This window comes from Antechinus flavipes, chromosome 3 (assembly GCF_016432865.1).
Source record: "Antechinus flavipes isolate AdamAnt ecotype Samford, QLD, Australia chromosome 3, AdamAnt_v2, whole genome shotgun sequence".
In the NCBI taxonomy this organism is placed as follows: domain Eukaryota; kingdom Metazoa; phylum Chordata; class Mammalia; order Dasyuromorphia; family Dasyuridae; genus Antechinus; species Antechinus flavipes.
Window position 1 is genome coordinate 246,478,238 of NC_067400.1, and position 144,179 is coordinate 246,622,416.

At 34.0% G+C, this 144,179-nt stretch overlaps 1 protein-coding gene and 2 pseudogenes across 2 annotated transcripts; 2 read left to right on the forward strand and 1 right to left on the reverse strand.

Moving 5' to 3' along the window:
* Positions 1-11,607: 11,607 nt before the first annotated feature.
* On the forward strand, positions 11,608-109,954 carry JAM2 (junctional adhesion molecule 2). 2 transcript variants are annotated; one of them, XM_051984828.1, is made up of 10 exons: positions 11,608-12,121; positions 33,139-33,204; positions 74,667-74,771; positions 79,474-79,626; positions 81,193-81,395; positions 86,361-86,460; positions 99,472-99,579; positions 101,080-101,095; positions 102,029-102,071; positions 109,835-109,954. In XM_051984828.1, exons 1-10 carry the CDS (start codon positions 12,058-12,060, stop codon positions 109,865-109,867), a joined length of 891 nt encoding a protein of 296 aa, XP_051840788.1. In that variant the 5' UTR covers positions 11,608-12,057; the 3' UTR covers positions 109,868-109,954. The 2 variants fall into 2 exon arrangements, with proteins under 2 accessions (XP_051840788.1, XP_051840787.1); XM_051984827.1 differs by having other exon boundaries at positions 11,633-12,121; positions 74,664-74,771.
* LOC127553810 (3-beta-hydroxysteroid-Delta(8),Delta(7)-isomerase-like) lies at positions 74,965-76,999 on the forward strand (annotated as a pseudogene).
* Positions 109,955-136,733: 26,779 nt separating the features above from the next.
* Positions 136,734-137,850, reverse strand: LOC127557150 (DEP domain-containing protein 1A-like; annotated as a pseudogene).
* Positions 137,851-144,179: the final 6,329 nt, after the last annotated feature.

Genomic DNA, 144,179 nt, shown 5'->3' on the forward strand with positions numbered 1-144,179 from the left:
AAATCAAACATCACAAACCAAAAACCATAAAAAAAATTATTTTAAAACAATTCTTTAATATACATACAATTTTACCATTTATAAGGTGAAAGTAGATTTGCAGACTGATGAGACAGATGTGCTTGTTTATTTTTACATAAAGAATTGATTCTTGGCACCATACCAGTTTGATAGCTTTTGTTGTTGTCAAGTTTTCCCCATCTCCTACATTCAGTTATATAGGTTAAAACCCCCACTTTAGAGGCTTTGTTCTATCCAAGTGGGAGATGCTGAGTTTCCAAAAGTTATGTATGTGCTGGAGTCAGTTCAAAAATTATTAATTTTTCAATATGAACATTAGAAATGCAACAAAGAAGAATTGATTTATTGTTTTGATTGTCTAGATTTCAGAAAGTAATGGAGAAAATGTAAGGGGATATATTAAAGTTGAAAGTGCATTCTGTGCACATTTTGAGTTAAATAATCATTAGCGCTCAACATTGAAGGAATGTCTTCCCAAGCTCTTTTGGGAAAAATTATTTCCTGGGAATCTCCCTGAGTAGCCCTGATGATGTACTTATGAAAAGATGTCTGGAAGCCTCATTGATGGATATTCATCCCATTCACTCTTCACTTTAATTAAAGACCTTTTTTTTCGGTTAAATACTTTGGAATAAGCTCTGTATTTGAAATGAGATGACCTGAATTCTATCTGTTATGATTACTAAATCATTTGATAACTCTAGACCTGTTTCTTCACTTATAAAATGAAGGGATCGAATGATTATAGTTGACTTATAAGAACTAGTATAGTAATTTTTTTTCTTTTATTAATATTTATTGTTAGGAGCTTTGAGTCATTTGTCCTCAACTTTGAGTTAACTAAAAGTGTATATTAAGTTAATATGCACACCACCTAACCAAAACCTGACTCATGAGATAATAATGTTAAAACCGTGTATTTAAAATCAGCCGGAGTCAGAAATTCAGGTTAAGGGAAAATCTTCAATCTTTATTGAAGTGAAGAGGTGAAGAAGGTTTGCGATAGCAATATGGGCCAACAGGAAGCCAACTAGCAGAGGGGGATTGGAGATGAAGGGCGGTTGCAATATCAATGTGAGCATCTGTGACAAGACGCCAGCCAGCAGTCTCTCCTTCCGCTTCCTTTTTTACTCCCCTGCCTCCACCCACCAAAATCATCATTTCCTATACAACACATCAGGACTTGCACAAAGAGTGGGCGGGGGCCATTCTTTCTCCAATGGTCCAATTACTATTTAGCCTCATGTGCTTGGGACCTCAGTGCATCAACTCAAGCCTCAGCCCATTACATCTCCCGCTTTCTTTTGTTTTAGAACACAGGTGGTCATGCCATCCCTGACTCCTCAGGGAGGTCAGAGCCCCCAAGGGGAGGTGATCACACCCTCCCTGATTTCTCAGGAAAGGAGGTGAAAGCACCGAAAAGGAGATGATCACGCCCTCCCTGACATCTCAGGAAGGGAGATGAAAAGCACCAAAGGGAAGTGGGGGGTGCTAGTGGGTTTCTGGGCTGAAGGGTCTTATTATGCACAAACCCATCAGCATGGGAGGTATTACACAAGCACACAGCAATAACGCAGAGGCTATGAGTGATGACTCTCCCCACAGTCAGTGCAGGCTTGATGTGGTGTAACAAACATGAATTGTACACACAAGAAACAATATAACAAACAATATAAATCAATATGGTGTTGTAAAAGATTGCCAGAAGCCCTAGAAGGAGAGTATGCAGTCACACATATGCCTTCTTCAGCAGCCAAGAGATAGTCCAAAACCAATGTATTGTCCATTGCTTCACATATCAGGGAATCCAATGATCCCCCCCAAGTTTTTGAAGTCCTGCAAAAGTTTTTTATGTGTTAGGGAATCCAATGATTCCAGCAGATTTTGAAGTCCTATAAGAGTCTTATCATTTCTCAGAAAATTCAATGATTCCTGAGGGTTTTCAAGTCCTACAACAATCTTATCATGTCTCAGAGAATCCAGTGATTCCTGAGGGTTTTCAAGTCCTACAAGAATCTTTTGTCTCAGAGAATCCAGTGATTCCTGAGAGTTTTCAAGTCCTACAAGAATCTTTTGTCTCAGAGAATCCAATGATTCCTGAGGGTTTTCAAGTCCTACAACAATCTTATGTCTCAGAGAATCCAGTGATTCCTGTGGGTTTTCAAGTCCTACAACAATCTTATGTCTCAGAGAATCCAGTGATTCCTGTGAGTTTTCAAGCCCTACAATAATCTTATGTCTCAAAGAATCCAGTGATTCCTGAGGGTTTTTAAGTCCTACAACAATCTTATCATGTCTCAGAGAATCCAATGATTCCTGAGGTTTTCAAGTCCTACAAGAATCTTTTGTCTCAGAGAATCCAGTGATTCCTGAGAGTTTTCAAGTCCTACAACAATCTTATGTCTCAGAGAATCCAATGATTCCTGAGGGTTTTCAAGTCCTACAACAATCTTATGTCTCAGAGAATCCAGTGATTCCTGTGGGTTTTCAAGTCCTACAACAATCTTATGTCTCAGAGAATCCAGTGATTCCTGTGAGTTTTCAAGCCCTACAATAATCTTATGTCTCAAAGAATCCAGTGATTCCTGAGGGTTTTTAAGTCCTACAACAATCTTATCATGTCTCAGAGAATCCAGTGATTCCTGAGGGTTTTCAAGTCCTACAACAATCTTATCATGTCTCAGAGAATCCAATGATTCCTGAGAGTTTTCAAGTCTACAACAATCTTTAGTCTCAGAGAATCAAATGATTCCTGAGAGTTTTCAAGTCTACAACAATCTTATGTCTCAGAGAATCCAATGATTCCTGTGGGTTTTCAAGCCCTACAGCAATCTTATGTCTCAGAGAATCCAATGATTCCTGTGGGTTTTCAAGTCCTACAACAATCTTATGTCTCAGAGAATCCAGTGATTCCTGTGAGTTTTCAAGCCCTACAATAATCTTATGTCTCAGAGAATCCAGTGATTCCTGAGGGTTTTTAAGTCCTATAACAATCTTATCATGTCTCAGAGAATCCAGTGATTCCTGAGGGTTTTCAAGTCCTACAGCAATCTTATCGTGTCTCAAAGAATCCAATGATTCCTGAGGGTTTTCAAGTCCTACAACAATCTTATGTCTCAGAGAATCCAATGATTCCTGAGGGTTTTCAAGTCCAACAATTTTTTATGTCCATGAGTCATAAGCCACAACTGCCACACTCTTTCGATGGTAAGCACAATCAGCAACAGAACCACCCGGTATTTCTTGAGTCTTCTCCTTTGTTTCAAGGGTCTGCTCCGTCTCTCTGTGATGAACAAGGCAAATATGGCTCGTTGGCACCCATTATGTGATGACCAACTGTGAAAAACTTAGCTCTTTTCAACAAGAAAGTGTGAAAGGGTTAAAGAAATTCTAGGATAGGATTATCCAAACTTAGGCCCAATAAATCTATATCCAAACGTAGGTCCATACATCTATAAAGTACAACCTGATTTATAAGTAAATCTCTAAACTATAACTGACCCTCAGTATATTTGGAGAGCAGATGGTCTTGTGAATGTGAAGGAAACATCCCTGTGAGGTGCTGGCCAGACTCTCAAAGACGACCATGATTAATTGCCTATGAACTCCCAGAACTAGTCATTCTGGGAACATGCTGTTTTTGAGGTCATGGAGGGGTTGGACACCCTCCCCCCCATTCCCCAGAGCCTTATGTAAGGACTACTCCTTTGCCAATACCTTCTGGCAGATGCTTTCTTTGTTCTTAGGCTATTTAATAGAGAAAGTCGAATTACCTAGTTGGAGTCTCACCCATGGAGAGGACACTTTGCGGGGAAACCTTCTCAATCTGGACTCGGCTGGCTGCCCCCAGGATTTCTCAGATGCTGATTCTAGAGTTGATGCTCGCTCAATTTGATAATGATTTCTATAACTATATTTATCTCTCTCTTTGCTTTCCTTTATTGATTGTTGTTTTAAGCTGCTTAGGAATTTGCCTCTGTAAAAGTGATATGTTTTTGCCTATTCTTTAAGCATTTTTATTTTGCCTATTCTTTAAGCATTTTTATTAAATTTATTTGTAGAATTGTGTGTGTGTGTGTGTGTGTGTGTGTGTGTCTGTGATTTTGTAGGAGCTAATCGAAACCACAGAGGACCTTCACTTTACAAGATGATTCAAGACAATTCCAATAGACTTGTGATGAAAAGACATATCCACATCCACAGAGAGAACTATGGAGACTGAATGTGAATCAAAGCATAGTATTTTCACCTTTTGTTGTTGTTGTTGTTGTTGTTGTTTGTTTGCTTGATGCTCCTCGTCTTTCTTAGGTTTCCCCCTCTCTTCCCTTTAGTCTGATTTTTCTTCCACCTTATGATGAATATGGAAATGTGCTTAAAAGAACTGCATGTGTTTAGCCTATTGATTGTTTGCTATCTAGGGAGGGGTGAGGAGGAGAGGGAACAGAATTTGGAACATAAAATTTTGCATATATTTGGAAAAATAAAATATTATTTTAAAATAATGTTTAAATTGTTTTTACACATAATTGGGAAAAAATAAAATATTAATTAAGATTTTTTAAAAATTTCAAAGTAAATTCCTTTATTGGACAAGTCCAACTGCATTATATTTGTTGACCATAGAAATAGTATAAATTGTTCTCCTGGTTCTATGGAGTTCATTCTTGATCAATTAACACAAATCTTCCCAAGTTTCTCTGAAACAATATCTTTCTTCTTCTATTACTACTTCTTCTTCTTCTTCTTCTTCTTCTTCTTCTTCTTCTTCTTCTTCTTCTTCTTCTTCTTCTTCTTCTTCTTCTTCTTCTCCTTCTTCTTCAAACTATAGTATTAGTAATACTGTAATATGTCTTTACATTTACATAACAAAATTCATTCTGTTACTTCTCAAATGATGTGTATCCTTTAATTTCCTTGTTATAAATATATTTGTCCATAACCTTTTCACTGATGTCTTCAAAATATAGACCTGGTAATCCTATTTCTGGGTCCAAAAGCATGCATAGCTTAGTAATTTTTAATCATACTTCCAAGCTGTAATGTTCTCTTTTGGTTCGGTTTCCTTGGGGAGCAGCCTTCGTTTCAGTTCAGTAATCACAAGTGCAGCCAGGTGTTAAAGTCCAAATCCTTTATTGTCTCCTTCAAAGTCCTATCTCCTTCACTTGGGATTCTGCTAGTTTTCTGGAGTTCTTCCAAAGTCTTGGTTTCAGTAGAGAAGTGAAGGAGGAGAGTCTGCCACCAAGATGGTGTGAGATGGGATGAATGAATAATCCAAGAGTTTATTCTTCAGCCTGCAGCCACCACAAAGGTGGATGATGGAATAAATCTGTCTCAGCCTCACAGGGGCCCTCAAACTTTTTAAATAGGGGGCCAGTTCACTGTCCCTCAGACTGTTGAAGGGCCGGACTATAGTAAAAAACAAAAACTTTGTTTTGTGGGCCTTTAAATAAAGAAACTTCATAGCCCTGGGTGAGGGGGAATAATCGTCCTCAGCTGCTGCATCTGGTCAGCGGGCGGTAGTCTGAGGACCCCTGCAAGAGCTTCTAGTGCGCTTGTCTTTTTTGGCCCTGAGAGCTCCTAGCTTATATGCTCTACTTTGAGTATACACCAATCATTATATAATAGGAAACCACTATTTGTTGGAGGATTAAATCAATGCTAAACTAGATTAACCATTGTCTCCTCAATTCCACTTAGTACCTTGTTTCAACTTCTGGCCCATAACACAAGTTGCTTTTAAAAATGTGTGTCACAATTCACAGTTCAATCTACAGTGTATCACTATGCCTGTTTTTCTAGTCGCTCCAACATTTGTAATTTTTTTGGTCAACTTTGCCAGCTTGATGAGTGAGAGATAGAACCTTAGAGTTACTTGATTTACATTTTTCTAATTAGTCTTTTGTAGAATTTTTTCCATGGGATATAGATAATCTCTTCTCTACAAACTCTCTATTGATATTAATTAGTCCTTAAGCAATTGGGAAATGGTTCTTATTTTTATAATTTTGAATCAGTTCTGTATATATTGGCAATGAGCTCCATATCAGAAGAACTTGATACAGTTATTCCCATTTTTCTGCTTTCCTTCTAATTTTAGATGCATTGGTTTTGTTTGTGGGGAAAAAATAGGCTTTGATTTTATTTCATCAAAATTGTCCATTTTATTTTCTGTATCCCCTCTTTGATCATGAACTGTTCATCTATCCATAAATCTGAAAGGTAACTTTTTCCTCATTCCTCTAATTTGTTTATGTTACCTTTCATGCTAAAATCATATACATATTTGGAGCTTATCTTGGTATACAGATTAAAGAATTGTTCTACACTAATTTCCTGAAAGACTGTTTTACAATTTTTATCTAATCTTATCTAATAGTGAGTTCTTGCTCCAATAGCTAGATCTTTAGGTTTATCAACCTTTAAGCTACTGTGTGTGTTTCCTTCCATATATTGTGTCCCTAATCTGTTCCACTGGTAAATTTCTCTATTTCTTAACCAGTACTAAATGATTTTGATGATTATCATTTTGTAGCATAGTTTTAAGATCTGATAGGACTAGGATCCCTTCCTTCCCACTTTTTTTCATTCATTCTCATAATATTGTTGCCCTTTTGTTCCTCCAAATGAATTTTGTTTTTGTTTTTTTCAACTCTATAAAGTAATTTTTGGTAGTTGGATTGGTATGACACTGATTAAGTAAATTAAATTAGGTAGTATTATCATTTTTATCATGTTCAATCACTCTGCCAATAAACAATGAACATTTCCTCAATTATTTTTCTGTCTTTATTTGTGTAAACAGTATTTTACTGTGGGTCCTCTGTGCAGATTGGTAGGTAGGCTATTCAGCATTTAATCCTTTCTCTAATTAATGTAAATGTAAATCCTCTTTCTATCTCTTCCTGATATATTTTCTAAGTAATATACAGAAATGCTCATAATTTGTAATGATGATGATTTATGAATTTATTTTATGCTCTACAAAATTTGTTATTTTAACAAGTTATTGTTATTAATTTTTCAGTTTTTAGAATCTTCCACGTAAAACATCTTATCATTTGGAAAAAGCAATTTTTTTTGCTTTTTTTGTTTATTCTTATTTGATCAATTTCTTTACCTTTCTTTATTGTGATAGCATTTCAAAAAGAAGTGGTGATAATAGATATCCCTGCTTCATTCCTGATCGGAACAGAAAAGGAATCTAATTTGTCCTCATTACAAATAATGGAAGCTGTCGATTTTACATATATACATTGGCATATATGCATAATGTCCTATTAAGTTGAGATACTTTATTCCTGTGTTTTGCATTTTTTTAACAAAATGAGTATTATATTTGTAAAAAAAAAAAAAAAACAAAAAAAATTATCTGCAATGATTTGCATAATCATAATCTTTTTGTTGTTCTTGTAATTAATATGGTCTATTTTCATAGTCTCACCAATATTAAATCAATTCTGACTTAGTAAAAGCCCACATTGGTTCTTGTGTATAAGCTTTATGATATATTACTATAACCTGTTCGTTAATGTTTTATTTAAAATTTTTGCACCAATGTTCATTTGGGATATTGGTCAATATATTCTTTCTGTTTTGACTCTCCATAATATTAGCATAAAGTTGATATTTGTATCAAAGAAGAAATTTGGTAACATCTCTTCTTTCCCTGTTTTTATGAATAGTTTATGGAGAAGTAGAACTCTTTTTAAAATATTTGACAGAATTCATTGTAAATCTACCTAATCCTGGAGTTTCTTTCCTTGGGAGTTCATTTATAACTTCTTCAATTTTTCACAATTTAGAGTAGAATTTAAATTTCTCATTTCTTATTCTATTATCTGAGCATATTCTATTTTTATGCCATCTAAGTTGTCAGTTTTATTGACAAAGACAACTTTAAAAAGTCAATAAAACTTTGAGAAAAAGTTAAATGAGCTACAGAAGAAATAAACAGTAAAATCATACTAGTGAAGGACCTCATTTTATTCCTCCCAGATCTAGATGAATCTAACCACAAAATAAACAAGAAAGAAGATAAGGAGATAATAGAATTTTTTAAAATTGAGATACATCTTTGGAGAATATTGAATGGAAAAAGAAAAAAGTAGACCTCTTCTTAGCTGTACTTCCCTTTATCCTCCCCCCCCCCACAAAAAAGATAATGTATTAGTGACAAGAGTGAACCCTGAAACTAGATTCAGATACTCAGACTCCAAAAAGTCTGGGGAAAAGCTAGTATTTGTACAGCAGTATTTGTACTTCCTTTACCAAGCTATTGACTCTTTTTTTTTTTTTAATGTTTCTCTTTCATCACTCTCATCCCCCCCACATACACACAATTTTTCTTCTACCTTGCTAATTTGATTTTAAAATCCTTTATGAGCTCTTCTAGGAGTTCTTTTTGGGCATAAGATCTATTCACATTTTTCCTTGAAGCTTCACATGTGGCCATTTTGACATTGTTATCCTCTTCTGAGTTTGTATTTTAATCTTCCCTGTCATAATTTTAATTCTTTGTGGTCAGATTCATTTTTTGTCTGTTGCTCATTTTTCCAGCCTACTTTGTGACTTTTAACTTTATACTAAAGTCAGGTTCTGTTCCTAGAGTAAAGACAGAACTGTCTCAAGCTTCTTGCCTAAGGGTATAGTGGACAGCCTGGAGGTGGGGATGGGCACAAGACTTTGTTCATGACTTGCCCAGAGCTACTTGTACTGGACTGTGCTCCTCTTTTTACCCCATTAAGACAGACATTTTCTTTCTACCTTCTAAATTATCTTGGGCCTAAAAGTTCTTTCATCCCATTCTTTTGTTGGTTCTGGTACTCTAAAATTTATTTTGAAGCTTATTTTATAGTTATTTGGAGATGAATTTGGGAGAATTCATTCAAGTTCTTACCTTATTCAGCCATTTTGGCTAAACCCCAACAAAATAGTTCGATTCAATTCTCCACCACAAATTCAAAGGACTATCCAACTTCAGAGAGAATTGATAACCTAAGTGCAGATTGAAGCATAATTTTTCCTTTTATTTTTCTTTGACTAATGTGGAAATTTTTTTTAAAAATCAGTATTAATACTATATAATCCGTAGAAATTTTAAGTTTTGAAAACAGCTTAGGATAATTCATTCAAGAAATGATTCATCAAATATATGTGATATTAATATGTATTCTCAAGTAGATAGGAGGCCAAAAAACATGAACAAGCACTTCTCAAAAGAATTATAAACTATTAACAACCAACAAAATGAAAAATACTCCAGATCAATAATAATAAGAAAAATGAAAATCAAAACAATTCCAAGGTTTCATTTTATACTGCAAATTGTCAAAAATTTAAAAAAAGATGAGAATAGTCAATATAAGAATATTTGTACAAATATAGAATACTAGTGCTATTTTAGTAGAATTGTCAATTAGTACAATCCCTTTAGAAAGCAGTTATAACTAGGGAAATAAAATAAACAATATATCAATAACTTTTAATGCAGAGATTTTCCTATTAGGTCCGAAGACCTCCATTCAAGTTCTACATCTTAAGCCAGCTTTCTATGTATTGTGTCAAGTAACCACTCATCTGTTTAATTTGTCTTCCATGATTATATATATATTATATATACATATGTATGTAGATGTGTGTGTGTGTATATATATGTATATATATATAAACAATATTTGCTCTTTAACTAGTAATTAAATCAAAGTATGAAATAAGATTTAATATTTTTAGAACGGACACAGGGGAAAGTGCATGACAAATGAATTGTGGCAGCATTATTAAAAGGAGAATTTAAAGGAAGCAGAGTTGTGGCAGAAAGAGCCTCGATTCAGTATTCATATTCTGGATTGCTACTTAATACCTAAGTGATTTTTTGACAAGATTTGGGGTCTCAATTTCCTCATCTAGTAAATTCATTTATTAAAATGTGTTGAATTAACATAACCAGCTTTGAATCCTATGAAAAAGTATACACATTAACCTTTCAGAAAATCTTAACTTTGAAGATCTTTGTGCTTCACCAAACTGCACTTCACCAGAAAAAAAGATTTTATAACAATTTTTGTATTTCATTTTTCTGTTCTCCTACATTTTCCATTTGCTTTCTCTATTCCTCATGTTTCTCTTCCATTGCTTCTTTCATCAATTACTTCTTCTCATTAATATGCACTGAGCCTCTCACACACATTTAACAAAACATCAGGAAGTCTTGTATTTCATGGCTAAGGGCCTGTTGCCCAGTGAACCAGCTGAATTTTGCTATGTCAGCTACTTAATCTATTCTACTTTTACCAAAGTAAAAGTCTTCAACCATGCCTTTGCTCTTCAACCCCATCCCCCATTTAAACAATTGCAACTTTATTTCCAAGAACCTTGAAAATAATATATCTTATGAAAGAATGGCTGAACAAATTGTGCCAAATGAATGTAATGTACTATAACTGTACCAATAAAATACAAATATGAAGCATACAAAGAAATACATCAAAACATGAAATGTATTATGAAGAAAAAATTTAAAGTTGTATTCACTATTGTTCTCTAAATAGTAATGATAGCAGCAAAATTTGGAGGAAAAATTGCAAAAAGGGACATGGAAATAAGGAGGTTTTATTAAGTTAATACACAATTAAAAATAAATGAAATGGGAATGCATGTTTTAATATGAAATCATTTGTTTTACTTTTGTTTGTGTATTTGAATATCTGGTCATTGAGTTTATAATCAACCCCTCAAATTGAAAACAAATTAAAAAGAAATAAAATTCTTCCCTTTCAGGCTTTATCATCCTAAAAACTTATCCTTTCCTGTTGATTGGGGGGAGGGGGGCAAGATCAATAATATGAAGTATGAATTTGTACGTACGTATGTATGTATACAATGCCAAGGTATATCTTTGACAAAAGGCAATAATATTAATTTTTATATGTTAAATGACATAAAACTTCAGATACTTAACAGGAATATGATAAATACTTGACACTACGTACAACGAATAGCTTCGCATATTCATAGTGTCAAACATTTAAAAAGTTGGATTAACCAAAGAATCGAAGCTCAAATTGCTCCTTAAGAGGAAATCAATCCCATTGAATCTGGAAAGTGGAGCTGTTACTGCCTGATATATAATCATACCAATAGGGGGAAAATCTGCATTCCCCATTTTATTTCCTTATGGAATGAGCAAAGCATCATTCTGGACTGGACATGAGATTTCTCTGATATAAGGATTTCCCTCACTCATTGGAGTTTGGAAATTTATAATATTGGAAAATTGCTAGAGTACTGGGCGATGAAGCAGATATAGAGTCAGGGACACCCAGCATATAGGTATAAGTGTCAGAAAGTGGCCCTTGACTATAGGTTTTCCTGCCACGGAGACCTTCTCTATCCGCTACATCAAAGCTTCTTCACATCGCTTCTGACACTAGAACAAAAAGGAAAGAGGGAGGAAAAAACCCAATCCCAGCAGCTGCAAGCATATTTCCCCAAAATTTCTCCGAGCTGGATTCTAAAATGGAAAAATTTATCCACTGTCAAAAAGAAAGGTACGAGCTGAGGAAATTCCCTTCCTCTGCCAATAGCCTCCTTGTCCTCTCTCTGTGACTTCTCCGCCCCCGGAGACAGCTGACTACTCTTACAATGCCGGACACCAAGCCAGACAGCCAAGTGCTCCAGGTCTTTTCCTTGCAGTTACTCGAATCCGTCTGGTTCTCTTTTACTTAGTGACTGACAGCGAGCGTCTTCTCCCACCCCAATCAGCACCTCCCTTACCCTACTAGAGTCTGAGCGTGGTTCGGAAAAGAAAGCAAAGCGGTCCTACAGACCCAGGGATATAGAAAAGAAGCCGCCTGTAGTAATTTACTTTAAAAGAAGAAGAAAAAAAAAGCCCAGAGGGCTAAAGTCTTCCCCCACACCCTTCTCCTCCCTTTTCCCTTTCCTTCCCCTCCTCCTCCTCCATCTTCCTTGAGCTGCTGAGATTCTCCTACGTCCAGCCGCTACGCTGATCCGAAGGGGGAAAGAGCTGTTCTCTGAAAGATGGCGAGGAGTCGTCACCGCTTTCTCCTTCTGCTGCTGAGCTACCTGGGGGTAGTTCTGGGCTGTAAGTTCTATAGGTTACCACTCCTTTTCTCCTATAGGATCTACACCACTCCAAATATCTGTCTGCGGAGAGACTTGGCTCGGCACCCGCAGCTCTCCCGCACTGTTGGTCTATGATACCCTCAGGGCAGGATGAGGAAGCTTTGCTGGTTTGAGTCCTTTGGAGTGGAGCATCTGGCATTCTACTGGGCAACCCAGACATTGATTGTTTGCAGGATGGAGGGAAGGTGAAATGTGAAGAATTTGTTTTTGGTTTTATTTTTAAATTTACTGAAGAAACCTTCCTATTTTTCGATTTGTAATCAGAGAAAGCTAGTGGATCTTTTATCTTCTTTCTGGTTAAGTTTTACTTGTTTAGGTTGGGGAGGAAGGAAATTGGCTGGAGTTTTAAAACAAGTCACTTGATAAATCTTAATAATACCAGGAGATGTTGGAAGTAAGGGCTTCTGGAAAAGTAATGGGCATTTTTTTCCACACATATGAGAAGATGTATTTGCTGTATTGCATATATACATATATGTGTATGTATATAGATTATATATGTATGTGTATATATGACAAGCCTTCATTTTATAGAATGAAGAAATTGAAGCCCAAGTGACTTCAAGTCAAAAGTGACAAATGTGATGTTTGAAACCATGTTCATCACTCCAAATCTCAAGTTTTTACTAGCTTTACAACTTTACATACTTAACAACTAGCTTCTTTTCCTACTTTTCCTTGGTACCACAGGGGGGGAAAAAAACTAACACACTGGCCGTGTCATTTCTTACCTATGCCCCATAACTTTTTGTGCTGAGAGAAGAACTGGATATGCTTCATATCCAGTGCTCTGAAGACAATATGGGACCCATATCGATCAGTTCTGATGTCTTTCCATGTTGTTTTCCTTTGGATTATTGTGTTCTTTGGGTAAAAAGAGGTTGTATTTATTTTTCCCCAGTAACTGGGACCACAGGACTTTGAAGTGAAAGAAATCTTTGAGATTCCAAGACTGTACAAATAGAAAATAGAATTTGAACCTAGGTTCTCTTAACTCTTTCCTCTATATCACCTGCCCCAATTGTCATGAAAATCTACAGTACACTTGTTAATTAGTCATTAAATAAGTACCTATTAGAAAACACTTTGAGAGACTGCCAGACATTATGCTAAACACTGAGGGTACAAAGAATAATAAAATAATAACAAAGAATAATAAAAAAAAAAGAGTCATTGCACTGATTTGCTTAGTTTGGGGGCATACAAATAAAAACAAATTAATTTCAAAAGCTAAGGCAATGCAGAAATTGAAGGTGAAAAGAGGAAGGAGAAAGCATCTTGTCTAATTGGGGTTACTGTGGCTTGTTGAGGGCATGACCTTTTAAGGTCTCTAGCCCTCCCTCTTTTTCTAGTGGAGGGCACAAAACAAAACAAAGTTTGGAGCACAAAGCCTTCTTGGAAATATTGAGAATAGTTCTTGAGGGTTTTAGTCCAGGGTCAAGGTCTCAGTTCCATGTGACTTCCTTTCTCTGTATAGCTTAAAAAAATAAAATATACAAATTGCAAATATATTTTATAAGATGCTATGAGGCCACCAGGCTCTCTGTTAATTGCCTAAACAGTATTATGATCTCCCAGCCAGTTGAATCTAGTTCAGTCAAATATCCAGACAGATTTTCCTTCTCTCTGTCTCAAACTTTCTATAGCAAAATCCAAACTCCAAATGGCATTGAAATTATTTTAATTGAGCCATTTTTAGAAAAGTAAATGTAAAACTTTAAACTACAAAAGAAACCTTTAGCGATTAACCTCTTCACCCTATTAATAACAAAACAAAATGTCGTAACTGTTAACATTTTTCTGGCTTTTCCCAGAAACCAGAATTGAGTTCTGTCCTCTGAATTCTCTTAATAAAGGTAGCTATTGCTGTTAGCCAGGGAAAGGAAAAGCCTTCAAACAATCAGAGGCTTCTACATCTCCTGGGAAGAGTCCTCCTTCTATCTGCTACAGCAACCCATTCCTACTGCCCTTATTCTCTCCTCAACTTTCTTCTCATCCATCTCCAGAGAGATTTTTAAATGCTTGTTATATTTGAAACACCAGCCTCAAGTCCTGATCTGGAGATACAATTTTCAATATTTTCCTTGAAAGAAATACATATCCCATGAGCTCTAGTGATTTGTATCTCATCAGAGACAGTTAATAATCATATTGAATATGCAGATCTATGCTTTAGAAAATCTTTAGCTGCAGCAATACGAATGATAGTTTGGAGTGGAAAGAAGCTTGAAGTGTGTTTCCATTGCAATAATCCAGGTGGCAATATGCATGGAGAAATGGAGAAATGAAGAATATCCACTTTAAAGTATCTAATAAGCAGTTGGTGATATGAGACTATGAGACTAGCTAAATAGTTTCTAGAATTATTTGATAAATGATAATTGTGTCCATTGCAGTTGATCAAATTGTCAAGTAAAAAAAAGAGAGAAAATTGAATTGGGTTTAGGATAAAATCTTGTAGACACCCACAGTGAATGTAAATGAGATGGAAGAAGTTCATGCAAATGAGACTCAAATGGAGCATTCAGACAGGTAGGAGAAGAAAACCCAAAAAAGAGATGTTACTCTGGAGTTACAGAGGTCTTCATGTCAAATGCTGCAGAAAGGTCAAGAAGGATGACTATTGGGGAGAAACTATTAAATTTAACAAGTAAGAGATCTTTGGGAGAGAATTCTTTGGGAGAGAATAATTTCATTTGAATGATGAGGCTGGAAAAGTTTGTAGTTGCTGGACCAGAATTTCTGCACTTATAAATAAATGTAAGCAGTCAGCCCAGGCATTGTCTTGGATCATTCTATAGAGTCCTTTGTTCTGATATTGATGATATTTTCTTGACATTTATAACTTGTCAAGGAAATACCCTTGTATATCCAGGATTTTCCAAATATTAACTCATTTCGACTTTACAACAAGCTTAGAGGGTGAGTTGTATTATTATCCCCATTTTACAGGTGAAGAAATGGAGGCATACAGAATTAAGGTGACTTGCTTAAAATCATACCTCTAGTAACTGTCTGAATCCACATTTGAACTGGGCTCTTCTTGAGATCAGGTTCAATACTCTATTCATTGTACCTCCTGGCTTCATATTACTAAGAATTCTGCTAAGTGCTAGGCATATAAATAAAATCCAAAAAGAAAGACATTTTCTGCCCTCAAGGAGTTTATTTTTTAATGGCAGAGACAACACTTAAAAGGGAGTTGAATGGAACTGACATCCATTAATTTGAAAGATGTTGAAATGACTGAACATCAGCTAATACCTAGTTTAGAGATACATGTGTATATATGTTTGTGTGTAATATATACAAATATATGTGTATATATTTGTGTATATAAAAAATTTATAATTCTTTAATTCAAAAATTTTCTATGCTACATGTAATGCATCTTTAAAGTCAAGCAGTTGGACTAAGTGATTTTCAAGGTCCCTTCTATTTCCCTTCATGTGAATCTATGAAAGAATATTAATTTTACTTGTCACTTTAATTTTATCAGTATCTATTTATTTTCTTTCAGTGGTTCTAATTCCTGGGGTTTGCATTCCTTTAGCATCATGAAAACAATTTCTTATGTCTTATCATTTCTTTATGTTGCCATTCCTTAGGGGGAGTGTAAATTTATGGTATCTTCTATTATTCATTATTGCTACTTTCTTTTTGTATGTGTTTGGTTCTGTCTTAATTGCTTTCTGATATGAATATAAAACTCCATTCTGTGGAACTACAGGTCAGTGAATGAGTAATAAATACTCTCTCATTGTTAAGAAATTATCATGTTTTACATAATCAGTCTCATCCTATCTACATACATTATTTTCAAAGGCTTCATGTTAAATATTGTTTTGACATAGTTTACATACTCTGACAGATTTGTAGGATTATAGATTAAGAAATGGAAAGAATCCTTAAAGTACACATTTACAGAGGAAGATGTTGAGATTTGTCTGAAGTTATACAACTAAGTATTGGAGATGTACTTAATTAAATTTAGGTCTACTTAACTCCAAATCCAGTGCCTATCCCATGCATCCTAACAAAGATTAACCAAGTCCCTTACCCCCAACAAATACAGAGTATTATCTTTAATATGTATTTTTTACAGAGAACACAGGATCTAAAGCTGGAAGCAACATTGAAAATCCTCTAGTTCAACCTCCTCATTTTTAAAATAATAATAGTTATTATGTAGTAAGTTGGTAAGGATATACTCTCATGTAAACAATTATAAAATTTAAGGTCTCACTATACTCACTTGTAAGTTACCTATCATTAGTTTGCCACTTGATTAATTGTCAGATAGTTCTGACCTTTGTTATTGAAATATCAGATATATGAGAAGCCCTAAATAGCTTTAGAAATGCTCACAAAAACACTGGTAGAGAAACTAAATGATGTACAATGTTAATGCCAAAGAACTTAAGCTTTTATTCTTCTTCAGAATTATAAAGCCATTGTAAAAGTAAAAAAAATTTCTTGAATTCAACTCAAATAATTAGACAATTATTAAAGAAAGGGATGTAAATTCCATAAAAAACAACTATGCTGTTCCTCTAGATACTTTCACTGAAGGACAGAAATAAGATGATAGAGATATTATTTTCAGTATCTATATTTTAAAATATCAAGAGACTAATAATAAAATAGCCTCAGGATCTGGAATGACTGAAAAACAGAAAACTCAGCAATCAGAAATCAAGTATTGCTGATACTCATCTAGTAATGCTTATAAATATGATCCAGAATCTTCATAAGAATAGCATAAATGTAGAATTTTCAGGAAAATAATTGTTTTCAGTGATGAAATTTCTATTTGAAAAGGACTAAAATTTTAAAGCTTGTACTTTTTAATCCCATGATACCTCAACAGTTAAAGGGAGATACAGCTTTAAACAAATTATTACAGCAGATTTATGCGGATAGTTTTGATGTGAACCATACCATAAGTAAGTAATTTGTGAAGTCAGGATATACTGTTTTAGCAACCAAATAGTCTTATGTAGGTAAAAGAAAAGTAAATTTTAATCCTGAAGCAATAGAATGAAAAAAGTTCTAAATAAATAAGTTTTTTATTAATAAAATAAAAATAAAATTTTAAAATGTTAAAAAGAAAGAGGAGCCAATCTACTTGTTAGGCAGAAGCAAAGCAGGAAGAGAAAAAAAAATCAGCAACATCTTTGGTAAGTTATTCTCATGGTTCTTTCCAAGAAGATTCTTCCTTAAGTGGATCAATGAACACAGAAGTTTACATTTAAAGTCAGTTTCCAAAAACAATATTCTAGGTTCCCTGCTCCTCGAGTCCTCTAGCATCAAAGACAGACCCTTCAAAACTTTCTTAGCTTTGGGTACTTCCACCTCTAGTATAGATCTTATCATGTTTTAGTCTCTTTTCATTCTGAGAAAAAATTGATAACTACTAAAAGCTTATGCAACTATTGATCCAATATCTGGTGACAGTCTTGACTGAAGTTCAACTTTTTTCAGTCTCTTAAAAAATTGTAGTAGTATATTTGGCGTGTGCAATTATACAGAATAGCATCAAAACACACATCAGCATTTACCAGGGCAAAAATGATCAAACCAGTGTTACTGGTAAGTACCTTGAGGTTCCATTCACAGCAAATACACATACACACACACACAGAGAGAGAGAGAGAGAGAGAGAGAGAGAGAGAGAGAGAGAGAGAGAAATAGAGATAGAGAGGCACAGAGAGAAAGTATTAAAACAATAGACAATGCAATTCAAAACACTATTTAGCAGGTTATTTTATTCCTACAATCTAAATTACATTGTACAATTATTATACATACACATGGCAGAAAAATACCTGCACATTTGAATAACACAAATATACATACAAGCAAGTAAAATTAAAGTAACAGTAACAGCCCACAAAATAAAATAGAATAGAAAAACTATGTCTATAATTAACAGCAAAACTAAGCATAGTTACTAGATTAATATACTCACATTATATAGATGCTTCTAATAATACAAAGCAAATAAACATATGAGAAAATAATAAATGGTGCATATTTAACATATAGGAATCAACTCACACATCAACAAATATTTAATTGCATGAAAAGCACAAATTGCATGAGAATACATTGCCATTATCTTCTGGCTACATGTGTAACTATTTTGCCTGTTTCATTGCCTGGGACATTGTCATGTTGGTCTGGTCACTATGTTCTCTTAAGATGAGCTAATATAATTGTTCCTGTACCTATCCTACTTGATAGATGAGCTTTTATCAAAATCCTCACAGAAGTGTAACTTGCCTTCTTTTTGGACTGTCTGCATTTTGTGCCACCTGCATTCCAGATTCTATCTCTGATAGGAACTAGAGATTCTATCCTTGTGATCTGATTGATGAGTAGTCAGCTTACCCTATCTGGTCTTATGCCACTTTCCAGTTATTTCCATATGTTGCTAACTATTTTCCAGTCTCTACCTCTAATAGGACCTCAAGATCCTCAAAGTCCTATGCTATGACCCTTGTTTAAGACAGATGACCTTCTCCAATCCCCATCCTAGACCTCCACAATACTCACTACTTCTTAATTTTTTTTTTATGTTGCTATATGTATTCCCACAATACCCCCTTTCCAGTTCTGTTTTTTTGAACTGCAATCTGGAAAGATCATTACAATAATTTCCCCTATATTTTCAATATTATTATCTTTGAATTCTCTGTCTAAAACAGTCATCAATGGCCACTGCTTCCATATATGTTTTATCTTCCTTTATTTGATTGTAAGATCCTTATGTATGAAAAGATGGACAAGTAAATAAATGAAAATCATTTAGTCACCTACTACTTGGGATACAAATACAAGCAAGCAAGACAATATTTGCCCACAGTGAGCTTACATTTTAAAATTTAAAAAAAGAAAGAAAGAAAAAGAAAAAGTTTACATTTTAAAAGAAAAATATAATAGTGGAAGGACAAGAAAAGTGTTTTGGATAGACAAGTCAAAGGAAACAATGACTGGAATCATAGAGCAAATTATTGACAGGCCCCTTTTAAGGAAAATAGTGTAGATTTGATTACTATTCCCAGAGTTAGAGTTGAATAACATGCTACAGACATATAAGCATGGCGTAAAAATTATAGAAAGTGGAAGAGTAGGCCCAAGACTAGGATGAAATTAAATACCAATCAAGAATGTAGGAGCTTGAGCTCTAGAAGAAATCACAGAATCATATGATTTGAGAGCTAAAAAGGCTTTCAATGATTACCTCATCCAACAATTAAATAAAAGAAATCCTAATGTACCATATCTGACAAGTGGTCATCCATCTTTTGGTTGAAGACCTGCAATAAGGGGAGTTCATCATCTCTTGAAGAAGCTTATTCAAATCTGGGACAGCTCTAATCACTGGCCTCTTTACAACTACTACCCATTGCTCTTGGTTCTCCCTCTAGAGCCAAATAGAATAAGCCTGACCCCTTTTCCACATTATATTTGATTCTGAAGGTAATAGGGAGGCACTGGGATTTGTTGAACAGGAGAGTGATTATGATCAGACCTGAGCTTTAGAAAGATCAATTTGATTACTGAGTGGAAAATGGCCTGAAATGGGGAGAAACTCGAGAAAGGGAAACCAACTAGAGAGAGTGAAGAATTTAGGATGATATCCAGGTATAAACCAGGAGAAATGGGAAGATGGTGGTGATCTGGATTAAGTAATAAGAAAGTTAGAAAGAGGTAAAGTTTTGGGAAGAAAGATAAGGAGGTAAGTCTTGAACTTACTGAGTTTGAGTTGTATACAAGTCATCCAGTTTGAGATGTCCAATAAGCACTAGGAGACTAAATGGAAGTTAGAGAAGGGGTTAGGGCTGGTGTCATCCACAAATCTTATAAGCATACCATATTTGCATTAATCCTTCTCATTGATAAAAATATTACATAGCTGAAGCCCAAGCAAAAATCCTTGGGGTATTCTTGTGTGTTTCAGTCATGTCTGACACTTCTTAACCCTATTTTGTGGTTTTCTTGGTAGAGATACTGGAATGTTTTGCTATTATCTTCTCCAGCTCATTTTACAGATGAGAAAACTGAGGCAAATTGGGTTAAGGAATTTGCCCAGGGTCACACAGTTAGTCCATGCCCAAGGCCAGATTTGAACTCAGTGAGTCCTTTAAAAAGGTTCAAGACACATAATGTATTAGTAATTTAATCATTTTATTAATGATGCCAGCACATTTATAAATAAAAAGATGGCTTTTTAGTTATCCCTCTTAGACCAAAGACAATCATGGATATAGGCTTATGGCTAATCTGAACTTTTGGAAGAGAAGTGTTCCTGAGGTTGGCATTCAACTCTAGTAAATTAGTGAGAGGAGGGTTTTACAAAAAGAAATGAGCTCATTCTATCACAATGCAAACAAAGAATCTATATCCCTTACTCAAGGGAGTACTTATTGAGCTAATTGGGTGGAATTGTTGTTTGTCTTTCATTCTTGAAGAGGCACCACACATCAGCGATGCTATGACATGCAAGTGAGTTAGATTTAAGTGAAGATGAACTGTCATCAATCTTACTTTCCCCTAAAGAGTCATCTGGATTCAATGGCAAGATATAGCTATAGATATAGATATTTATAGATAGATGGCTAGATGGATGGATAGATAGATAGATAGATAGATAGATAGATAGATAGATAGATAGATAGATAGATAGATAGATAGATGATAGATAGATAGATAGATAGATAAATAGATAGATACATAGATTAAAATGACTGGAGATGGCCTTGGATGCCATGGGAGACCTTGGCCTTTTTAAAGTAAAGTCTTTTATAGGTCTCAGTTTGACTGTTTATTCAGTGGTTAAGGCTAAATAAAAGTTGTGTCAAAGAATGGATTCTTTTACCTAGTCTAAAACCAAAACAAAATCCAGTTTTGGAGGGAAAGACCCTCAGACTTTCTGAACAAAATATAAACATTTGAGATGGCTTTGGTTGCAGTGGGAGAGGTTAGCCTTTTTAAATTGGGTAGAGTAGCAATACCCAGAATGAGATTGTTAATCTGATTTTTCATCAATTCTGTCCTTGAGAGACTGCAGGGGAAAAGACAGGAGAAAAAAACTTGGGTCTCTGCAGTTTTAATAACTTACTCTTAATAGAATAGAGAAATAATCATTTCTCTCATCAAGGAGATATTCCTGACTGTAGGCCAGGCACTCTATCCATTGAGCCATCTAGCTGATCTAATGATATATTGAAAATGAACTATTTACATTTCTTTGAATCCAGAAGTCCTCTTCTAAATCCATCTGATTGCATCATTGTCTGGTCCATATCTCTCCATTTTCTTCACAAACATAGTATGTGATACTTTACTTTAAAACTTTGCTAAAATCTAGGTAAACTATATTCTTGGCATTTCTCTTCATGTATTGGCTTAGTAATCTTCCCCCCCCCCAAAAAAAAAGATGAGATTAGTTTAGCATGACCTAATCTTGATGAAGTCATTCTAGTTCTTTGTAATCACCCCTTCTTTTTCTAAATGTTAGTCAAGCATTTTTTAAAATGATCTGTTTTAGAATTTTCCCAGGAATCAAGGTGAAACTTGCTAGTCTCCAGTTTCTAGACCTATTATCTTTCATTTAAAAAAAATCCAAACAGAAACAAAATATGAATTTGGTATAGCAATGTTTTTTCTCTGTTGATAGTTCTCATTGTTCCACAGTTGGCAGGCAACTTTTTTATCTTTCTTTGATCCTCCTTTTCCTCCTTAAACGGCTAAAAATCCTTTTATTGTTCTTGGTTCTCTCACCAACCTAAATACGTTGTGAATTTTGCATTCCTGGCACTATTTTTAATGGGGACAGTACCATGCTTCTATATTTATTTTCTCTTACCTAATTTTGTTTTCATATTCTAAACATATTTTCAAATATTCTAAGTTTTAATTCCCTTTACATCCACATTGGTTTCTTGAGGTAAATCCATGTTTTTCTTTCCCATTGGAATCCTTTTACTTGTATCTTTAATATTTCATTCTTGAGTTTTCCTTATCACTCTTAGGATAATTTTCCCTGCATAATTTTATTCCAGAGTCCATATGGCTGGGATTTTTAATGTCCCTACATGATCAAAATTAGAGAAACGTTGGGGCAGCTTTCTTCAGTCAGCTGGCTAGAAGTGTTATTAATTTTCAATCTTTTTCACTTGAAATACCTGTTTCTGAACCACTGTCTGGAATAAACAGGTTTTAATATATTTTCTCAAAATCTAGACTATATGGCTGAAGCTGAAGGTGGAAAGGCATGGAAATACTTGGGAGGTGGTGATCACTGGATGATAGAGACTGACTTGCCTGTATTTGTATCCCCACTGCTTTATACAGTTCCTTATATATAGTAAATGCTTAGTGGGGACTTTTTTCAGTAATTCTTTTGATGAGGTTCGGCACAGGTCAGGGAGTTGTGGAAACCCCCTTCTAATTGGCATAGGTCCTTCATAAATGAATTTACAAACCTGAAAAGTTAAAGTGGTAAAAGAAGCTTATTATTAAAGATCTAGGAGAGAAATCCTCTAGTAGAGAAGGTATCTAGCAGAGAAATCCCAACAGAGGTGAATAAGGTCTTGTTAAGGAAATAAGTGAGAGAGATAAAGAGGGAGTAATGCTGAAAGAGAATGTCATTTCAGTGGGCAGAGGGTTGTAGCAATGCCAAGGGGAGAGAGAGCTTCCTTGGCATGGCATGTTAGGTCCCCTGCAAGGGATTGAGCTGAAGGAAGCTTATTTTATGGACAGCTCTTGGTGGGGGTTGGGAGCAGTTTGAGCTGGAATCAGAATAGAAAATCTTCTGATTGAATGAGTGTCTTTGGGCTAATTTCCAACTCAATAGAGTTGGAAAGAAATCTCATCACCAGCTCCAGCTAAGTAGTAGTGGTCCTGGATTCAACTAGTCCCTACCTAGACAACAGAATGAAACTACTTTATCTTGATTTCCTGGGGCAGGTCTCTCAGGGGAGAGCTTCTCTGAGGGAGTTTCCCAAGTGTTCCCCCCAAAGTCCAAGAAAGAGAATGAGAGAGAGTTTCAGGGTTCTCCTCATCATGTTCATATCTAAATCTGAATCTGTTGAGAGATTAAGCTCAGTTTTAATGGCAGTTTAACAATCACTAGTTCAGCTGTTCGGTTCTGCAAACATATATTGTATCTAGGATATACTGCAACATATCCAACATATAAAGGACTGCTTGCCATCTAGGGGAGGGGGTGGAGGGAGGGAGGGAAAAAAAATTGGAACAGAAACGAGTGTCAATATAAAGTAATTATTAAATAAAAATTAAAAAAAAAAAACAATCACTAGTTCAGGTTCCATGATGGCATAAAATGAAGCACTTTTAAGTCATTTAAAATTTAACAAAGGAGTTTTGTTTTTCTTTAACACAGTAAAAATGTGCAAGGAGGATACAATGTTGATACTTTGCTTCTGTGAATTTGGCCTCCCTTCATTTCAGTCTAGAAATACATGGTGACTTGAATGGTCTTAGAGACCCATCAAATTCTCTATGGCACATAGTCCATATGGTTGGAATTTTTATGTCCCTAGATGATCAAGATGCTACTTCCAGGAAACCTTGGGGCAGCTTTCTTCAATCAATTGGCTAGAGGTGTTATTAATTTTCAGTCTTTTTCACTTGAAATACCTGTTTTTGAACCACTGTCTGCAATAAGCAGGCTTTAAATATATGGCAGGTGGTCTCTTTACCTCATAATACACTGAGACATGTCTATTGTCTCAATCTGCCCATCAGGGAGTCTAACTTCTGCATTAATTGGCAATAAATGATTATTATAAGTTAGTTTTATGGGACTCTCTTCAATCTCTGGGATTATTTTGTAACTAGACAAATTGTCCAATATCTCTACAACTAATATACAGTAATTTTCCATTAGTTTACCAACATGCTTTTTATGAACACAGATTTCTCAGTGAGTTATTGTTAATCCACACTTAAAACTTTGTTCCATAGTCCTAATCTTAGAATTTATCAGATTTAGCATAGTTTAAAGATAAAAAAAAAATTACCGTCTTTGAAAGGGATAACAAATCTGATGTTGCTTTTATGTATCTGACTGCAAATGCATCTGGTTTCATGTGAGCATCACTCTCTTGGTACACACCTGTTCTTGAGGCCATAAAATTGGTATGAATCGGTAAATGAGGTTTGTTTGGGTCAGTTTAGGCCAAAACTGGAGCACAAATGTAATAGTTGATCAAACTTTTGAAAGCTTGTTCATAGATAGTAGCTATTTTTCTCTCCAGAAGGGTAGGTTGGTTGTAAGGCAACTATATTTCTTGTCCTTTTGCCTTTATGCTTTTTTTTTGTTTGCATAAAGTCATTCAATATCTTAGCAATAGCAGTATTGTTTTTAATAACTGCCAAAATCTAGGAAAGTCCTTAGATCTCAAAGGTTTTTTGGATGCCAAATCAGGATTGTCTCTGTCTTCTCTGGGTCAATAGACACAAATTGTTATGATAAACATGAACCATATACTTTACAGAGACTCAACAAAACTGCCATTTTTGAATGGAAAATTTTAGACTATTTTTGTCTCGTCTACCCATTCCTTTTATCAATTTTTCCTCATGTCTTTCCGGGTTCTTCTCAAATTAAACAATGTTATCAGTGTGCACCAAAACTTGTAGTAAGTTCATGCCTCCTGCTAATTTTTCCATTAATCCTTGGAAGGTAATTAATAAAGAACATTTTAAATTAAAACCAGTGCTTATTTATCAGTCTCAAAATCTTTGAGTTCTGAGAGACTATAACCATCTAATTCTTCTAGTTTTTTGGCAATTAAATAAGAATGCATAAGTGATTATAACTGCTTTTGAAATTTAGTTTCAAGTTATTTTGCTTCAGCTATTGAGAAATATTGTAAGGGAGCAGCAAGATGGTATAGTGTATAGAGCACTGGCCCTGGAATCAGGAGGACCACAGTTCAAATCTTGTTTCAGGTATTTAACATTTACTAGCTGAGTGACCTTGGGAAAATCACTTTACCCCAGTTACCTCGCAAACATGTATATGTACATATGTATGTATCTGTCATTGGGGCAATGATATTATGTTAAAGAATTACTGATTTTAAATAATGTGTTATGTTATCCAATTACATTTGGTTCATTGTGTAAGAATGTGATCATGAAAATTTGCCAAAATGGAGATAAAAGCTATTTGCACTTACCAGCTGATACAGCATAAAATTTAAAGAAAGAAAAAATAATTCAGTCTATGATGTTAAAATATTTTAAATATCAATAATGCCATTTTCATCGCATCATCAGTATAGGTTTGTCTTTAAGCACAATATTCAATAATTTTTGAAGTTTTCCTATAACTACTATCTTATTAACTTGAATCCAAAATACTCCTTTCTTATCATTTGTGATTAAATTACATTAAATAACAGATTTTTTTTTAAACTTCATTTAATTTTTTTTTATTTGGTTGGAACTCATTACCTTATTTTTTGTGTACCTACTACTTTAAAAAGTGCTAATTTATGTAATATGCAAAATGAACAGTAAGAGTACATCCAACAATCTTCACAATGCTGGTCTAAATCCAATTTTAAACTCAAACATCAAAGAAAAAGTTAACATAAAGTAGAAAAATTCAGAAAAAATTAAAATTACAAGCATACAGAGAATGATTTTTGTCAAACAAAACAAGAATAAATATTAGAAACAGTAGGTATTTAAAATTCCCAAGGAAAATTCTTGGGTAGAAGAGAAGGTGGTTCCAGAATGAAATTCCCATTTCTAACCAGTAGATAATACTGAAGAGAGAAAAGTTTGGCTAATAAAAAAAGACATTTTATTAATACTGGATATTTTAAAAATTAGAATAGCTGGAACGGCTAGTTGGTATAGTGGATAAAGCACCAGCCCTGAAGTTAAGAGGATCTGAGTTCAAATGTGGCCTTAGACACTTATCACTTCATAACTATATGACCCTGGGCAAATCACTTAACCCCAGTTGGCTCATAAAAAACAACAACAAAAAAAAAAACCCAAAAAACTAGAATAGCTATATCTCCCAGTTAGAGAGGAAATTTCCTAACAACTTTTGCCAAGAATAAAGAAGAGTTGCAAAATTTCTATGTGTATTTACACTTCCAAAGGCTTCTCTTTCTGTCCCTCAGTCTTCACTGCCTCAATAGATAAGACATTCAAACCAAAATTCTGGCTAATAAAATTAGAAAAACAGGAAAATGCTTAAGAGTTAATAATGGCGGTGGGGGGAGGGAGGGAAGGATTGGTGGGTTTTGTTGTTGTTGTTGTTTTGTTTTGTTTTGTTTTGTTTTGTTTTGCCAGGCAGTGATAAAATACAGAGAAAATAAGAATGAAAAAATTCACCAGGTCCCTGAAGTTTCTTGGGGATAAATACAATCTCTCAAGGTTTTTACCAAGTAGATTCTTCCAAAAGCAGATCATCAAATAAGGAAAGGCTAATAGAAAAGTTGTTCAAGCTTATGATTAGTTCCCAGATTTAGCATCTTCTATTTACTGCTTTGACTCCTCTACTTCTGTGACTGAATCTCTGCTCTCATTTCCCAGGTTACTTCAAAATTTTCCAAGCTCTGGGAATTTCTTCCATCAGACTGCCTCTTATAATGTTTCTGCCATTTTTGAAGGATGAAATCATCACTAAGGGAAGTTAGGCAATTAGGTGACGAAATATGTAGTGTTGAACTTGAACTTAGAAGAATTGAATTCAAATTTTATCTCAGAAACTCACTACCTATGAGATCCTGGGCAAGCCTATACATACAGTGCATCAGTTAAGTATGCTGCTTAGGTGTTCTGCAAGGCACTTTACATATATTATCTCAACAATCCTATAAGATGCTATTACTATCCCTATTTTATAGATCAAGAAACCAAAGTTGAGAGAAGCTAATTTGTTCAGGTCATATAGCCAGGGTGAAAACAAGATTCCAATTCAGATTTTTCTGACATGAAATTCAGTATTGTAGGCACTATTCAATTTGCAATGCTACTATACCACACCCCATATTTATTGTGAATAAGATGTGTCCTTTGTTGTCCTTGTTGTTATGTCCTACAAAGCTATATTCAGGTTCTGAATCTCATTCCATCAAGTCTCAGTGATAATTTAAAGGTCAATTTTTTTATCTTATATTAGGATCTCTAGTGCGTAGAAGGCACATATTAAATGTTTATTGAGTAACTTATTTTATACACTACGTGTATTTTGCTCATTCTTGTACAGAACAAGAAATAATAGATCATAAGCCTGGATTCTTTCTCAAATTTTATCTTGTTTAAATTATTTAATGTATAACTGTCATTTTTCTTCCTACCTCCTAAATATTTTCTGGTACACAGCTTTGCTCATATATAGGCAATTTTCTTTCTCCTCCTCTTTTTTCTAATTTAAATCTTCTTAACTATATTGTAAGATTTCATGCAAATCTATTTCCATCAGCCCTTTTTATGTGTACTCCATTTTTAGTCAAAATGTCATCATTCTTTTTTTTTATATGACTTTTTATTTATAAGATATATGCATGAGTAATTTTTCAGCATTGACAATTGCAAAACCTTTTGTTCCAATTTTTCCCCTCCTTCCCCCCTCCTCCTCCCCCAGATGACCAATACCTGTTAAATATGTTAAAGTATAAGTTAAATACAATATATGTATACATGTCCATACAGTTATTTTTCTGTACAAAAAGAATCGGACTTTGAAATAGTGTACAATTAACCTGTGAAGGAAGTCAAAAATGCAGGCGGACAAGAATAGAGGGATTGGGAATTCTATGAAGTGGTTCACACTCACAAAATGTCATCATTTTTAAACTTTAAAAATTAGCTTAGAAACCCAAATCTCATTTCTAGGCACCATCTCCTTAAACACATGTACAACTGCTTTTCTTCTAAAGACTTTACCTTAAAATTGGGCAGTAGTTATGAAAACAATACCTGTGTCCTTGAATTTTTCAATTCTTACCAAGATTTTATAATCTTTGGCAATATTTTATGTGCTCCTTCTACATTCAGCAAGTTACCATTTATTAAGTACTTACTAAGCAGACACCATGCTAAGTTTTGAAGATACTTTCGAAGAAAGGCAAAAATAATGCTTGCTTTAAAGGAGCTCATCATCTAATGGAGGAGGCAACCTACAAACAACTATGTACAAATGAAACATAAAGGATTAATGGAAGCAATATCATTTGTGCCTATGTGAATTCCCATTAATAAGTAAAAATAATAAATTGTCTTTTTAGCAAATCTTGGGACATCTTCTGTAATGTTTTAGGAAGACAGCAGACTTCTCTATTTTTGTTATCATAGCTGTCACTATATCCCTGAGCAGAGTGTCACCAACTACTAGTATTTTTGTCTTCTTTCTCGGTCATTAGTAACTGATATCTTACCTGAAAACACTCTCTCAAATTCACTCTCTGCCCTTATTTACAATTTCAGTTTTCTCTCTTCCTTTAGAGAAATACATTATTCTAAGATGTTGTGTGGGACTTAGTAAAATGTACCAGATTCAGGAAAAAGATAGGGTTTCTTGCAAGATTGTGGTTCAACAAATGATTCTGAGTAAATTTACACTATTTCCTAGATTTAAAGAATCAGTATTTCTAGTAAGGCAGAGTTAAAAGAGGTGAGAGATGCTGCAAAACTATTGAGACTGGACTTCTGTCCAGGAAGAGATCATCAGGGTCAACATGGAATAAGACTCAAGTTCCTATTAACTCTTGTTGAATAAAATCAAATTAATGGCTATCAGCATCCCTTTGTAATTAAAAAAAAGGGGGGGGGGAAGAAAAGTTAAGAATTCTTGTGAAATAATTTATGAGATAAACTATCCTTGTTGTTATTGATTTTTCAAGATTTATCATTTATTGATAATAGATAAAAATATTTACAGAATTAATAATTAAACTTAAAATGGATTTTTAAAAACCCAACCTATTTTTGGTACCAACACTTGTTAGTAATAGTCATTTTAAGAAATTATTTGCAATTGAGAACCACTAATCTGTATGAACTAGGTGACATAATAATAAGATGAGAGTTTATATTTGGAGTACATAGGTCAACAGCTTTAGAATTCGAAGGGTCACCTGAAAATTACCCCTCCTTTTTTTTTTTTTAACTAATTCAAAAACCGCAGGTTCAGTGATTTGCTCAAAGTTATGTGGGTAGTAAGCGTCAGAGGTAAAATCTTACTTCAGAGTCAACACTTGTTCAATGCCTTATTCCACACTCACTGTTCCCATTTTGTTTGTTGTTCCCATTTTTTGAGATCATTATTTGCATATAAAGCCTGAATATAGAATAGATTATTTTAATTATTGATATTTCATGTTTCCTTTTCTGCATGATTAAAGATCTCTCAGGGGTAAAAATCATAAAGCTTAACTGTATATGTGACTATATGTTCAATGACCCTGTGGTCTTTTCAAAATGAATATTCTGTTCAGTGATGGAAATCACAGCCTATTCAACTTTTTATCCTATGTGATTATTGTGCATATCTTCCCATAAATCCTCAAGACAGGCTCCACTCACAGAGGAAAAGGAGAATCCCTTGTAGGGATATTTCATTAATCAGTGTAACATATGAGCACCTGTAATGTTCTCTTGGTTCGGTTTTCCTGGGGGTCTCTGAGAGGCAGCTTTAGTTTCAGTTCAGTAATCATCACAAGTACAGCCAGATGTTAAAGTCTCCTTTATTATCTCCTTCCTGGAGCTGGGGAGCTTTCTGGAGAATCTTTCAGACTAGTCTTGGTCTCAGTGGAGAAATGCAGGAGGAAAGCCTGTGACCAGTGGCCTGACTGAAGATCGAATGAATGTCTGTCCTTGCTTCCAAGAGCTTGAGCTCGTGCCTATCTTCTCTGCCCTCTGAAAGCTTCTCTTTGTGGCTCTCATTCCCTACGTATATGCTCCACACTGAGTATAAACCAATCATTATATAAACAATTTGTTGTAAGATTAAATCAATCTTACCAAACCATGCTAAACTAGATAACTATTGTCTCCTCAATTCCACTTAGTACCTTGTTTCAAATTCTGGCTCATAACAAGCACCTTATCATTGCCTCTTCCTTGCTCTCACTTCATGTCAGTCATATCTCCTCTTCCAATTATCTGTCTCTTTGATAACATCTTTTGTACAGTTTATTAGGAATATTTCTTAATTGGTAATAGATCATGACCTATCTATACCCACTATGAATCTCTCCCTTGCCCTTTGGGAATCTCTTAATTTTGATTATTTAGAGACTGAAATTTGTTGACACACATTCTTCTGAAACACCAGAATATTGGTACTAAAGAGATAAGTTTAATTTCAGAGAGAAATTAGGATTTGTTAAAAATATCACCCAATTTCCCAAAAGTAATCCAGGCCACTCTCCCCAATGTAGACAATAGTGGATTTAGAAATATATACTAATGGGCAAACTCAATGGTCTGTTCATGAAGATTCAAAGGATACAGTTTTAGTTGAAAGATGAAGTTGGCAGTAAGACTAGAAATTTCAGAACAGAGTGAGAGGAAGGGAAGTGGAAGCACTGATTGTAAATGTTCTCCTCAAATTTAGTTGCCAAAAGGAGAACAGTTATAGCATTAAACTAAGGAGAATGGATATATCAAGTAAAAAGTTTTTAAGGATGAGAGACTTGGGTATGTTTGCAGGCAGTAAGGAAATAGCCAGTAGACAAGGAGAGATAAAAAACAAGAGAGTAAAGATGATAGAGGAACATAGTCTGTTGGAAAAGACAGGATGGGGATCACTTGTACATGTAGCGGGGTTAGCTGTAGCAAAAAGAAGGAGCACCTCTTCATGAGAAATAGGAGAAAAGGAGGAGATAGTGGCAGGAGGCTCAGTGTGATATGAGGATGAGAGGAGAAAAAAAGAGCTCTCAATTTTTTAAATTAAAATATGAGGAAAATTTCTCATCTGAGAGGATGAGGAAGGGTAAGGCACAGGAGGTTGCTTTGGTGAGAGCTTACTCAAAATTGTGTAACATCAATTTTTAGAGGATCCATTCAGCACGCTTTTGTGATTTTTCTCCATCTTTCTTTAGCAATAACTGACCAAGAGCAAAATCAGAAGAAGTAATTTAAAGTGGAGCATAAAGATAATCATTGAGTCCATGGAAACTGATGAGATCTCCAAGTAATTTAGTATATAAAGAGAAGTAAAGGGAGATCCAAAGCAGATGGAGGGAATAGTCCAAGCCTGATGCTTTGCAAGGCAAGATCAGGTATAGGATAAAGAGGCAAGAAACTTCAGAGAAACAGTATAAAGTTGACGTAGTTCCCAGGAGGTCAAGATAGGGGGAAAAAAAGAGATCCCTGTGGGATAGTTACTTGGGAAAGAACTTCATGAAGTGATTGCAAATCATGAGAATGAAGTCAATCAATAAAAAGTTATTATAAAATTTAAAAAAAGAAGAATGAAGTCTAGGCAGAAGCAGAGGTGGAATAATAACAGTTTTGTTTTTGTTAAGAAGGGAAAGACTATGAGCTAAGCACTAAATTTATTGAAAAAAGAAAAGTGTCCTTAAAGTTGGTAAATAATAGTGATCAGAATCTTAATTTAGAAATAAATATAGATTTAATTAATTAATAAAGGCCAAAGGAAGGTGGAAAGGGAAAGTGTTTATTTAGCACCTACTGTATTCTGTGCTAAGTATTTACAATTATCTCATTTCATCCTCAAAACAACTGTGAAATCTGTTCTATTATCTCAATTCTACAGAAACTGATGTATACATAGGTGAATGACTTGCACATTGTCTCACAGCTAATTATTTCTGAGTCTGGATTTGAACTCGGTTTGTATTAATTCTAGGATCAGTAATCTATTCACTAGATACCTCGAGAGGGAAAGATTATTTAGTGATGAGAGTAAGAGAGCCTAGAAGTTCCAGTGGGAAGCAAGAAGTATGTCAACTTTTCCACTTGGACCAGCAAATATAGGTTTTGTCTAATCTTTGCTTACATCTTGAGGGATTTTTTTTCTTATTCTTATATTGCCAGCATTTCTAAAACTATGTAAAATAGTAGTAGAAAATGCATATACTTTTCCTCTACTCATCTGCTAGGCATATACCCCCCGGAAGATCAGTGATAAAAGAAAAGCCCCATATACATAAAATATTTATTTTTGTGTTACCAAAGAATCAGAAATAAAGAAGAAACACATCAGTTAGGGAATGGTTAAACAAGTTGTGGTACATGAATGTAATGAAGTCTTGAAAATGATAAATCAAAGAAGTGGGAGGGTGGGGAGGTGGAGGGAGAGAGAAGCGTACATATTGATTGCAACAGTGAAAATTGACAAAATAATAATGACAAATCAAAACTAAATGCTATACAAATTAAGTGACCAAGCTTGGCCCCTAAGAAGAGATCTGAGGAGACACCTAACCCCAGTTCTTTGTAAAAGAGGAGGAGAGATTGTTGACATGGAATACAATAGATCTATCAATATGTTGCTTAGTTTGCTAGACTCATGGGGGGCGGGGGGAGAGGGAGGAAGGGGAGGGGTGTTGCATCTTTTTTTCTCCATTATAAGGGATAACTTTTAGGGGGGAGGAATGCACCAGAAAATGTAGCGGATATAAAAACAATATTAATATAGTTTATTTAAAATACAAAAAAAATTTTCACAAAGATCTAGATCTGGTTAAATTTATTGACTCTTACTAATAAAAACAGTACAGTCCTTGGGTGGGAATTTCAAGCTCTGCTAGGACCTAATCTCTGCCAGAAGTCTTGTGGGAGGGTGCAACATCACCAATAATAAGTTGAAAATTGGCCAAAGTAAAAGAATTTGGTCTTCAACGCTAGTTATAGAAAGGTATCATTTAGGCTAAGAAGCCTATTTCCAGGAAAAGAAATGAAATTTTTATATACTTTGAATGAATCCTATTTGGTTTGTCCTTTCAGATCACAATGCTTATGGATTCTCTACCCCAAGAAACCATCAAGTTGTTACAGCAATAGAGTTTCAAGGTAAAGTATATTTTGATTAACATCAACAAAGATTGTTAACTTTTATTATCAAATGAGGATAATGTTAATATGTCATTCTTTTCTTTCCTAAATTAAACTAGTTTTTGATGGTTTTTAAAAGTCTTTACTGCCTGTGCAAAATTGAATGGTTAGTGACTTCAAGGAAGTTTATGAAGTTTTTCCTTTGATTCAATTGTAGCCAAGTTAGAGGACCTAAAAATCCTGATTTTGTGTATAACTGATAACTACTGTTAGTGAGCTCTAGTTTATTGACACGATAGTGTTTTCTTTGCTATGAAATTCCACCTTTCTAAAAATTATAAACTAATTTGGTTCAATTAAGATTTTTAGCAATAGATATCTTGCTTAAACCATTCAAAAGACTTGATGAAAACGGTAACCATACAGTGCTGAGGGAAACCTTTGATCTATCCATGCCTTCTGTCTGATAACACTGTATATTCTGTGAATTCAACAAACTTTCATATAAATATTAAAAGTCACAAGAGAGAAAAATGTCATGGGGTTTGGTGATAAGAATACTATCTAAACTTTTTTGAGGTTAAGTGATTTCAGTAGATATGAGACACTTCAAGTCATAAAATCTTGCATCTGGGAAATATCTTAGGGATCATTTAGTTGAACTCCTTTTATAAAATGATGAAACTGAGATCTAGATAAGCTAACTTTAGTTTTCGATTCTATCATCATGAATATGGATTCTGATTGCTGAGGGATAAATTTATAAGACTTGGGGAATTCAAAAGAAGGACAAATCTAGATTTGTTGCCAAAGATGGAAGACTTAATACAGAGACCATTATGAAAACACTGACAATCTCAAAAATGATGGTTAGTAGTGGGAAAGAGAACCCAGACTATGCCTGTTTTGTAATTTTGCTGAGGGGCTTGATGCAAACATTTTATGGTGAGTGAGTATCCATTGTTATAGGTTGCTGATCTGTTTTAGGCCATTTGTTATGGTTGATTTTCCTTCCATATACTCTTCTTATATTTTTGGATCCAAGAACTGAATTTTTAATTAAAGGGTTTTTTTCACCTTATCATCTTTTAACAAATTATTGTACTTCTATCTATGTATAAAAGATTAAATAAATGTTGTATTCTATAAGTGAAAGATTCTGACTTCAATTATTTTTTGCTTTTATAGTCACTTTACATTACAAATTATTGCAAATAATCAAGATGCTTAGCAAAATTGTACAATATTTTCTTAATCTCTAGCTCTTCTTCCTTTGGCCATATTCTTTGTTGTTCCTTCTTGCCATTTATTTATCTTTTATCTCACAGAGTTCAAATATCGGTCAATTGTGGTTTTTTGTTTAGTGCTCTGTTTTCTTGTCTCTTTCTTTACCAGTGTTAGTAAGAGAATGCATTTCAAACAACTGATAAGTGCATCAAGTCTTTAAAACCTCATTAGAAAGGGTAATTATCAAAAATGTTTAGCTTCTGAATATATTTAAATATATCATTCAATTCAATAGAATTCATTTTATTAACTGAGACTATATTCTAATGAGTCTTCTGAATTTGTTACTTTGAACATATTAATTTTTCTGCAACTTATTTTTATATCATATAAGCATGTAAAAAATTTCAATGTATTGGCAATATAAAAATAAAAGGTTAGGTAGCAACAGAAAACCCCAAAAGAATGGCTATTTATAATATTTTCATATAATTGGATACTGAATGAGATTACACTATTCAGGCAGCTAGGTGGCGCAGTGGATAGAGCACCAGCCCTGAAGTCAGGAGGACCTGAGTTCAAATTTGTGCTCAGACACAACACTTCCTAGCTGTGTGATCCTGGGCAAATCACTTAACAATCCTTTTTCTTTAAAATTTTGAGTTTCAGATTCTCTCCTTCCTTCCCATCCTATCCCCAATTCATTGAGAAGGCAATCAATATGATATCAATAATACACAGATTACTCAAAATGTTTCCATCTTATCTATATTTGGGGGAGGAAAACAAAACAATTAAAAGAGTGAGAAAATTAAACTTCAATTTGCATTCAAGATTCATCAATTCTTTTTTAAAGATAGATAGCATTATTTCATGAGTCCTTTGGAATTGTCTTGGATTATTGTATTGATCAGAGTAGCCAGATCTTTCATAATTGATCATCATTATAGCATTGCTGTTGCTATGTACAATGCTCTCCTATTTCTGCTAACTACACCTTGAACCAGCTTATATACATCTTTCTAGGTCTTTTTTTAAAAAACCACCCCCCTTTGTCATTTCACACAGCACCATATTCCATCATATTCATCTACCACAATTTGTTTCAGCACTTACCCAATTAATGGACATTCCTGCAGTTTCCAGTTCTTTGTCACTGCAAAAAGACCTGCTATAAATATTTTGTGGGTATTAGTACTTTTGATTTTTTTGTCGGGGAGGAGTGTGTAATGGGAGGCATTTAGGGTTAAGTGAATTGCTGAAGGTCACACACTTAATAAGTGTCCAAGACCAAGTTTGAACTCAGGTCCTCCAGATTTTAGAGCTGGTGCTCTATCCATTGCACTACTTAACTGCCCATTCTTTCCCTTTTTCTTTGATCTTTTTGGAGTACCATCTTACTAGTGATATTGCTAGATCAAAGTGATATGTACAATTTTATAGCCCTTTGGAAATATTTCCAAATTGTTCTTCATAGTTGGACCAGTTCACAACTTTACTAGTAGTTCATTACTATACCAATTCTTCTCCCACTACCTCCAGCATTTGTTATTTTTGATAAGTATGAAATGATACCTCAGAGATGTCTTAATTTACACTTATCTAATCAGTAATGATTCAGAGTAGTTTTTCATATGACAATAGATAGCTTTGATTTCATCTGAAAACTGCCACTGATATATCTTTTGACCATTAGAAAATGACTTATTTCTGTTAATTTAACTCAGTTCTATATTTGGTAGGTACTTGAGAAATGAGGTCTTTCTCAGAGAAACTTTAAAAAATTTTTGAAATTACTTCATTTTCTATGGTATCTTTTAGGAAAATGCAGCTTCTCAGATGATCTCTTTAATTTAGGTCTATTTTTGCTTTTAGGAGCAGGTAGTTGGTGTAGTGGATAGAATTCTGGGTGTGGCATCAAGAAAACTCAGCCTTGTGAATTTGAATCTGGCCTAAGACACTTACCAGCTATGTAATCCCCAGCAAATACCTTAACACTTTTTACTTAAGTTCCTCATCTGTAAAATGACTAGAGAAGGAATGCAAACCACTCCAATATCTTTGCAAAGAAAAGCCTGAAAGGGATCATGAAGAGTCAAATATAACTGAAAAATGACCAAACAACATTTTTGCTTTTGCTTTACCAGAAATCATAACTTGCTTCCCTTGCCCTTTTTACTTTAGCTGAAGCATATAAAATTCTGCTCCAGTCCTTTATTTTAATTCTGTGTGTGTCTTTTTGTTTCAGGTGTGTCTCTTGTAAACACCACATTGTTGGATTCTGGTTTCTAATTCATTCTGCTGTCTTCTTCCATTTTGTGGGTGAGCTCATCCCATTCACATTCATTGTTATGATTACTAACTATATTTCCCTCCATTCCACTATCTTCTATTTCTCTCTCTCTCTCTTTATGCAGGCTCTACTCAGGAATCTATTTTGTTCTAATCACCCTCCCTAGATTTTCCTTCCTCTTTGTCACTCTAGCCCCCCATAATTCATGTTTCTATATATAGCTAAGTGTATGTGTGTGTGTGTGTTTTCCATTTTTGAACCAATTCCAATGAGAGTGAAGTTCAACATTGCCTGTCACCATTACCTCCTATTTCTCCCCCTTCTTCATAAAAGTTCTTTCTTGCATGCCTCTTTTTTTGTGAGAAAAGTTTCCTCATTCTAACTCTCCTTTCTCCCTTCTCCCATTGCTTCTCTCTTCCCCTTCATATTTTTTGGAGATCTTTTCAGCATAGTCAACTCATGTCCCCTGTGAAAGCTCCTTTTTACTGCTTTAATAATAAAAAAAAGTTCTTAGTAGCTATATGTATCATTTTTTTCACATAAGAATGTAAACAGTTAAATTCCAATAGGTCACTCATTACTCTTTCATGTTTACCTTTTTATGTTTCTTTTGAGTCTTCTGTTTGAAAGTTAAATTCTGCTCTAGTCTTTTCATTAAGAATTCTTGAGAGTCATCTATTTTATGAAATATCTATTTTACCCCCCATCTCAAGGGATTATACTCATTTTTTATTGAATAGGTGATTCTAAGTTACAATCGTAGCGCCTTTGCCTTCCAGAATATAATACACTATACCCTCTTCTCCTTCAACATGTAAGCTCCTAAATCTTGTGTGATTCTGACTGTGATTCCATGATATTTGAATTGTTTCTTTCTGGCAGCTTAAAGTATGTTCTCTTTGAGCTGGGAGTTCTGGAATTTGACTGTGACATTCCTGGAAGTTTTCAACCTGGAATCTCTTTGAGATAGATGAATCTCTTAATTACTGTTTTACCCTCTGGATCTAAGATATTGGGGCAGTTTTCCTTTTTAATTTAAAAAATATGATGTCATACTTTAACATATTTAACATGTATGGGACTACCTGCCATTTAGGGAAAGAGGTAGAGGAAAGGAGGGGAAAAGTTGGAACAGAAGTTTTTGCAAGGGTCAATGTTGAAAAATTACCCATGCAAAATTACCCATACCCATGCTTTGGCAATAAAAAGCTATCATTTAAAAATTAATTAGTTAATTAATTTTTAAAAAGGTATGATGTCTATGTTCTTTCTTTAATCAAATTAATTAAAGAAATCAGGTAGTCAAATAATTCTTAAATTCTCTCTCCTTGATCTATTTTCTAGACCAGTTTTTTCTCCTGTGACACATTTCACATTTTCTTCTATTTTTTTTTATTCTTTTGACTTTGTTTCATTGATTCTTGATATCTCATGAAGTCATTAGCTTCTACTTGTCCAATTCTACTTATTAAAATTTTTATTTTCTTAAGTAAACGTTTGTCCCTCTTTTCCTATTTAGCCAATTTTGTTTTTTAAGGAGTTCTTTTCTTCAATGAATTTGAATGAATTCAATGAATCAGACCAATTCTCTTTTTTTTTTCCAATTCTCTTTTTTAAGGAGTTTTTTTTTCAGTATTTTTTGTGTGTCTTTTATCAAACTCAATTCTTTTTTCATAACTTTCTTGCATCATACTCATTTCTTTTCCCCAATTTTTTCTACCATTCTTTTTTTTTTTCTTTAACTTTTCCAGGAATTCTTGCTGATCTTGAACTCTATTAGCTTTTTTTTTTTTTTTAAGTTTTGGGTGCAACTATTTTCACATTGTTGCCTTCTTCTAAGTTTATGTCTTGGTCTTCCCAGCCTCATGAGTAGTTTTTTGGTCAAATTCTTTTTGTTGTTGTTGTTGCTAACTCATTTTCCTAGCCTATTTCTTGCTTTTGAACTTATATCAAAGTTGGACTCTGTTCACCTTGGAGTGAAGTGGTCCTGTCCAATCTTCAGAATCTTTTATGCTGTTTTCAGAGCTAATTCTGGAGTCTGCAAGTTTTTGATGCTTCCAAGGTATTATGATCCTAGGAAAGGTGTAGTTTGTGTTCTCCCCATCTGTGCTCTGATTCTTACCAAAGAAGAGTCCCTAGTACCTTGCAGGTACATACTAGTGTTAGTTTCTGCTTTGGTACTATGGCCAGGGCCCCTGCTCCCTTGTGACTGCAAAAAGTGTACCGAAAAATAATCAGGACAAGAATACTAGGGAAACATACAGTTCTGTCATTCTGAATTAGCAAAACATTCCAGCTGGCTCGTAAGGGTTAAGTCCAGCAATAATCTACTCAAACTCCATAGGAGGCCAGCCAACTATCTGTTGTATACTCCCAAATCCAATTCAGGAATTGTAGAGCCAAAATAAGTAAGGCCAACAAACAGAGTTATCCTGTATCAATCTGCTTTAATGGTAGTAAAAGCTTATAGATCCCTATTCTGAATTCTTCTTGAGATTATGGAATGATACAGTACTCAATACACCAACATCAGGACAAGTCCAAACCTTCTCTCTGGGAGTGTGCAGAGGTAAGACCCAGAACAATATCAAGTTTGAAGCAAGTAAAAAGAAAAAAAAAAAAATAAGTATCAAAAAAGAAGGAATCCCGCTCAAAACAGCAATGTAGTAGTAAGAAAATTCAAAATATCAATCTAGAAGAAGATAATGATTCCAAAATATCTATAAAGCAAAGTCTTGGAAAAACAAAACTTAGATATGTTAGTCTTGAGAACAACCCCAAAATCTGAAAAACTTTTAGAGAAAAGCTTATTAGGAGGAGAGAACCAGAAAGAAAATGGGGATCCCTTCACAAGTCTTTGTGAGGACACATCATGTAGAGTTCAAACAAAGGAATAAAAACATTCATATGATTAGCCTCATGTAAACTGTAGGTAGTCCTCAAGAGAACAGCAATTTGAGATATATATCAGTATATAAATCTATTTAAGTTGGGGAACTCAAAATGGAAATTTGGGGTGAAATTCAAAATATGATCTTTGGGTGGACCCAAAACAAGCATTGAGTGAGATCTAAGCATTCCTTACTACCATCTGACTTTTCTAGAGCATCCCTAAGGTCAGCCAGGTTTTTGAGTTTTCTAGTCACATAAAGCTAGGCTTAACAGTATGAATAATAAACATTTTCTTCACAGGTACAAATTCAAATAGAATTTATGGAAGAAATGAAGTGAGTTTTTTAAAGAGATTTTTAAAATAGTCTCTCCTTACATCATATTCCAAGTCCCTGCTCTTTTATAGTTGTGGCTGATAAATTGTGTGTCATCCTAACAATGAGATCTTTGTATTTCAATTCTTTCTTTCTGGATGCCTGCAGTATTTTTCCCCTTCTCTTTCCCCTTCCCCACTCCCACCTGGAAGCTTTGGATTTGGGTTATGATTTTCCTGGAATTTTTTGGTTTGGGGGTTTCTCTTTTAGGAGATGAATGCTTTCTATTTCTGCTTTGTACTCCACTTCTAAGAAATCTTTGAAGTTTTGTTGGGTTTTCTTTTTTTTTTTTTTTTTTTTTTTGGTTTGGTTTTGGTTTTGGCTGAGGCAATTGGGGTTAAATGACTTGCCCAGGGACACACAGGTAGGCCCCTTTGAAGTTCTTTTTTGAGAATTATTGAAACACAAAGTATAAGCTTTTATTTTATTCATGGCATTCAAATGACTCTGATTCATGATATTTTTTCTCCTCAATCTGTTTTCTTTTTCTTTTTTTTTTTTAATTTTTCTCAATCTATTTTCTAGGCCAATTTTTTAAAAAGTTATCATATAAGTAGATTTTTGTGAAATATTTGACAATATGTAAAAGAAATACCCACATCTGGGTAATGGTTATATCTTCTATTTACAAAATTTCATCACATAATAGTAACTAATTAAAAAAAAAAAAAAAGACATTGGCCCTATGAAAACTATTAGAATGAATCCCATTCCAAAGTCTGTAAAAGTTACTTTTTTATTGCTCAACCTAGGCAGGTTACTATCTGACTTATCCCCAAAGCTTAAATTTGTAAAATCTCTACATAGTGGCTTTGAAGCACAATGCTGTAATTACAGAATAAGAAGTAGTCAAACCTCCAACTATAAAAGGACCATTGTTTACCAACTGGTTTTAAACCTTTTGAATTGTGTCCCACTGTTCTCAGACCTGCCAGCAACATCACTGCCAGCCATATTCCCAATCCACACAAGGCTTGCTCCAAACTTGGAACTTCTGGTCATCAGTTGTTACAGTGTGCTTGACAATTAGGGAAAATTCCATGTATTTGGGGGTTTTTTAAAAGCTTTTCTCCTTTGCTTTTTTGTTCTCTATATCTTTTTTCTGGTTTTGAAAGCTTTGCAGATTTTGTCCTTTTATTTATCATCACATCAGTTTCAATACCGTCTTGGTCCTTCTCATCAAACTGGGATTCATCTTCATTTAACTCATCACTAATTTGAACTCAGAGATATTTAGAAACCTTTGTATCTGAAATGAGTATGGTGTAAGATGTACCTCTTTATTGTAGCTTTGAGTAAAAGCTGCCTTAACCTTGGGATCCAATTTAGAAGAAGAACTCAGTTTGCCTTCCCAAAGGCTTATTTCCATGATATTTTCAAAGTCTTCTCTCATGAGATAATATATATCCATGAGTTCAACAATACTTTACACTTTAAGTCCTAAATGTCAAAGGAAGAACAAGTACATCCTACATGTGTGAAAAATAATCCAAATTGACAATCCTTTTGCAATGGTTAATTTCAAGACTTATGTGAAATGCTAATTCTTGAACAACGTGATTACCCTTAGATGAGAATTTACCCAATTATAAATTATCAAACAAAATATAGTATTATTTGAGAGGCAGGGTGGGGGGAGAGGAGAAAAGACAGATAGACCATAATGAATGAAATATGGAACTTCTAAGCATTTCTGATTAAAACAAATATCAGTGCTGAAGAAATGCTGAAGTTTAAACATAGTAGTTACATTGCTTAAATTTTGACCCATGTCCTCTCTGAATCTTATCATCATCAAGCATTAAAGTAGGCCTGGGAAGTTCTTGTTATTTCTTGATAATCTTGAGAAAAAAGGAAAGATGCAAGGGGGGAAAGAATGTGTTGGTTGGAAAAGAGGAAGAGAAAGGAGGGTTATAGAAAAATAGGGAAGGTTATATTACTTCATATAATCAGGGTACACAAATTTATACAGACAAGGAAGAAAGGGTTGGGGGACTGGGTGGTGATGCTTAAACTTTACTCTCATCTGAACTGGTCAGAGAAGGAGCAAAGAATACACACCTATTATATACAAAAATACATTTCTTTCGATGAAGTAATAGGAGGGACAGGTGAAAAAGGAAAAGGTAAGAATTAAAAGGAGAATATATTAAGAGTTTGATTAGTCCTAAACAAAATAAACTATAACTAAGGATGTAAAAAATATTTTTGGTTGTTTTTACGCCACAACATTAGAAACTGAGAAGGGGGCTGAAGGTTGGGGAATGGCTAAAAAGATTATGATAATAATGTGATAGAATTATTATTCTATAAGAAATAATAAAAAGGAAGAAATCAAAGAAACTTGTTAAAACTTGTTTGAATTGATGTGGAGTGAAATAAGCATAACCAGAGGTATAATGTATACAAAGCCAAAAATATTGTAAAGTTGAAAAACTTAGGAACTTTGATCAGTGTAATGACTAACCATGATGCCAGAGTATTAATGATGAAACATACTACTCAGCTCCTGTCAGAGAGGTGAGAGACTCAGAATACAGAAAATTTTTTTTGATGTGACTAATGTGGAATTATGATTTGATAGGCTATCTATGCTCTTAAATAATATTCTATTTTTTTTCTTCAGTTGTAAAAAAGGGCATAGGAGTGAGAGAAGGTGGATTTTTGTTGATTGAAAAAAAAAGATTCAGGTTGAAAGAGACATGATTACACAGATGTTTGTTTAAAAACTTTCTTTGGATTTTAGTAGACTGTAAGCTAAATTGAATCAAATAAAATCTAGGTTTATAATATTCTTAGGTTATATTAATATCTGTATAGATAAACAAGAATAAAAAAGTGATAGTCCCTCTGTATTCTATGCTTTTTAGTCCACAACTATTGTATTAAGTTTTAGGTGCCACTGTTCAAGTACCCAGAGTAGAGGGCAACCAGGATGGTGAAGGACCCATGTAATATAAGGAGGAATTGAAAAAATTTAGGATATACGACCTGGGAAAAGAAGATTCATGAAAGATCTAATATCTATCTTCAAATTTTTGAAGGGCTGTCCTGGAGAAGAAAGATTGGACTTATTCTGCTAGGCCCCAACAGAAAGACCAGGAACAAGACAGCAAAGTTATAGAGTCTAATTTGGGGTGGTTAATCTAAGGGGAAATTTTCTAACAATGTGAGCTATCCAAAAGGGAAATGGGCTGCTTCAAAGATAGAGAGTTTGCCTTTACTGGAGGTCTTCAAACAAAAGTCTTGTTGGAAGTTCTTTGGGGGTATGGTTTGGACAGGATGGCTGTTAAACTCTCATCTCAAAAATTCTGTTATTCTGTGTTTTCCATAATGATACAAGCAAGAGTTGCCATTCCTGGATGCAAATGAATAATGTTTCTTGGAAAGGAATTCAGTCCTCTGAGAAAAACAGCTTGGAACATATTTGTATATTAATTGCCTTTTATATGAACAAATATAACTCTCCTATTCCACTGCTGTAATTTGTTACAACGATCATTACATTCTATTTATTCAGGAAGGCATTTGAAATATTTGGGAGAGTTACATAAAATATATCTGTAATATATGTGTCTGAGAGAAACTCATCACATAGAGGGAGCAGTTTTGTTGAGTGTGTTTGGTTTTTTTAGAACAAAGCAACCATAACAGGAAACAGAAATTCTTTATTTGGCAGAGGTGACAGGATGAGTTTAGAAGAAATTAGAATAGAAATGAGGTTGTCAGCTAAAGTTGAGTGTGAAATCAGTATATATTATGGTAAGAAGAATCTTTGATCTTGTACATTCCAAATTTTTGAGCAGGTCTTATGACTCTAGTGTTTTTACTTTTCTTCAGCAAAACCTTATCTTTATAAATAAGTTTTTAATTGATATTTTCTGTTTCTTATATCATCATAATATCTCATATATCCCTCTTTCTGCTTCCCTCAGATATCCATCCTATGTTTTAAAAAAATAGTATTTTTAGAGAAGGGGGGAAAAAAAGTTAGCACAACTGATTGATATATTGAAAAAATATGAAAAAAGTATACTATGTAACATTTGTGGATCTCCTATCTCCACAAAAAAGAAAGATTATGTATCTATTCATGTTTCTTCATTGAGTCCTACTCAATCTTTATAAGTGTGTCTCATTTTTGTTATTATTATTGTCTTTTTTTCTATTTTTGTAGTTACTGTGTAATCCATGTAACAGAGTTTATTTAGCCATTCCCCAATCGATTGGCATCTAATTTGTTTTCAATTTTTATCTGGCACAACAGGTACTACTATAAATAGAATCTGGAAATTTTTATTATTATTATTACCTCAATTCTTCTTCTTTTTTTTTTCTGAGGCATTTGGGGTGAAGTGACTTGCCCAGGGTCACACAGCCCGGAATGTTACTCTGAGGTCACATTTGAACTCAGGTCCTCCTGGCTTCAAGGTTGGTGTTCTATCCACTACGCCACCTAGCTGCCACCTAGCTGACCCCTATATATAAAATTCTTAAAAAATAAACCTAGTCAGAAAAATCAGGAAGAAAAATCTGGGGACAGAAAAAAAAAAGAAGAAGAAGAAGAATTCTCTATATAACAAGCACCAAATAAAATGAGCATTTCCACATATGAAGTAGGATAGAACTTAAGGATTGTTTGTAAAACTACAGTTGTCTGTTACATAGATTTTGCTTTTCTTTTTAAGTACATAATCAATTTAATATATAATGTTCAAAGCTGTCCTGCTTGTCTATAATTCTTTCTGAACATTTTTCAATTCTCTTCTTTTGATTTTTAAAAAGGACTTCGCTAACACTTTCACTTATCTATCCAAATTGAATATTGAGCCAATAAGCAGTTATTAAGTACCTACTGTGTCCCAGGCATTGTGCTTAGGACTAGAAACATAAAAAAGAAAGGCAAAAAAGTCCCTGCTCTCACAGAGTTCACAATCTAAAGAAACAGCATATAAACAATTATATACAAACAAGATAGATGCAGGACAAACTCTATATAATCAAAATAGGGAAGACATTGGCATTAAAAGGGATCAAATATTTCTTATAGAAAATGGAATTATAACAACCCTGAAAGAAGCCCCTCCCAAAAAAAAAAAAAAAAAAAAAAACAGAAGGTAGAGATGAAACAACAATGGGGAACTCAGTGTAAAGGAGTAGAGAATGGAAGGGAGTAGAAATATATTTTTAAAATTGGAAAGAATATAATGACTTTTAAAGTCAAACAAAAGATTTTATATTTGATCTTGGAGGAAACAGGATTTTTTTTTGATATAGTACAACATGATCAAATGTACAAAAACAAAGTCCTTGTAACAAAGAAACATGTTAAAAAACCAAATTTTCTTATAGGCCATGTCTAAAAATCTGTTTTATTTTGCTTCTTGAGTTTACTTCTCTTTCAAGAGTTGGGTAGCATATCTTCTCACCACACTCTGGAATCATAATTATTCACTGCATTGTTCAGAATACTGAAGTCTTTCAAAATGTTGTATAAATTGTACAAAATCTTGGTTCTGTTCATTTCATTCTGCAATCAATTCAAACAAGTTTTTCCAGGTTTCTCTGAAACAATTACTTTTGTCATTTCTTAGAAGCATTACAATAACATTCCATTAGATGCATCATACCATTGTTTGTATAGGCAGTTCCCAATTAATAAGTATTCTGTTACTTTCTAGTTCTTTGTCATTACAAAAAGAACTGCTTTAAATATTTTTGCATACATGGGAACTTTTCCTTTTTCTTGAATTGCACTGAGGATTAGGCCTAGTATTGCTATTTTTGGTCAATAGGTATGCACCACAATTCCAAATTATTTTCCAGAATGGCTATACCAATCCACAGCTCCTCTGACAATGCATCATTATATTTGTTTTCCTTAGCCCCTTCAGCATATACCATTTTTTTTTGTCATCTTTGTCGTGAGATAGAAACTCAGAGTTGCTTGAATTCTAATTCATCTAATTATTAGTGATTGGGAGCAAGGTGATATTTGGATATATTTACAAGCAAGTAGGAAGCAGTAAATGGATAATAAGAGATTGAAAATTAGAGAAAAAAGTAGGATCATATTACAGGTAAGTTCCTATGGGATATGGAAGAAAACAGGATCAATGATGCAAGGAAATGATGCAAGATAACTTTAATAAGAAGAGTTACTTTTTCCCTATAGTCAAAGGAGGAGATGGGGGGTGATGTTAAGAATATAGGAGGCGTCATCAGAGAAGATGATGCATTGTTCACGTAGCAGGTGTCAGAAAAAAACAATCCATTGTCTGATCCTCTATGATGAATTTATGGAAGATTATAAACAAGACTTGCACTGGATAGTAAGGTACAGGTATATTGTAATCTGTTTTATTGGAAAGAGTAACACATCAACAAGGCCCCAAATCCATTGCAATATTAGAGCATTTGTCTTCTTTTCAGATAATAATGATGCAACTAAGACATAATCAGTGTTTGAATTTTTCTAATAACAATAATGTATTGTGACTTGTATTTGTGGAATAGATAGTAGGAGTTAACAATGGGAGTGTCCCATCTAGAAGTTATTGGTTGAACTGGATGTCATTTGGCATGATACTGCAATTAGGAAGATAATTAGTCAAAACTTAATATTTACATAATTAACCTGAAATCTATTTGGGTTCAAAGAAACTTAAAGCTAACATATTATGCATTGTTGGCAGCTGAAGATACATGGAATAATCTTGCTGTAGAAAGCATTCTTTAGCCACCACTGCCTTAATGCCAGTTACAATACATTTCACCCCTTATCCAATGTTCTCAAGTACCCTTAGGATGTTGCAAGGGGATCTCTTGTGACTTAATCCCACACTATTTCTATTCCCACTCTGAATTTTAGAGTTACTTCCAATTCCATTCAATCACTTAAAGTCAGATTAGCTTTCACAAAGGAATATTCGTAAAAATTCTTATAAAGAAATAAGTAGAACAAACATATAAATATTTTCTATCTCATACTTTAGGGCTATAATCCCCCTTAAGCGCCTCCTTTCTTGATAAGGGAAAGGGATTAGTGTCACAGTTTAGTTCAATTACTACATGGAATTAGCCTTTCCAAATCCAAAGGCCCCCCCTATTTCCTGCACTGACCTGGGATCTTGGCTTCTCAGAGCTTCTCTGTTGAGCTGGTTGTGACATCTGGCCTGGAGTTCTGAACCTCAAGATCCCCACAGTTCAAGCGTCAGGGTTGAACACTCCACTTTGTAGTCCTAGTACTAAAAGTAATAAGTAACCCCAAGTCTATTTCTAAGGCACATGGCTAAGGTAGGGGAAAATTAGCCTGCAGTCAGTCTCTCAGTGGCTTACAAGCCCTTATTATTCAGTGAGGGAACAAGTCCTCTACCCCTGGATGCTGCTGAGAGATAAAAGCTATCTCAGCTCATCAAATAAGCTAAACATTTATTAAGTATCTGCTCTGTGGCAAGCACTATACTTAGAGATAAGAAAAGACAGACTTGCCCAAAGTATTTAAACAGTGTAGCAAGCTATATACAGGATACATAAGAAATAAGTAATAGAGGAAAAGCATTAGAATTAAGGACTATGAAAAGCTTTCTGATAAAGATGGGATTTTAATTGTAACTTAAAGGAAGTCATTGAGGTCAGTAATTGAAGAGGAGGTATTGGGGGATAGGGAGCAGCTAAAGACTTAGATAAAGTCAAGAGATAAGAGTGTTCACTAAATAGCAAAAAACCCAGTGTCACTGAATTAAGAGTAAATAGTGGGGAATAAAGTGTAAGAACACTAAGAAGATAGAAGGGGCTAGGTTATAAAGGGCTGTGAATGCCAAATAGAATATTTTGCATTTGTTCTTAGAGGCAGAAGGAAGTCATTGGAGTTTATTAACTAAGGGGATGACATGATCAGATCAATTTGGAACTATACCCAAAATAGCCATGTTACAAGTTGACCCCAGAAATACTGCTAGTAAGCCTATATCCCAAAGAGATCAAATTAAAAAGAAAAGGACATGTATGTACAAAAATATTTATGACAGCTCTTTTTGTGGTGGCAAGGTATTGGAAATTGAGGGGATGCCCATCAGTTGAGGACTGGCAAAATAAGTTGTGGGAGATGATTGTGATGGAACAATATTGTGTTATAAGAAATAACAAGAAGGAGGATAGGTTAAAAAAAAAAAACAACCTACAAAGACATATAAACTGATGCAAAATAAAGTGAGTTGAACTAAAAGACCATTGTATACAATAACAGCAATATTTTAACAAATATTAACTGTAAAAAACTTAGTTCTCTGATCAGTACAATGATTCAAACAATTCCTAAGGATTTATGATGAAAAATGCTATCTCTCTCTGGAGAGAGAACTGTGCAACTTTGAGTGAAAATTAAAGGATTATTTTTTTCACTTTCTATGTTTTTCTTGTTCCTTTTCCCCTATAACATGACTAATGTTGGAAAGCATGTATGCATATGTGTTTTTTCCCTGAAGACCCAGTTATTAACAATTTCCCAGCACACTTCTGTATTTCTCTATAAACATTGCTTGAGCTCAATAAGAATATAGTAGAGGGTTCAGGAAATGAAGTACTCATAAGCTTGGATTCTTGGTAAATTTAGTTGAATAATAATAGAAATAATACATAACAGTAATTAACATTTACGTAGTACTTTTAAAAGTTTATGAAATGCTTTTCATCCATTGTCCCATTTTAATCTCACAATATCCTTGAGCACAGCTCATAACTTTGAGCCTGCCCCTTCAGGGAAAGAGATGTTTAGGTGGAAGTCAAAAAAGGAAAAGAAAGATTAGTGATTGAAACTGTCAAAGCAGAATAACCTGAACTGGTGTTGAGTGCCCAGGCTCAGAATGTCGAATTCCTGAAGAACTTTCAGAAAGGTTAAGTGCCCCAGGAAGACTTGACTGTGGTATTGTGGTGTCTGGTATTATACCTATTTTGCCCCATTGGAGGAGAGTAAACAGAATAAGGTACATTACATATCCATATTCCAGTCTATTTCCCCAAGGAGCTATTCTACAAGCTGCTAATTCACTACACACACTCTAGGAGACCTCTTTGGGACCCATATTCTCAAGATCACTCAGAAGTCCCTTGAGCTTCTTAAGTTAGGGATAGCTTTCTTCAGCTACACAGCCATTGACAATGCCGTCATATTCAAGCAGCTTTACCCTTCATGCAGTAGACATCAAAAAAGGTAGAAAAGAAGGTCCAGACTTCTTTCCACTTAAACATTAAGTAATTTGTAGAGTTATAAGAATTGGCATTCAAGAATTTACAAAACTGAAGTCCTGCCCTATAATAAGAGGCTCAAAAAAAAGAGGAAGTCAAGAGAGAACAATTTCTAAATTCCCTGAAGTATGATTCTTAGAACCAAATTAGAACCTACTCTTCATTCACTCCTTCATATAGATATGGAACAACCTTCCAAGTCAACAGATTGTTTCCAACTAAGGGCTCTGTTCCCCAAGAATCAGCACAAAAAATGTCAACTGCTTGGATTCTTGCTGGTCATAGTGGATCAGGTATAGATGGTCTCATCCCTAGAACTAAAAAGCATTTCTAAGTATATTTTTATAATACAAATATTCCAATAAACATTACTTTTGTTTAATTAATTAATTGCTTTCGTTTAATGAAAAAATATATATAGATATACTCAAGCTTTATAAGTTGACTTGGAAAACGAAGTGTTTGGGGTGAGCAATCTGGAAATAAACTGTTAAAGTTATAAAAATTGTATTTTTTAATTTAACAGTCCCAATAATTTACCCAAAAAGGGGAAGGGATGATGCTGCATATTGACAGATACTTAGAACCTTCTAAGATCTGATTCAAATTTAGCTTCAGATACTTAGTAGCTACCTGACTTTCATAAAAAGTCACCTCTATTTGCCTCAGTTTCTTCCTTTATAAATTGGAGATAATAAGTGCCTACTTCCCAGGGTTTTTGTGAGGCTCATATGAGTTAATATTTCAAAGAGCTGATCACAGTTTCTAGAACATAGTTACTAACTGTTGTTATTACTATTGTTGTCATTATTGTAATTATCATTCATATTAAATCGTAAAAATTTGAAACAAATGAGACTCTCCACCTATTGGAATATACAATGTATTGTATATTAGTATGAAAGAACTCTCATTCTATTAAGATTGATAATTATGAGTAAAAGCGTCATGACCAACCTATATGAAAGGGTGTTATGAAAAGAAAGCGGAATTAGACAAAGAATATATTGACTACATATAAAAGAAAAATATACAAATAAACGAATAGAAAATGCTATGAAAATATGCATGTTGAAATATATGTATTTAAATATAGTTCTAAGATATATTTAATTGATTTTGTTCACATTTTCATTAAAAATTAATTTTAAAAAAACTGAAAAAGGATAGATCACATAATACTATTATTTTAGCATTAAATTTAAGATCACATAATAAAAGATGAAGAGTTAGAAGTCACAAATTACTTGAGGTGTGAGTATGTGTTTAATCGTTGGAAGGAAATTTAGCTGAAATCCAGTGTTCAGGAAGACAACACCCACTCTTCTTATTGAATAGTACGGAACTCCCAAATTTCCTTAGATAAATCCCCTAGCTCACATTAATCTTTGGAATGTAGTTGTAAAATCATTGTAACAGGATGTATTTTTGTAGTGTTCATATTTGTAAAGAATAACATCTCTTAATTAGATTTTTTTCTAATTTCTTTTCCTTTCTTTATCTTTGCCTCTCCCTTCCCTATCCTTCCAATTGTCTTCTATATGAAGTATGTCCTTTTTTAAAATTTTATTTTCAATTTTAACTTCTCTCTTTCTCTCTACACCTTCCCCCACTTACTGAGAGGAAAAGAAATATGATACCCATGATACCCATTATACATTTGAAGTCATACAAAACATACTTTCACAATTGCCATATTGGGGGGGAGGAGGGGAGAGAAAGCAAGAAAAATAAAAAGGAAAAAATGTTTCTAATTGCATCTGGAGGTGAATGGCATTGATATGTAGTATATTATAATAAAATTAAAATGCAATTCAACAAAAATATATTGAATCTTTTAAAAAAGACTTATTGACCGGTAGTATGGGACAGTAAAAAGAATTAGAAACAAAATCAGCTGACTTCTACAGATGTTTTTGTTGTTCAGTTGTTTTCAATATTGTCCTATTCTTCATGATTCTATTTGAAGTGGGCAAAGATGTTGGAGTGGTTTACCATTTCCTTCTAAAGGTAATGTTACAAATGAAGAGACTGAGGCAAATAGTGACTTGCCCAGGTTCACACAGCTCAGGAAGATGAATCTTTCTGACTACAGATTTGCCACTCTATATAGTGCACCATCTAGTAACCCATTCCATAGGCACTATTATAAAGTTAATCCTGCCCTAACAACTAATCATAAAACTGAGAAATTGTGTCTAATGTAGCAATTTGTGTATTTGTGTTCCAGAAGGACTCAGTATAATTTCCATTATTCATTTGTTTTTATTTGTATATAATTCTTTTTTTATTTCAAATTAATTTTACCTTAAACTTTTAAAAATATAATCATAACTTGGCTCTTTTCAACAATGAAGTGATTCAAGGCAATTCCAATAGACTTGTGATAAAATGTGCCATTCACATGCAAAGAGAGAACTATGAAGACTGTGGATCAAAGCATAGTATTTTCACCTGTGATGTTGTTTACTTGCTTGTTTTTTTTCTTTTTTCATTTCTCATTTTTTTTTCCTTTTTTGATGTGATCTTTCTTAAGTAGCAAGATGAAAATCTTTAATATATTTTTAATTTAATTTAAATTTAAATATTTAAATATATTTAAAAGAATTGCACATGTTTAACATATATCAGATTGCTTGCTGTCTTGGGAGGAAGCAGAGAGGGAAAAAAATTTGGACCACAAAGTTTTGTAAAGATGAATGTTAAAAATTATCTTTGTATGTTTTTGGAAAAATTAAATATTATTAAAAAGAAAAAAAGAAATATATCCATAATATGAAGCAGTGGTGGAACACTTGTAAACATGGTTATAATCCAGCTGATGCTACTCAGGAGTTTCAATAAGTAGAGTTTTACCACAATCAATAAAAGACTAACACTTAAAGACAATCTCCAACTTCCATAGTGGATCTCCTAAATAAGGCCAGCTTAGGATAAAAGTGCTCTGCAGGTTTCCACAGATATGTTTACTTTTGCTAGTCAGCCAGAGGATACAATTAGTTCAAAGCAAAGACAAACCAAAAAAATACCCCAAATTCTTTAGACAGGCATAAATCACTAGAGTGAATCCTAATCGGAAATGTAAGAAAAAGTCACAATAAGTCACTTTTGCAATTCAGATCAGCATAGGGAGACAATGATGAAAAGAGAGAGTAGGTCTGTCATGGAGAATATTCTGCCAGGAGCATACAAGGAAAAGTATTGGGACACAGGGAATGACTACAGGGGAAGAGGAGGTCCCTAACTCAGAGTACCTTGTGCAGGGAGTAGGAACAGGTACCAACTGATAGCATTGACATCTAATACCCACCCCGAGGTCATAGATCCAGAATGGACTGAGGAAGGTACCTGCGTTCAGAGATCATGTTCTGAGATAATGAGTGATTTTAATCCTGAACTATTTACAGGTGAGGGAGGAAATTCAGAAGCAAGCAATAGTGATCTCACTCAGACCACACCAAGAAGAGAAATTTATTTTCTAGCATGTGGATGAATAATCAGAGCAGGAATCCCAACCAAAAAAGAAGGTTGCTGTGCTTTTACTCTAAACCTTCAGAGCCCTCCAAATGACTCTTTGGAGCTGAGTGAAGCTCCAGTGGCTCAGATCCAAACTCAGGTCCAGGACCTGCAGAGCTCAGATCAAGGTAGCTGCAATCAGATTTTGTCATAGATCAGACCACTTTGGAAGACTCCCCAGCATATCCCTGAGATCCTAGAATAACATAATACTCAATACCTCAAAAAAGTAGTCCAGGTACACAGCCCAGAGCTTCTTGAACTCAGAAGTACCATAGGACTGAGACAAAACATCAAATCAAAGTCAGGAATTGGGCTGGGAAAATGAGCAAACAAACAAAGAAAAACCCATAAAGATCTGTTGTACTGGCAAAAAAAAACTCAAGACACAACTCAGAAGAAGAGAATGACTCCAAAAAATCTACAAGCAAGGCTTCAGAAGGAAAGGGGAGGGGAAAAAACTTGGACAAAATTTCATTTTGAATATGCAAATGCCTAGAAGACCTGTAGCAAGATGGTTTAGATTGGTTTTTAAGTTAAAATGTTTTCATAAGTAAAATGTGAGTACTAGAGGAAAATGGAAAAGAAATGAGAGTTATGAAAGAAAAAATTAGAAAGGGAATCAGCACAAGCTTGGCACAAAAAGTATAGTTTGCTTAAGCAAAAATAAACCAAATAAAAGCCAATAATCCCATGAAGCAACAAAAACCATTAAAACAAATTCAAAACACTGAAAACTTAGAGGAAAGGCATGACAAAAACGGATCAAAGAGAAATATGTAAGAATTATAAGAGTTCCTGAAAGTCATATGCACCATCACAAAAAAGATTAGATATTATATTTCAAGAAATATTAAAAGAAAACTGCTCAGACCTTATAGAACCAGAGGATAAAGCATAAATAGACAGAATTCACCAGTCAGTGCCTAGGAACATTAATACTCAAAATCCTTAGTTTTCAAGTCAGAAAAAATACTGTAAGAAAGCAAAAAAAAAAAAAAAAAGAATTCAAGAACCAAGGAGTCACAATCAAGAGGAGCCAACACCTTAAAGGAGCAGAGAACATGGAACATGATATTTTAGAATTTAGAAATTTATTGATTTTATTGAAGAGACAAAGAATGGGAATCTGAACAGGCTACCATAAATTGGGCAATATCTGAACAGATTGTGTTATGAAATTTTAATTGAATGCTATTGTGCTGTAAGAAATAATAAAAGGTATGGTTTAGGAGAAAACTGGGGAGGTGGAAATGGAACTGATGTAAAATGAGGTGAACTAAAAACTAGGAGAGCAGTTTGTACAGTACAATTTGGCTCAGTTCCCCATTTATTTTTAAAATGAGACCTTTATCAGAGAAACAATGCAATGACCCTACCACCACCACCAGTTTCCTGCTTCTTTTCTAATTTTAACTGCATTGTGTTTATTTTATGCAAAAGCTTTTTTAATTTTATAAAATCAAAATTATCTACTTTATCTCCTATGGGAAGTTATCTCTTGTTTGGTCATGATCTCTCCTCTATACATAGTTCTTAAAGGTAATTTCTTCCATGTTTCTCTAATGTGCTCATGATGTCACTCTATATGCATAAATCACTTACTCATTTTGAGATTATATTGGTATATGGTGTGAGAAATTTATCTATACCTTGTTTCTGCCAGATTATTTTCTAGTTTCCCAACAATTTTTATTGAATATCAAGTTCTTGCCCCAGTAGCTGTGTTTTGCATTTTATCCAGCTCTCTGTTATTGTGCTCATTTGCTTCTATATTTTGTGTACTATTTTTTTCCACTGATAAATCTTTCTATTTATCTAGTAACATGTTATTTTGATTATTATAATTTTATAGTGTATCTTTATACTAAATAGTTCTGCTGGATCCTCTTCTTTCCCATAATTTTTATTGATTTCCTTGATATTCTTGACTTTGTGCTCCTCTAGATGAATTTTGTCTTTATTTTTTCTATGTCTATAAAAGTAGTTTGATTAGTATTCTTCTGAATAAATAAATTAATTTAAGTAGTATTGTCACTTTTATTATTAACTCAGCTGATGCATAAGCAATTAATATTTCTTCAATTATTTAGATCTATCTTCATTTTTGAAAAGAGTATTTTATGATTGTATTCATATAATTCCTGTGTGTCTCTTAGTATTTTAAATGTAATTTCTCTTTCTGCCTTTTCTTGTTGGATTTGTGATTTGTGTGGTTTTACTTTATATCCTGCAATTTTGTTGAAGTTGTCAATTGTTTTTATTGGCTTTTTAGTTGATTTTAGTTATCTAAGTAAACTATCACATTTGCAGAAAAGAACTGTTTTGTTTTTTCTTTGACTATACTAATTCCTTCAATTTATTTTTCACCTTATTGCTATAGCTAGCATTTCTAATACAATATTAAATAACATTGCTGATAATAGACACCCTTGCTTTATTCCTGATTTTACTGAAAAAGCTTCTATCTTATACTCATTACATATAATGCTTTGTTTTGGTTTTAGACAAAAATCACTTACCATTTTAGGAAAAGTTCCATTTATAGACTTTTTTAAAATGCTGATTAGTTTTGCTGAATTCCTGTTTCTCTTTTATTTGAAAAAATACTTTAATTTTAATACATGTGGAACACTAGAAATGGATGTGAGGAGAGAAATATAAAAGAAAATTTAAGTGACATAAAAATAAAATATATCAATAAAATTGATTTGAAAATAAAAAAAGAAAAAGTTTCATTTATTCTTTTTTTTTTTTTTGGTTTTTAATAGGAATGGGTGCTGGGGGGTTTTTCTTAAAAAGTTGTTTTACAGCCATTGAATTAATTATGTGATTTTTTTTTATTAGCATGTTCAATTAAGCTTAATTTTTTCCTAACACTGACCCAGGCCTACACTTGTAGATATAAATCCAACCTGATTATAGTGTATGATCTTTTTGATACATTGCTCTACCTTCCTTGCTAACATTTTATATAAAATGTTTGTATCAATATTCATTAAGAAATTGGTCAATAGTTTTCTTTCTCTGTTTTGTTCTTCCCTGTCTTCCTTCAAAGGAATTTGGTAGTGTTTCTCCCTTGCCTATTTTGATTTTTGGCAAGAAAATCAGTGTTAAGTAACTTGCTCAGGGTCATATAGCTAGTGTCAAATATTCCTAACTCCAAGGCTGGTGCTCTATTTGGTGCACCACCTAACTATCCCTCTTACCTATTTTTTCAAATAGTACATGTAGCATTGGAACTAATCATTCTTCAAGTGGTTGGTGAAATTTGCTTGTAAATCCATTTGGTACTGGGTGGGATTGTTTTGGGATTTTTTTGAGGGTGAAATAATTTGTGACTTTTTGAATATCTTCTTTCTAAGAGAGGGCTAAGTATTCCTTTTCTATTAACTTGGGCAATTTATATTTTTATAAATATTCATTGTTTCATTTAGACTGACAATTTTATTGGCATGTAGTTGGAAGACATAGGTTCTAAATCATTGTTTTTATTTCTTCTTCATTGATTGTGAATTCATCTTTTTCATACACTAATAATTTTTCTCCTTAATCAAATTAAGTAATGTCTTATCTATTTTATTGGTTTTTCTGAAAAACCAGCTCCTGGTTTTATTTCAAAGATTTTTAAATTTTCAATTTTGTTAATCTCAGTTTTGATGTTCAGGATTTCTGTTTTGGTCTTTAGTAAGGAGGAATGGTAAACTTGTTTTTCTGTTTTTTTTTTTTATTTTTTTCATGCCCAATACTCTTTTTATCTTTCTTTCTTTTTAGAAATATATTTTTCCTCTAATAACTGCATTGGTGCAACCCACAAATTTTTTTATGTTATCTCATTATTACTATTATCTTTAATGAAATTATTGTTTCTACAAATTGTTCTTTGATCTGCATATTGTTTAGCATAAGTTATTCAGTGTCCAACAAATTTTTAATTTTTGCTTTAAGGGCATTTAAATGAAGTTTTTATTGCATTATGGTCTGTAAAAGCTGTATCTACCATATATACTTTTCTTCATGTTTGTGAGAATTTTAATGCCCATGGGCAATTTTTGTAAAATGCAATGCTGAGAAATAGGTATACTCTTTCTTATTCCTATTCAATTTTCTGTTGTAGCATATCTAACATTCCTAAAAATCTATTAAGATCTTTAACTTCTTTCTTGTTTATTGATTTACCTGTTTATTTCTTCCCTTAACTCATTTAACTTTTCCTTTAAAAATTTAGGTGCTATGGCATTTGAGGCACATGTGTTCAGTATTGGTCTTAACTAATATTGATATTTTTCAGCAAAATATAATTTCCCTGATTGTCTCTTTTAACTAAAGTTATTTTTTCTTTTTGTTTGTCCAGATCATAAATGTAACCCATGTCTTTTTTATTTTAATTGAAGCATAATAGACTTTCCACCATCTTCTCATTTTAATTCTGTGAGAATCATTCTGTTTGGTTTATTTCTTGTAAACAAAATATTTTTGGATTCTATTTTCTAATCTATTTTGCTATCATCTTCCACTTAATGGACGAGTTCCATGCTGATAGTTGTAATTTCTAATTGTATTTCTTTCTGTGTTTTTCCCCTTTCCCTTTTTCTAATCTCCCTTTTATTCACTTCTTACCTTTCAACCATTTCCCTCCTATTTGAATGAAGGATAGGATGTATTTATGCACTAAACTCAGAAGAATGTGTATTCTTTCTTCCTTTAACCTGTTAGAATGAGAATGAGGTTCACTTACCCCCAATATTGCCTTCATGTCTAAAGTCTTCTTTGTGCATCCCATTTCTGTGAAATGTTTCCCCATTTTTCTTTTCTCATTCCCCACCCTTTCTTATTCCCTACCCATTCCATTCTTCTTTTGAGATTGTTGAGGTGTGAGAAATGAGGGTTGAGAGAATGCCTGGTCCATGTTGCAGATTCTTTGTGAAAAAATTCTCTAAATCCTAATGGTGAAGTTTGAGGCAAAAGTGGGTTTATTACACTAAGAAGACAGCTTTCTTAGAGGCAAAATCCTATAAGGATTATTTTGCAAAAGGTCTGGGCACACAGTGTTTGATATATTGGGTTTCTTTGGCCCAGAGCTAGGAGCCAATCTCCAGATGAAGTTGAGAGACTAATTTTCAATTCAATAGAGGATACTGATTATGCCCCAAGCCAAGATCTCCAATTGAATTGAATGTGATTACTTATCTGAGAGTTTCCCCTATGAATAGGAGGGTAGGGCCCCTCCCAGAGTGGTTTGAGATTTCTAATCCAGGACCACACTTTCCCCCCAAGATCAGGGGGACAATTTACATTATTCTCCCCTCAATCAGTCACCCCAAATTCATTTGGGTCAAAGGGGTGAAAGTCTTATCTTCTGAAGCTGCTTTAAGCTGACAAAGGTCATAGAGCTGTCCCTATGTTCAATGGGGAATCAGACCAGGAGGGGAAGTGCAAGATAAAGATGGCAGCCGCGATATCTAGAGGATATTGAGTGTCCTAGTCAGTTGTCCCATGATCTTCAGACTGAATAAGTAGCTGGAAGTTCATAGTTTGGAGGCTGGAGGAAACAAGTCTCACAAGCAGATTAAAAATGCAGGGGCCAAATATGAGTAAAAAAAAAAAAAATTAAAAGTGGAGTTAGGTTAGAGGTTAATAGAGACCATAGCCAGGAACCCCACCCAGAGGAAGACTGGGGAGGCGGGAGAAGAAGATAAGGAGTTTCTCATGGATGACTTGCATCCAACCAGCTTTCTCTAAAATTCTCTCAGTACAAAGGTCAACCTTCTCTGAATTGTTGATGCACATACAGCAGGAGGTATTGACCAGAGCACAAACACCTCCACTTGAGGCAAGGAGATAATCCAAGGCCATTTGGTTATCTAAAACCATGTTAGGAAGAGAATCTAAAGATTCTCGGATCTCCCTGAGAGAGTGTGACTTCACTCATGCCTTCAGTGAGGCAGGTTAAGAGGTGGTCCTTTCTCTCTCTATCTCTACTCCCCTGCTGGAAGTTTGATCCTGGGGTCTGAGACAGGTACAGTGACAGCTGCTGGGGGTATGTACCAGAAGAGGATAAGGCAGCCATGTCATCCCCAAACTTTGGGGCCAGATCCCAAATTCTCTTTTTCTCCTTTACGATACAACAGGAGGAGATGATGATATTAACATCTCCTTAAAAAAGATCAAATTGGAAGGCAATGGCTTGAAACCCCTCAGTATACTTTGTGGGGTCCTCAAAGTACTGGGCCAGTCTTTCCTTAATTTGGGAAAGATCTGACATTGAAAAAGGCACTTGTACTCTCAGTGTTCCTCCTGGAGAGTCTGCTACTTATCTCAGGGGGCAGAGGTAAAAGGAGTGGCTATATCAGGATCCTGAGTAGAAGATGTGGCTGAGTCAGGCTCCTGAGGAGGAGAAAAGGGGTCCTACTCCTTACATAAGAACTGAGGAATGGGGGCTGGGTGGCCTCAGAATCTAGTTCAGGAGGTGAGAGGGATCAGATTGAAAAAATATTGTGGGACCCAAGGTCCTGTCTGTGATAAGGGGATGGTTTTGAAAAGGATTTGCAGGTCTTCTGATAAGGATTGCATTGGGATTGAGGGGAAGGATCCTTGCCCCTAAAGGAGTTGAAAGAAGTGGGTCATCTAGAAGATATCTATTTTCAATTCCCCTTCATTAAATTTTAACAGCTGCATTCTGTTGTGCTGTCTTAATTTAGAATCTTGAGACAAGGCTGTAAAGGCTTGGACATAGGGAACTTCAGTCCACTTACCTTTGGCAAACAAGCCAAACTGCTGGATAGTGCTATAATTAATTGAGCCATTAATGGGCCATTTTTCCTTGTTCCCCAAGATATATTGAGGCCAGGCAGCATTGCAAAAGTAAATTAATTTCTTAGTCTTAAGATCTTTCGAACCGAATTTGTCTGTTTTTTAAGAGACATCCTAAGGGAGAATCCTTAAGGATAGAGGTAGATTGTCCCATTTTGCCACAAGTCATAGATTTCCCTAATTCTATAGCACCCCGTCCTCCTACGGGTCCCTAGAGAGGGAGAGAGCGAGATGACAGAAGTTCTCCGATTAAGGAGACTCTTGTCAAAAATGCAGGAATTTCCAGCCTGGGTATCCCCAGCCAGAGAATTCTGCTAGATTGTAGAAGCTCCCAACACCCCAAACCTTCCTGGGTATTTGGATGTCCCAGCTATAGAATAGACAACAATAAGAAAAGGCTTATCTTGGCTAAAATTTCAGGGATCCCCACAACAGGCCACCAAATGTTGAGGTGTGAAAAATGAGGGTTGAGAGATCCCCTGACAGCAACGGGATCCCCTGGCCAGTCCGCAGACTTTGTGAAAGAATTTGCAAACCCCAATGAATGTAGGAGTGAGGTTTGTGGCAAAAAATGAGTTTGTTACACTGAGAAGAGAAAATATCTTCATCAGTGGGAATGACAGAGAAGGGAATCTATTGGAAGAGATGGAAAGGAATGGGAACATCTGACTAGGTAGAGGAGTTAGCTTTGGTAAGGAGTAAGATAATTTCATCCTGTAAGGCAGGGGAAAGGAGAATATGGTGGCAAAAGGCATCTTAATGAGAGAAAGTGAGCAAGAGAGAGAAAAGAAGGCAAAATCCTGTTAGGATTATTTGCAAAAGGTCTGGGCACACAGCATTTGATATATTGGGTTTCTTTGGCCCAGAGACAGAGACCAATCTGCAGATGAATTTGAGGGACTAATTTTCAACTCAGTAGAGGATAATGATAATGCCCCAAGCCAAGATCTCCAATTGAATTGAATGAGATTACTTATCTGGGAATTTCCCCTATGAACAGGAGGTGGAGCCCCTCCCAGAGGGGTTTGAGATTTCTAACCCAGGACCACCCTCCCCATCTAAGATCAGGGAGACAGTTTACATCAAGATCATCCAAACACAATAGAATTCTATCTAAGGCTATATGTCTCCTTAGACTCACTGTCAATTTTTTTTTTCCTTTCCAGTACTTACCCTCATGTTAGGGGATTTCAACAAATATGAATCTCTTTCAAACTCCATAGCTCCTTCCTCCATTCATGCTCTCAACTGAGAATATTGCCTTATATTTTCCAGAACAAAAATGAAGCCATTCATCATGAGCTTCCTTTCTCTCTCTTGCTCACTTTCTCTCATTAAGATGCCTTTTGCCACCATATTCTCCTTTCCCCTGCCTTACAGGATGAAATTGTCTTACTCCTTACCAAAACTAACTCCTCTACCTAGTCAGATGTTCCCATTCCTTCCCATCTCTTCCAATAGATTCCCTTCTCTGTCATTCCCACTGTATTACATATTTTCACCCAGTAATGCCTACAAAAAAAAAAAAAGATAAAAAATGTTACCTTTCTATGTTTGATAATTGTCATTCTGTATCTCTTCTAACCCTTTTGAAAAGATTATCTACAACTGGTGTCCCTTCATCTCCTTCACTCTCTTCTTAGCCCCTTACAATCTGGCTTCAGATTTTATCATTCCACCAAAACTCCTCTCTCCAAAGTTGTCAATAATTTCTTAGTTACCTAATCTAATAGTCATTTTTCTATCTTTATTCTCCTTGATCTTTCTGAAGCCCTTGATGCCATAGACTACCCTTTCCTTTTTGATACTCTCTTCTCTCTAAATTTTCAGAACATGACTTCCTGATTCTTCTCCTATCAGACTGCTCCTTCTCTGTGTTCTTTCTTGAATCCTCATTCAAATTGCACCCTCTATTTGTAGGTGCCCCACAAGATTATGTCCTGAGTCCTTTTCTCTTCTCCCTGCTTACTACTTCATTTGATGATTTAATTAGCTTCTATAGATTTAAGTACCATCTCAGTACAAAACATTCTCAAATTCTTAACTGACCTCCAGTTTCACATGTCTGGTTATCATGGATATCTGGAACTGGATTACAATAAATATTTTAAACACAGTATGTTCAAACAGAACTCATTATTTTTTCCCCTAAAATCCCCTTCTTCCTTGACTATCCATATTACTGTAAAGAGCATCATCACCTTCTTCCATTTTTCTCTTTTCTCATCAAGCCAGTGATACTAGTCTCTTGACTTGATCCATGAAAAGACACTACAGTTCTTATTTCCAGACATTTTCTCTAGCTGTACCCCATATCTATAATGCATCCCCTCTTCATCTCTACCTGATGGAATAATAAAAATACTGGTTTAATAAAAAGTAATTATATTTCCTTTAAGTCCCAACTAAAATCCATTAAAATAAAAATAGGAAGCATTTCTCAATCCTTCTTAATTCTAGTGCCTTTATTCTATTAAATTTTTCCTATAATGGTTTGTTTGGATATATTTATTTTTTGTCTCTCCATTAAATTGTGATGTCTTTGAGGGCAAGGATTGTCTTTTACCTCTTTTTGAATTTCCAGAGCTTAGTGCAGTACCTGACACATAATAGACACTTCAAAGTTTAATGATTGATTGTCATTCCTGAAGACATTAAAGTTCTGAGGAGCTACATGTATCATCTTCCTACATAAAACTGTTTATAATTTAATATTATTTAGTTCTTTATGATTTTTCACAGATGATCAGTGGATTTTTTTTTTCCTGAGGCAATTGGGACTTGCCCAGGGTCACACAGCTAGGAACAGTGGATTTTTTTCAATTTTCACTTGACCTTCCACTTCTAAGATATCTGGACAGTTTTATAGTTTTTTTTTTGAAATTAAACACTTTTTTGGTTGATGGCTTTTAGACAATCCAGCAATTCTTAAAGTATCTCTCCTCCATCAGTTTTCCAGGTTAGTTGTTTTTCCTATTAGATATTTCATAATTTTTCTATCCATTTAGACTTTTGATTTGGTTTACTATTTTTTTTCAATGTGTAACAAATGTGAGACTTCCACCTCCAGAAGGGGGTAGATATGCTGCAAATGTCTTCTCATATCTTTTTATTTGAGTCCCACTTGATCTTTATAATTTTCTTCCTTTTTGATTTATTTGGCGTATTGTTTTTCCCATTTACATTGTCATGGTTACTGTGTATGTCATTTTCTTGGGTCTGCTTACTTTATTCTATATCATTTCATTTAAGTATTCCCATGCTTCTCTGCATTCAGTGCATATGTCATTTCTTACAGTACAGCAATATTTCTATACTATATTCATGTACCACAGTTTGTTTAACTATTCCCCAGTTGATGGGCATCTACTTTGTGTTACTTAGCTATCATAAAAAGTGCTGCTATAAATGTTTTGACACATCTAAGGACTTTTTTCTTATCAATGTTTCCTTGAGACATGAGCTCAATAATGGAGTCTCTGGTTAAAAAGATACAGACATTTTAGTCACTTTATTTGCACAATTTCAAATTGTTTTTCAGATTAGCTGTACCATTTCACAACTCCATGAACAATGTATCAGTGCGTATCTATCTTTCCACAACCCCTCCAGTATTGATTGTGGTCACTTTCTGTCATTTTTGCCAGTTGCAGAATGTGAGGGCTATTTTGACTTACATTTCTCTTATTAATTAATAATTAGGATCATTTTTATGTGGTTGTCAATACCTTTCCATTCTTCCTTTGATAACTGCTTTTTCCATTTTCATTGTCCATTTAGCTGTTGGGAACTGGCTATGTAGAACTAAATATATAAAAATCTCTCTGTCATCTCTCTATCTATATGTATGTTTAAGTGTGTGTGTGTGTATGTATATGTATATGATACCAAATCCTTACCAGAAAAATTTGATAACAAAACACTCTTTACCATTCAATCACTTTCTTTCTTATGTTGTCTGTACAGAAACATATCAGTTTCAAGTTTCTTCTACTGCTATAAAATAGTATTATGCTCCCTCCATTAATTTTTTTAAGGGGACCCTATTTTCACTGGTTCTCTTCTCCTCTCCCCTTATTCCCTTTTCTCATTAGATACTCCTTGTTAAGGAATGTCAAGGGATTTCTTGAATTTATCTTATTGAGTTGGTCTATTTTCCATAAACACTGGACCCACAGTATGCAGAAGGCCTTAAATATGTCAAAAGCAAAGTTATACACTCACACATGCACATGCACATGCACACACACACATACACACACACACACACACACACAAAATTGTCATAATTTGTTGTTTTTAATTGCAAACTAAACTCCCTAATCAAAAACAAACTCCAGTCATTCTGCACTAGACTAAGAGACTGCTTGTATAGTTGGGACCCTTGTAGATAAGCAGACCATCCTATGGTTGAGGTTGGGAAGGGACCCCAAAAGGTTGAGGGTCACAGACCAGTGTCACAAGATGTCTCAAAAGAATTTGCAGGCTTGACCCCATTTCCAAGTCAAGGGGCAAAGTTTATTGTAATTGTAGTGCCATTGAAGGGGTCTAAATTCCAAGAGAATATAGCAAAGAAACAGAAGCAAGGAGACACATTTATCTAGTTCTTCATGTTATAGATACACTAATTTTATGGTTCAGAGGTAGAAGCAAGGAGTGATCTGTGGAATTTGGCTATCACTGACCAACAGATTTTCCATCTGACAGTCATCAATGAACTGAGGAGTGATCTATTCATTATTGTCTCAGGAATTTGATTTGTGGGACTATCCTGAGGCCAGAAGCCCCCAGAATCAGATAGATTATTAGAACAATATTATTCTTAGGTTGGGGTGTGGGAGGCCTCAGGATCGGATTCCAATGCCAGAGGACTTAGAATCACTGAGTTATTGTTAGAACAGAAGCCTCATAAGGTCAAGGGACCTTAAATTATTGCTGTCTCCCCTAGAGGCTATATTACATCATTTCCCCTCTCAAGCAGTTGCATCCCAAATTCATTTAGGACAAAGAGAAGGAGATCTTCTCTTACAGAACTGCTTCATGCTGATAAAGGGTGTAGAGTTGTTCCTGCCTAGTTAGGTACAGACTGAGGAGGGGGAGGGATGTGACTTGAAGATGGCGGTAGCAATATCCAGAGGGGTGCTGAGTATCAGAATCAATTAGCCTATGGTATTCAGAGTGAACAAATAGTTGGAAGGTCATAGCTTGGAGTCTGGAGGAAACAAATCTACCAATAGGAATGTTAGTTCTCAGGAGGTTATGAAGAAACTTCAAGGAAGGTGGTATAGAAGCATTATGAGTGAGTGAATAATCTTGGAATGGATATTCTACAATTATTATGGAGTAAGATATACGTTCTGGCAAGAACACAGGGGATAGTTAGGTTAAAGTTATTCCCCTGGGTATAGCTAGTATAAATAGGGTGGTATCCAGGGTGGGGATGGTGACATTTGGGAATGGGGCCTTTGAAAATAATGCTTCAGGTCCCATCTGTGGATTTCTTTGAGGATGCTGAGGGCCCACCCAACAATCCTGGATGCCCCCACTGCCCACGGAGCTCCCTAGCCTGACTAAAGACTAAGGAGTTATCTCCCTACTGGTGGGGGGCCACAGAGTGACCAAGAGAGCTGGAGAGAAAATGCTAAGAACAAAGCTCTCATTCTTGGAATGTTATTAAAGGTACACCTGGAAAAACTGGAAAATAACAAGAAAGAAAGAAAGCTAGAGTGAGGGAGAGAAGGACACAGACAATTTCACCCTTCTCTATCCAATATGTTTCCAATGTTTCCAGGAATCTTGTGGAAGAGTAGTTTCAGGTCCTCTATGGGTTTACAGAAATATTCAGGAATGTCTGAGGGAGAAGTAACAGGAGTACTTTTAAATTCTAGAAACGTGAGTCCAGCTGGGAAGCCTTCAAGTTTACACCCAATTCTCTCCAGTCTCCAGGCAAGTTTAGTAAGGATTCCCTTGAGGGTGTGATTCATTTTTTCCACCTTCCCAGAAGACTTGAGCCCGCCAGGCAGGGTGGAAATGGAAAGCCATCTTAAGTGCTTCAGCCACCTTCTGAGTTATTTGAGGAGTGAAGGCTGGGCCACAGTGGCTCTGCAAGGAGCTAGGCAGGCCAAAGAGAGATGTGATCTCTTTTAGCAAACACCCTGATACTTCCTGAACCTTCTCTGTTTTACAAGGAAAGGCTTCTACCCAATTAGTAAAGGTGTCAACAAAAATCAAGTTTGAAGCCCCCTGAGAGGGGGTATATGTGTAAAATCTATCTGCCAGTTGAGGAGAACTTTCTCCAGATAGGCAACAGTCCTTTCAGGATTTACTTGGGCACAAAGTTGGTCACATCTAAAAAACCCATAAAGTTACCAAATACGAAGTAATTATAGTCAATAAAACAGTTAATATTCATATAGCATGCTTTATGCTGAGCACTTTTGCAATCATGTGATCTTCAAAACAATTATTATTTTTTATAAATCAGAAAACTGGATAGAGATAAGATAATTTACCATAAATTACATAGCTAATACATATCCATAATTGAAACAGAAAATGGTGGTCTTACCAAATGCAGAGGCTGACTGGCTTTCTCATCTTACACTATCACACTGAGTGGTACCAGGTGTACCTGAATTCTTTCCAGGTAATTCCTGGGCAGAACCTGCTGAAAGCTGGGATGACTAGTGCTAGGAGCTCCCTTTAATCACAGTATCAGAAGGCCTCATTTCCAAAATATATAGAGAATTGACTCTAATTTATAAGAAATCAAGCCATTCTCCAATTGATAAACGGTCAAAAAATATGAACAATTTTCAGACAAAGAAATTGAAACTATTTCTAGCCATATAAAAATATGCTCCAAATCATTATTAACCAGAGAAATGCAAATTAAGACAATTCTGAGATACCACTACACACCTGTCAGATTGCCTAGAATGACAGAGAAAGATAATGTGGAATGTTGGAGGGGATGTGGGGAAACTGGGACACTGATACATTGTTGGTGGAATTGTGAACACATCCAGCCATTCTGGAGAGCAATTTGGAACTATGCTCAAAAAGTTATCAATCTGTGCATACCTTTGATCCAGCAGTGTTACTACTGGGCTTATATCCCAAAGAGATACTAAAGAAGGGAAGGGGACCTGTATGTGCCAAAATGTTTGTGGCAGCCCTGTTTGTAGTGGCTAAAAGCTGGAAAATGAATGGATGCCCATCAATTGGAGAATGGTTGGGTAAATTTTGGTATATGAATGTTATGGAATATTATTGTTCTGTAAGGAATGACCAGCAGGATGAATACAGAGAGGCTTGGAAAGACTTACATGAACTGATGCTAAGTGAAATGAGCAGAACCAGGAGATCATTATATATCTCAACGATACTGTTTGAAGATGTATTCTGATGGAAGTGGATTTCTTTGACAAAGAGAAGATCTAACTCAGTTTCAATTAATCAAGGATGGACAGAAGCAGCTACACCCAAAGAAAGAACACTGGGAAATTAATATAAATGGCTTTCATTTTTGTTTTTCTTCCTGGGTTATTTATACCTTCTGAATCCAATTCTCCCTGTGCAACAAGAGAACTGTTCGGTTCTGCAAACATATATTGTATCTAGGATATATTGTAACCTATTTAACATGTATAGGACTGCTTGCCATCTGGGGGAGGGGGTGGAGGGAGGGAGGGGAAAAATCGGAACAGAAGCGAGTGCAAGGGATAATGTTGTAAAAAAATTACCCTGGCATGGATTCTGTCAATAAAAAGTTATTTTTTTAAAAAATCATAATATCAGATGCCAGAGCTCAGGGAATGCTGACCATTGGGCCTTACTCCCACTCTCTCAAAACTGGGTTGGGGAGGTGTTTGGGCAAGGTTGTCTGGGGTCCCCACAGTTTTGCCTACATATATATATCTTGTTAGGAATCCCTACTCTGGGGAGTGGAGAGGGTCCCTTAATACCTTCTGGGGTGCTTTCTCAAAGGAGCAGAAGGGGACTCTGGATAAGAATCAAGGAAGGTTTAGTTAAAAAGTTGCTATTTGCCTAGTTTTTTCTTTTTCTTTTCTTTCAGAATGGGATAAATTCCTGGAATTATCTCCAGTGTTTAAGGAATTTTTCTTTCAATCTTAAAATGACTTATTTCCAGACTTCTTAATAATCCTCTCAAAACTTTGAGAATCTGCTAAGATATTTTCATTTTAATTAGTTAACTTTTTTTTGTGTGGCACCCAACTTGGCCACAGGAAAAAGGCTTTTTAAGAAATGTTCCCACAGCATTCTAACTACAGCATATAGATTTTTTCTCTTGTTGGTTGTTTTAAATCTTCCCAGGTAACAAAATCTAACTCACAGAACAAACATGACACAAGTATTCTGCACAGAGATGCAGACACAGACAAAATGACATGAAAGAGGACTATCCCATCTTTGCCAAAAGCCATAAAACTTTGTCAAAAGCTATCCTATAGCATTTCATCTTCTCTGGCATCCCAGAGAAGGTGAAAGGGTGGCAAAAGTTCTCTAGGAACTTTGCCAAAAATTGCAAGAATTTCCCAGTCTGGATATCCCCAATCTGGGCGGCCTCACTCAAGGAAAAATTGCTAAGCGTGGAACTCATGATGACCTAGACAAATCTTCTCCCAGCAGCTTGGGATCTCCTAGTTATAGAATTGTGGGAGAAAAAATGGGAGGGCTTACCTCAACAAGGAGGGAATCAAGCCAGGGCTCTCCCCATACGGGCCACCAAATGTTGAGGTTGAGAAGAGGGACCTTAAAAGGGTCACAGACCAGTGTCATAAGGTGACTCAAAAGAATTTTCAGGCTTGAACCCACCTCCAAGTCTTTGTCTATGCTTTCCCACTACTCTGGGTTCTACTTGCCCCCAGGGTTGAAACTGCCATCACAGGACAAGTAAACTTTTCAAGCACCAAATACTACAAGCATTACACTGTGTATGGTACTAAACTGCCTTCACCAACTGTCTCTCCTAATCCATATTTTTTCCAAAAAGCTGGGACAATTTACTTTTTATCTGGCTGTTTTCTTTTTTTTTTTTTTTAATATTGCTATGGAAAGAGGCTTTTTAAAAGTTCATTGTGTTTTAAATAAAGCTACTTGATTAAGCCTTTAAACCTAAATCATTCTGATTTTCTTTGAATTGCCAGTAACAGTCCCAACCCAAGCTGCTATGTTTCATTGTTTAAGTTTTGGTGGCCTAGAATGAATGTAAATAGGAATTGTTTTCTGTTCTAACCAGAAGCCCCAAGAGTCTTCCCCTCCCTGATTGATATTTTTAATTCACCTTTTGTCTCAACTCTTACCTAGCCTTTACTCAATAGGTGTGGCTTCTGATAAACTAAAATGTGGGAAAGACCTTAATTTAGAAAGCCCAAATAACACCCACTGCAACCCGAGCTACCATCAGTAGTTATGACCTTTGCCTGGCCACTGGATTTAAGATGACTCTGGAAGAGAGAATGAGACCAAGGACTGTGCAATTCTTATTTCAATTATATCAAATACCAATATCAATATTACCAAGAATTCTACAGACCTCCTAAGGAAACCAGGAAAAAATTTTATTTTTTTTACATTCTTTACATGCCTACTACTAAGCTAAAATAAAATCAATGAAATATGTCTTGTAAGTTCCTTCCCTGATTCTCCATTGCCTATCCAAAACACTTAATTCCCCCATGTGAGTGTGAGTCCCCTCTCCTGATTGTATCTCACAGCATGTTTCTTGTTCTCATTTCTGGCTTCCCTCTATAAGTTTTGTATACAAAACTCTAGGTTTTTAACTTTAGGTTAGAAAATTTTACGTTTCCTTTCTTAGATTTCAGTTTCATTCCTCTTATTTAAGTTTCGTTTTTCTGCATTTCTCTAATTTAAGCTTTGTAATTCTATGGAAAATAAACCTTTATTCAATTCTCACAATTTGATTCTGACAAGATTTAACTCACTCCTCTCTATCCCTGTGCTTCCCTTCCCCGCTTATACATCTTTCCATATTGTAATGTATTCCTACACCTCTCCCCCAAAATAAACATTGATCTATCTATAGGCCAGTATTCACGAGGCTCTATCTATAACACCTGATGTCTTCTTAATCTAATTCTATCAGATGTCTTCCCTCTTTCATTGTGTATATTTGGAAAGAACTTTCTTATAGGACCTTGTTGTCATTCTTACCATTATTGTCTTTGCTGTACTTTATTCACTCATCCTGCATTTGTGTTATTTGGAAGGATCAAAAGGCAAATAGTTGAGTTCTGGTTTTCTTTCTAAAAATATTTCAAATTTTATTATTTGTTTGGATTTTTTTTTTAAGAGAATGTTTCGATCTATATTCAGACTTGATCAGTTCCTTCTCTAGGTATGATAGGATTTTTCTTCATAAGTCCTTCAGAATAGTGTGGATGATTGTATTATTGAGAATTACAAAGTCATTTACAGCTAGTCATCCATATTTTGTATACAGTATATTTTACTTTGTTCATGGAGATTATTATTATTTTTGAAGGTCTATATTTTTCCTACATGGTTAAGCTCAAATTTGCTGGATAGATCATCAAGTTTTAGGAGGGGGTGTTGTTTTTTTTAATTTGAGCAAGGGGGAAGTATTCAAGACTTTAGAGATGACTGACGTTGCTTTAACTTTGGTGCATATTTTCTGCTTTGGAGAATTTTGAGAGATTATGGGGATTGGAGAAAACATGTCATCTTTCTGTTCGTATGACCTGGAGTCCAATAAGCAATCTGTCTTGAGCTTATTTTCAAGTTAACTGATTTTTTTAAAAGATATATTTTATTTTTTATTATTTTAAATTTGTTTTAATATTTCTTGCTGCTTTATGGGGCCATTGATTTCTGTTTGGTCTATTATAAAATTTTAAGCAGTTTATTACTTGGGCAAATTTTACTACTTTCTATTTTAAACAATTCTTTTCCAGTTCTTTCCTCCAGAGCTTTTATTTCATTAAAAAAAATCCTCTTAATTTCTTCTAAATATTGATGTAATCTTATGGAAAATCCATATCTTGCTTGGAGTCTTTTCTTTTAGTTCTGGAGATATTATCTTCTTCTAAATTAGACTTTTTGGTATCTCTCTCTTCTGTTTTTATTTATATCTTTAATCCTAGTTCTTATATTGGGGCTTTGTGCTAGTGCCATGATCAGCATTTCCTCTCATACATTTTTTGTCTTCTCTTAAATCATCTAGACTCCCCTGCTCACTTCTACCTCTACACTTTGGGTTGAGTGCTATTAAATTTAGGTTTCCCTAAATTTTTGTGGTTTAGCATACTGGTTGTTTGGTATGTCAGGATAGATTGCAAGGTACTTCAGAGCCCCAGGTCCTAAAGTTTTCCTATGTGTATGATGATGATCAAACTGGTCTCTGCTATTTCTACTCACTTCAAAGGGTCATATTATGATTTTGCAATCATTCTGGAACTTTTTTGTGGAAGCCCTCTTATATTGCTTCTGAACACAAAGCACTGAATGCTATAGATATCTCTCATTATGACAGAAGGCTTCTGTCTTGTTTGCATAGATTTTTTTTTTCCTGGCAGATTGACATTTCTATTGCCTGTGGGTTCTGAGTGACTTCTAGAGTTGATAACATCATTGCAGTTTCTCATTGTATTTCTTGTTCAAGATTTAGTCTAATGCTATTTTTAGGCCTGTTTTTTTCTTCTGGAATAAATGTATGCAAGTTGGGTTGCCTGCCTCTGTTCTTAGCTGGAAGTTCTTTTGTCTGTTTGTTTTTAAATTTATTTGTTTTAAACTTAAATTCAAAATAATGGGGGGGGGGGGAGAAAATTGCTATATGCACAGCAGCACATAAGAGGATTCAAAATATAAATCAATAAATTTCCATTTCAAGAAAGCCTATAGAACAAATATTCAGAGCTGTCCATTTTTTTCTTTATTTCCTTGTAGATTTTCTTTTGTTATCTGTTGTGCACTTTTTACTTTTATTTTTCCCTTTTTCTTCCAACCCACTCCCCAAAAAGACTACAAATAAGCATGGAGATATGTAGATATACATATACATAAATACACACATATATACATATGTATATATGCACATGTACACATACATATCTATACACATACATGTACATAGATCTCTATAATGATATATTTGTATATACATATATCTATATAGGTACATTCATGTGCATGTATGTATTTTTACTTGTTTATTTTTACTTGTCCTCTATTGGTCTAAAGGTGAATAGCATCTTCTTTCATAAACCTGTCTTTCATATTTTCGTAAATTCATCATTTTCTACATCACAGCAATATTTCAACTTTATATCATCTAGTTATTTTAAGTAATCTAAAACAATATTGATTAATATGGATGGCATATAGTATAATTTCCCTGGTTTTCTCTTTTGACTACATATATTTTAGCTTTAAATTTTGTCTGAGATCATGATTACTATCCCTGCTTTTTTTACATAATACATTTTACTCCTTATCTTCATTTAATATTTGTGTGTATCTCTCATTTTTATAACATTTTCTGAAAACAATATAATTAGTTCAAATTTTTAATCTACAATATTTCTATTTTATGATTGAATTCATCTCATTCTACGCTGTCATTACTTGTTTATTTTCCTTTTTCTTATTTCTCAAGATCCTTCTCACCCTGTTCTTATCCTTCCTGATTCTTTTCCTTTATTTTTACTCTCCTATTATTTAACATAACTCCCCCTTCCTTATTCTTTCTCCCCGCCTTTCCCTTTGCCCTCTTGTTTCTATCGGAATTTAGAAGATTTGTATAACCCTTACAAATAGTATATTGTTCTCTATCCCATTCCCATTAATCTCCATAATCTTCTATATCATTCCCCATTATCCCATTCCCTCATACTCATTTCTTTATGTTTAAAAGACTTTTATTCCCATATATATATATATATATTTTTTCCTCTTTAATCCATTCCTGATGATAAGTTTCCAGAATTAGCAACCCTCCTCCCCCATCTAATTTCTTGGTATCAGTTCTTCTCATATCTCATTTATGTGAAATAATAACTCTTTTTATCTTTTCCTACATGGTTTTACTTTTTAAAATCATATCATACTAGAATCTACTATAATTTTTTTTGAACTACCCAATTACTAATGAAATTTTCAGATATATGTGTTTTACATGTTCACAAATAAAAAGTGAACAATTTGTCTTTGTTGAGTCTCTTGTAGTTAATCTTTGATGTTTACCTTATATTTCTCTCAGAGCTCGCATTTCAAGTTTTCTTTTAAGTTCATGTCTTTTTGCAGCAAAATTCTAAAAGTCTGGCAATTTGTTAAATATCCTTTTTGTGCTCTTCACAATCATGCTTAATTTTGCTGGCATGACATTTTCAACCACAACCCCAATTCTTTTGCTCTTCAATATATATAATTCCAAAATCTGCTATTTTTTAGAATAGCTATTAATATGTCTCATGTAATCTAATTGTGGCATCATTATATTTGAAATTTTTTTTCTTGTTTGCTTATAATATTTTCTCCATGACCTGGGAGTTTAGGAATTTGCTTGTGATATTCTTACAGGTTATACGCTTACTATCTCTTCTGGCAATTCGTGGGTCTTTTCTAAAATTTCTACCTTCCCCTCTTGTTCTAATGTTTTAGAATAATTTTCTTTAATTATTTCTTGTGTTATTGTATCAGAATTTTTTTTCCATCAAAGCTTTCAAATAGTCCAATTATTCTTATTTTTTCTCTTCTTGATCCATTCCCCAAATCAGTTGTTTTTCTTATGTTTCATATTTTCTTGTATTTTTTCATTCTTTATATTTTGTTTTATTATTTCTTGGTCTCTTATAGCTTCATTGGTTTCCCTTTACCCAATTCTAATTTTCAAAGAATTGTTTTCTTCTTTAAGATTCTGAATCTCCTGTTTCAATTAGCTGTCTTTTTTTTCATAATCTTGTTTTTCTTGGATTGTTCTTATCTCTTTAAACATTTACTCAGTCTCTCCTATTTCATTTTTTACATATTTTTTTTGAGTTCTGTGAATTATTTTTGGATAATTGAGCATTTAACACTACTTTTTGGAGGTGAAGAGAGTTTTTTAAGCTTCAGTATCCTCCTCTGAAGACAAATACTGGTCTTCTCTATTCCCATAAGTGTCTATGCTTGAGCTCTTTTTCCTTGGTCTGCTCATTTTTATTTGGTTTTATTTATAGTAGCTTGTTATTATAATCACCTCTATCACTGGGGTGTGGGGCGTAGTACCTCTGACATCAGGTCCTTCTTACTGGATTTTTTTTTTTTTTGAGCTTTGTCTTAGGCCCAAACTGTACGTTTCTTTCCCTTTCTAAGCCACAGCTAGAGCCCCCTGCACTTTGCTGAAAATCCTCCAATGGCTGTCACCTTTGGTTCTCCCTTGTGGCCTGAACCTCAAATCAAGAACTCACCTCTCCTGGTACAGCCAGCAGCATTCTACCCCACTGCTTCGGTACTCACCAAGCATGTGCTTCTCATCTAGAGCCTTTAATCTCAACAACATGGTTTAGTCTGATGTCCTTTGTCAGCAGAGGTTCCTCCAATCTTCCTCTACTCAGACTCTTGATTTTCTGTGGCTGAGGCCAAAATTACCTCCTAACTCAGGGCTGTCAACTTGTTATTTCAACAGAGCAAGCCGGCAGGTATTTACACTTCCCTCAGGCTGCCCAAACCTCCATCCTAGGATCTTTCTTCAAATTTTCTCTGGTGGTCCCAGCAGGACCACTGTTCATCCCAATTCTTGTTCATTTTTGCCACTCTACATTCTCCCTAAGGTGCAATTTTGTCTTATTTGTGGAGGAAATTTGGAGAACTTGGAATTTTCTTACTCTACCATCTTCCCATAATCCTTTCCCTTGTCTGTTTGTTAATAGGAAACATCCCACTGGGGTCTCAATGATTGGATTATGTGATTGCCCATAGAATCTAAAGCAGCAGATGCCCTCTAAGAACCCAACCAAGAAGTCAAGTGCAAATTAGGAATACAAAGTACAAAGGGAGTGTTTGCCTATTAATAAGAAAGGTGGAATCTACTAAAGGGATGGTTAGAAAATACTGATTGTATCTCCTTTTCCTAGAAGCAATTTTATCCTGTAAGTACCAAAGGAAAACATCTCCTTCAAGATTAGAATGGAAGAAACTTGGACCCAGTGTCTCCTTTGTCTATTATCAGCAAGCTTTTCAAGGTAAGACATTATAGACTTGTGGATCATTGGGAGAGGAAATGATGAAATGCTGTATGTAGTGCATAGTCTTCCAGGTGACAAATAAAAAGGGGCACATATGAGGGAAATTTCAATGAGGCTCTGAAGATAATAGTCATAAATATATATGTAGAAATAAAATGAATCATTTGTATCCCTATCTCCCTTTTTCAGTAGGGTCCCTAGCTACATATAAAACTCCAACTGGTTTAGCAGCTTTGTGACTCACTAAGAGAAGGTAATAGAATATAATCTTGCAGTAGGAAAACAGCATCTTTCAAAAATAACAGTTTCACTTCTGTTCCTTAGTCCTACATGAAATCTGCTGCATTAGTGATAATGCCAAAGTTTAAAATAAATACATACAACAATGAGAATAACAATACTATCTATATCCTAGGATTGCTATGAGGATCAAATAAAATAATTTTTGCAAAGTGCTTTACAAACCTTGAAGTGCTATAAAATTGCTAGCTGTGATTGATAGGGAAAACCAAACAGATAATATATTCTGCTGCCCCATCTTTCAAACCAAATCTCCAAAGATCACATCTAGGAGGGATAAAGGCACTTCAAATTTCCACCTGGGGACCAGTCTTAAAAGTCTTTAAGAACCTATAAAATATATTAGACTGAATTCTGATCAGGAAAAACAAGAAAAAGTCATAAGTCTTTCTTACAGTTCAGGGTTGCTTAGTGAATCAAGACAGAAAGGTCTGAGGAAAGGGAGAACAGTCTGGTCAAGAGCATATGTGGAGCATTTCAGACGTCTGTAACTGAAAGATAGTCAAGAGCCAGCACTGGAGCAGAAAGACACCCCAGAGAATCCCCAGGTTGGAGATCCAGAGGTTGTCATTAATGTGAATCCCAGTTGTCTACTGATCAAAGAGCAAATCATGGAAACGTAGCTGCATGACTCTAATCCCAGGAATAGAGTTGTAACTAAATTCTAGGCTTTAGCTTCATGTGAAATAACCAGGGCATAAGTTTCAAACTAAAGAGAAGTCTGCAATTCAGTCTTTCTGAAAAAAACCAATAGTGACCGAGTCCAACAGTGCTCTATTGAAACTTCCAATCAGGGTCTATTAGAAGACACAATAGTGGGCCGGGAATTTGTAGAATTCAAATTTGTAGAACGGTGAACAGATCTCACATGAGATCACAATCAATTTGGGAGTTTGAAAACCCATAGGACTTCAGCTTGAGTTGTGAAAAGAGCAGAAGGACATAAGAACAGAAGCTCATGCCAGACGTCCCTTCCCCACAAAGCCCATAGTAATATAAAGTCAAAAGCCAAAAAATGGGCTGGCAGAATGAGCAAACACAAAAAGCATCCCATCATAATTCATTTTAATTATCTAATTAAACTATTATGACTACAGAGAAGCTCAAGATGCAAATATTGAAGAGAATAACTGAAAAATATCTAGAAGCAAAGCCTAAAAAAATGAAACTTGGATACAAGTCTAACAAGAAGTGTTAGAGGAGTTAAAGCAAGCAGAGCTTAAAAAAAAAAAAAAAAAAAGGTTATAAAAACTTGTGAAATAGTTCAAGACCACATCATGTCAGTCCACAGTGGGAGCCTCTGAGAAACCTTGATCCTGGCCAAAGAGCTTTCCTTCAATTATCCCTTGAGATGAATGAACTCTCTTCACATGACATACCCTTGCTGGCCCTGAAACCTCCAGCTCAGTGCTCATGTGCCCAATGATAGGCCAGGGTCTTTTCTGTCTCAGAGACATTCCTGGTGGCTAGATAGTTGTTGTCTGGTCAGTCTGTTGGCTTGCCATGTGTGCCTTTGTACCCATAGTGATTGAAGGCTGGTTCAGCATCTACAATCAGGACATTGCTAGAGATCAGCCTTACAGCCAGTGCATTATAGCAGACAGCTTCACTGTGTGCATGGAGACAGTAGCACCTGGGCATGGGGGTTGTCCGAGACAGAGGCCAGAGTGCTTCCTTCTCCAGCTTATCACTTCTTTGGGTCAGCTGTACTGTGGTGTCCTTTATTTCCTCACTGAGTTTGGAGGTGGCTCAGCTTGGGCACTCACTATTTTTGGTTCTGCTTTGTCCTCCTGGATGCTTTGTGGATTATTGTGCCTTCTGCCCTTCTTCTGGATGCCTGGTGCCGATTGGCAAGTGCCCAGTTGTTGGCAGATGGTGCTGCTGGCCCTCAAGTCCCAAGAAGGCAGCGTGAATATCTCCAGTGAAGATCTCCTGTTGGAGGGGGATGGAAGGTGGGAGGTGGGGGGGAGGGAAGAGAAACACTTTCTCATATTAAGTCATCCTTCCCTCCAGTGCTGTTGGATTTTTTGTGGCAGTGTATTATTCAGGCAGCTCCTTTTTCTTGCCCTGATTTGTGAAGCAGTTCAAGACCTTGATTTCCCTCCCACCCTCATAAGGCATCTGCCCTTGACATTTTTAATAAAGGCTGCTGAAAGGGGGGAGAGGGGACGGGGGAATAAAATAAAATAAGTGACATGAAAAATAGACTGAGGAGAGATAATTTAAGAATTGTTGAACTAAAAAAGATTTTAGATATCACATTTTAAGAAATTAAAAAGGAAAATTTGCTTAATATTTTAGATCCAGAAGATAGAAATCAAAAGAATCTGACTTCTGAAAGAAATCTAAAAATGAAAATTTCTAGGAATACTATAGCCAAATTTCAGAGCTCTCAGGTCAAAAAGAAAATGTTGCAAGCAACCAGAAAGAAACAATCTAAATATCATGGAACACCAGTCAGGATCATACAAGAGTTAGCAGCTTCCATATTCAAGCAGTGGGGGACTTGGATTATGATATTACAGAGAGCAAAAGAGCTACCAACCAAAAATAATCCAGTCAAGCAAAACTTTGTATAATCCTTTAAGGGAGGAAATGGATATTTAATGAAATAAGCATTGTTAATGAAAAGACCAGAGCTGAATTGACATTCAAACAGAAGACATAATTGAAACACAAAGAGATAAACATGAAAGAGCAATCATAAATGATTCATTGAAATTCTAATGTTTACATTTACTCCAACTGTTTGCATTCCTAAATGGGAAGATAATACATGTAACACTTGAGAACATTATCTTTATTAGGGCAGTTAGAAGGAATCTACATAGATAGAGGCACAGATGTGTCAAGTATGTTGGGATTTCTCAAAAAGAAAACAAAAAAGAATGTAGGATTGAAAAAGAGGTATGCACTGGGAGAAGAAGAAAGGGAGAAATGGAATGGAGCAGACTTTTCTCACATAAAGGAGGTATGCAAGGAAGAGATTTTACAGTGGATCATCATGCACAGTAACAGTAAGGTTGTAATGATAATCAACTATGAAAGACTTGACTATTCAGATTAATACAGTTATCCCAAAACAATTTCAAAGACCTCTATTAAGTCTAAATTTTATCATCTGTAAAAACAGGGATAATAATACTTATTGTTAATACAGTAGAAGTAGTGGTATAATGGTAAATAATACTTTCCCAGCTCTCTAAAACAAACAAAATTTAATTTGCAATATTAAGAAATAATGAGCATAATGGTAAACCTGGGAAAGACTTGGAAAAACCTATGTGAACTGGTGCCATATGAAGTGAGCAGAATTGTGAGAACATTAAATGACTTAGCTGTTCTGATTAAGACAATGATTCAAGACAAATCCAAAGAAGCTATGATGAAAAATGTTATCCACATCCAGGAAGAGAACTGATAAACTCTGAATGCAAATTAAAGTATTTTTTTTAAACATTATTTTTCTTGGGGTTTTTGTGTGTTTTATTTTTCAAAATGACAATATAGGAACATGTTTTACATAACTTCACAGATAATTGATATCATATTGCTTGCTTTCTAAGGAGCAGGGAAGAATTGGAAGGGAGGGAGAGAATTTGGAATTCACAATTTTAAAAATGAATGTTATATATTTTTATCATGTTAACATATCTTGGATTATTTGCCATCTAGGGGAGGGGTGGAGGAAAAGGGAGGGAAAATTGGAATACAAGATTTTGCAAGGGTTAATGTTTGAAAGTTATATATGTGTATGTTTTCAAAATTAAAAAATTTTAATAAAAAAGTTTTTAAAATGTATATGTAATTCAGAAATATTCAATGAAATAAATTAAAATATACCTTTTAGAAAGCAAGTTATGGTATATGAATGTAATGGCATACCATTGTGCTATAAGAAATTATGAAAGAAATGGTTTCAGAAAAACCCAGAAAGATTTGTATGAACTGATGCAAAGTGAATTAATCAGAACCAAGAGAATGAATGATTAAATAATAATAATATTGTAAAGAAAGTAAACAGAAAGACTTTGTAATTCTTTTTTAACATAGTGGTTAATCACAGTTCCAAAAGTATGATGAAACATGCTATCAGCTTCTGACAGAGCTGATGAATTCAGAGTGCAGAGTAGGGAAGAGATGTTCAATGAAGGAATTTGCTTTATATAACTATATATTTTATGGATTTTGTTTTTTTGTTTTCTCAATGGATAGAGAAGGGGAAGAGAGGAGAAGAATTTGGAAATAAAAATAAAAATTTAATTTGAAAAAGATTTATCAAAAATATTTAGCTTTTTTTACCCTACCTTATTAGAAATTAAAAGTATGACAGTATATTTAATATTTAATTTTAAGTATCTTTTATTTTTGTGAAATTAATATTTCTTTTTATTTAAAGGTGACTTTAAGAATCGAGCTGAGATGCTCAATTTCAGCATCAGAATTAAAAATGTGACTAGAAAAGATGCTGGACAGTATCGCTGTGAAGTTAGTGTACCATCTGACCAAGGCCAAAACCTTGAAGAAGATATTATTACTTTGGAAGTATTAGGTAAAGAATGATTTTTTTTTTATTTAATGGTAATCTGATGTATGAGTGTATTCATATGAATTTTCTTTAAAAATATTTTTAATCATGTTGGTTCTTTATTTTTTTAATCCTATGTAAAATATTATATATAGAAGGTGAAATAATGGTAAATTCAATAAAGAAGTAGCTTGGCACAAATTTTAAGGCTTGGCATAAAAATTCTTAATCTAGGGTCCATGAACTTGCATATATGTGTATTTTTCTAACATTTTGATAATTGTTTTTCAGTTTAATTGGTTTCCTATGTAATGTTATTTATTATGTTTTATGAACTTAAATACATCATTTTGAGAAATGATAACATTAATTGGACAGCCAAATAGATGCATATAAGACTATGAATACTTGGTCAGAGGCCCAGAAAGATAATGTGTCCTAAATCACACAAGAGTCTGTGACAAAACTGTAATTAGTGCCAGCCTTTTCTGATTCAGTCCAGTATTTTTTTCATAATTTGGCCTTTATACTTTGGATGAAATAAACTCATCTCCTCCAACAACATGGCATAATTACAAGGCAAAAGTAATGAAGGATATCCCAAGAGAGTCACTACGAAGTAGCTATAAAGATTATATTTCAGAGTTCCTCTCTTCTTTTCTCTATCATTTAATTAGCAAGGCCATTTAAATATAACCTTGATCAAGGCAGATTCTTCACTTTTAAAATGATAATGTTTGATTAAATGATATATCTATTGCTCTTTGGTGCTCTAATATGTGACTCTCTTATTTGTTCTTAATAGGACCTATGATTTCATCACTATAGGGAATTCTTAGTGAAGGACTAGACCCCAGAATAAATCCCACCTCTAGTACTTACTAGCTGTGTTCTCCTAGGCAAGTTGTTTAACTTTTCTGTTGGTTTCAATTTTTTCTAAAAATGAACATCTCTAAAATGAGAATAATAATGAATAGCACATATCTCATAGGGTTGTCATATGTAAAGAGTTTTGCAAACCTTAAAGTACTGTGTAAATGTTATTGTTATTTTTGTAGTTGTTGTTACCAATGCAGACCTATATCTCCTAGTCTTAAACTTAATTTCCTGAGACACTAAAAAAGTATGAACAAACTCAGAGGAGCATCTGGTCTACCTGATCCTTATCCAGAGTTCCATCAGGAAGTCTAGTCAATTCTAGAATTTTCTTTGATTTTGAAGTTGGTTTTAAGTCTAAGGCATATCATCTAGTTTGTAATCCCTAGCTAGGAGACCTGAAATCTCAGCTCAGTGGAGCTAATCAACCTAGTTTCAAAGAAGTTTTTTAAATGGACTGGGACCAACTCTGGCTTGGACTTGGTCTTTTTGTTTGGATGATAATAATAACAATAGTAATTCATGCTTATAAAGTTCTTTACAATTTACAAAATATAAAACACCATGTAAGTGTGAGTATAAAACCATTAGATAGAGGGAGACCTTGAAAAACTTGAAAAACAAAAGAATGTATTAGAGATTTTTATATTTTTGCCTGGTGATCAAAATTTGCATTTGTCATAAAATTTGTAACATATGTCATCTATTGTTTAGTGGCACCTGGTATTCCATTATGTGAAGTCCCCAGCTCAGCTCTGAGTGGAACTGTAGTGGAATTAAAATGTCAAGATAAAGAAGGTTTTCCAGCTCCTGAGTACACTTGGTTCAAGAATGGTGTTCATTTACTAGAAAATCCCAAAAGTGGCCACAAAACAACCAACATTTCTTACACAATGAATAGAAAAACTGGAACTCTGGTAAGATAATTTGATTGACTTAAATTGGGAAATTCTTTAAAAAGCACAAACCTAATAATTATTATGATTATCTATTTGTATAGCTTAGTGGAAAGAAAGCCAGTATTGAAGTCAGGACGACTTCAAGTCTTATCCTCTGACACATAACTGTGTAGCTATAAGCAAGACATTTCTTGGGGCATCTACAAACTTTCTTAAGACTTAATTGTAGGAGTATAGCCAGCTTGCTCTAGTGAAGAGATTTTTCCATATCAAGAATTTCCTATCAGTTTTGCAGGTCCAGTTCCACCCTTGTCCTCATTACAACACCTCAAAAAGTAAATGAAAGCTAAAAGCGCTAAAGCTAAACTTATGAAGAAAAAAAGAGACTGTTGCTTGGATTACTACCTTTGACATCAATAGGATTAGTAGGGAACATGCAACAAGAGTTCAATATAGAAATAGATAAGCAAGAATGATGAGGAGGCTTAAGGTCGTAGTGATAAAGACAGGTAGGGAAAGCTGAGCATAGGATAGGATGGGGCATGGTCTACAAATTCTTATGGTGGGAATTTCAGGGGGATAGGTAACAAGATTTTTCTGCTATCCTATTCCTTATCTACAAAAACACAGAAAGCATAGGTTCCTTTATTAGTCACCAAGTAAATACCTGAATATCTCCAAAGATATTCTGATCATTCACTGCTCAAGCAATGAATGTCACAAACTACTTGTCCTTTTGTATTATTTGTGCTAGTAATCTACTACATAGATAATTCAGATTTGGCTATCATATATGACTATTCTGCTTTTGAAGTACATATGAGAATTGATCGTGATAAAGTTTATGGGAATCTCTAGGTGATCTAAATTTTTTTCATTTCCTCATTTGTGACATTTTCTGAGGTAAAGAAAGTCAGGCTTAGAGTTCATTTTTCTAAAGTAACATTAAATATTAATTTTTAGATTAATGTCTGTGATCGACAGAACATGAAAATTTAAAAACCATTATTATTTTAAAACAAAAACAAAAATGTGAAATCCTTAAAAAAAAAATTTCGGCATCTCTTTTCACAAAATGTATAATTGTAATTAGAAACTACACTTTGCATACTTTGTTAGAAATTGAAGCACACTAAAAAAAAAAAATGCTCCTTATTGAGATCTTGTCCTCATCACTCTCAAAAATCATCAGGGGCAGTCAGCAGGTCCAACAGTTCTTATGCTTGTGGGAAAGAAAAAACTGCTGTCACACCTTGCTATATTTACTTTAGATTTATTTTTTTTCAAAGCAGGTGTTAGAACACAAAAACATGTAAATTTTCCATTTTCCATGGTTAGCATCTGCCCTTTAAAGACTTTATGATGTCAAAGGAATGACCTAAAGATAAATTTATTATATAATATACATCAATAATAATGAACATCTGAAGGCATAAGATATAGGGTATAGGGCCTAGAACCAAGAAGATAGCATTCAAATACAATCTCAGACACTAACTTTGTGATTATGAGCAATTTACTAACCCTGTTATCCTCAATTTCTTCATCTATAAAATGAGTTGGAGAAGAAAATGGCAAACTAGTCCAGGATCTTCACCAAGAAAATCCCAAATGAGGTCACAAAGAATTGGACGTGACTAAAACAAATGAACAACAATAACAAATTAAATAATAGTCAGCAGAGGCAATGTATGTTTTGTAAAGCTTGTAGTACATGATCAGTGTGTGTACAATGTCTTTCTTCTCAATAATCATAATTAAGGATGAATATCATGTTGTTTTATTTTAATTTGTATTATGAGAGAAATTAAGTACCAATTATAGGAGAGATCCAAGTTTTTTCCCTCTTCTATTTCCTTGTTCCCAGTTAAATATAAGTGAATTCTTCCCCACTGGTTTTTACTAAGGCTTGGGTGGGGATAAATTCTTTGATTAAATTGCCCAAGCTGGGTAATTTGGAAGTAAATAATATGCTCAAAATTTCATCCCTCACTTTCTCATTCAAATTGGTCCATCTTATTATAATATTCATTCTCTCTCACTACTTGTTAACCAATCAGAGTCAATTACCAGGCCTGAGGAACATCCAATCTTCCAAGGACATAGAAGTATGAATGAGTTCTGTGAGCAGTCTTTTGCATTCAAAAGTGTCATTGACCCTTTTATTAATAAAATGCTAGCAAGAGCAATACAATTTTTAATTCCCAAAAAACTATGTCTCTCAAACTTTTTTAAACATCACAATTTTCGAGTTTATGGCAACTTCTCTGGAAATAGATTGCTATTTTGAGAAAGGGAGCAACATTCTTGTGAGTTGAAATAAGCCAAGATTTCCCTTCTCTGTTTTCCTTTTTCTTTGATATAAAGAAATAAATAAAGAGAAAGAGGAACATAGTAGTGGTGGAAAAAGGAAAAAAGAGGTAGCAGCCCAAATAATTTAAGATATTAGAGACAAAAGATAAAAATGAAACATCTTTGCCCTTAAGGAGCTTCCATTCTATTGAAGAAAATATACATATTAAGTATAAGAGGGGAAAGGAGAAAATGGGGAGGAAGCCCACAATCAATGCCAGCAAAGGATCACTTGTAATTTCTTTCTGACTAGTTGTCCAATTCCTTTACCATCCCTAGACTGAGTGATCATGAAGCTATTGGTGCTACTATTACAGCCACCTCCAAGACCCATCACAAGTACTGGTGAGATGTGTATTCCTGGACAGCATTCACCTGGGTTTCACAGATCTCTTCTGCCAACCTCCTAACTTGTTGTAGACTGATAAAAAATATTTTACCCTAATTTATTCTTGAACCTATCACTCCATTCAGTTTGAGGCATTATTTTAAAGTTGTTTGGAGGAGAATGATGGCAGAGTCCAGCTGAGTTACTACCTTTACAATGCCATCTTATCTCTATCTTTCCATTCCTTTTCCATATTATAAAGGTCTCATTTCTAAGATATATAGGGAACTGAATCAAATTTGTAAGAATAAGAACTATTTCTCAACTGACAAATAATCAAAAGACAATTTTCAGAGGAAGAAATTCAAGCTATAAAAATAAATGAGTTCTATGAGCCATATAAAAAAATACTCTCCATAAAGAATAATGAGAGAAATTCAAATTAAAATAACTGAGATACTACTTTCTACTCATTCAATCAACAAAATTGGTCAGAAAACAAAATGATAAATGCTAGACGGGAAATGAGAAAACCTGTACTTTAATCATTGTTGGTAGAATTGTGAAATGGTCCAATCATTCTGGAAAGAAATTTGAAATTGTAACCAAAAACTATTAAACTGTGCATATCTTTTGACTCAATAATGAACTATTAGGTCTATAACTGCAAAGATATCCAAAAAATAGGAAAAGAATTCATATATTCAAACATTTTAATAGCAGCTTTTTATGTGGTGAACAAACTCATCAGTTGGGATATGCCTGAATAAGTATCATCTATGAAGGTGATAGATTACTATTGTGCAAACTGAAATGATGTAGGGGTTAGTTTCAGGGAAAACTCGAAGGTTTGTATGAACTGAGGCAAAGTGAAGTGAGCAGAAACAGGAGAAAATTTACATAATTTACAACCAATATTGTAAAAACAAACATCTTTGAAGACTTTATAATTCTGATCAACATAATAACAAACCACATTTCCAAATGACTTATGATGAAAAATGTTATTAATTATCTGATGAAGAGCCAATGGACTCTAGAGCACATACTGAAACATGTTTTCTTTTCTTTTTTTCCTTTTTTCCATTTTTTTAGGGGGGTATGCTAACATGGAAATTTGTTTCATTTAACATTCAGACTTGGAATGAGTTTTGTTATCTATTTTCTGAGGGAGGTAAAAAAGAAAAGAGAGAGAATTCCAAACTGAAATGTAAATTTGAACTTAATAAAATGTAATTAATTAATTAATTTTAATAAAAATAAGCAAAAAAATTAAGTAAACATAAGTAAATAAGTAAAAAATAAATTTTAAAAGAAGGAAATCACTTTACCAGCTTTGTCAAGAATAGATTGCAGTGGGAAGATAATTGTGTCATGGAGACCAATTAGGAATCTATTGTAATCAAGAAATGATGAGAGACAGAATTAATTAGAGTAATGGCTGGCTATATTAATTGAGAGAAAACAACACATGTGAAAAATGTTTGGCAAGATATTGTAGGAGGTGTGAAGAGAGAAGCAATGAACCAATCTATGTGGGTAATGAGAAAGAGAATCAATTAAAGAGGAATAAAAGTGCTGCTTTACTTTTGCATGGATCCCAGGGAGATTAAACAAGAAGTCAATTTGTGTTTACTTTCTCTCTGCCTCAGTTGTGGTCAACAAAATTTCCCAAGGAATTAAGGCTTCTGAGAAAACAATATTAAAATCATTGTTCAAAACCTCTCTCTGTTTATTTCTCAATTGCTCTTTTTAGTTTCCACTCTTTTCATGGTTATTTCATTATAATTAAAATAAATAATAAAAACACTAGTTTACCTAGTTCTTAAAGAACTACCTGGCAGAAAATTTGGCACTAATTTCATCCTCTCTACTGTTAAAATGACTTAATTTTTTTCCTTTGGAAAGTGTATGTATTCACTATCAATTCATAGAGAATTTGTTCAATAACCAGAGATTCCTTCAATACTAGAGAAATGCAAATTTGTTCATACAATTTGTATTCAAATTTTATAAAAACATACATTAATCATTTATTCAGCATCATTTGAAGAAAATTTGCAGAGCTTCTATAGCTGATAGCTTATTAGCTTGCTCTATCAAGTTAAAGGATTTTTACCTACTCAATCTGTAAAATTCTGAATGAATTTTAAACTGGAAATAATAGCACAAAATGCTTTATCATTTGATATAAAAAAATCTAATCTGTGTAATGGATCACAACTCAGAAAGTTGTTGTACAGTATGATCTACTTAATAAGAGCAGCACTTAATGAAAATGACTTTTTTTCCTTCATAAATAGCAATTTAACAGTGTTTCAAAACTTGACACTGGAGAGTATTTTTGTGAAGCCCGCAATTCAGTTGGATATCACAAGTGTCCTGGGAAACAAATGCAAGTCGGTAAGCAAAAAAAAAAAAAAAAAAAGTTGGTTTAAGGGGCAAATGATTATGTATCTATATTGCTGTGGGTTGGATGGTTGAAGGATTTCATAAATCCTTATATAATAAATAAATAAATAAATTTATAAAAATAAACCCATAAATAGAATAATTTTTGAAACAGAAATAATTTTGAAAAGGAGTAATGAATGGTAGTAGTCTCCTTGCATTTTCAACTAGAAAATTTTGCTTTCTGTTTGTGAAGTATAGGAATCAAAAACTTTTCCAATAGAGAGTACATTTTTGCAGATATCTTAGCTCATCTCAAGTTTCTCTCTGTATTCTTAGATCATTTGCTGTTTTTTCTCAATACTTTCTATTTTTTGCTCAATATTGAAATGACCTTTCAAAATGATCTTTGGACTCCTTTGACATTTTTATAAGCAATGATTCCTCTCTTCATTGAATAATCCATCTCCTTACTTAATTACAGACTTCATAAAGGCTGCCATTTCCTTATATTTTCTGTCCTTCTTAGCCAATTTGGCTTTCTGAACTAGTTCATTTTTATCCATGACATATTGGTAATAATGATGGAAGGATAAGAGTTCAACAATTCTCTGGGAGGATGCAGTGACCTATTGGACTATCATGGACACAGACTGTTTTGAGAGTGGATACAAGCCTTATTTTGACCATGACAGGAAATGCGCTCCCTTTCACTGGGGAATAGCCATTGGAGCCAGGAGTCCTGGTCAAGGTCAAAGGGATTTAAGGGACACTATGTGAGGGGAATTCTTTTGCACTAAGGCCTTCAATTCAGGCCCTTGCTTTCTTTGGGTGAAGGTAGGAGGATTTACCTGTGAAGGTGTGGCTGCCCAACCCTGAACAACTTCTAGATCTAGGAGTGGAAGAGAGGAACTCCCCATCTTTAGGGGTTTGAATTTTCAGTCGTTACTCTCTTTAGTGAAGATTAATGAAATTCCATGAAAATACAGGTGCCTGAAGGTCCTAGTTGAGATTGACCCAGACTGGGTCAGTGACTTACAGACCTACCTGAAGCAAAAGGTTCAGTGATCAGACCCTCCTTTTTCAGATGATAAATAAGGTAGCAGGGAGGCTGCCTATTCCACCTTATCCACAAGCATGTGGCTGCTAGGATATATAATTTTAGCATTATTCAAATTGACCAATGAGCTAAAAAAAAAAAAAAAAAAAAGGCATTAGTGGTCCATGTCCCATTTATAAAAAAGTTTGTTAGATTTTGACGGGAAAGAATGATTGCAAGAGTTATTACAGGAGGTTTTGTTAGTGGTAAATTGACATATACAGCTACCAGACTGATGATTGATATGAACAAAGTCCAGTGGCCAATGGCACAAATAGTAAAACTTATGTGTACAGGGTAGGGAGGAAAGGGAAGGAAGTGGAGTGGAAGAGAGGAATGAGACAGTTAATTAATGCCTATATTTTGGAAGACCTGATTCCTGGGCTAACTAAATATGCAGTCAGGAGTCAAGGAGACTTGAGTCTGGTTTATATCATAATCATCAAGGATGTCCTACTTCCTACATGGGCGGGGAGGGTTGGGGCTAGGGACTCCTAAATCCCAGCGTATGATAGATGAAAGTCTACTCAATATTCTGACATTGGCCCTCTCAGGTAGTTATGGTCTTATGCCAAGAAAAAAAATGTAGAGGCATACCTCTTATTGATATACAGTTAGGGAAACAATGATAGAGGGAGTAGAGGAGCATTTCAACCAGATAATGTGTTTCCACAACATTTTAATATTGCGTTAGAAATCAGAATTACAAGATAGATCAAGGTTACAAAATGAAATTTAAAAAACATCAAGGAATCCATAAACTAATATGCATTTCTACTGCAATGACAATCCTTTTACTCTTTCTTGATTCTCTATCAAATTCCTCATAGTGGCTGTTTTAAACTTTTTCTTCTCTTCAAGCTTCCCAAAATGCCCCTCTCCCCCCAATCCTCTCAGCTTATCACCTTTTCTATTTTTCATTAGGTGACCTGATCAAGTCCCATGGGTTCTGTTTATACTCTTGCTTGGTGATCTCATCATCTCTAGTCTAGAGTATGACTCCTAAGAGTCATACAAGAGCATGTGGGTAAATATTTAATAATGTCCTGCTGGGAAAAAATGTACACACTTTTATATTTAATCTGCTGTGTTAACATTTTCTCCTTCACATTCTTACATCTGGACAATCTACAAAACAATAAATAAAGCCCTAATTTTTAATGCTTTGCTGATTTCCAAGGTATAAATACTTACTTATACTGAAAATTTAACAATCAGCTTCAGCCTATCCCTCTTCCTATACATAGTCCTACTCTCTTTCCTGAACCCCAGTTCCAAATCATCAAATGCCTGTTGGTTATTTTGAATTTGGTGTCCCATGGGAATCTCAAACTCTATGTCTCAAACTGAATTCATTCTTTCCCCCAAGAATGATCACTCTTCAGAACTTCCCTATCACTGTCATGAGCACCACAATCCCAAGCTATTTTGCCCAACAACATGCCTATAAAACTAACAATTTAAATGAAATGGATGAATATTTACAATATAAATTCTCCAGATTAACAGAACAAGAAATTTAACAAGCCATAAATGAACTCCCAAAGGAAAAAAAAAAGTCCACTATCAAATGGCTATATAAGTTAATTCTACCAATGATTTAAAGATAAAATAATTCTAATACTATAGAAACTATTTGTTTTTTTTAATAACTTTTTATTGACAGAACTCATGCCAGGGTAATTTTTTACAGCATTATCCCTTGCACTCACTTCTGTTCCGATTTTTCCCCTCCCTCCCTCCACCCCCTCCTCCAGATGGCAAGCAGTCCTTTACATGTTAAGTAGGTTACAGTATATCCTAGATACAATATATGTGGGCAGAACCAAACAGTTCTCTTGTTGCACAGGGAGAATTGGATTCAGAAGGTATAAATAACCCGGGAAGAAAAACAAAAATGAAAGCCATTTACATTAATTTCCCAGTGTTCTTTCTTTGGGTGTAGCTGCTTCTGTCCATCCTTGATTAACTGAAACTGAGTTAGATCTTCTCTTTGTCAAAGAAATCCACTTCTATCAGAATACATCCTCAAACAGTATCGTTGTTGAGGTATATAATGATCTCCTGGTTATAGAAACTATTTGTAAAAAAAAAAAAAAAAACAGTAAAGAAGGGATCCTATCCCATTCATTATATGACACAAATAACCTCTTGATAGCTAAACCAGGAAGAATCTAAACAGGGAAAGAAAACTATAAATCAATTTTCAGTAATGAATTTTGATGCAAAAAATTGATGCAAGGAACTATAGTGGTATATTTCAAAAATGATATACTATGTATAAGGCTAGATTTATACAAGACTGCAGCAATATTCAATATTAAGTGATTCAAATAAGGAAAACAATGAACATGATTGATAAAATCAATAACAACAACAAAAAGCATCTCCTTATATAAGAATGTAAACAGTTCTAACTTTATTTAGTCCCTTATGATTGCTTGCTCTTATTTATCTTTTTGTGTTTTTCATGATTTTTATGTTTGTATGTCATATTTTCTATCCAGCTCTGGTCTTTTTATAAGGAATGCTTGAATATCTTCTATTTTATTAAAGAGTCATTTATCTCCCTATGGGATGTTATTCAGTTTTGCTGGGTAGATTGTTCTTTGCTTTCTAGAACATCACATTCCAAGCTCTCTTTCTTTTATTTTGTTGTTTTTCAGTTGTTTTCAGTCATATTCAACTCTTCATGACCCCATTTGGGGTTTTCTTGGCAAAGACACTAGAGTGGTTTGCCATTTCCTTTTCTAGTTCATTTTACGGCTGCGAAAACTGAAGCAAACAATGTTAAGTAAATTGTCTGTGGTCACACAGTAAATCTCTGAGCCCAAATTGGAACTTTTCTAGGCTCCAAATTCAGCACTATACTATGCTACCCAGTTGCCTTTTAAAGTGGTTCTTTAAAGTTGTAACTGCTAAATGATCCTGACCATGATTCCTCAGTACTTGAATTCTTTCTCACTGCTTGAAGTATTTCTTCCTTGAATAAGAACTTCTGGATTTTCCTTATGATATTCCTGAGAATTTACACTTTGGGGTTGCGATTGTTGGATTCTTTTAGTTTCTACTTTGCTCTGCAATTCTAAGATATATCTGGGGAGTTTTCATTTATAATTTCTTGAAATATGGTGTCTTGGAACTTTTTTTGATGTTCATGGTTTTCTGCAGAATAATGATTCTTAAATTATCTCTCCTTGATATGTTTTCTACATCAGCTGTTTTTCCTTTTAGATTTTTTACTTTTGACTTTGTTTTATTTCTTTTTTGTTTTGTTTTGTTTTTTTTGTTTTGGGGTTTTTTGGGGGTTTTTCGACTGAGGCATTTGGGGTTAAGTGACTTGCCCAGGGTCTCACAGCTAGGAAGTGTTATGTCTGAGGTCTTATTTGAACTCAGGTCCTTCTCACTTCAGATTTGGTGTTCTATCCACTGCGCCACCTAGCTGCCCCTATTTTATTTATTTATTTTTTTTTATGTCACTCACATAGAGTCCTCAGCTTTCATCTGGTCAATTCTAATTTTTAAGAAGTTATCTTGTTAGAAAAGGGGTTTGTTTTTTTTTAACTTCTTTTTTCTGGTTATTAACTTCTTTTTCATATTTTCTCTCCTTAATTCTTGCTTCTTTTTGTAATTTTTCCTCTACCTTTCATTTGCTTTTAAAAATCAATGTTAGCTCTTTGGAAATAAACTCTTCTAAGAATTCTCTTTGGGCTTGCATCCAAGGTATACTTTTTCTAAAGCTTTGTTAGTAGATGTTTTTGAGTCATTTTCTTCTCTGTGTTTAAACTTTACTGGTTCCATTATCGCTCACATGTTCCTAACAAAGCAGGAGAAATTCAGGAAATCATACTGACTAAATCAACTATAAATTTCTGTTTCATATTCCCAACTGGACACTGATAGCAGAAAGGCAATCCTTTTACATCTTCCTAATTTATTTACTATCCTACTCAACATAAGTGTTCTTTCAAATCTTTTCATCCATCCTTAAATTTCCTATGGCACCTCTCCTGCTCTCTGAGCTGAAGACCTTGCCTCATATTTCATCAATAAATTGAGATCATTCAACAAGCTTTCTCTTTTCTCTTCTTCTTCACATATCACTTAAATGTCTTCTATTACTACTTCTTTTATCTTTGTCTCACATGAAAACATGACTTCTGTTTGTGAAGAATAGCCACTTTAAGCACAAGTGATCCCATTCTATCCTGTCTTTTCTAGTAGATTGTCCCTATTTTATCACTATATATAATCCCTAATTTGTCACTAATTTTCAATCTCTCCTTGTCTGTTGGCTGCTTCCTACTTCCTGTAAACATGCTCATATCTCCCCTATTTTCGCACACACAGAAAAAGCTTCTCTTGTGCTAATTATCATTCTGTAAACTTTCCCATTTTCATGACTAAACTCCTTGAGAAAACATTCTCCAGTCAGTGTCTTTATTTCTTTTTCTCTCACTCTCTTCTTAAATCTTTATGGTTTCACTTCTAACTGTATTGTTCAACTGTAAATGTTCTCTATAAAGTTACCAATAATTTTTGAACATCACTTCTAATAGTTTTTCCTAAATCCCCATTATTCATAACCTATGTGCAGTTTTCAATACAGGTGATCACCCTCTTCTACTAGATACTTTCAAGTATTTATCTCTAGATTTCTGTGGCACTATTTTATTCTACTTTTCCAGTTGGTTTAAAATAAGTGTGGATCTCTCAGAAAGGACCTCTTGCTGGTCCTCTTTCCTTCTCCTTCTCTTCTGTTTTTTTTTTTTTTTTATGATTATCATCTCCAGTGGAGTAAATTATCATGTCTAGGCAGATGATTTGCAGATCTATTTATTCAGCCCTAGTATCTCTCCTGACTTTCAGTCTCATATCTTCACCTGTTTATTAGAAATCTAGAACTGGATGTCCTATAGACAACTTTAATTTCTCTAAAATTGAGTTCATATTCTTCCCAATCCCTCCCATCTTTCTAACATTACAGTTATTATCATGGCCACCACCATTCTCTCAATAAGCTCAAAACCTAAGTGTCATCTTCAACCTGTCACTTGTTCTTACCCATCTCCCCATTTTCAATTTGTGGCCCTATTGTTTCTATATTTATGTCATCTCTCCTATATATCTCCTGATCTCCTCTGACACTGTCACTATCCTGGGCAAGCCTTCATACCTACACTATTGCAATAATCTGTTGTTTGTTCACCCTGCTTCTCCCTATTGCAATCATCCTCCATTTATCTTTTTTTCCCCTCTGAGGCAATTGGGTTAAGTGACTTGTCCAAGATCACACAGCTAGGAAGTGTTAAGTGTTAAGTTAAGTGTTAAATTGAGACCAGATTTGAACTCAAGTACTCTTGACTTCAGGGCTAGCACTCTATCTACTGCACCATCTAGCTACCCCCCTCCATTTATCTTAAAATTTGACCATGTAATCTCTATGTTCAGTTAACTTCAATATCAAATATAGAATCCTCTCCTTAGCTTTTCAAGTCCTTCATAAAGTGGTCCCTTTCATCCTATCCAGTCTTCTTATACCTTACTCCCCTTTAGGTATACTCTGACACTGGTCTCTTTGCTGTTCTTCCCAGATAACTTTCTATTTCCTGATTATAAGCATTTTCATTGCCTGTCTCTCATAAGTAAAACTCTCTCCCTCCTCATTGCCTGTTAGTTTCTCTGACTTCATCAAGCCTCAGCTAAAGTCCCATCTTCTTCAAAAAGCCTCTCCCCATCCCTCTTAATCTTAGTGCCTTCTCTCTGGGTTTATTTCCATTTTAATCATATATATATCCCTTTTTAATCTGTCCTACAAATCTATCCTTATTCCTACTTGTTTGTAACGATTCCACTATAAGTCTATGAGCTCTTTGAGAACAAGGATTAACTTTTCCGTGTATTTATTTATTTGTTTGTTTTAGCTGAGGCAATTGGGGTTAAGTGACTTGCCCAGGGTCACACAGCTAGGAAGCATTAAGTGTCTATGGTCACATTTGAACTCAGGGCTGGTGCTCTATCCACTGCACCACCTAGATGCTCCCTAGGGATTAACTTTTTGTCTTTCTTTGTATTGCCAGTACTTAACACTTTGCCTGGCATTTAATAGGTGTTTAACAAATGCTTCCTGACTTGGCTTGACTTGCTACTTACTATATTGTATGAAGTTTTGGTTTTAATCTTATTTCTGTCGGACTATTTTACACTTTTCCCAGTATTTTATATTAGATAGTGAGCTCTTTGACAATAGCTGGAGGTTTTTGACTTATTAAACACTAGACTACCATTGAATGTTGTATACTGATTGACCTCTTTATTTTTTCACCAGTAACAAATATCACTTTGATGATTATAGCTTTGTACTTTTTATTGAGATGTTACTAATATGCCACTTTCTTTCTCACTTTTTTTCATTTTTTTCTTTTGAATTAATAAGGAGTTTTAGCCACCTTCTGATAGAAAGGTGATAGACTTACTGTACAAAATAAAACACATAGTTTTGGATGTGGCTAATGTGGGAATTTTTTTAAAGCTATGGATATTTGATGTAAGGAGGTTTTGTTGTTATTTTCAGGTTGTTTAGGAGGGTTTACAAACAAGACAATTTTGTCTTGTTTTGGAAGGGAAAGAAAGGAAAGAAAATAAATGCTCAGGTATTTCTGATTCAATCTGATCTTGTAATGGGCAATTCCAAATCTTTGCCATTTAGAGTCTTTTGATGTGAGGTGGTGATGATGAACCAGAGCAGCACTGAGAATTTTAAGGATAGAACACAAGTGACGACACTTCCAGCATAGTCAACAATTCATCATCATGCATCTGGATTATCTGTAGTAATATAACTAAGAGATCATAAGATTCTTGCATGCAAGTAGTCCTGGTATCTAAGGTGATACCATGGTTCTTCCAGTAACACCAACCAGTATTCCCTGGTCCACCAAACCAGAACCTCTATCCCCCAAAGATTCCTATAAGGGGGTAAAATAAGTCTTTGCCCTCTGCAGAGAGCAGTCCCCTATTTTTCCAAAGGAATTGGATAAAAGCTGTCCCTCACTTTTGTCCAAAGACTCAAAATTACTACCAAGTTGCCTAAGGGATCACCTTTCTTCCATGTAAGTTTGCATTTCTCTTGGTTAGGCACAGACAGTTATATCTGCCCCATGTCATTAGAAAGCAGGGAACTGCCTCCACGGTCCCCCAATCCCTCTATAAAAGTTAGTTGTCTATACCATCTCAGAGTAAAAGAAACCTGCCAGATGAGGGAAATCTGAACTATTTCCCCAAAGTGTATGTAATTCCCCTAAGGAAGTAGGGACCTTGCAGCCCCCATGACTCTATATAAGGAATGAAACAAAGAAAGACTTGAGAAGCAACCAAAGCTGTGGCTAAAAGTAGCCTATTCTTATTATTTAATAATTAATCATGGCTAGATCAAGGGACTGATGGACTGGAGAATCCTGGCCCTTCAAGGTTTAATGTTAATTTGTTGACAATATAGCTCCTGGGAAGTACAACATCCAACCTTTATAGTGAGGACATGGTAATGAACCTGCTGTTTTCCTATCCTTTTCAACATTTTACAATTCTAACTGGTATAGATTGTGAAAAACCTAGTGAATATGAAACAGTAGGCCCAATTTTGGACTTCCTTGATTTTGAAGTGACTCCACAGATCAGAGGCAATGGTTCATTAAGGACTTATTAAAAAGGAGCATATATTCTGTGGGAATTTTGAAGTTTACTGACACAGTGACAGACTTGAGGTACCATAATGGGTGTCATAATCTAAATAAATTTGCCTTGTCAATTTTTACTTTGAGAGGAATAAAAGAGGTCAATGTAATCATTTTGCCAGTCAAAAGTAGGTTGGAGGCTATTTTGGTCTTTTGGAATGGAGCACTAAGATTGTGTGATAAGGAGTGTAATTGGACAAAAGCATCTGTCTCCTCCTTTTAAGAAGAGAAGGGCAGGAATTATATGGTCCAATGACTCCTACTTCCTTTGGGATTAAATATAAACTCCTGTTTTTGGCTTTTAAAACTACTCTAAACCCATTTTACCTTTCCATATTTATTTTATATTATTCCCCTTCATGTTCTCCATGATTTAACCAAATCCTATCTTTCATCTGTGTCTTCACAGGCTTTCCCTTATACCTTTGAGGAACCCCTTCCTTACTTCTTTGACTCCCTAAATTCCAACTCATGTATCACCTTCCATTTAAGACTTTTCTTGATCCCACAGTTCCTAGCGTCTTTCCTCAAATATAATTTTGCGTTTATGTATTTGTTTTGCATATATTTTGCATATATTTATATAACAAAACATTTACATGGGTTCTTCCTTAATAGATTATAAGTTCCTAGAAGGCAGAAACTTTTCCTTTCTGTCTTTTTTTTTTTCTTCAATGCCTATCATAGTCCCTGTCACATAACAAGTGCCTAATAAATACTTATTAACTGATGGGTCTATGATATAATTTGCTTCCATTATTTATGATTGTTATATGAACTGTATTGAAATATTGCTCTCTCTGAGAAAGAGAACCAAAAGAATCATGCAAAAGATCTTCTAGTCAACAGCATTATTACTGAGACTCCCAGTGCTTATGTATTTCAAAGAAAGTTGAGAAAATAATATGTGTGGATTATGATAGCTCATTAAAATTTCAACTTTGAATAAATGAACTAAAGTGAATCAAAAAATCACAACATATGTTTAGGATGCCCTGAATTGATTCTTGAGCTGTCATTATTTCTCTGTATTTGAGAGAATTACAAAGAATACACATCTTTAAAAGTTTTCATTTTTACTTTCTTTTTCTTTTTTAAAATTTTATTCTGAATGTAAGAAATAAACAAGCATTTATATAACAGTAAAATGGGGGAAAGATGATTGCAAATGAAATTGTAAATCAATTTGTACAACTCGCTATTCTTTTAAAATATATAATGAAGTATTATGTAACTTTACTTTTGTCCTTTTTTCTTCCCTTTCCAATGCTCCCTTACATTCTAAAGATAGTTAAAATTAGGCACAAATATATATTTATGTGTGTGTGTGTATGTGTGTGTGTTCTATATGTAAAATCATTCTATATGTAGTTCTATTTATAATTCTTTCTGTGGATACAGATAGCTTGTTCCTTTATTGGTCCTGTGGAGTTAATTTGTGTATTTATAATATTCAGAATGATGTCATTGCTCTAAGTTGTTCTTAAAACAATATTGCAATTACTGTATACAACCTTCTCTTGGTTCTGCTCATTTCATCTTCTTTTTCTTATTTTTAATCGTTCATGGAGAAAGTGGTAAGTAATATGGTCTATTTATAGTTGCAGACCTACTTAAATGATTTTATTGTGTTTGGAAAGACATCCAAAAAAATAAGAAAATGCTACTAAGGGATCTAATGTTTTTCATTAATAAGCACCATTATTGCGGGATATTGTTAAAAATATGAACCACACAATATCCCAAAGGCAGTTATTGACCTTCAAAGATGCACATACTGAAGGCATTTTCATGAACTGAAGACATTTCTGGAATTCGGTAATTTATAAAAATCTATGTTATGATTTAAAAGTCTTCACCCATGTATATCTTATTGGAAGAAATCATGTTGTCAGTCTAAACTAAAAATAAAGGAATAGTATGTAGGAGAAAGAAATTATAGATGAACACACAATAATCTGAGTATTTAACCATTAGTCCTCAATGAGGTGTAAATGAATCTGCAATTACTTAGGACCCAAGAGATATTATCAAACTTGTCAGTGATTTGTAAATGAGCCTATCCATAGGAAGTTCCAAATAAAGGTTCAAAGTGATATTAATAAGGCTGTTATTAATGAGGAGCAAGTTATTCTGACTCTATTGCTCAATTCAAGGAGGAACTGATGGTGAGACAGGTGAAGTAATTTGACTAACATCATACAGCTGGGACTAGAAGTCTCAATCTACATTCCACTGTTCTTTGCATTACAGCCAGATGTATAACTTAAATATAATGTTTTTTATATTCATTATATGAGAGTATGTTCTCTTATGTACATCAAATGAAATAATGAGCATAGAGTACTTTGTAAAGTGTAAAGCATTTTACATTGAACAAAGTTAAATGATTTGCTTTTGTTTTCCTGGTATTTTTTGCCTTAAATACAGTTATTCTCTTCTTTGCTCCAAGTATATTGATTTTTACTAGAGCTATCCAGGTAATTCCTAACATGATCTCTGCTGCATCTGATTGTAAAGACTGACAGTATAGTAACAATCCAATGACCATTTGTTACAAATAGCAAAAGGATCAATGAACTATCTTTATAAGAATATTCTTATAAAGAATATTCAAGATTCAGCAATAGATATATTTCATCTTCCTTCCAAACAGCTTTTTTAAGATGAATGGACAGTTCTCAGGTGTTCGGGTTGAAGAGCAGTGCGATATAGGGGGAAGAGGACTGACTGTGAAGAAAAAAATTTATTCCAATTTTTGTTTCTGACACTTATTATGGTAAACCTGGACAGATCAATTAGTCTCAGTGAACTTCAGTTTCTTCATTTGTAAAAGGAACACAGTGTATTATCTACTCTCATAGTGTTATCATGAGTAAAAATATTATTGTTGTTCAGTCATATTCAACTATTCAAGACTCAGTGTATCCATGGGGCTTTCTTGACAAAGATACTGAAGTGGTTTATCAATTCTTTCTCTAGTTTTATGCAGGCAGAAGTTAAATGCCTTGCCCAGAATCATACAGCTAGTAAGTGTCTGAGGTCAGATCCGAATTCGGATTTCTGACTCCAGGCCCAGCCTTCTATCCATTATATCACGTAGCAGACTTTCTCCCTCCTTCCCAAAGTATACACTGTTAATGTTTTCAGATGTTTAGTGGAGGGAATAAGCATCCCGTTGGGGAAAATGGGAATGGGAACAGAAAAGCTGAGATTTTGAATTTTCTCTCCAGTTTTGAATTGAATTTGGCTAAATTGTGAGCCTTGCTGGACTTAAAGTTAATCAGTCATACTAAGGAATTATTAAGATTTTTATATGTTCTAGGCCCTGTACTAAGATCTAGAAATATGAGAAAGGAACAACAAAAAACAAAAACAAAATCAGCCCCTAGCTTTAATTTTCATTCTTCAATTTTTTTTTCTTGCTTTCTTTTGTTTGTTTGTTTCTTTGTTGTTAAATAGTCACCTAGTGGAAGGCAATATGGCAAAGTATAGAGACAATTTATCTCTGACACATACTGCCTCTGTAATCATTACACAAGTCAATTTCTCCATTCCTTGGGCAATTTTCTAAGATTACAACCTCCAGAGAAAGAGATATTGATAACAGAATTTCCTCAACTGAAAATTCCCTATACCAAGCAAATCAAAGGTCTTCTCCCTGTTCCTACCTTAAATATATAAGATTATAAGAAGGGGTAGGTGAAATAATTTAACACTAAATATGTCTTTTAATTTAATATTTCTATATTCCATTAAAATCTATATCAACAAATAAATTTTAAATATATGTAATGAGTAGTAGGAAAATCTATAAATAATTTCCTCCAAATCATTTATTTAACATGGACGTAAATTTATACTACAGATATTAGAAGATTGTCTATTCCAAAAGTAAATATAACATGGTTTTTAAAAGTGATGATTTAAGAAATTTGTCCCATTGAAATTTAGGCAAATTATCCTAAGCTAACAAGTTATGACCAAGTCAAATAGAGAATATACTAGATTTTAATACTTGCCATAATTTTTATTGGTTAAAACCCATGAAAACATTTTTATGCAATATTTCTCAAACAAATTTTCTCAACCAATTTATGGAAATGAAAAAGTTGAGCAAAAATAATTTCATAGTAATGACTTCCGATATTTCATCTATTTTATATTGAATTTATTTGTTTTTCATTCTAGATGACCTCAACATAAATGGTATCTTAGGAGCTGTCGTAACTGTGGCCTTATTGATTCTATTTTGTGGCCTTGGAGCTTGTTATGCTCAGAAAAAAGGTTATTTTGCAAGTAAGTAAAATTCTCCTATCGTTACACATGTAAATGAAATGCTATTTCTTCTACAAAATCATTAAAGCTTTTGAATACTGTCTGTTTTTCTTCTGTAATAGAAAATGTCATTAGAGTAACATAGACATACAATGGGTATAAAATGAAGTAAGCAAATAATGATGAAACATTAGCTAGAGATAAATTTGATGGATATAGATTTGTGTTTAAGTGATTACATGATATATTTAAGAAAATGTTATTTTGAGGATAAGAATTGTTTTTGTTGACATACCAATTTATTTCTGGTCAAAATACCTTATTAGGGGAAGGCAGTAACATACTTAGTATTACATTTTAAAAAGCAATATGCACAATAATAAAAAAAATTAATCAATATCAAAAATTTTTATCATACTAAAATGTGTTAAATTACTTTGTTATACATTAGTATAATTATAAATTAGTATAACAATTTTTCTTAGACTTTGGAGCCATGTAGCTCCAAATATCTGTTAAGTATCAGTATGAGCAAATAATTTTCAGTGGATTGAAGTTCATAAAGTACAAAATATGCTTACCTATGTTAGTTTACTTATTCTGGGAGATGAGATGAAAATTAGATAAAAAGTACCTAAAAATTTAATACAACATGGCAGACAACACTATTACCTCCTAATTATGCACCCTTTTTAAAGATTATATCAAGAGGAAAATTTTTTTGCAGAGTTTCAAAAAAGTTCTTTGAAGTTGATTTTTGCAAGATACACTACTGAATTTCTTTCTCTCTGAAGAGAGGTGTAGTGTCATGGATTTTTTGGAGCTTTGCAGGATAATTGCTATTGTACAATAAACTTTTGCTTTCTGTGAATTGAAGCTTTAAGAATGTATTGAATTGTGTTTTAAACACAAAATAAACCTAACTTTAAATGAACTCTGATCATTCTTATAACATACTGAGATGTGCAAAGGAATGTTATTTCAAGTGTTATTAAGGAGATATACCATAATTAAATTGACTTGTCCAGAAGTGTAGCAATTGGCTATGCAGAAGTGTACTGATACAGCTTAATGAAAGTGTTCTGACTCCACCTGCTGGGTATTAGTGAAAGTATAAGTCCAAAAAAATTTGGTGTTTCTAGTTTATTTATCTTAAGTCAAAAGACACCAGTCTTGAAATTCCTAAAGAAGACCTGGTACTAAACAAGAAAGATGGGACAGTGATTCACATAAAGCTTACCAGGATTAATTACTTAATGAATTCATTGGAAAGCTGACATTTATGAAATCATTAACTACAATGAGCACAAGAACTCATTATCCAACTGTTAAAAGAGTTTTTTCAAAAATATCCATTTTCTTAATATTCCATTCTGAAAATTAAATTTCAAGAGTTGAAGAGGGTAAGAAGGTACACTGTGTTTCAAAGGAAGTTTGTAAGAAGTCACTTTTTTATTCATATTAATCTATATTGTTCTGTATTTACAATTTCATTAACTATGTACACTTATTTTTTTGTAGAAGAAAACTCCTTTCAGTAAGTATGAGTCTTTTAAGTTTGGGGCTTCCTTTTTCCTAGTATTTTCAGAGTATTGGGGATAAAAAATATGAACATGGTTATTTATGTAAAGTTACTTTCTTTAGGAGTTAGCATAAAAATTAAACTAATGGTTTCTAATCTAGATGCTTAATATTTATAGTGTGGGTACAATTATGCCTATGTATTACCTTCTTATAGCTTTATATATATATATATATATAAAAATCTAAATATAGGTTGAGGAGACCTATAGACATAGCCACTAGACAGTTTGTTGTTTAACATTAAATCATTGAACAAGAATTTATTAAATATTTACCATGAATAAGCTACTGACATGGATGGGGATATCCATCCTTTAGCAATTGATAATTCGGTTGGGATATATGTATATTTTAATGACTTTTAACATCTTTAATGCAGTGGTTGTTATCCTAATTACCATATTGTATTTAATTAAGTTTTAATGACATTATATTGAACATATATTCCAACTATCTTGACATAAAATTTGATCTCTAGATCCAGAATCATGCATTTTTGTGAGATGATAAAAAATTGAATATATATATATAATATATATATAATACATATACATGTATGTTTGTATATATGTGTGTGTTTTTAAAATGTCCCTATTGTTTCATAATATCAAGTACTCGGGTATTGTTGATACTGGCTTAGATGTTCAGTGTTTGTGTATAAAATTGTGCACATACTAATATTTCATTGAAATGCCATCATCTAAAGAAATGTCATTAAACTGATATCAAGACTGATTTTTTTCCTTTTTAATCAAGATAACTTGAGCACAACAATTAACTCCTGTTAACCAAGAAATTATGTCAGTTTCAGCTTGCTATTTTAAAACTTCAGAATCACGAAGTTGTAATCTATTTAATTATGTGCCTTCCATGTCTCCCTAAATAGGAAGAACAATTCAGACTCTAAAGCTGCTAAAATGAGTGAATGTGTAAGTACTTTTTCAAATATGTTTTTAGATAGAAATAATTTAAGGAGATGGGGGAAAGTTATAAGAGAATAAGATAATTTTTATCTTCTCTCATTAACTCTACCAAATACCAATTGCCCATTTTCCTTTTTTCCTAAGATCAAGGCTAATTTTCTAAATGCAAAAGTATCTTTGATAATATATCAATTACATAGTTTTGTAGAGCACAGAAAACTGATATGTAGATGTAATTTCTGCATATGCTTACAATATAAGAAAGAGAAAACAAAAGAGGAAATTAACTCTCTATGCTATATGGAATATGTTGAATTATTATTCTCCAATGCCAAGAAAACTGAGAGGAAATGGATTCAACTTGCCAAGTGATCAGTTTTATAAAATCAGAATTATAAAGTCACAGAATCAGGAGTGACTTCAAAGACTATCTAAGCCAACCTGTACCCTTCTATAACATTGTTTCCATCTTCCATGTCATAATTTTCAATGATGAAAATCATCACCTTACAACAAAACTGTGTTTCTTTTCAATGGTTCTAATTGTTCTAGAGTGTTGCTGTGTCTATCACAGATTCTTAGAGCCTGAAGGAATAGAGAAGCCATCCAAGCCAAACTTGATAACATACCTAACAAGTGGTCATTCAACTCTCAAGAAGCTTTAATGATTCCTTATTTCCTCTAGGATAATATAAAAACTTGTTACTTTGGCAATTATAGGCATTGCAAACTAGCTCCATTCTATTTCCAAGCTGGTTGCATCCACTTTCCTCCATAGATAGGGTGTTCTAGTGAAATCAGCCCATTTTTCATTTCTTTATGGAAAGGATATTCCAATTTCCATCATGCCTTGGGAAAGGCTTTCCTTAAATACCCAGAATGCCCGTGCCTCTTGGAAACCATACATTTCTTCAAAACTCTTCTGATTTCCCCAATTGTTAGTATTTTTCTCCATTGAAAACTGCTTTTCATCGTATGTATATTTCTTGTATGTATCTATATGTATATATTTGGGATTACCAACTGACAATTGATCTGCACTTTAGAAAAATTTCAGTGGCTGAGTTGAGGATGGATTGGACTAGGAAGAGGTTTGAGGCAGACTCATCAACAAGTTATTTCAGTAGTCCAAATGTGAGAGTGGCTTATACCAAGATGGTCGTCATATTAGAGAAATAATGAGTTCTATTCAAAAGGTATTGCAAAGATTAAATCAACAGGCTTTATCAACAGATAGGATGGGGGGGGAGGAATAAGTGATAAAAAGAAGTCAAGGATGACACTTAAAACAGAGAGTCTGGGAGACGGGGAGGATGGTGATGCTGACAACATGGAAAGAAGGCTTAGAAGAAAATATGATGAATGCAGTTTTTGAAATGCTGCGCTTGAGAAGTCTACAGGACATGTATTTTAAGACACTTGAAAGGCAGTTGGAAATGTAAAACAAAGTCAGCAGGGAAATTAGGACAGGATAGGTGGATGTGAGAATCACTGGCATAGATATGATAATTAAATCCATGGGAATTGATGACATTATCAAGTGAAATAGTATAGAAGGGAAGAGAAGAGTGCTCAAAAGAGAGCCTTGTGGGACATGTACAATTAAAAGGCATCATCAGGATCCAGCTAAGGAAACTAAAAAGGAGTGCTGTAATAGGAGGTAAACTAGGAAGGAGAACCAGAAGAGAGTGGTGATCTGAAAATCTGGAGAGAAGAAGGTATCAAGAAAAAAAAAAGAATAATGGAGTCAAAAGCTGCCAAGAAGTCAAAAAAAAAAAAATGAGAATTGAGAAGCATTCGTTGAATTTGGTATATATCAAAGGTAACTTTTGGAGAAAGTAATTTGGTGGAATGGGGTTTGTCTGCTTTTGTGAAGAAGGTAGAGACCTGGGTGTGTTTGTAGGGGATACTAAAACATCCAGTAGACAAGAAGAATGAAAATAAGTTAGGGAGTGAGGAAGAAATGACAGAGGGGATAATCTGTTGGAAGAGATGGAAAGGAATGGGATCACTTATGCAAGTAAAGGAATTTGCCTTGATAAGAAATAGGAGTACCTCTTTGTCTGGGACAGGGATGAAGGAAAAAATAGTGGTAGGGGTACTTGAGTGATGTGAGATAACTAAGAAATTAGAAGAGGAAACCCATGCTAATTGTCCTCAATTTTTTTCTGTAAAATATAATGCAAAGTTCTCAACTAAGAAGGTAAGAGGAGGAGCCATGGGAAATTTGAGGAGGAATGAAAAAGTTTGGAAGAGCCACTGTGAAAATTAAGATAGTGTATTGATAATGAACATGTGGGGAAATTGCCTAGTCTGATTGCAACTGTATTACATGCATCTTTTTTGGATTGAGTCAGAATGATTCTGTGACTTTTTCCATCTTTCTCTAAATAACCTAATTTCTTTCTCATGTTAAAACCCTTCAGATATTTGGAGATAAATATTGTATTTTTCCCACAATGATTTTTTCCAGGTTAAAGATATCCAGTTCCCTTCAACCAGTCAACAAATAGTGTGAACTCAAAGTCATATATCAGATTGGCTGGAAGAACAATTCTTCCCAAAGTGCAATGACTAAAACAAAATACACTATATATTTGGTCTGACTAGGGAGAGTATAGTAAAACCCAGTTTTCTTCAATTCAGTTCAATCAATTTAGCATTTTAAGGTCTTTGAAGATTTTTTGTCTTTTTGTTCTCAACCTGGCATGATGCTCTTCTTCATTTGAATGTTTTCAGAATGTTTATTGGAAAATTGTCCTTGAATAGATAAAATTAAAGAGAAAAGAAAAAGAATGAAAATTATAGCCACACACTCCTCAGAGTTACCATAAAAAATTAAGACTTACCTAAGAGTAACTAAGAGCTATCATAAAAAAAGGAAAAATTTGAAGAATGACAAAAGATGTTCTAGACTATTTCTTCTCTATTCTGAAGGACACCTCAAAAATCCAATACAAAGATGGATTTAGCTCTTTTCAACAATGAGGTAGTTCAAGATAATTCTAATAGACTTGTGATGGAAAGAGTCATCTTCATCCAGAGAGAGAATTGTGAAGACTAAATGTGGATAAAAGCATAATATTTTCATCTTTTTTATTATTGTTATTGTTTATTTGCTTGTTTTTTCTTTCTCATATTTTTCACCTTTTGATCTGATTTTTCTCACACAGCATGACAAATGTGCAAATATGTTTAGAAGAATTGCATGTTTAACTTATATTGGATTATTTGCTGTCTAGAGAAGGGGAAAGGGAGAGAGAAAAATTTGGAACGTATGGATTTGCAAGGATGAATATTGAAAACTATCTTTGTATGTATTTGAAAATTTAAGTTATTACTTTTTAAAAAATAAAATAGGTGTACAAATTTTTAAAATCCAGTATAAATAGCAAATGATACTGCATCTTTGCATTTCATTGAACATCTCTTGATGCATCAATGAATCAATGATTTGGAGCAGTACCAAGAATATCAGGGATACAGAACAGAAGATAGCGCCATCAATATAATCACAAATGCCTCTTCTGATATAAAGCAATGATGATAAACAGAAACAGAACCAGGAACCTTAGGGCCACAGGACACTTCAATGTCAATCATCAAGGATTATCTATTATAAAATGGCTCGGAAGTTATAAGATTCTTGCATTAAATCTTTCTTGAGATTTAGGTTGATAAAAGAAAACTTATTCCTGTATCATCACTTACTCAGTTTTTCCTAGTCCATCAAACCATAATCTCCTCTCTAAGAACTCTATTGGGAGATGTCAAATTTTTGCCACTTTAGAGGCTTCCAAGAGATTACTGCCCCTCTTCTTTAGGAGCGAAATATAGGCAGTTCCATCTAGGACCTCAAAATTAAGAAATCCCTTTTCTTCTAATACACATTCACCATAGTTTTTCATAAATTCATTTATCTTCTCCAAGATATTGGAAAATACTACTACTCCTTGGTCTTCCAAGCCTTCCATGGGAAAGAATTGTTGAAATCACTCCCAATTGAGGGGAACATGAGCTATTAATGCAGGAACCTGAAGCTAAGGTTAACTGTTCAGGAAAATTTGTGAGACAGAGAGGATCAGCTAGAACATCCAACACTAATCCAGTCTTATCATGTAATCTTCCTGGAGGCTGGATTCCAGAAACCAGTAGATGGGAGAAAGTTTCCCCTTCCTAGGATCTCATTGGTTTAGATATGGCTTCTGGAAAGCTGGACATCTGGCCTGAGCAATCAGGTACAAGATGATGAAGGACCAATCCTTTAGCCCTCAGATGAGACACTTCCATTTTGCCAATTGAGAACAAGTTGAAAGCTGTTTGGATTAGGTGCTTTGAGGGGTAAAAATATCTATTTTGTTCTTAAAGGGATCATGAGACCCTGTTTACAACACGAAATAGCACAACTACTTCAAAATCTTTTTTGACAATGGGATAACCCCCCAAACTCTATTAATCTTGTCCCAAAGCCCATTGGTATAGTATTCTATTCTATTCTCATTGGTGGAGATGAAAGCCTTAAGATTTAGTATAGTAACTTGAAGAAATGTCACAATCAGTTAAAGGTTTTTTTTTTTTTTTTTTTTTTTAAATTAGGTAAGAATCTGGGCATGTTTATAGGCAACTAGGCAGCACTGAATGAACTAATGGGTTGGAAAGATTAAAAAGATGTTTAAGCTCACTATTAATTCATATTGAGTTTGCAGTCTGCTGAAACCACTAGAATTTTTTTTTCTGAAGCAATTGGTGTTAAGTGACTTGCCCAGGGTCATACAGCTAGGAAATGTTAAATGCCCGAGTCAGATTTGAACTCAGGTCCTCCTGACAGAGCCCTGAGGTTAGTACTCTATCCACTGCACTATCTAGCTGCCCCAATTTTCTTTTTTTTTTTTAAACACAAATGACTAATCATTCTTTCCTCATCTTGCACTTGTGAAATTGAGTATTTGAATCTATGTATAAGATTTTATACATTATCTCCATTAAATTTCTATTTATTAGATTTACTCTTAAGAGAAAGTATGGCCTAGTGAATAAGTGCCAAGCTTGGAATCAGGAACACCTGACTTTACATGCAGTTTGTGACATTTACTATGACCTTGAGCAATCCCCCTTGTAAAGGGCTGGAACTCTGGAAAAGTATACTTGAAACAAGGATATGTACAACAACAGGGTGTTTGCTGGGTATAATTAATGAGATAATGGTTCCCTAGTTCACATATACTTATAATGTACTACTTCCCTAGTATTTACTTTTGTGTAGAGGGCGGCACATAGTGAGCGAACTCTGGGTAAGGTACAAGACCCTTCCTCCCATGCCAATGGATTTATGTATACCTATTTCAACTAAAATAAAACAAAGCAGATGTAGAGGGCCGCAGATAGTGAGGGAACTCTGGGTAAGGCATAAGACCCTTCAGCCCAGAGGGAACCTGCTGACAATGTTTGGTTCGGCTCCCCATCTCCCCTAAGGGCTCTCAGCCTTCCTGAGAAGTCAAGGAGGGCGTGACCACCTGTGTTCTCCTTGAAGCAAGGGATATTTACAGTAAAGAGAGGCATTTACATATCAATAGCAGGATGCTTATAGTTAGCACTTGCACAGTGTGCTGTGGTGATGTAATGGTTCTCTAGTTGGTGTGCTATAATGATGTAATCATACCAAGGTATTTAAGGACTGAGAGGACTTGAAATAAGGATACTCCATCTTTGACCATCCTCTTGAGTCTACTGCCTCCTTCACTTAGTCATGGTCCTCAACAAGTTTGTTTCTACTTTGTTCTATCTAATGTATTTATATGTTGTTTTGCCCAATAGAAGGGAATCTCCTTAAGAGTAAGAACTGAGGTTTTTTTTATTTATTTTTCTGGCACACTTTCTGGCACATAACAGTCACTTAATATGTAATGACTGATGATTCATTGACTGGTTTTCCTAAGTTCACACAACAAAATAGTACAAAAATAAAGTAGTAGTAACTTCCACCAAATGATTTGGGATATATTTGTAAATTCAGGAGTCATTGGCATATAGGTGATATTTGAACTCATGGAAGCAGATGAAATCAATATAAAAGAAAATATAGAGAGAACAATATCTTACTGAATAAAATTATATTTATTCTGCCATTTACTAAACTAGCAAAGTAAAGTGCCTTTAATAAAGCTTTATCAACTTGTAGCCTAGTTGCTCAGTAATGCAAGATCAGAACTGTACTTCTCAGAACACAAAGTACCAAGAAGGTGGTACTTGGGAAAAGCAGAGAGTGTGTGCTGGAGGGTTTTTTTCCCCCTTTGCTTTCCTTCAGATAGGAGCTTTTTAGGAATTTTGAACTAATTCCAAGTTGATAGAGTGATCCCCAAGAGGCAGGTGGAGACCAAAAGGGACATAACTCTAAGAGACTTCTTTCCAAAATTCTGACATGTATCTGCCAAAGATACTAAGGTCATAGCTTAAACTGGAAGGCCCACAAGAATCCTTTTGGTTCAATTACCTCATTTGTATTAAGGGAATTGAAGACTAGGGAGGTTAAAATGAATTTCCTAAGACTATATAGATAGTACATGGCTGAAAAAGGATTGGAACCAAGAGCTTCTGGTTCCACAGCCTGTGCTTTTCCCAGTATACTGTGATTGACTCCTCATTTGGGGGGAGCTGGAAAGACCCAAGATTCCTTGCTATAAATTGGAATTACATGATGAATTTACAATGAAATTTATTTAAAATATAAATTTCCCTATCTCATTTAAGAAATTCAATAGTACAAGTACAGAATAGAGACACTAACAGAAATCCATATGGCAAAAGATTTAGAAATTTTAGGTGATGCAAGCTCAGTACGACATGGCTGATAGAAAAGCTAGAGATCCACGGTATGGTAACAATGCCAGATTGTTTTTTAAAACAATTTTTGTCTCTAAAATGAGGGAGATATCTGAGATGTTTAGATTTTTTGTCATTCAGTTTGAATATAACATTTTAAAAGACCCTTGCTAAGTATTACATCCAGGAAGAGTGACAAAAATGGTGTAATTATCAGGGGGAACATGGTAACTCCCTTCATATATGTGAAGAATTGTCCAGTTGAAGAGGGAATAAACTTATTCTAGGATGATCAAAAGGGTACAATTAATACTGTTGTGTAGAATTTTTTTCCACAAATGTTATCCTGTCTTAGGTATTGAGTTCCTTTCAATTCTGATATTGATGACAGATTAATAATTAGTTTATGTGGACCTTTTTAACTGATAAAACAAAAAAAGGAAACCAGGTATGGAGGATTACTAACGTAGATTGTTTTTTTGCTCAACAGTTTTAGAATTTCTTGACTCAGGAATACTTTTTGTCTCTAATTAAAATCTGAAAAATGTAACATTAGAATATGTTTTAGTTGAATGATATTATTTTGTAATCAAAATAACTAGCATTTACATAACACTTTAAGGTTTGTGAAGTGCTTCACAAATATTATCTCATTTATCCTCTCAACAATTCTGGGAGTTAGGTGTTATCCTTATCCCCATTTTGCACATGAAGAAATTGAGTCAGGCAGAAGTTAATAATGATTTGTCCTGAAATCCCATAGCTAATAAGTATCTGAGACTGGATTTGAATTTCGGTTTTTCTGCCTCAATTTCCAACACTCAATCCATTGAAGCATCTTATTTAAAAAAAGGGGGGGATACATATTTATAACAAGTTGTTTGCATAGATAACTATATATTTATTAAATTAAGTGATATGTTTAAATTTTCTTTTTTTTCTCCTTCTAGGATTTCAAGCACACAAAGTCCTTTGTAATTTAGAAGACTTCTTACTTTGAGATATACCCAAACCACTGTTTGTTAAACAAACTATTAAAAATGATATTTTAAAAAACTGTGCTTTTGTCTTACATTTAACAAAAGTTATATAATGAAACCAGAAAGATGATTTTGGTTAAAATTTTATCATGATCTCTATAGTATTTGAAATATAAAATTTTACAAGAATAATCTTAAGCACCTAACATAATTTTGATTTTTTATTGTTTAGGGTTCTTGTGTGTTATTATTTATGTGTCTCCATATGCTTATATGTATGCATTTCTTTATTTCCTTCTATTATTTCTGTCTTATTTTGTAGCTTAGGTATCTTCTCACAGTTACCACTGTTTCTGAAAGAAAATGTTTAAATAGCTTATACTGAAGGTCAATTTGTCCTACAGCACAAGAAAATATCAGCCTAATATACTTTCTTTGTAGGTACCCACTTGAGGAGTTCAGAACACATTCTGAAATAAAGAATCTATTTGAACATATTGCCAAAATCCAGTTTTTCTATCCCAAGGCAAACATTGTTCATCTATATGAGAGAATTCATATAGAAACATATTTGCATAAATTCCATACATTCTGTTTTTGTTTCTCTACAAGAAAAAGTAACCTTTAGGAAAGCAAAAATGCATGCTGTGTATGATATCCTTCACACAATTTGACGATGGAAAGACAACTGTTAGGATATAACTAGTTTCAAATCTCAATTCTGACAGTCACTGCCAGGTTGTCTCTGCAAGAACATACATGTAATATATACCCTAAAAGTGAATTTATTAAATTCTTGAGTTAAAAAAAAGAGACTAAATAAAAAACCCCAATAATTTGCTGCTTTCAATAAACACATTTAAAACATATGTGTTCTTTAGTTAAAATGAGGGACTAAAACAACATTTATTCAGGTTATTAAAAATTATAATTGTGATTTTAGGAAAGGCCACAATAGAAATAGGTAACATTTAAAAAGAATAATAGGGAATATAAAGACATTCCAGAAATTGACATTGCAGTATTACTAAATATGTGTACCAAACATTCTGCGGAGTGGCTAAATTTTAAAAAGAAAAGTAGATGTATTGAAAAAAAAAAAAAAAGAACTTATAAAAACACAGTTGTTTGAGATTTTAATGATCCTCTTTAAGAGCTAGGTGAATCTAACAAAGATAAATTATAAAGAAAATATAGAGCTTAATTGAATGTTAGAAAAATTAGAGTTAAAAGACCTATGGTAATTTCTGAATGGAACTGTAAAGATACATGAAATCATAAATTTTTAAAAGCTGATCACGGATTAGGGCCCAAAGTAGTCGCAGATAACTGTAAAAATAAAGAAATATCACATCCTTTAAAACTGTCAAATAATAAAGGAAGCATGAAGGGGAAATACAGATTTAAATGGAACCTTAAAAATGAGAATTAACTAAAGAAACAATTACCTGTAAGAGAATGATAAAAAATAAGAAATAATACCTAAACCTATGTAGAGTTCCACCACAGTAGTCTAAAAAGAAAAATAATCTTTAGAAATACATATCAAGAAAATATAAAAATAATTTGTAAAATTTTAAATCAACAACCCCTAAATAAGCACAAAAATAAAAAGTAATTAAAATTAGAGGCTAGATGAAATTTAAAAATATACCTTTGAATGGATAAAGCAAAGAGTTAGTTCCCAGACAAAATCAATAGGCTATTAGCTAAGTTGATTAAAGTTATAAGACATTTGACCTCCTCGAGGGGAAAGAACTTTTGTTGGAAAGATTATTGACAATTATGTTATATTTTCCCCAGAACCCACGCTACTTCTGAACTTCTCTTTTTCTTTCACAGGAGCTATCCTTTCCAGTCACCTAGATGTCATCCTCAACTGCTTACTTATCCTTGATCTATACATCAAATCACTTTGACAAGTGTTGTTGATTCTGTTTCCATAAAATCTTTAGTGTGCAACCCTTTTTTTCCCATTAACATAACTCTTACCCTAATAAAGTCCCTCATCATCTCTTACTTGTACTATTGCAAAAGCTGACTAATTAGTCTCCTTGTTTCATTTCCAATCCATCCTTTAAGCAACTATTAATAATGATATTCCTGAATTGCAGGTCTGACTTTGTCACTCCACTATTCAAATTAATTGATTTCCTATTAAGTCTAAGAAATAACATTTTTGCACCTTTTTTATTTATTCCTATTTTATATAAGTTGCATATTTTGCATTATTAAAGGGATGGCTTGTAGAGACTGAGAAAGATTAACAGTAATCACCAGTATGGTTTCATTAATGTAGACTAACTATGCTTCCTTTTTGTGAAAGATAATAGAAGTTCTATGCTGAAACTCATATGTATCAGTAAAAGATCTCCAGCCTATCTATCAGTGATTCTAAAACTCTGGGCTCCATTGGTCCTGCCTCACTATCAGCTCTTCTTTCCACCCATTTCATTGTGCACTCTGGCACTCCTGATGTATTAGCAATAAAGCATCCTTCATCCTTGACCTCTATCACTCTACATCTTGACACTTTAGGAAATCAGAATCTCTCCAGGAAATAATGACTTCCTGGTGTTTTCCTTTTCTAGTGTAAGTTGCTTCTTTTATCTTGCTCCAAGCATATTGGATGAAGAAGAATAGGATATTTGATCCTTGCTGCCCACTACCACATACAAACTTTCCCACTATTGAAATAATCCATAACTTCCCCTCAAGACCAACTTGATTATCTGTATCGCACTATACACATCCTTGTTGCTATGGATATTGGATTCAGACACACATACTTTACCCTCATCAAAGAGCTCAGTACTTGGATGATAGTATTCCTCTCTATCCCTACCTCTGGCAATATACAAACAAATTCCAATGTGAAAATCTTTTTTTTTTAAATCGACCTGGATGTTAATGGATTCAGCCACTCACAACTAGATACTACCTCAGCTACCCACATGTGTGATCATAACTTTGATCCAACCATTACCCATGACTGTGCCACTCTATTGAACTCTAAAATTCATCTTTCTAATCATAAGCTCTTATGTTTTTTCTTTCTCTTACTTTACCTAAATTAATTTTTATTTTTATTTTGTTTTGTTTTTTCAAAAATAAACATTACAATTTCCATAAACACAGAAAAAAAATAGAAGAGAAAATTGGATGTGAAGCTTATCCATAACTTCCTTTAAACTTCTGTTCTGATTTATGCATATGTCAAAATGGTACAGTGAAATATTTTTTCTTTGAACATCTTCATTAGTTTCCTTTTCTTTCCAAATTCCCTACTATAAATTTATATATAAAAACAATCTAAGATTTTTCCTTCCTATGACACCTTAGTTTTATAATGCTTGAAAACCAGATAATCCCAATGAAGCAATATATACATATTAGTGTTTGTGTGTGTGTGTGTGTGTGTGTGTGTGCAGTTATGAATATATCTGGGAGACAGTACAGGGGGACAGTAAATAGAGAGTGTACTTGCTTGTTTTGGGGGGAAATGAAAATCTCTTTTAATAAACTCAAGCTTCCTACAAAAGCCAAAGCACATCTTTTTAATACTAGTGCTCTATTGTGTTCTTTTATGTCTATGAAAAATGGAATACAATAGTCTCTGAAGATTTAAAGATGAAAATAACACAGAAAGCAATGGAAGGACATATGATAGGTATGAACAGGCTGCAACAATGAAGAATTACAAAGAAGAACAAGAGTAAAGATGCCATCAGAGAATGTTGCTAAAGGAGGAGAGAATGGTCTGGACAACATTTATAGATAACAGACAAGACAGGTAGAAAGCTTCCCTGGTACTCTTGAATGTTATCAGAAAGTAAGTTACATGTTTGTTCCTTTGGGTAGTCATCCTATAACAAATTTATTTGAGGGAATGGGTAAGAATACTATAGTATAAGCAGGCATGAATCTCCATTGTTGGAACGGACTTCCAAAGCAGTAAGATCAAAGATCCATGGGATCTTCATACTTATATAAGTATATATACTTATATAAGTATAAGATGATGTTTCTATATATGTGCATATACACACACACACATACATACATGCATACATACACACACATAGATAATATCCTATCATCTTTTTTAGGGGAGGGGAGATTATCTGATTTGTGATTTTATTGGTATGGAAGATTCATAATAATAAAACTTCAGAAAAATCATCTGATTTGTGATTTTATTGCTATGGAAGATTCCTATTCTAATTCTAAACAGGCACTTGATTGGCAACTTATAAACAGAGTTGCCAAACTTTAAATTTATAAAATAAGTTGAGGGTGTATTTATTGTGGGTACTAATGAGCACTTGAGCTAAGGCATTCTGCCACAATTTTTAATCAGGAGACCTATGTTCCAATTTCAGGTCGTCCAATTACTACCTAAGAAATTTTGATAAGTTACATAAACTCTAGGATAGCATCCTCATCCAAGCACTGTACTAAACACTTTACAGTTTTTATCTCATTTGATCTTCATAACCCTGAGAGGAAGGAACTATTACCCTTACTTTCCATATGAGGAAACCGAGACAGGGAAAGGTTATGTGATCTGCTCAGTGTTATATAGCTAGTTAAGTGTCTTGATTTGAACTTGGTTTTTCCTGACTTCCAACTTTGTTGCTCCATCCATTGCACCATCTAGTTGTCACAATATTGCCATAAGACTCAATTTCACAGAATCATAGATTTAGAGAAAAGGGGAATCACAGAATCTTAACAACAATTCATAGAAATAAGTAATACAGGTATAATTATAACATATGACAGAAGAGAAAATTATGTCAATTGACAAATGAGGAAATTAAGGTTCAGAAAAGTGAAATGACTTGCTGTCCAAAGTCAACTTGAAAATTTAAATACAAAATGGGAAACAAAAAATATATACATTGATATCTATAAACATATACACATTTACATTAATACACATATATGTAAGATTGAACTGTTTTCCATGTTTTTCTAAATCAACCAGCTCATCATTTCCTAGACTTCAGCAATATTCCAAGCCAATCACATTCTGAGAGATTGTTTACAAAAGTTTTTTTCCCCCATTTTTCTAAATCCCTTTTATTATTGGCTGTCTAGGTTTTATTTATACAAGAAATTTTAATTTAAAATGTTCAAAATTATCCCATTTTACACTTCAACAATTCTCTCACTTTATAATATGATTTAAGAGCTGATATTTCCTTTACATCTTTTTTTCTTTGGTTTCTTTTAAATTCTTGACTTTTTGAGGCAGCTAAGTGGTGCAGTGAATAGAGCACCAGACCTGATGTCAGGAAGACCTAAATTCAAATCTGACCTCAGACACTTAACACTTCCTAGCTGTGTAATCCTGGGCAAGTCACTTAATCCCAATTGCCTCAGCAAAAAACAAACAAACAAAAAATTCTTGACCCTTTAGCCAAACTTTGCTATTACTTTTTCTAACTCAGTAAAATAAATTTTAGTAATTTAATTGGGATGGCATTACTTAAATAGGTAAAATTTACGTACCCATGAATAATCAATATTACTTCAATTATTTATATCTTACTTTATCTGTATAAAAACTGTTTTTATGTTTATATTCATATATGGATGAATCCATCCCATTCACATTCTGAGATATAATTACTTGTATATTTTCCGCCTTCCTATTAGTCCTTTCTTTCTTACTCTACTTTTATCTCTTCTTACTCATCTGCTTTACTTCTATCTATCCTTTGCCTTCCTATTCCTTATCCTATCCACTACTGCAAGACCTCATCCTATTCCCCAACCCTATCCCTACAGTTTCTTATTTCTGAATTTAAAACACTTTTATGCCTGTGTGTGTGTGTGTGTGTGCGTGTGTGTATGCTGTTCCCTCTTTTAAGACATTCAAGATGAGAGTAAGGTTTCAGCATTAAACCACTCTCTCCCCACTCACTCCTTGTATATTTATTCCTCCTTTTTTGCCTCATTTGTATGAGATAATTGTTCTGTTTCATCTCACCCTTCAGAGTTTTATGTTTTTAAAGAATCACTCCATCATACACAGCTCAGCTCAAGCCTTTCTTTCAAACTACCCAAATAAAAATGAAAGTTATAAAATAACTGATAATATTTTCATATATAAGTAAATGATTTGAACTTTTGATTCCCTATAATACTCTTTAATGTTTATATTTCTCCTAGATATTATATGTTGAATTTTCCCTTAAGTTCTGTTTTTGTCACAAATATATGAAAGTCTTTCAGTTGAGTAAATATCCTTTTTTTTCATTCAGGATTATATTTAATTTTGCTAAGTAAGTTATTTTTGTTCATAACCCCAGATCTTTTGCTCTACAAAATATATTCTTAATAAAGACATTTAAAAAAGAGTCAATCTCTGGATTCTGTTTTCTGTGTCTATTAAGTTTATAGATCTTACCTATCTAAAAAAAAATTAATACCTTCTAGATAAACATATTTCAAACAGTAGACATGTGGCTCTCAGAGTCCAGATAAAGTTCTGAGGAATTCATCTGAAAAATTAAAATAAAATTGTGATTAGAAACACCACACAGACAAACACACACTATTCTTCCTCTTTTCATCAAGTCTGAGACAGATTTGAAACTAATGAAACCTTTTTCTCTCATCCCTTCACATTTTCACTTATTTCATCTTTTTCCCCAATGGCCTCTAGCATTATTCCAATGCCCTCTATAATATTCCTCTATATGCTACTGAGGTCACCTTCACAGATAGCATTGCAAATAATTATAACTTCTTTATTCCCTAATGTTGACAAGATTAAATACACACAAGGTCTTTTAGGGCCAGGCAGCTCCCACAGAGAGATTGGAGGTAGCAATACTGCCATTGTGGTAAGCTTTCTTTAATGTGAAATATTGAAATCACTGAGTAATTAATCTCTTGAAGGCAAAAGGAAAAGGGATGTGATAGATACTATGACAGAAACAATAAACATAGACTTGGAGATAGTGAAGGACAGAAGGCCAGCTGTGCTATAGGTGATGAAGAATTAGATGTGACGACAACTGAACAACAAAAACAAAAAAGTCAGATCCAAGAACAACAAAAACGAAAAAAGCAGACCCATGAACAACAACAAAAAATAAAAAAATAAAAAAACAGACCCATGAACAACAAAAACAAACCCAGAAGCAAAACATCTTAGTGTTGGAATGAGTCTGTGTCAATAGGAACCTTACAGATGACTTTCTTACCTTGAAGTTCTTAGTCTTGTGTGTGTGTGTGTGTGTGTGTGTGTGTGTGTGTGTGTGTGTGTGTGTGTGATGGAACCTTTTGACAATTTAGTGAAATCTTCCTAGAATAATGCTTTTAAATAATTAGAGGAAATATTTTCAGGTAGAAGTTAGTAAAATAAAGAAAAATTTTCAAACATTCAAGTTCACTTACCTCTTGAAATCTATTTACAAATCTCAGGTTAAGAACCTGGGTCAAGTCTTTTGATCCACTAGCAAAAGTCAAACCAATTCAGTTCAATTCAGTCTACTGTTTGTAGTCACTCTTTGTAAAGTGGATATACAAAGAAGAAAAATCAGAATCCTTAGTCTTAAGCAGTGCAGCAGCAGGGTCACTAGGATTATGGGATTCTTCATTTTTTTTTTCTACTTGGTTTTGGCATTTAACAATCTACTAATCCCCTGATAGAGGTTATCAGGATCCACCATCAATCCCAATTTAATAATCCTTGATCCAACTCCTTTCCTCTACACTTGAGGAAACCAAAGACTACATAAATTGTTTTGTCCAAAGTATTTACATCTGGATTATACAGATCCCCAGAAAAAGGAAAAAAAAAAAAAAAAAACAGTGATAGAGAGGTCAGAAGTAACAGTCACTTTGAAACAAAAAGGAATGAATACTTGGATTGGAGGTAGTCAGGGAGGGGCATGAAGATGTTCTCTTGAGGCAGCACACATAGTAGGACCAAGCTAAGAAAATATATAGTCAGCAAGACTAGTTAGCCCCAAATAGAGCTAACCTTCATTGATATCCTGAAAGTCAGATTAAATAAATATTTTAGATTTTTATGTTCTGCAGTTCAACAATTCTGTGTCTTTGAAATATACATATTCCCTAATGATGCAGGAGTCAGACTTCCACTTTAGAAAAAATTACTTTGACAGCTGTGGAGGAGTGATTAAGGAGAACAGTTAGGAAGCTATTTTGATAGTCCAAGGAAGAGATAGTGAGATCCTATCTAGGGTACTGACACTTAGGGAGAAGGAAACAAATAAAAGAAAGGTTAGAAGGATGGTATAAATATAGACAGAAGATAATTTAATAATTGACTGCATATATGGAGTGAATAAGATGAAAAGTCAAGAATAACTCCAAGATTGCAAAGAATATGAAGGGTGGCCTTAATTATATATTACATATATAATATATATGTAAGATGAGCCATGACAATTTTGTGGATTATGAGCAAAATTATCTTATCTTTGGATAAGAATGAATAAAAACTCAATCAGAGAAGCAGGGGCTCTTCCTGGGTAAAGACCAGAGCACATAGTCCAGGAGAGTAATGATTACAGCACTTCAAAAGTACCCAAAATTTGCAAATTCCCAGAACTAACTCTGAAAACAATAGCACAAAAAACCTGAAGCTTGGAGCTGTGCCTCCCCAACCCCAGATTAGCAGAATCCAACATTAGCATAAAATTCAAAGTTTAACTGGAAAAATGAGCAAGCAACAACGACAACAAAATGTAACCATAAAAAAGCAACTATAGTAACAGGGAAGGTAACACAAAAACTTAGAAGATAATAGTGTAAAAAAAGCAACTACAAGTAAAATCTCAAAGAAAAATATTAATTGAATTCAAGTCAACAAGAATTCCTGGAAGGCTTTTTAAAAAATGTATGCTAGAAAAAAATTGGGAAAAGAAATGATGCAAGAAATTATGAAAAGAGGCACAAAAAATACTAAAGAAAATAACACCTTAAAAAAATAGACTTGGTCTAACTGTAAAAAAGAAACAAAAATCTGCTTAGGTTTTACTTAGAACTCTTTACTTTTACTTAGAACTCTTTAAAAAAGAGAATAGGCCAAATGGAAAAAGAGATACAAAATTTCCCTGAAGAAAATAATTTTTAATAGTAATAATAATAGCTTTTCATTTTTCAAAATACATGCAGTCTTCAACATTCTTGTAAACGTCTTGTAAACATCCTTGTAAAATCCTGTGTCCCAAATTTTTCTCCCTCCCTTCCTTTTCCAAAACCCCTCAGCAAGAATCCAATATAGACAAAATGTGTGTGATTCTTCTAAATGTTTCCACATTTATCATATGCACAAGAAAAATCAGATCAAAGGGGAAAAAATGAGAAAGAAAAAAACAAGTAAACAAACAACACCAACAACAAAAAAGGTGAAAATACTATGTTGTAATCCACCTTCAGTCCCCACAGTCTTCTCTCTGAATGCAGATAGCTCTCTCTATTACAAGTCTATTGGAATTGGCCTTAATCACCTCATTGTTGCAAAGAGCCAAGTCAATCAAAGTTAATCATCACATAATCTTGTTGTTGCTGTGTTCAATGTTCTCTTGGTTCTACTCACTTCACTTAGCATCACTTCATGTAAGTCTCTCCAGGCCTTTCTGCAATCAACCTGCTGAGTGAAGAAAATAATTTCTTAAAAATTAGAATCAAGCAAATGGAAGCTAATGACTCCATGAAACATCAAAGGGAAGTCAAAAGAATGAAAAAAAATAGAAGAAAATATGAAGTATCTCATCAGAAAAAAAAAATTAACTTGGAAAATAGATCAAGAACAGATAAATAATCTAAGAATTATTTGACAACCTGAAAGCCATGATTTAAAAAAAGAAAAGCTAGGCTGTCATTTTTCAAGACATTATTAAGGAAAACTGTCCTGATCTGTGGAAACAGAAGGTAGACATTCAAAGAATTTATTGTTCACCTCCTGAAAGAGATCCCAAAATGAAAACTCTTAGAAATATAACCAAATTTGAGAACTCCCAGGAAAAGGAGGAAATATTTCAAGCAGCCAGTCAGAATCACCAAAATTTAGAAGCAAAGGAACAGAGGGCTTGCAGTATGATATTCTAAAAAGCAAAGGAACCAGAATACCACCACCACTCCCAGCAAAATTCAGTAAAATCCTTAAAGAGGAAAAAAAAGAGGGATATTTAATGAAATAGAGGACTTTCAAATATTGCTTATGGAAAGACCAGAACTGAATAGAAAACTTGATATTCAAACACAAGAGTCAGAGGAAGCATAAAAAGGTAAACATGAAAAAAAAAAAAAACCATCTATACAGATGTAAAAAAATTAACCTTATTAAGTCCCTTAAGAAGATAGTACATGTAACTCCTCAGAACTTTATTATTATTAGAGCAGTTAAAAGGACATGGGTGTGAGTTGAATATGATGGGATGATCTCAAAAAAAATTAAGTGGTGAGAAAATATGATACACTGGAAGAAAGAGAAAAGTCAAGGTAAAATAGGAATTTTTTTCTAAAATAAAAGAGGCATGTAAGAAAGAGCTTTTAAAGTGGAAAGGGAAATGGAGGAGGTGGTTAGTAGATAATACTTGAACCTCATCCTCACCAGAATTGGTTAAAAAAAGGAAGAATGTATTTAAATATTTGATTATTTATAGAAATCTATCCTTTTCCACACAAGTAAAGTCAGATCAAAATAATTGGAAAAATATTAAGTGCTCTTGGATAAGTCAAACAAATATAATAAAGATGATAATACTACCTAAACTAATCTATTTATTTAGTGCTATACCAATCATACTCCCAAGAAACTATTTTACTGATCTAGAAAAAATCACAAAATTCATCCGGAAGAACAAAAGGTCAAGAATTTCAAGGGAACAAACAAAAAATAAAAAAAATAAAATAAAATGAAGGTGATCTAGCTGTACCAGATCTAAAACTATATTATAAAGCAGTGGTCACCAAAACCATTTGGTACTAACTAAGAAATAAATTAGTTGATCAGTGGAATAGGTTAGGTTCACAGGACAAAATACTCAATGACTATAGCAATATAGTTTTACCAAACCCAAAGACCTCAGCTTTTGGGATAAGAATTCACTATTTGACAAAAATTGCTGGGAAAATTGGAAACTAGTATGGCAGAAACTAGGCATTGACACACATTTAACCCCATATATCAAGTAAAGCCAAAATAAGTTCATGATCTAGACATAAAGAATGAAATAAAAATAAATTAGAAGAACATAGGATGGTTAACCTTTCAGGCCTGTGGAGGAGAAGGAATTTGTGACCAAAGAAACCTAGAGACCATTATTCTCTAAATTTTGATTATATTAAGTTAAAAAGTTTTTGTACAAACAAAACTAATGCAGACAAGATTAGAAGGGAAGCAATAAACTGGGAAGACATTTTTACAGTCAAAAATTCTGATAAAGGCCTCATTTCCAAATTATATGGAGAATTGACTCAAATTTATAAGAAATCAAGCTATTCTCCAGTTGATAAATGGTCAAAGGACATGAACAGACAATTTTCAGATGAAGAAATTGAAACTATTTCTAGTCATATGAAAAGTTGTTCCAAATCATTATTGATCAGAGAAATGCAAATTAAGACAACTCTGAGATACCACTACACACCTGTCAGATTGGCTAAGATGGCAGGAAAAGATAATGATGAATGTTGGAGGGGATGTGGGAAAACTGGGACACTGATACATTATTGGTGGAGTTGTAAAGGAATCCAGCCATTCAGAAACTATGCTCAAAAAGTTATCAAACTGTGCATGCCCTTTGATTCAGCAGTGTTTCTACTGGGCTTATATTCCAAAGAGATCTTAAAAGGAGGGAAAGGGACTCACATGTGCAAAAATGTTTGTGGCAGCCCTTTTTGTAGTGGCAAGAAATTGGAAACTGAATGAATGTCCTTCAATTAGAGAATGGTTGAATAAATTATATATGAATGTTATGGATATTATTATACTATAATAAATGATCAGCAGGATGATTCCAGAGAGGCCTGGAGAGACTTACAGGAACTGATGCTGAGTGAAATGAGCAGAACCAGGAGATCATTGAACACAGCAACAATGAGATTATACAATGATCAATTCTGATGAATGTGACTCTTTCCAACAATGAGATGATTCAGGCCAGTTCCAATGATTTTGTGATGAAAAGAGCCATCTACACCCAGAGAGAACACTGTGGGAACTGAGAGGGGATCACAACACAGAATTTTTACTCTTTTTGTTGTTTCTTTGAATTTTGGAACTATGCTCAAAAAGTTATCAAACTGTGCGTACCCTTTGATTCAGCAGTGTTTCTACTGAGATACTAAAGAAGAGAAAGGGACCAGTATGTGCCAAAATGTTTGTGGCAGCCCTGTTTGTAGTGGCTAGAAGCTGGAAAATGAATGGATGCCCATCAATTGGAGAATGGTTGGGTAAATTGTGGTATATGAATGTTATGGAATACAATTGTTCTGTAAGAAATGACCAGCAGGAGGAATACAGAGAAGACTGGCGAGACTTACATGAACTGATGCTAAGTGAAATGAGCAGAACCAGGACATCATTGTATACCTCAACAATGATACTGTTTGAGGATGTATTCTGATGGAAGTGGATCTCTTCGACAAAGAGATCTAACTCAGTTTTAATTGATCAAGGATGGACAGAAGCAGCTACACCCAAAGAAAGAACACTGGGAAATAAATATAAACTGTTTGCATTTTTGTTTTTCTTCCCAGGTTATTTTTTACCTTCTGAATCCAATTCTTCCTGTGCAACAAGAGAACTGTTTGGTTCTGCACACATATATTGTATCTAGGATATATAGTGACATATTCAACATGTATAGGACTGCTTGCCATCTGGGGGAAGGAGTGAAGGGAGGGAAAAGTCAAAACAGGAGTGCATGCAAGGGATAATGTAAAAAAATTACTCAGGCATGGGTTCTGTCAATAAAAAGTTATAATAAAAAAAATTAAATTTTTTTTAAAAGAACTAGCATGTAGTCCAGAAAATTCCTAAATGCTATCCAAACTGCATTAGAATGTAATTGAAAATGTTTGACAGAATAAAAGTATGATACAATACAAAAATAGTGGGTAGGAAGCAAAGGAGGTAAATATATAATTAATGATCATATATATGAATGTGGATAGCATGAACTGTTCCATAAAATGAAAAAAGATATAACAAAATATATAGAATCAAATATGTTGTTTAAGAAGCACAACTGAAACAGAAAAATTTAAGAAGTTGAAAATAAAAGAGCTAGATCAAAATCTATTATGTTTTATCTTAAGTGAAATAAAAAGGCAGCAATCACTCATGCCCCCTGACAAAGCAACAACAAAAATAGGATTACAATAAAGAGATAAGTTGCTGAGCCAAAGGAACAATGCTATATAAATTGACTAAAATTACATACCAAACTGCCAAAAAATTACTTTGTAGAAATTCATGTCAAAACTCAAAAGGTCAATTATTTTGAGGAAAATGAAGAAAACGGTGGAAATGAAGTAGGTCTAATAGTACAAGGTCTCATGATCTTTTTTAAAATAGTAAAATTTAAATGTTTTGTGAGAGGGATAAGGAAAATATCACAGGGATTTTACAAAGAAATCTGTTGGTATTAACCCTAGCCCTAGAATTATTGCCTATAAAAATGCTCCCCTCAAACTGGGCCCATAATGGATCCAAGTGGAGAAAAGAAGGTGGGCAGGAGGTGTGGTTGGGAGGCCCATGCCAAGGGATTACATTTCTTCTCAACCCATAACACTGCAGCACATTTCAACTGGTTAAACTGCCAGATGGAAGTACATAAATTAGTCAGAAAGAAACTGAAATGTTATACTTTATTTTTAACTTTTAAACAAATACAGAGATACATAAAAATATGAAATACAAATTGGAGCAGAATATATACATTAACCAAGTTTATAAAAATTCCTCACAAAGCTACACTTGGATTAAAAGGATTAGCAACCCTAATCACCTAGAACGGCATCTACAACATGCCCATATATAGCACATGTGGGTCTAATTTAGTCTTGCTGCTCAGGCATCCTTTGGCCAACACTCAAGTACATCAACTTCTGGCACACATTGTCATGGCTTTTCTAGTCCTTTACAATGAGATGCTCAGAATATTGTTGGTTACTAATCATGCTTTCATTCTTCACTCTTCTCCATTGAGACCTCCTGGGTTCCTTGTGATCCCCCAGGGTAAACACTGAGCATTAGTATCAAAAACTATTTTGGCACCTTTCTGGATCTGTAGCAAGCTAATTTTGGGAAAGGACAGAAAAAGTAATCTGCCTAACATTACACCCTTCACTATATAGCTTCATTTAATATCATCTAATAAATCAATTAGTACCAAAGGTTCTTTTGTCTTTTTAAAAATTAAATACAATTAAAATATTTTAAATAAAAATTTTAAAAATTAAATAATTTGAATAACATTTTAAATAAAATTAAAACTCCTTCTTAAACATTTTTTCTTTTAGAGGCAAGCTTTACTCTTTGATAATATGCCCCAAAAAGTTCAGCAATTGAAACGTGAGAAGTACAAATATTATTTCAGTTCATCAACTTGCTGGGTGCTTAGCTGCTTACAATAGGAGTAAATTGACAAAGCAGCAATCAGTCCATCCCCAGTATAAGCTATATGACCCTTCCTTAAGGTACTCCAGATGTTTCTCCAGGGAAATCTGTAAATGGGATGGTAATTGAAAAATTTCTTGATGATCCATGAGAAAGGACACTATAATCATGTAGCAAGCAGTTCACTGAGATCAGCTTCCTCAGCATAGCACACATCAGGAAAATGTCTTTTTTCATTAGTGATCTCATTCCCAGGACAGATAATTACCAATGAGGAAGGTCATCTGCTTTGTTTTGCAATGCAATTATTTCATATTGATTTGTATTGGTCATGTTAGATAGCATTTAGTGAGGTATTCCCTGTTTGGGATCCAAGACTTATAAAGATGATAATGGTTTGTTAAGTGCGTCAAAATAAGATGTCTCCAAATTTCTTCAGTATCTTCTTGGCTTGTTTCCCTTTCCTCTACTGGATTTTCTTCATTTTCAGGTCTAATTTCACTTGTAATGTTTTCTGTACTCTCCTTTAAGACGTTTTTCAGGAGTCCTGAGATAAGTAATATAATTGGAAGATACTTTCATTTCTTTAGGAATATTCTCTAAGCTGCCTTTTGTCACTTCTGGATAACTGCATGGTACAGTTCTAAGAGAAGTTGAAGAAAATCTGAATACCTCATTATTATTGTCGAGATTTTCTGATTCCCCACATTCCTTTAATATTTTTAATGACATGAGTTTAAAGAGTTTTCTTAACTTTATGGTCCTTTTTCTTGTAACTTCAGGACTAATATTGATATCACTTCTTAAGGTTTCATAAGCCAATCTACTACTTCAAAAGCAATCAAACAATTACCACGCCTTTTAAAATGTTGCCAGTGTTTTCTTAGAGGCATTCTCGCTTGAAAACAGGTAGTCATTTCATTCCACAGCCTGTGGCCAGGAAGGGGCCGGAGATCCCCAACTGGTTCTCCATGCTCCCGACTGAGCTCAGCTAACGCTGCTGGCGTCCTCCGAAAACGGAGCTCGTATCCCGAGCAACGGAGCCCCACCCCCCAAAGCATCCCGTCAGTATCCTAGCAACGGAGCCCCTCCTCTAAGCCCCCCCAAGGCCGCATCCCGGTATCCAGAGCAACAGAGCCCCAGCGGCTTCAACCACCTGCGCTCGAGCCTCAGCACCAACCAGTTGCCGGACGTTGTGAGAGCGTTAGAGTGGAGATTCTTTGAGGATATTATGAATCACCAGAATTTAAGAAAGGTCAGCGCTTCGCAAGAGACTTTCTCAACTTCCCGCATGTATGTCCTGGGGATAGGACTTGACTGTTCATGCCAAATTTTGGCTGTTCTCGTTAGGCCGACTTACTCCTGCGCAGGAAGCTTCCTCAACAAGGCATCTCACACCACTGCAAGTCCTTCTCCTTCCTTCTCTTCTAATACTCCTCTGACAGCATATTATATCCACTACCTGCTCTTCCATCCAGGGTCTGAGGAAGAGGAGACCCTTCTCCCTGCTGTGTCCTAAATCCCATGTCTTCTCAAGTATTGTCTCCCGCTATAATTTCCCTCTCCTTCTAATCTTAAAAGTTTAAAATGTAGGGCTTCCATGGTGTTTTCAAATATATCCACTTAGTTTCCTTCCTGAAAGCACTCATACAAATAACTTACTAGCTGTCTTCATTTCTGCTTCTCTTATCAGCTAAATTCTCTTAAAAAAAAAAAAAAGTCATTTACAATAGGGACCTTCAACTTCCTCTTTTATTCTAAAACTTCTGCAATCTGTTTTTCTCCTTTATTCAACTGAAATTGTAGATTAGTTATTCTCGAATCCAATTGTATGTGGTGAATAGGAAAACAGGGACAGAAAAGAGCATAAAAAACAGGGTTCAGGACAGCATTTTTCTGGGAAAAGCAACCGTGAAGTGGTGTCATCGGGAATGAATCTGAGATAATCAAGGAATAACCAAAATGTTGTACCTTTTTATTTCTCCCCTCCCCCCACATGGAATCTTTGTTAGGGTTACATTAAAGAGAAGACTTTGAGAGGTCATGATAAATGACTTCAAGAAAGTTATAGGAAGGATTTAGGCTGGATGTAAGAAAATTTCCTGACCTCCAAATCAATTTAAATATAGAATAAGCTGCCTTGGGTAATAGATAACTGTTAGTACATAGCACACTGACAGTGGAATCAGGGAAGCTCTTTTTCCTCAGTTCAAATCTGGTCTCAGACACTTAGTAGCTATGTGATCCTAAGCAAGTCACTTAAAGATGTTTGCCTCAGGCTCATCTGTAAAATGGAGAAGGAAATGGCAAACTGCTGTAGTATGTTTAACAAAACTTCAAACAAAGCCTTGAAGAATCAGACATGACTGAATAACCACCTCAGGAAATGAGAGCCCATCTCTTAACTGAAGCCTTTAAAGCTAAAGCAGATGACCAATTTTTCAGAGCTGCTGTAAAAGTGTAGTACTGTCCACATTATAGTGGTATTATCCGATGTTCCTTCCAACTCAGAATCTGTGAAAATGTAATTCTATAAAGTTAGCCTATTGGTCTCCAATACAGAGAATATTACATTACCAAAAAATTATTTATGTGAACTCTTTGTATACATCATCTTCAAATCTGTTATGTTTCAGTACTACTACTATAGGTTATTGCATCAGAGGTTTTTCATTGAGAGCAAAAATGCAATTTTCTAGAATTCTCTAATAGATTAAGTGATAGCACAGTTTTGCCTATATCAGTAATTACATTAAAATGAAGGAGAAATGTGTTTATTCAGCCTAGTTGAAATGCAAAACCTTGACAACTACTATGGACTGAATAAACAAAATTAGTTTTCATTCTTATTTTTTGTAAATGTTTGTTGGCTTACATTTTATATGTAATAGGATGTTTGGAACATGATAGTGATTTTTATAGTAATGAAATGGATAAATAACAGTCTTGGAGTGAATAGACAGATAACAGGAAATAAGTGGCAGTTTGGGTTTTTCATTGATGGTTCAGCTAAACCAGAACTCAAGCTCCATGATGTCTGTGATCTACTCTAAAATTTTTCTATTGCTGTAAGGGGGATCACCAAGAGTAAGGTAGGGGAGGGAATAAATATTTATATACTAGTTGCTATATGCCAAGCACTCTAATAGGCTCTTTATAAATATCTCCCTTGATCCCACTACCCTACTAATTAGATGCGATTATCATGCCCATTTTTTGTGTGAAGAAACCAAGGCAAATTCAGATCAATAGACTTTCCCACACTCAAACAACTAGGGAGGTCATATTTTAAACTTGTTTTTCTCATTCCAGGCCCAATGTTCTATTCAACTGCCTCTTAACAAAAATCTTTTTCCTTGCAAAAAAAAGTGCCTCTAAATGACTAGGACAGTTTTTGTTTATAGTAGATGCTTAATAAACATTTGTTGAATGTCATAGTACTTGTCTGAAATAATTCATGATTTTTAAACATATCTGTGATTTATAAAACATGTATATATATGTTCACCAAAGTATTATATATAAAGTGAGTATCTGGAGGTCTCTTGGAGCCTGAATTCTGGGTTGATAGATCATGAATAATTGGGTTATCATAGAAACTTCAAATGCAATAAACCTATCAAATAAGTTAAAAGGATAAGTGGAAAGAGATAGAAAAATAACCCTCATAGAAAAAAAATTTCTCAGGAAAATGATCAGAATGACAAGATGAGTTAGTGAAAATAAGGACAGAGTACAATGAATAATATAGAATTTTAAAAAGTGATTAGAAATTTCCAGAACATATTTGCAACAAGAAAAACCTATGGAAGAGGATTCATATATACAGAATGGTTTAGAATCACAGATACAAAAGGAAATTCTGACCTTGATTAGGTTAGAAATAAAAATATTGAAATAAAATAGAAAGCTACCACATTTTTCTCAAAGAGAAAAATCAGTAATGGAAGAAAAAAAATCAGAAATAAAGAAAATCATAAAACTGGGGAGGAAAAGATATACACAAATGAAAGCAGCAGCATTAAAGGATAAATTTGAGACAGTGTGAAAATTGATGTAAAATGGAAAGAAATGTGGAGTTTGAATGCCTAGAAATTGTAACAAAATTGCTTAGACGTACTGGAAACAGAGGGTAGAAAGCATATTATTAGAATTTACCTAACCATAACAGAAGATAACCATTTGTTTAACTTAAAAGATACTGCCTGAAGGATGCAAATCTTTTAAAAAATCATAATTTCAAGATGCACAGAATTACTCAGCAATGACTAGATATTAGTCATTATATCCTATGCCCTAAAATTATTCATCCTGAAGAATTTAATACAGAATTTAACACTAAGAAAGGTGAAATATAAAATATATTCTTCTGAGAAATACAGAGCAAGGCAAGTCTTAATCCCTTACCAAGCAACTGAAACATAATGATGTAAACTGGACTTAAATGTAAAATAAAAAGCTGATTCAATGATGAGACAGCAACAAAGAGATGCGGAGAGGTGGTGGGGGAGCAGGAAGAAAGAGAACTAAAAATGCATTGAAGAGACAAAGTGGGTATGGTGAACCAGTTAGGAAAACACGAGTTTAAATACTGTTAGATATGTGGGACCTTGGCAAATCATTTAATCTCTTTTCAATGCCAGTTTTCTAATCTACAAAATGCAGATAACTTCTTCACAGGGTTGTTGAAACTCTCGTGTATGTTTGCTATTATCACTGTGAATGAGCATTGCCATGGTATATGGAATAAAAGAGCAACATGGGAAGAGTTCTATGAACTGATGGCAGAATTAAGAGAATAGGTTACATAACAATATTCATGAAAGATAATTGTAAGACTTTAGAAGGCCATAATAAAACAGCCATAACTCCCCAAAAGTAAGATGAAATATTTCACTAATTTCCTGAAAAAGAAAAGATGCATTTAAAATGCAAAGATATCAGCCTTGCCTAATCCCTCTTAATTCCAGTGTTTTCCTTTTTAATTTATATTTTAATTTCATTTAATTAGCTTATTTTGTATATTAGCTTGCATGTTGTCTCCCCTTAAGTAAATTCCTCAAAGGAATGGATTAAATTATTACTCTGTACACTCAGCATTTAGTCCAGTGCCTGATACTTTGATAAATATTGACCAATTGGTAACATTTTTTAGACCTGGCAAATTTAATTTATTTTGCTAAATTATTCATTTATATATTGAGAACATTTTATTTCAGATTTGTTTTATTTTCAATTGCTTAAGGAAGGATTACTGGGAGGGATAAAAATAATCTATAAAGAGGAAAAAGGAATATGCTAGGATACACATTTTTTGAGACAGGCTGTGATTTGTCCAAAGTCACAGAGCTAATGTCAAGTTTTTGAGGCCTGATCCTGAGCCTCCCAGCTGCCCCTATTCATTATTAATATACGCAATTACATGAAACATTATTGCTCTATAAAAAATGAGCAGGCTGATATCAGAAAAGCCTGAAAAGACTTAACAAATTGATGCTGAATGAAATGAGCAGTACCAGCAGAATACTAGATACAAGAATGGAAAGGTTTTTCCATTTGAATCATCTAGGACATACTCAGGCTCTCCTCAGCAATACAGTGATCCAAGACAATTACAATAGACTAGGGATGGAAAATGCCATCTGCATCCAGAGATGACTTATTGAAACTGAATGCAGACCTAAGCATATTTCTCTTTTTGTTGTTTGGTATTTATTTTTCTTATGTTTTTTCTCATTAACTTTTTCTTTCATCACATGACTGATGTGAAAATATTTAAAATGATTGTACATGAATAATTGCTATCTTGGGGAGGGAGAAAAAAACTTGAAACTCAAAATCTTAGAAAAATGAATGTTGAAAACTATCTTTCCATGCAATTGGAAAAATAAGATAGTATTATATAAAAATTAATTACATGCAGTGGTTGTGCTCTGGCATTAAACAGTGAAGAAACACTGCATCCTTGTACTAAAAAAAAAAACCTTTAATGGAGAAGAATTACGGAATATTAACTGTTTTTAGAAGGGAACAGTGTATTTACTGGAACTGATTGAGTTAAATATGCAGGTTTTCAAGTAAACCCCATTTTGATCTTTAAATAATTGTATTGATAATATACCTATGCTGTCTAATAATTTTCTTAAAGATCATTGGCTCTGAAGTCAAAAGACCTAGGTTCAAATTCTACTTCTGATGATGATCTATATAACTTTGAGCAAGTCATGAAACTTCTTGAAGGCCTTAGTTTTCTCATCTGTAAAATTAAGAGGTTTGGACTAGATTCTCGCTGAGATGCTTTCCAGCTCTTCTTGTTCTATCATCTTTATTCTATGATTCAAAAAAAAGGAATAAGGAATTCATAATTCTAAACAAGAATAAAAAAACCTTTAAAGGTGAGATAAATAGAAACTTTTAAAAGTTAAACCTCTAACGAAAACAAAATGAATTTATAACACAAAACCAAATTATAAAAATGGATCAGTAGAATTCACAAAGATTAATAAAAACTATTCATAAAGATTAATAAAAACTATCTCAAAAACCACAATAACAAATGTCCAGGGAATATAAAACAAGTTTAAATTAACCAAATAATCAAGCATTTCTTAAGCACTACCTATATATACTGTGCAAAAAAGTTTTAAAGTACTTGATTTAAAAAAAAAAAAAGCAAAAATCGACCTTTGCCCTTAAAAAGTTTGGGTTCTAATGGGGGAGATAACATATATCAAATAATTCATATGAGAAAAACATGGACGGGAAGGTTTCACTACAAGGTGTCATAAGGAAAAGCTTTCTCCAAACGTTGAACTCCTAGCTGAGTTTTAAAGATGCTCAGGAATTCCAAGAGTAAGAAGTAAAAAGAATCAGGCACTGGGTCCACTAGTGCAAAGACAAGGAAAAGAAAGATACAGCATTGTAAATGAAGAGCAACTAGTAGTTATAACTAGATTGTAATATATAATAGAAAGGAGAAAAGAGTATAAAATAAAACGACCAAAAAGATTGGAAGGGGGGACCACATTTGTCAGAAAAATATTTATTTGAACACAGAAATAAAAGAGCTACTGAAAAAAGCTTAAGACATATATGTGTGTGTATGTGTGTATGTATAGATAGAAATATGATACATATATATATTCCCATAATCTTCTGTTCCTATACATACACTGAACTCAAAAAATAACAGTATAGATTGATTTAATTTTGAGAATCTTACTAAGAATTTCATACAATTTTTCTACCTACAATTAACTTCAAAGTGGTCGTTTTGGCAAATATTTATTAAAAACAATGGAATGTGAGTTAATCAAACATCTTGTGCATTTTTCTAATGTGGAATTTTATTATAAATTAAAACCAAGTCACTTATTTGAGTCTCTTAAAGAGGACTTGTCACCCATCATTCCATTTGATTGCAATTTCCTTCCATCTTCTACTCACAGGACTGGGGAATATCTGGCCCACACAGGCCAGTGAAATCATTTGCTAAGGCAACCACAGGCAATGATGAATTTTCAAGCAAGGTACAACAACTTCCCACTGTCTTGAGTTTTATGTCTGGAGTTCTATTCAAATGACCCTTGGCAGAAAATAGATTCCCCATCCCCTGCTTTATAACAAGAATATACACAAAGATTGATAAAATTCAGTTCTTGCACAGTATTTCCACATGTTGGTCTTTGAATAAAGATCTCATATCTAGAATACCAAAAATTAAGCTAATGTTTTATAGATAGTAAAAACTGAATATAAAGTCATGGCATTAAACATCTAGAAAACAATAGGTTTTCTTTCACAAGCTGTGAATTAGTCATGGATTTTTAACAGGTCACAGACAGAGAATACTATAAAAAGAGAATACTATCTTGATAAAAAACTCGATTTTTATTTACAAAATAAACCTTGATATAAAAATAAAATGAAGCTATAATCAAAAAATGTGTATAGGTTAATAGTGTCTTGGAATGAAACATCTGTAGTAAAATCATGACATCTAAAATTCATAGGAAAATGACATATCTTAAAGAGTAAGAACATTCCCCAATAGATGTCATGAAAATAGAGGTTTATAAAATGAAAAATTATAAAATAAAAAAATCATCTTTAAAAGTAAAGTTGCTACCATTTTACAAGACTAGGCCACTTCCCAGGGAGGCATTTACTCTGCTCCTTTCTACTTGTCTACTTTCTAGACATGTGCCCATCACTGGTTTTGCTTTTTCATAACTGAAGGGTTGTATTTAAGATGTTAATTAGTTGCTAGAAAGTCATTGGAGTTTGAGGAGTGGGGTACCCTGGTCCAACCTGTTCTTTAAGGAAGATCACTTTGACAGTTGGAGAATGTAAAAGAGTAAGAAAGAGACTTGTATATTAGACCAACCAGCTAGCAATTGAAATAGTCCAGGCACAAGGACCTACACTATGGTGGGAGAAGTATCGGGGAGAGAAAAGAGCATACAGAAGAGATATGATGAAATTAAAATTGAGAGGCATTAGGAAAAGCTGTGATATGAAGAATCAAGGATGATACTTAGGTTGTAATAAAATCCCATGGATTTTGGGAAGATAGGGGTATCCTTAATAGTAAATTAAGAAGGGAGAGCTGTTGGGGGAAAAGAGTTAAGTTTTAGACATGTAGAGTTGAAATGTCTACTAAGGATAGCCAATGGTGAACATCTAATAGAGTTGAGTCTAGAAGTCAGCAGAGAGGATCAGGCTAGATAAAAGGTATCTGAGAATCATAAGCACAGAGATAGTAATAGTATCAGTGGGGGCTGATGAGATCACTAAGTGAAATTATATGGAAGAGGGATGAGAACAGAATCCTTTAGGGTACTCAAAGATAATGGGAATAACATGAATGAGCATTCAGCAAAGAGCCCAAGAAGATTCAGAGATGTCTAGATAGACATTCTTTCCAAAAGTACACAGTACCCAGCCAGTAACAATGAATAAAAACATCCCACCATAAAGCTCTTTTTTCACAGTGAAAGGGATATTCAAGACAAAAAATTAGAAATTACTCCAAAACCTCTATAGAGATAGCTTCAAATTAAAAAGCACAGCTCAGGCACAAATTAAATGACAAATTCAACTATAAGAAGGAAGGATTAAGGCAAATTTGAACACAACACTGTCCAGCTTAAGAGGAAAGGGAGGACAAGAAGAAAAAGGAAAGGGGAAGAGGGAGAGGGGAAGTGAGGGGAGGAAAGGGAAGGAAAAGAAAAAGGGAAGGAAGGAAGGAAGGAAGAAAAAAAGGTAGGTCATAAATTTATTGAAGAAACATATCCCAACAAATATAAAGCACTGGTATTCAGGTCATTCTTTTTCACCACCTTATTTATAAAAAATGGGTAGGAAACAAAGAAAAGGAAAAGTATAAGAAATACCATGGAGGCAAATAAACGATGATCATAATTATGAATTTGGATAAAATGGAACTTGGCTCATAAAATAATGGAAGAAGATAGCAGAATAAAAGACTACAATCAAAAAATGTGTATTTTCATATTGAATTTAACATATATTTTAACATGTATAACATATATTGGATTGCTTGCCATCTAGGGAAAGGAGTGGGGGGGGGGGGCGGAGAGGAGGGGAAAATCTGAAACACAAGATTATGCAAAGGTTAATGTTGAAAAATCCATGCATATATACGTTTTGAAAATAAAAAGCTTTAAAGTGTTTAAGAAACACAACTGAAGAAGAAAAATTAAGTTGAAAATAAGGGCTGAATCGAAATCTTATTATGCTTTATCTGAAGTGAAGTTTTAAAAAAAAAAAAAAGGCAGGATTGTCTCAATCATGCCCTCTGACAAAGCAACAGCAAAAATACTTTATAATAGAGATAAACAGGAAAACTACATGCTGCTGAGCCAATAACAAAATGGCAATATTATACAAATAAATGAATTGACATTCAAACTGCCAAAAAATTACTTTGTAGATTCAATGATTAAAATTATCCCATCTACAATAAAAGACTGAGACAGAGCTCCAAGCCAATGGCATTTTATTAAAGGATTCATAGTCTCCTCTAATGAAATGGACCTTAGATCTTCCTCATGATCTGGGATGCCTCCTCATTCTAGTACCATTTTTGTAGAACTAAATGTCCAGTCATTCATGAATATTAAATGAATATTAAAGAATAGTTCCATTGATTGACATATGATACATAAGCTAAAATAAGCAAAATAGTATGTCAGCAGAGTAACAAGTTGGGTGAAGAAAGGAATATCTCTATATAAGATGGACAAAGGTTTCTCAAGTTAGGCAGGAGAAACTAGTACAAGCTATCAGTCTTATGACCTAAATGATCATAAGATAGTCATCTGCTCCTATTAGAAAAGAGCTTGGTCTAGAAGTGCAAAAATTGTGGGGACATTTTCCATGTAGTTGCCTTTTTTGCCAAAATGGGTTTGGTCCACCATGACAAGGAAGGCCTTTATTTAGTTAACTTGCTATAATTAAGCAAGTGAACTTAGAATCTACAAGTCACAGCTCTGGGACTTTATATATAGAACTTTGATATGATTCTGAATCTACAAGTCACAGCTCTGGGGCCTTATATATAGAACTTTGATATGATTCTGAATCTGCAAGTCACAGCTCTAGGGCCTTATATACAGAACTTTGATATGATTCTGAATCTACAAGTCACAGCTCTGGGGCCTTATATACAGAATTTTGATATGATTCTATCAAATTGATTAGTACTGCTTGGAATAGAGTAGGGGTCCAAATAATTATTTCTCACATAGAACTAAAATAATAGTAATAATAATAATAATAAAATTCATCAAGAGAAAAAAAAGTCAATGCTTTCAAGGAAAATAATGGGGAAAATAGTGGAAAGGAAGTGGGTTTAGTAGTACAAGTTTGCACAATATTTTTAAAATTTTTAAATTTAAATGGTTCTGTAAGGGAGATAGGGAAAGTACTACAGGGATTTTACAAAGAAATCTGTTGGCCCTAATCTTGGTCTACTCTAGGTTTGTACCTATAAAAGATGTCTTCAAACTGGGCCCAAAATGGGTCCAAATGGGTCCAAATGGAGAAAAGAATAGGTGGAATCAGTGGAATTGGAGGTCTTGACCTCCTTGGGTTAGGAGGCCCATGCCAAGGGATTACATTTCTTCTCAACCCTTACCCACAGCAGCACATCTTAACTGGTTGAACAACCAGATGGAAATATACAGTAAATGTGTCAGAAGATAAATGAAATGTTTATTTTTAGCTATTAAACAAATACACACCTGTAAAAAAAAATTAGACATGAGTACAAAAATGGAGCAGAATGTCGCCAAATTTACAAAAATTCCTCACCAGGTTGCGCTAGAACTAAATGTTTTAACTAGCAGCCCATATCATCTAGAACTTCATTTTACAACAGGTCCACACAGCACATGTGGGTCCGAGTTAGTCTTGCTGCTCAAGCATTCTTTGGCTAACACTCAAGTATAATAACTTATGGCTTTTTCTAGGCCATTGCAATGAGATGCTCAGAATACTTTTGGTTACTAATAGTGTTTTCATTCTTCAATTTTTCTCCTGTGAGACCTACTGAGTTCCTGGTGATCCCCCAGAGTAAAACACTGAGCACTAATATCAAAAACTATTTTGGCACCTTTCTATGTCTATAGCAAGCTAATTTTGGGAAAGGACAGGAAAAGCAGACTGCCTAATATTATTATATTCTTCACTATATAATTTCACTTAAAATCATCTGATAATCCATATCTAAGGCTCTGGAACTTTTTCTTAAAATTAAATACAATTAAAAGCAATTATAAATAAAATTTTTCAATTTAAATTAAACATAATTTTAAATAAAATTAAAATTACTTCTAAAACTTCTTGATTTTTTTTCTTAAGCTTTCTTCTTTGGTAATGTGCTCCAAAAGCTCAGCAATTACAACCTGAGAAGTAGAAACTTTCTGTTCATCAAATTCCTGGATGCTTCTCTGCTTACAATAGGAGTAAGTTGATAAAGCAGCAATCAGTCCATCCCTAGGATTTGTAATATGGTCCTTCCTCAGGTAGTCCAGGTACTTTTCCACATGAGATAGCACCTGAAGAATTTCTTGATGATCCATCAGAAAGAAAGCTAATTGTGTAGCAAACAGTTCATTGAGATCAGCTTCCTCAGCACAGCACAGCACACATTGGGAAAATGTCTTTTTCATTAGTGATTTTGTTCCCAGAACAGATAGTTACCAGTGAAGGAGGATAGGTGCTTTTTTACAATACACCTACTACTCCATGTTTACTTGTATTGGTCATATATCTAGTATATACTGAGATATTCCTTGGGTTGGATCCAAAACTTCTTCTCAAGATGGCATACCTAAGTGCCTCAAAATAAGATGTCTCCAAATTTCTTCAGTATCTTCTTGGCTTTTTCCTTTACTCTACTGGGTTTTCTTTATTTTCAGCTCTAATTTCACTTGTAATGTTGCCTGTATTCTCCTGATAAAATATGGCTTTAGAAGTCCTGAGAGATAAATGCCATAATTTGAAGATACTTTCTTCTCTTTAGAAATATTCTCTAAGCTGCTTTTTGTCACTTCTGGATGACTGCATGGTATAGTTGTAAGGAGAGAAGTTGTAGGAAATCTGAATAGCTCATTGTTCTCATCAAGATTTTCTGATCCCCATCTTCTTTAATATCTTCAATGATGAGTCTTGAAGAATTTTCTTAACAACTTTACAATCTTTTCTCACAACTTCAGGACCAATATTGCTATTACTTCTTAATGCTTCATGAAGCCAATCTACTGCTCAAGTACAGTAAACAATGTTAAGTATTTTAAACTGCTTCCAGTGTTTTCTTAAAGGCATTTCTGCTTGAAAACAGGTGGTCACTTCATTCCATAGCTTGGTGGCCAGGAAGGGGCCGAGATCATCTCCTGGATCTCCGTGCTCCCCACTGAGCTAGTGTTGCTGGCGTCCTCCCAAGGATTCCCTCATATCTTGAGCAATGGTTTCCCCACTCCTTCCTACCACCCCTCACTCCTTCCCAACACCAAAGTGCCTGTATCCTGAGCAACTCAACCTCAACCTCCTGCACTCAAGGACTGCACCAACCCTTGTCAGGAAAACTTTGGAATGGAGACTTTCTGGGGATGTTATTTGTCTACATATTGATCACCAGAAATTAAGATAGATGAATAATTCTCAGGAGGCTTTCTAAAACTTCCTTAATATATGGGCCTAGCAATAGCAATTAATTGTTGGCCATGTCAAGTTTTGATCTCATCAGACTGACTTAAGCCAATTCAGGCTTCTTTGTCAGAGTCCCACACCACTGCATGTCCCTCTTTTCCCTTCTCCTCACCCAATATTCATCTGACTGCATATTCTACTATCTGCTCCTCCATTCCACACTCTGATTAGGAAGAGACTCTTCTTCCTGCTATGTGTCTCCTAGGATCCCATCCCAACCCTTCAGGTCTTCTCAAGCATTGACCCCCTATTATCATTTCCCTCTCCTTCTAAACTTAAATTTTTAGTAGAGGGGCTTCCCTGATGGTTTCAAATATATCCATTTTTTTCCCCATTCCTAAAAGTACTCTCAATATTATATTTACTAGCTGTCTTCACACATCTCTGCTCCTCTTATCAGCTAAACTCTGAAAAAAGTTAATCTACAATAGTCATCTCCAACTTCTTCCTCTTACTCTCCTAAAACTTTTGCAATCTGATTTTCTCCCTCATTATTCAACTGAAAATAGATTAGCTGTGTTCTGATCCAACTATATATATATGTGGTGCACTATAATGAATAGGGTGAGGAAAAAATAGGGAAAGGATAAATCAAAGAATATAACTGAGCTCAGGGAAGTATTTTTGTAGAGAAAGCATCCTACATATTTTATATATATATATATATAAATTTTTTTTACCATGAAGTGGTGGTATCAAAAGGAGAATCTGAGATAATCAAGGAATAATCAAAGTGTTGTTGTGCTTCTTTTTTTCCCCTCTTTTTTGATAGAATCTCATTAAAGAGAAGACTTTTGAGAGAGGTCATGATAGCTGACTTCAGGAATAAGAAGGATTAGCTAAATCCTGTTTAGACCCAGAAGGAAATGGATGGGAATCATATGCATACTTAGGTTGAATTTTAAAAGAAAAAGCTTCCTGACCATGAAAGCTGTTTTTATATAGAGAGTGTGAACTATCTTAGGTGTAAATGGAAGCTAGATAGCACAGTGGACAGAACACTGGCAGTGAAAATCAGGAAGATTTTCTTTTCCTGAATTCAGATCTGGCCTCAGACATTTAACTTGCTGTGTGAGCCTGGGCTCATCAGAAACATGGTTTTCTGTTGCTTCAGTTTTCTCATCTGTAAAATGAGCTGGAGAAGAAATGGCAAACTGTGCACACTCCATTATTATCTTCACCAAGGAAACTCTAAATGAGGTCTTGAAGACTCAGACATGACTGAACAACCAACCAATAAGATAACAAAAGAAAATTCTAACAGATAATATTGGAAATAAAACTGTTGAAACAAAAAAGATGGCTAGAAAGTCTTATCATAATGTTGAATTTTCTCAAAAGTATAGAGAAGAGAAATGCAGTAATAAAAGAAAAAAACAAGCAACAGGAATATAGAAAATTACAAAATCAGGGGTGGGAGAGAAAGGCAATGTGAAAATTGTTATTCTAGCTTCTGTGATAAGTCACTATTTGACAGAAATTACTGGAAAATAGTATGGCAGAAACTGAGACCAACATTCATTCGCATATCTTATAACAAGATAAAATCAAAATGGGTAAGCACATGATTTTTAGACAGTGATACTATAAGCAAATTGGGAGAACAAGAAATAGCTTACTTTATCAGATATTTGGAGAAGGAAGTAATTTGTGGCCAAACAAGAAATAGCATCATGAAGTACAAAGTGGATAATTTTGATTACATTAAATTAAAATATTTACACAAACAAAAACAATGCAGGCAACATTAAAAGGGAAGCAGGAAGCTGGGAAAGCATTTTAAAGCCGTTGTTTCTAATAAAGGCATTAATTCCAAAACATGGAGAACTGAGTCAAATTTATAAAAATATAACTCATTCCCCAACTGATAAATGGCCAAAGGATGTAAATAGATGAAGAATAAATTAGTCATCTATAATCATATGAAAAATGTCCTAAATCACTTACTAATTATAGAGAAATAAAAATTAAAACAGAATGAAGTACTACCTCACACTTTTCAGATTGGCTAGGATGACAAGAAAAGATGATAAATGTTGGAGCAGATATGGGAAACTGACATTTATGCATTGTTGTTGGAATTTGAAATCTAGCCATTTGAGGAGCAATTTAAAACTGTGTTCAAAAAGCTATTAAAATGCTGCACATCCTTTGATCTAGCAGTGCCACAACTAAGTCTATATCCCAAAAAGATCTTAAGAGTGAAAAAAACCCATAAATGTGCAAAGGCGTTTGTAGCAGCTTTTTTGTGGGGACAAAAAAATTGAAAAATGAGTGGCTGATCATTAATTGGGAAATGGCTGAATAAGTTATGACATATGAATGTAAGGGAATACTATTCTTATAAGAAATGAACAGGCTGATTTCAGAAAAGCCTGGAAAGACTCACATGAACTGATGCTTAGTGAAGCAAGCAGAACCAGAAAAACATTGTACAGAATAAACAGGAAGATGGTGTGATGATCAGCTATGATAAGACTGTTTTTCTCAGCAACTCCAATATCTTAGGATGAAAAATGAAAATGAATGTCATATATATATATATATATATATATATATATATATATATATATATATATATATAGCAAGAGAACTAGAGACCAAATGTAGATCAAAGAAATACGTTTTCATTTATTCTTTTGTTTTCTCAAAGTTTTCCCTTTAATTCTAATTGTTTTCCAGCATAACTCAGAAAATGTTTTTTAAAAAACCACATATAACCTATATTAAATTCATTACTAGCATGGGGAAAGGGGAAAGTTAAGGAATGGAAGGGAAAAATAAAACATTGGAATATAAAATTTTACAAAAATGAACATTGAAAAACATCTTTACATGTAATTGGAAAAAAATAACATACTATTAAAATAAAAATTTTAAAAATATATAGTTTTAAAAAATTAAGTGTTCAAAAATGCGAAGAGATATATGGAGTCTAGATGCTTAATGTAAGAATGTGCAATGTAACAAAATTGTTCAGAACTACTGGAAACAGAAGGTAGAGAACAAATTGTTAGAATTCATCTAGCTACAGTAATAGAGGAAAGTCAGTCATTATTTTAACTTTTCTAAAGATATTGCCTGAAAGATATATATCAAAAAATTTCAAGATGTACAAATTATTGTTGACTAGAAATTAGATATATTATCCTATTCTCTAAAATTACCCATCCTGAAAAACTTACCATAGGATATCACCAGGAAAGATGAAATCATAAAATATAGTTCAGAGAAAATCAGAGCAGAGCAAAGGTCTTGGTCAAGGTCCTTCAAAATTTTCCAAGCAACTTGATGAAAATTGTACCTAAATGTAAGAGAAAAAGATGACACAATGATGAAAGAGCAATAGAAAGAAAGAGGCAGGAAAAAAGAACTAATGGATGCATTGAGGGTTTTCAAGGAGAGCAGAGTAATATGTAATTCAGTGTGTCTTGTAACTATTTAGATACCAAATAACTCTTGGACACTTAGTCACTTAATCTTTTTTCCTTGCCAGTTTTTTTTTTTTTTTAACTACAAAATACAGACAGTAACAATAACTATTTCATTGGGTTGTTGTTTGAAACTACTATATACATATATATATGTGTATATATATATATATATATATATATACACATATATACATATATACATATATATCATATAACTCTACAATACTTGCTATTATCACTGTGAAAGAGCATTGCCATGGTATATGGAATATAAAAAAAGTAACTTGAGAAAACTTCCATGAACTGAAGAAGAGCTGCATAATAAGCACAACCAAAAGAATAGTTATTAAACAATATTCATGAAAAATAACTGTGAAAGGCATTAGAATGCTGATAAAAAAAAAAACATAGCCCCCATAAGAATGAAGATGAAACACTTCTAACCTGCTAAAGAAATGATATGCTTATCAAAGCTTTCCCTAATTTCTTTTAATTCCAGTGTTTTCCTTCAATTATTTTTAGATTTATATATTATGAGGCAATGTTATGTGAATTGTCAAAAGTCACACAGCTAGTAACTGTCAAGTGTCTAAGGCTGGATTTGAATTCAGGTTCTCCTGACTCCGCGGTCAGTGCTCTGTTGACTGGGCAACCTATTCATTTTTAATATAATTAATTACTTGCATATTATTGCTCTATAAGAAATATGAGCAAGCTGATTTCAGAAAAATTTGGAAAGACTTAACATGAACTTGATACTGAGTGAAGTGAGCAGAATCAAGAGAACACCAGATACAGTAACATAGTGATGATCTATTATGAGAGACTAAACTCTTTTCAGCAAAACAGTGATATAAAACAATTTCCAATGGACTTGGGAAAGAAAATATCATCCTCATCCAGAGATAGTATTATGGAGACTGAAAGAGGGTGGACCTAACTAAGCATATTTTCTATCTTTTTTGTTTTTTCTTATGGTTTTTCTCTTTTGCTCTTTATTTTTCTTTTCACAACATGACTAATAATGGAAATAAATGTTTGAAATGATTGTACATGTATAATCTATATCATATTGCTAGTTGTCTGGGGGAGGGAGGAGGGAGGTAAGGAAGAGAAGAGGGAGAAAAAAATTTGGAACTCAAAATCTTAAAAAAAAAGTTGAAAATTATCTTTACATGTAAATAAAATATGCATGTATACAAATATACATACATATACATGTGTATATATATTATGTGTATGTAGGTATTATGAAATGCAGTGGTATTGTTCAAGCATTAAACACTGCCAAAGAAAAATGAAGAAATATTGCATCAACTCACTGCTAAAAAAAAACTTTTTTTTTTTTTTTAGTACATGCCTTAATGAAGTAGAGTTGTTATTCATAATATTGCTTGAGTAGAGAGGATTTATTGGAAATGATTGTCATAAGTGCACAGGTTTTCAAGAGAATACCCTTATAAACCTTTAAATCATTGTATTGATCAAATATCTATATTGCTTAATAATTTTTTAAAGAATGAAAACTTGGCTTCAAATTCCACTTCTGATGATTATATATGACTTTGGGCAAGTCATGAAACTTCTTGGATTAGTTTTCTCCTCAGCAAAATTGAGAGGGTTAAATTAAATTCTCTGGAATAATTTCCAACCTTTGCTCCATCATCTTCTAATTCTATGATTCTAAAAAGAGAATATGAGCAAATGAACAATTCCAAACAAGAATGAAAATAATGTTTTATCTTAATAATCAATGGAATTTTTAAAATTAAGCCTATAAAGTAAACAATAAATAAAACAGCTAATTTGGTCATCAAAATCACACACACACACATACACACAAACATTTAAAAATTGATCAGTACAATTCACCGATGTGAAGACCACGCTACCACCTAGGATACCTTAGAATCAGCCGGAGTCAGGATAAGCAAAAGTCCTTAGTCTTTATTCTCGGTCTTTAGGGGTAGAAGTGAAGGGGATGGAAGCAAGATCTCCGCAACCTCCTTCTTTCTCTTCCACCACCAAAGTGACCGTGGCTCTTCTTACTCCACCCCCTAGTCCCTCCTACAATTTTCTATATACACCAGTTATCAAGCCAGCACAGGATAGTGGGCAGGGCCATTCCCCAAGCACATGCCCATAGAGTATTGTCCAATTGGTAATTAACCCTAAGTGCTTGAACCAACCTCAATGCAACAACTCAAGAGTTTCAGCTCTCTTCTACACACTGAGAAAGAAAAACTATCAGAAACCATGATTACAAACTTCATGGTAATAAACAAGTTTAAGCTGACCAATCACTAACATTTATTAAGCACCATCTATCAGGTATTGTGCTAAGGGAATTTTTAAAAACAAAAATTGACCTTTGTCCTCAAAAAGTTTGGGTTCAAATGAGGAAGATTACATATATCAAATATATAAGAAAAAAAGCATAGAAGAGAAGGCTTCACTACATGGGATCATGAGGAAAAACCTTCTCCAGAAGTTAAAACTCCTCTTGAGTTTTTACCAGATGCCCAATGATTCTAAGAGTAAGAAGTCAATAAAATCTTTTAGGTATTGAGTCCATTAGTGCAAAGCATGGAAAAGGAAGATGCATATTATGCATGAGGAACAGCTAGTGGACCATTATGATTGGATTGTAGTATATAGAAAGGAGAAAAAAGTATAAAACGACTAAAAAGATTGGAAGGAGATCATATTATCAGAAAAAAATGTTTATTTGAACACAAAATAGGGAACTACTGAAGTAGCTTAAAACATGTATGTGTATGTATGTATATTTACACATATATAGATATATCTATATATGTATATATTCCCATTGTCTTTGATTCCTTTATATATATATATGTATATATATATATATAATATATATATATATATATATATTATATATATATATATATATATATAAAGATTAAAACCAAGTCACTTATTTTCTTAAAGAGGATTTGTGATCCATCATTCCATTTTATTGCAATTTCCTTTCATCTTCCACTCACAGAGCTGGGGAACATTT

Coding starts and splice junctions, on each gene's coding strand:
- JAM2 (XM_051984827.1), top strand. CDS start 12,058: ATGGCGAGGAGTCGTCACCGCTTTCTCCTTCTGCTGCTGAGCTACCTG. Junction 79,627..81,192: donor TATTACTTTGGAAGTATTAG/GTAAAGAATGAT, acceptor TCTATTGTTTAG/TGGCACCTGGTATTCCATTA. Junction 102,072..109,834: donor CTGCTAAAATGAGTGAATGT/GTAAGTACTTTT, acceptor TTCTCCTTCTAG/GATTTCAAGCACACAAAGTC.